The 144179-nt window shown below is 47.9% G+C and overlaps 3 protein-coding genes across 4 annotated transcripts; all 3 read right to left on the minus strand.

The window, feature by feature from the left end:
- Positions 1-13965: 13965 nt before the first annotated feature.
- On the minus strand, positions 13966-57698 carry XG (Xg glycoprotein (Xg blood group)). 2 transcript variants are annotated; one of them, XM_045537684.1, is made up of 11 exons: positions 57428-57698; positions 42556-42597; positions 41757-41780; positions 34308-34373; positions 29772-29834; positions 27134-27202; positions 24834-24893; positions 22198-22242; positions 20908-20943; positions 18929-19045; positions 13966-15555 (listed from the first exon to the last, which is right to left on the minus strand). In XM_045537684.1, the coding sequence occupies exons 1-11, from the start codon at positions 57486-57488 to the stop codon at positions 15539-15541; spliced, it is 600 nt and encodes a 199-aa protein (XP_045393640.1). In that variant the 5' UTR covers positions 57489-57698; the 3' UTR covers positions 13966-15538. The 2 variants fall into 2 exon arrangements, with proteins under 2 accessions (XP_045393640.1, XP_045393641.1); XM_045537685.1 differs by lacking the exon at positions 22198-22242.
- A 4139-nt stretch (positions 57699-61837) lies between these two features.
- LOC123628279 (extensin-1-like) lies at positions 61838-64523 on the minus strand. Its single transcript, XM_045537895.1, has 3 exons — positions 64497-64523; positions 63813-63987; positions 61838-63691 (listed from the first exon to the last, which is right to left on the minus strand). The coding sequence occupies exons 1-3, from the start codon at positions 64521-64523 to the stop codon at positions 63105-63107; spliced, it is 789 nt and encodes a 262-aa protein (XP_045393851.1). The 3' UTR covers positions 61838-63104.
- On the minus strand, positions 64284-84331 carry CD99 (CD99 molecule (Xg blood group)). The gene is made up of 10 exons (XM_045537897.1): positions 84310-84331; positions 82895-83026; positions 82664-82711; positions 81863-81907; positions 80150-80218; positions 78022-78075; positions 76345-76389; positions 74579-74692; positions 65881-65937; positions 64284-64706 (listed from the first exon to the last, which is right to left on the minus strand). Exons 1-10 carry the CDS (start codon positions 84329-84331, stop codon positions 64681-64683), a joined length of 612 nt encoding a protein of 203 aa, XP_045393853.1. The 3' UTR covers positions 64284-64680.
- Positions 84332-144179: the final 59848 nt, after the last annotated feature.

Genomic DNA, 144179 nt, shown 5'->3' on the forward strand with positions numbered 1-144179 from the left:
CAGAAGACATTTGCTTATTTATTTTTTGAGACAGAGTCTCGCTCTGTCACCCAGGCTAGAGTGCCGTGGCGTCAGCCTAGCTCACAGCAACCTCAAACTCCTGGGCTCAAGCCATCCTCCTGCCTCAGCCTCCCGAGTAGCTGGGACTATGACACACGGCTAATGTTTCTGTTTTTAGGAGAGACGGGGTCTCCCTCTTGCTCAGGCTGGTCTCGAACTCCTGACCTCAAGTGATCCTCCCACCTCGACCTCCCAGAGTGCTGGGATTACAGGCATGAGCCACCGCACCTGGCTTGAACAGACATTTGGATGGACAGAAGGATGCAGCGTGGAAGCCAGTACTCCACACTGGGCAGGGGACACGTGAGCCATGGATAATCGTAGAGGGGGAGAGGAGTTGGCCAGAGCAGCTGGGGAGTTCCTCAGGGAGGAGGCAATCCCGGCACGTGTCAAAGGAGAGTTGAAGAACTGGTGGGTGGTAATGATTTCTGGAACTCTCAGCTCGTTTTGGAGTTTGCTGCGGGCTCAGGTGTCCGGGGGCCGTATGTTAGCACAAGGTCTGCAGTTCAGGAGCCACCCCCCCCCATGCAAACACACACACACATGCACACACACATGCACACATACACACACTGGCTGAAGGTTCTGCAAATGTCATTTGGGGAAGAGAGAGACACCAGCGAGGGTCACCTCCTGCTAAACCATCCCACTACCCCAGCAGGTTCACCTCTGTGAGAGAAGAGATTTTTGAATGTCGGGGAGGGAATCCAAGAGGCTAAGCTTCCTCAACCGTGCTTGCAGGAGGGCGTGAAGGCCGTACGTCATCCACCAGGCTGGGATATTTCCAAAGAACACGGCTGCCCCAAGAGCAGGGCTGGGCCGGATTTCCTCTGAACCCTGGCTCCAATAACTGCCCCCAAGACATCATGGGAACAGGGGCTTTCCACGTTTAACACTATAACCCTCATGTGAGTTGTATTCAACTCACGGCAGTTTTGAGCCCGGGGGCCTCACGCAGCACATGCAACTCACACGTCTCTTCCCCTAATGGATGTTCTTATTGTTACAATTAATGTTGACAATTTTATTCTGAAAACGTGGATCGCGTTGCCTAGAACTCACGCACGGAGAACTATGAAAAATCACACGTTTTCCATTAAATTAGAAAGGATCATTTTCTTTCCAATCTGTATTTCTTCTATTCATTCTATTTTTGTGATAGAACACGTGGCCCCAAGGGAAAACAAATTTTCTTTCTAGCGTGGCCATCAAGGTGTTAAAACACGGTCAGGCCCAACTTTCCTCGGGCGAGATGGGGCTTGAAGGGTCCCCAGAGCCCGGCTGTGCCTGTCGGTGGAATGCAGTGCAGCCCACAGCCCGGCCTTCCTGATCGGTGACACCATGAGAGCCATCGGTGGGGTCTGTGCCGAGGGCTGTCCCCGCGTCTGCTCAGGCAGGGCAGCCTTGGTGGTTTTCTCCCCACCGTACGGAGGGGTCCGCGGCTGTAAATAAATGGCAGAGACCGACTCTGTCCCGCCATGTGCAGGGATCTAACTCCTCCCTGGGGCTTTAAGTGCGTCTACAGGACATGTCAAGCCTCTGCAAGGCACATGTCTTTCCCTGCATGTGTCATCGCCCCATGTTTCTGTCTGCGTTTGTTTATATTAAATGCGTTCACATGCTCAGCTTTGTTTGTTGGTATAAATGTATGGGGCACGAGTGAAACTTTGTAACAAGTCATGGCTTTTAGTGTATCTATCACCAGAATGACATACTTTGTATCCATTTAGGAATTTCTCATCCCTCGTGCCCCTCCCAACTTCCCACCGTTCCAAGTCTCCAGTGACTATTATTCCGTATTCTATGTCCACGTGCATGCACCATGGTTCCCGCTTATGGGTGAGACTCTGCCATATTTGACTTTCTGTTTCTGAGCTATGTCACCCGAGGTAATGACCTCCACTCTAGCCACGTTGCCACAAAAGACAGGATGTCACTGCTTTTTGACAGCTGAGTAGTACTCCATGGTGTATACACACCACATTGTTTTTATCCAACCCTCCCTTGATGGATACTGAGGTTGCTTCCACGACTTAGCTATTGGGAATCGTGCTGCGATAAACATACTAGTGTATGTGGTTTTCATATATCGATGTCTTTTCTTTTGGGTAGATGCCCAGTAGTGGGATGGCTGGACAGAGTGGGAGTTCTTCAAGGAATCTCCATGCTGTTTTGCATGGAGGTTGCACCTTTGCATCGTTTTAGCCTCTGAACCATCAGTGAAATCCGCAGGAGCTAAGAAGTGTCTGGGGTATCCCCCTCTGCAGGTGGGTACCCCAGTTTTCTATTCCTGGGGTTGCAACCTCAAAGAGGGAAAGTGTGGGGTTGAAGGCGGCCACTCACGAGAAAAGTCAACTCTTAACCAAGGAAGGGGAGACGTTCCCCAGAGTCTGTGCTTGTCTGCTTGTTGGATCCAATAGTTGCCAGACGTCTGCCCACCCACGTGCTATGGGGTTGGCCATCTCATTCCACGTGGCTTGTCCTGACGCCTTGCTGCTCCACTGGGCAAACTGTGGAGTGCTGTGCTCCTGGCCTAGGTGGCAGAGGGCCCTCCCATGGCGAGAGGGTCTCACGAGAGCGTTCTGACAATAAGATCCATTTAGAAACGGCCCAGACAGATGCTGCCTCCCGTACCGTGCAGGAAGGTGAGATTCCCAACCTGTCCCCTTTCCTGGGGTTAGGTAGACATTACACACCAGCAGGTTTCCCTCCGTGGCACTGGGGACGACCTTCCAGGCTGCATTCTCTGTGCTGGGGCATCCCGTGCACGCTGGGGTGTGGAGCAGCATCCCCGGGTCCCCACCCCCCAGATGCCGGCCAGCTGCACCCCCTCACCCAGTTGGCACAGCCAGAAACGTCTCCAGCCCTTGCCCAATGGCCCCCGGGGGCAACATCATCCCCCGTTGAGAAACCCTGCTCTGGGGCAAGAGGCTGCGTTCTGGGTGGAAGGGAACTTGGGACCGTCCCAAGCGGAGCCCTCTGCCAGGCCCCAGGAAAAGACATGGGGGCATTTCCTCCCCACAGCCATCCCTCAGGGTCTTCAGCGTTGGTTCCAGGGTCTTTGCAAAGAGCAATGAAAGATGAAACCCGTGAACACGGTGCAGGGCCGGACGGTCCATCCAGGAGATCATTTCGGGGGTGCACAGGCAGGGGCTGCCGCCCACCTCATTCCAAGCAGCCTTAGCTGCCGTCTTACTGGGAGCAAAGGGTGGGTCGCACCTGGCTCCATCCCCGGAGTCTTGCTCCTGGACACCTGAGGTCTTTGCTGTGAGGTCAACCGGTGCACAGCGTCCCTGATGCCAGCAGCAGCCACCCCCCAGGGTGACAACCAAAAAGCATGCCCGGGCACCGTCCCTAAAAGAGCAAAAGTTTGGGCTGCTACCTCCCTGGGATGTTTTCAATGCACACCCTAAATTAAGGAAACAAGGCAGCCAGAGCTTTCCCGTTCTGTAGCAAGGATATGCAAACATTTAAGTTACACCAGTGAGTGCTTTTCTTCGTCTCTGCCAGACTTTCTCAGCCTCTGCGCTGTGGATATTTTTCGGGCTGGATGACTCTTTTTGGGGGCCTGTCCTGTGCATTTCAGGGTGTCAAGTGGCGGCCGCAGGCTCCACCCACCCGATGCCCGTAGCACTCCACTCCTCGCTGGGACAGGGGTCTCCAAAACCAAGCCCCATGCTGTGATTTGCTGGGAGACCTCGCCCAAACTTTTGATTTCCGAGTGAGACGTGCAAGGTTAGCCCTGAACGAGCAGCACCCCCATCTCCGGAAAGACTGGGTAGTGCACACTCTCCGGGCTTCCTGGACCTGCACTCCCCGAATCAGAAATCCGAGTTGAGGCTGAGCCCCTGTGCACAGCAGCCCTGCAGGAGTTCCCAAGGCCAGGCTGTGCTTCAGGGGCACTGCTTTGATTTCCGAGCATTGGGGACAGCGGGGACAGTGGGCAGGGGGCCGCCAAAGCCAGGCTGGGTGGGGCAGGGAATTAGTAGAGATAGAAAAGATCGGGGCCAACAAAAATATGAAAAAATGCTCAACATCTCTAACCATCAGGGAAATGCAAATCAAAACCACAATGAGATATCACCTAACTCCAATGAGAATGGGCTTTCTCAAAAAGTCCCAAAACAGCAAACATTGCTGTGGATGCAGAGAGACAGGAAGACTCACACACTGCTGGTGGGACTGCAAACTAGTGCAACCCCTGTGGAAAGCAATATGGAGATACCTCAAAGAGCTACAAGTAGACCTACCATTTGGTCCAGCAATCCCACTGCTGGGGATCTACCCAAAGGAACAAAAGACATTCTATAAAAAGACATCTGCACTTGAATGTTTATAGCAGCACAATTCATGATTGCAAAGATGTGGAAACAACCCTAGTGCCCATCAATCCATGAGTAGATTAATAAAATGTGGTCTATGTACACCATGGAGTTCTACTCAGCCACAAAAAACAATGGTGATCTAGCACCTCTTGTATTATCCTGGATGGAGCTGGAGCCCATTCTACTAAGTGAAGCATCACAAGAATGGAAACACAAGCACCACATGGACTCACCAGCAAATTGGTATTAAGTGATCAACACCTAAGTGCACATATAGTAATAACCTTCACCAGGTGTCGGGCAGGTGGGAGGGGAGGAGGGGATGGTATATTCACACCTAATGGGTGCGGTGCATGTTGTGTGAGGGATGGACACGCTTGTAGTTCCAACTGGGGTGGTGCAAAGGCAATTTATGTGATCAAAGCGTTTGTGCCCGTGTCATACTCTGAAATATAATAAAGAAAGAAAAGGAAAGCATTGGGCAGCCAGAGAGAAGGAGGTTGTGAGACTGCAGAGACATTTAAAGAGACTGTTCAGGCCACGCAGGAGGCTGTGCCTGCCTCGGTCTCCCGGCACAAACTTCTGGAGGTCTCGCACCATCCAGAGCCCCACACAATCACCCCTCCCCACTCCCCACCCGTCATTTCTCCCTTTTCTATTTTGACTTTGTGCTCAGAAATCAGGGCACGGGGCAGTAAGCCACAAGGCAATTCTCCTGATCCCCGAGCGAAAGAGTAAGTCCATTTTTAAACCCAGAGGCGGCATCTCGCCGTGGGGTTGCCGGGCTGCCGTTTCTGTTTGCGTTGGTCTCCAGGAAGCTGCAGAGAGGTTGGCACTGGGTGAGCTCCACCGCGGGTGCATTTGGGGTAAGGCTCTCTGTCCACTGTGTTCCCAAGAACAGATGTGTGACAATCGCCAAAGTGAGTGTGCACTTTCCTCCGGAGCCATTTGCAGAAAATGTCAAGAGGTTTGTGCAGCAGATGATATTATTGGGGGGATATAGAATTTTTCTTTCTTTTTTTTTTTTTTTTTGAGAGAGAGAGAGAGTCTCACTCTGTTGCTCAGGCTGGAGTGCGGAGGCATCATCATAGCCCACTGCAGCCTCAAACTCCTGGGCTCAAGCCATCCTTCTGCCTCAGCCTCCTGAGTAGCTGGGACTACAGGTGTGCACCACCATACCTGGCTAATTTTTAAATTTTAAAGTGGAGATGTGGTCTCACTCTTGCTCAGGCTGCTGTCAAACTCCTGAGCCCAAGAGATCCTGCCCACTTCAGCCTCCCAGAGTGCCGGGATTACACGCGTGAGCCACCATGCCCAGCCAGATACTTTTTATGTTAACAGTGTGTTGAGAAAGGAAAGATTTCAAACCCAGAAACCACAAAAAGATTCCAACCTATCTGATTGCACAACATATGTTTGTGTCAAAGGCCCTAAGAATAAATGTGAAAGTCCAGCAAAGCAGGAGAGAAAACATTTGCAGTGTATGGTATACACATACATGTATGTGCGTGGGTCGCAATTGCAATGACGTGTCGATAAAGATGAACACAGTCATATATAAAGAACTACCTCGGCAAACAAGTTGATACAAAGCTAAGCAAAGGATTTATAGCACCTGCTACTGGTCACCCATTGAACTGTATTTCTGATGGCTGATGCCTTATGTTATACGAAAGGCAGGACCACAAAACACACAGAATCCACCTATTGGAAAACATCGTTAAGCCCTCAAATTCCCCCCGCCCAGAGGCCCCAAACCTGAGTACATCTTGTTGCCAGATGCTGCCTTTATTGGCTTAACCATCTCAGGCTGAGGTTTCTGTTCCTTTAGCATCAAAGTACCCTCTTTTATATAATCTAGCAGAAAATATAAAACATGGTGGTCACAGGATTCCTTTATACTGTTAAAGATTATTGAAAGCCAAAAAGATCTTTCATGTGTGTGGATTATAAACATCTACATTTTCTGTACGAGAAATTAAACTCAAAAAAATTTTAAGTATTTATTTAATAAATTAAAAGATAATAATGAACCCCATTACATTTTAAATAAATAACATACTTTTATGGAAAAATAAAGATATTTTCCCAAACAAACTTTTTTCTGGGGGGCGAGGAAAGAGCAGTGTTGTTTCACGTGTTTGCAAATCTCATTGGTACCTGAGCTGTGAGAAGATGACACATTTCTTACATACACATTGATTGTGTTGTTCAGGTTGATATATAGGAAGAAAATCTGACCTCACACAGATGTGTAATTAGAAAAGGGAGGAGAATCTTAATAGCCTTTTCAAATAATTGGGGACACTCTTCTTTGATGCTAAATCTCCATCATCAGTAGTTTCTTAAAGATAAGGCAGTGTGGAATCTATTAATAAAGACCTACATTTGGATTTTCATAGTGTATAATGTTAAAATCCACAGGTTTATCTTGAACTTCAGATAGATCTTTTGTTCACTCGTGATTCTGCCACACCATGCACAGGTCACTTGGAAAATATTGGTTCGCTGAGTTACAGAGATCTTCCAGACATCGGGACATTTCATTTTATGATACTTTAAAAATATATATATTTGTGACTATCGCTACTAATCTCATCCCAAAAGCCTTTAGCTAGAAACACCAAAAGGAAATATGTCCTCTGCAATATTATCTATAAGGCTGTGGCCTGAATGAGGGATTCATTCCTTTGTTTTTCTTTTCTTTTTTTTTTTTTTTTTTTTTGAGACAGAGTCTCACTCTGTTGCCTGGGCTAAAGTGAGTGCCGTGGCATCAGCCTCACTCACAGCAACCTCAAACTCCTGGGTTCAAGTGATCCTCCTGCCTCAGCCTCCCAAGTAGCTGGGACTACAGGCATGCAACACCATGCCCGGCTAATTTTTTCTATATATATTTTTAGTTGTCCAGATAATTTATTTCTATTTTTAGTAGAGATGGGGTCTCGCTCAGGCTGGTCTCGAACTCCAGACCTCGAGCAATCCACCCGCCTCGGCCTCCCAGAGAGCTAGGATTACAGGCGTGAGCCACCGTGCCCGGCTCATTCCTTTGTTTTTCAATTTGTTTGTTTAATAAATGTTTATTGAGCAACTACTACGTGCCAGTCACAGGTCTAGGAGTCTAGCACACGTTTCTGCTTTTTTAAAAGTTTACATTCTAGCAGAGGGTGCAGTCCAAAGATAAACAGTAAAAGGTGATAGTCTATCGTGTGTTGGAAGTTAGTATTGGATACAGAGAAAGATTGGAGCAGAGGAGGTGGGTGAGACGGTGCCCTTGGGGGTCCGGGGGGCTGTGATTGAAATAGTCCCTGTAACTCTGCTTTTTAGTCTCCTGCAAAATTGGGCAGTGTCAGATTTTGCCCCCAGCCCTGCCGTGGGATACAGTGTTCTCTGCTTGTCAGGTTCAAGTCCTGCTTTTGTTTTCAGCTGAGGGAACACGGGACACTGTTTCCATGTACCCTGTGCGGCTCCCTAGCTACTCACGGACAAGCAGTCACGTCTGACAGAGTGCTGCTTAGCGAGGGGAGGAGGAGGAGGATTGCAGGGAGAGGAAAGACAGCTGCCATGCAAAAATGTGACAGGAGCTGGCTGGAACCCAGGGAATGCACCGAATTTATATTTGGAACTGCAGGGGATGGAGTGGCTTAGGCGTAAGGAGTGGTTTAGGGGCAGGAGGTGGCTTAGGTGGAAGGCGTGGCTCACGGGGATGGTGTGGTTTAGGGTGAGTTCATCCCAAGTCAGCCAAATGCATCAATGTCACCAACAAGAACATGGCATGGTGTGAAACTGTCCCACTGGGGGAGACTGCACAAGCCAATCCCTTTCTCTTAGGCGCATGGACTTCAGGTGAGCGTTCAGAGTGGGGGGGCTGCCCCTGGAACCCCACCTCTCTTCCTCACCCCTCCTCCTCTCTCCTCACCCTCGGGGGGCGTGTGAGCCTCTCTTCAGCAGTGCACACTCCATTCTGCAGTTCATGTGCTAGCTTGTGAGCAGGCTCAGTCCGAAGTTGTAGTGGGGGCCTTTATATTTCTGAACAAGGCAGGAAGGGCATTGAGTAACACCACCAAGACTAATCTGTATGTTAAAAAAAAAATGTCACAGCCAAGGGTGACACCTTTCTGAATGCACACTTCAGAGATTCCCGTGGGGCTACGCCGTGCTACGAGATAGTGATGGCTGCACATTTTTTTACCCAGATAAAAAAGGCAAAGCTAGTTTTTCAGAGCATCACAAATTAGCAGTGGCTGGACTGATATCTAAGTGCTCTCCAGAGACTTTCTGGGTTCATCTCCTGAGTTCTGAGGTTACTGTTTGGACTTGCAGACGGCAGCCCCTGAGGGGCACATGGTAGGGACTCTAATACACGACCCTTCTCCAGTCCTCCCTGGATCTCCGATTTCATCTTTACAAACAACTTATTATCAGTGACGTCTGTTTTTATGTGTACATGTGTAAATATTTAAATTGTTAAAAAAGTTACTTTAAATATTTTCCTACTAAAATAAAAGAAATAAGTAAATATTACTATCACTGTCACTCTTACTGGCATTGGGTCTTCCTAAGTACAACGTCATTTATTTCATTAACTTTCTAAATTGCTACATTTTCATCAATTTATTTATCATCGTCTGGGTGAAGTAACAAATTATTCTTTGTTTTCAAAAGGTAAACTGTTTATTTCTAAAATCAAATGAAATGGAAGACAATTTAATTTAAAGTCATCAATCTTAAAAAGTTTGTAGGCTCATGCAGCGTTAGAAAAATCTAACTTTAAGAGATTCCTGAGGATAGGTAAATTTTAGTATTATCACTCTGTCATAAATTTTTTTAGTATTTCAATTATTACACTTAGTGAAAATTAATATCCAGTACTCCCTCTTTTTTATTCTGAATACTGGATGTTGTGAAATTTTTGTGCAGCTTATATTAAAGGATTTTTAAGACTATAGACCTAAGAATAATATATTGAAGAAAAGAAATTTCTGAAGCTCCAAGGCCTAATTGCTCTTAAGTACTATATACATATTTTCCTTTCGAAGCAGGAATACACTCACACACACATATATATATACATACAGAATAAATATATTTATATATTTTCCCTTTACATATAAAACTTAGTGAATAAAGCTTGAAAGTCATTCGAGTTACAAGGTACCCTAAGAGCGCTCATTAGCTAATCTAAGGAACTATTTTACCATTTGGACTTGTGCACCCTAATAATTCTTTCCTCTACAGCCTGAATGTCTCCTTTGCAAGGAAAAGTTATCAAATGAAATAAAATCCATGGCCCTTACCATGAAATATGCCTTCTATACAGAAAAAAAGACTATAGATAATAATCTGAACTCTTTCATGAGTCCTCAAAGCCAAAATGCAAAACATGGGTCTAGTGATGTCGGTGGACTCGTAAAGCCATTGTCACCTGGACCCAAATGTCTCTTTATACCTGGAAGCCCTCACTGTATCCATCTGTAGGAAAACTGTCAACCCTGTGATTTGGACCAAAGAGGTCAAAGAGACAGAAAAATGCCACTTTTGCCTGGTACCCTTAGGAGATGTATTTTAGATCTGTCAGATGGCATTAAAAATCTGCTCTAGGTCTGAGTCCGATGTCAGAATGGTGAATTTCAGCAAAGCCAAGCTGCCCATCTCTGCCTGTGTTCAGCTTCCTAGTGGAAAGTAAAGTCAGAATCTAGCCGCCTTCTATTCATACCAAAGCAGGGTGGCTTTCCAAAACTAGTGTCTTCTCACAAGTTTATGAGCAAAAAGAAGAACTGAGTAATTTTCTTGAAATTGATGCCCAAGCAACCAATTTTCCAAGGTTAGTCATTAACTTCAAAGAGTCGCTCAACTGACACTTCTGACCATCTGAAAGAGTTTAATTGAAAAGAAAAAAAAATCAAGGGCTGTGTGAAAATAGATTAACATATATGGAAAACCATTTCACGCTTTCAGTAGAAAGAATTGCATGGTTCGCTGCTGATGACTTTAGAATTTGAATCCTCGAGAAGGACAGTTAAAATGAGCAGAGTCACATCTGTGAGTGATTGAGAAAGGTCCCATCATTACTTTGAAATATTTGATATCTGAAATCCGTTAGCCGGGTCACAAGACATGTCAAAGTGACATCTGTCAATGCATAAAATAGAAAGACCTTTAAGATTGAAGAATGACTGTCTCACGTAAGACGATAAAAGATGATTATTAGGAGGAAAATTCCCATTTTCAGGGAGGCAAAAAACTGCTTTCACAGAAAGCTAAAAGATGCAAAGGAGGGTGAGTGAATTAATGAACAGACAAACAAAAACTGTTAGAAAACACTTGCTGAGCACAGAGATTGGGCTGGTGTTCTTGGAGAACATGATATAGATGGTGCAACCTTGGAATTCAAGACAAATGCATCAGGAGAGAGATACCACCTAGGAAATACATCAGAAGGAGTTTGGAAGAAACTGATTGCTGTGATTAAGGTGAATGGGTCTTTAAAATCTCTGGAAGAAAAAGCAACCAAATCTACACTCAAGAGTATAAAAATAACAGATGCACATACAGATTATATGAAATGTCTCCAAAATGAGCATGTTTTACTGCAGTCAGAAAAAAAAAAAGCAAACAGCCAAACAACTTACAAGTCAAATTCCAAAATATCACCAGAAACATAAAGTCATTCATAAATCAACCCTCTCTCGAATATGATAAATGATCACCAAATGTTAAATTTAAAGTTAATCTACCCTGGGGGAAAAAGAAAAAAAACCCTGAAAGAATCTTTCCAATGCAGATGAAAAGATGTACGTGAGGAACTGGAAGCCTACAGAATTCAAGCAAAAATTATTCCAGGAAAATCAGAGGAAACTGTTGAGTTTTAGCAATTATTCTGAGAGAACAAAGCTGGTGATATTTGGGGGCTTGATGAGAAAACGTGGAGACTTGGATAACTTATAAAAATGCCTGCATCAGAAGAAAAACAAATTGGGGAGGAATTTAAAATTAAAAATTTCAAAAAGCCCTGATTTTCAATGTCCCTGATGGTCAAATAAAGGGGCAGGCAGGTACAGAGGCTCTTAGAGAGCTCTGAGGAATTCTGCAGGTAACCAGACTTCCCCTCTTCAAAATTTTAAATTTAAATTTTCTTCAATTTTTTTTTTCTTGTCCATGTAAGGACCACAGGACAAAGATTCCTACATCATACTCACTGGATCTAGGCAGAGCATTTCCTCCCCCAAAGCAAGACAGACTGGCCTTGGGGCACCCCATGTTAGAAGATGATTTTTTGCTAAATAATTAAAGGATCGTACAACTTCAGAAATGGAAGTGGCTCACCATTGGCCCAAGCTTGGTCACATGACTTCACCTAATGCAAGGTCTGCTGGGACATGTAGTTCGGCTGGGAACTACATAAGACACACACAGCACTACTGAAGCTATTAAAACAGGAAGAAGGGCTTCGAACATACAGCCTGCGTCCTCTAGCCCTCCATGTTTTTAGTTAGCTTCTGCTGTTTTGATTTCACGGTCTCGACTTCTGAGCCTGTTCTAAGAAATGACGTATTTATTTCAAAGAGCTTGATTTTATGCACATGAACAGAAAAGCTTATTTTAATTTTTTTCCCAACCTTGATGCAGCCCTTACTGCCTACCAGACACTACTTGGAATGCTTCTCCCACGTTAGCTCATATATCCTCGACACAGCTTGGAGAGGCAGATCTTCTTATGATTTTTTTTTTTTTAAATCAGATAATCATGGCTCAGAGAGGTTGTGCAACATGTCTAAGGTTGCACAGCCTGAAATAGAGACACCAGTATGTGAACCCAGGAATTGAGCATTGGAGGCCAGAATTTAACTATAACGGATCCCTAGGTAACGACTACCTCTATGGGAAAGCTAAATGAATTCCCCATTATTTCAAATTAGGAAAAGACGTGTACACAGCGTGCAGTAATGTATATCGTAGTTCCTAGGGCTACGATAGCAAAGTGTCTCAAACTGAGTTGCCTAAACAACAGAAATTGATTTATCGTTTCACAGTTCTGGGGGCTGAAAGTGCAAAACTGAGGTTTGGGCAGTGGCACGCTCACTCTGAAGGGTCTAGGGAAGGATTTGTCTCAGGTTTAGCTGGTGGCTTTGGGTGGCTCCTTGGCTTGTGGCAGCATCACTCCAGTCCTGCCACGGCATTCTCCCTGTGAGCCCATGTGTCTCCAGTGCCCTCTTCTTGTAAGGACACCAGGCACCTTTGATTAGGAAATCCACCCTACTCCAGTGCGACTCACCCTGATTACCTCGTTCCATTGGCAATGATCCTGCTTCCAAATAAGGTCACATTCTGGAATACTAGGGCTTAAGACTTCAGCGTATGAATTTGAGGGACATAATTCAAAGCATAGCAGTATATTAATAATCTATGTGTGTGTGTGCATGTGCACACGTATGTAGTTTAATCTTCCAATTTTAGGAGTCAAAGGTGAAGTGGCATGACTACAACTGGAGCAACTTGCATATACTGGCTTATCTGTGGGAAAAAAAATTGTTATTTTTAAGTCTGTGTAGGGAACCAGAAATAAAAATACAGCCCACGCACATTTGATATCTCCGTCTTCACCCTTCATGTCCCAATCCAACATGAAGGTGTCTATCCATTGACCACAAGGCACATCCAATTCAAGTTCCCACAAAGAGGAGGTTAAGTGTGACTTTTTACTTATGTCGTTGACACTTGAACAATGCAGGGGTTAGCGGGTCTGACCCCCACGGTCAAAAAATCCACAAACAACTTTTAACTCCCAGCAAATCTTAACTACTAATAGCCTACTGTTGGCAGGAAGCCCGACTGATACTATCAACCGTCCATTAACACGTATTTGGTACGTTCTGTGTGTTACATCCTGTATTCTTACAATCAAGTAAGCTTCAGAAAATGTTATGAAGAAAATCATAAGGAAGGGAAAATATATTGACTCTTCATTACGTGGAAGTGGATCATCGTAAAGGCCTTCATCCTCGTCATCTTCATGTTTAGTAGGCTGAGGAGGAAGAGGAGGGGTTGGTTTTCTGTCTCAGCCGTGGCAGAGGTGAAAGAGAATCCACATAGAAGTGGACCTGCATAGTTCAAATCCACGTTGTTCAGGGTCAAACGTGCATTCAGTGTGACCATTTCCTTCTCCGCAATGCATGGAGATTGCATTTTATCACGGCTTTTCTCATCGTTCCAGCGGGGGAAGGATGCCCTGCAAGTGGCTCCCATGGTCTTCAAAGAGAGGTTCCCCAAGAGATCATATTCAAATATTTTTTTATTTCCTTTTTTTCCATTTTTTACCTCTTACCCCGATAACTGCACAGTATCAAATATTTTTAAGTATATTGAACACTAAACATGCTTTGCTCTTGTCATCCGGGTGAGTTTTATCTCATAATTCTGTAGCTACACTTGTTTTAGACGGTCATTATCTGTCTTGAGTATAGAAAGGGATTTATTGGATATTATGCAAAGCTATGTAGCTTCATGATTTCTGGACCACTTACTACTAGTGCTTCATAAAATTTTATATGTGAAATATAAGACAAATGACACGACAACTGAAACCAGTTTTTTTTACATTTATTTAAATGATTAAAAATAGGATTATGGCAGTTGCAGAAAATGGGATGGATTAGACATTAAAAAATGCTTAGATTCCATCTAGGTATGCCTGTATAGGTACACGTGTGAGTGTGTGTGTACATACAAAAACACACATGCTCTTTAACAAGAACTTACTTAAGCTCAGACTGCAACTGCTATATAGAAAACGGTAATCCGACACTAGGTATCACCACTCCCAGGAAACCTCTTAAAAGAATTGAGAAGTGTCATGGGACAGATGTATTGAAATAGGAAATACAAAACTGTCTTCAAATGGCTTAAATGATAGGTCAATCCATGATATGAGACATGCAATTCTGAGATGTCTAATCTGGATTATTAATTTTAAGGGATTTTTTTTTCCGCTCTTTGAAGCATTTTCTACCTTCAGTTTTTCTCCTTGGAGACCCCAATTCATAACGGTGAGCTCAAAACATGCATATTTAGCATTTCCTCTTATCTCCCTCTGTAGGAGTTCCAGATTGCAATAAAATGTCTTAGTCTTCGGTTAAGATATTTAGGGCAAAGTCTAAAAGTTATATAAACATCAACCTTTACTTAAACCAAAGTATACCAATATGCCCAAACCCTCCTTTTTCCCTCTCCCCAAAATTATTTCTAAAAAAGAGGCAAAAAGCTAATATACTTTTCAGATCTCTAAGGATTTAAGGTTTTCTACTTTGGTGAACAGGAGAAGTATAAACCAAGAAAAACAGTGCCGTTGCCTTGGGAACTGGTACCTAAAGAGCATCAAAGACTAAAAATACTATGACAAAGCTCAACATCTGAAAACCACTATTTCTGTCTCCTCTTCTCCAAAAACATATGATTTCCTAGGAAAAAGTATCCCAAGACTGATTTCCCCTAGATCGGTTTTAACTTTGGTAATTTTGCACTTAAAATTTCAAAAGCCAGCTTTATTTTCTGTGGGCGATAATAATTGTGTGTGCAGACACAGGGAAGCTGAACGGATGAGCCAACTGTGCTGTGGGTGTCGGAACAATTAATTCCCACTTCATTCGCAACGGTGAACGCTCGATCATTTTGGACTTCAATGCTCATTCTTGACATCCCTGAAGAATTTAGCGCAGGGCAAGATTCTTCTGACCATGGCTTCTTCGCAACCTCAAATATCTTCATCTCCCAGAATCTGATAACATCCCCTCCCCCACCGAGATGCCGTGTCTTCCCGCTGCCACCGTGCCTTGTGACATCAACAGGGTTAGATACGAGCGTGTCATTGCCCCACGAGGTAGTTGAAGAGCTCAGGACAGAGGGCTGGAGTTTCTCTGTGCACAGGCATGAATGAACCAACAGAACAGATCAAGCAATCTTTTTACAGCGCGAGATCTGGCCGTCTGATACATGTTTATGACCACACCGCATCCAGGGGATTGGGAATTCTTTGGGAGGCAGCACGCCTACTTCATACAGAAGAGAACATGCATCAGGATGGCAGATTATGCCAAGAATAAATGGGGTTCTTGTCTTGGTTGAGTTTTTCTCAAAGGGATCAAGGGATGTGGATGTCTTCAGACGTTTGCTGGTTCTGAAAGGGAAGGTTAGAAGCAGAAAGTTATAGGTGGGACCAAAAAAAAAAAAAAAAAAAAAAACAACCAAGTATTAAACAACTGTTAAAAATGCCATATCTGGCAGCTAAAAAAGTTGATCTCATAGAAGGAAAGAGTACAGCAGAGGAGAGTAGAGGCTACGAAGGATGAAGTTAACAGAGAAGAGAGAAATTTCTTAAAGGATACAAAATTACAGCTAGATAGGAGGAATAAGGCCTAGTGTCCTACACCACTGTAGGATGACTATAGTTATCAATAATGTTACATAGTTTCAAATAGCATAGAAGGAGGATATCGAATGTTCCCCACACAAAGAAATGATAAATGTTTGAGATGACAGATATGCTAATTACTGTGATCTGATCACTGTATATTACACATATTGCAATAGCACTATGTACTCCATGAAAAGGTATATAATTATTATTCGTTAATATAAAAAATTAAGTTAAATTTAAAAATTTATATTTGGGGAAAAATATTAGTGTTTAAAACATTATTTGTTTTTTATGATTTCCCATTTGTTTAAGTGTTTAGACCATCTTAAATGAATTGAGTAATTCTCTTTTTGGTTAACATGAATATTTGTATGAATCCCTTTTCAATTTTTTATATTTTTATTTTTATTTATTTATTTATTTTTGAGACAGGGTCTTGCTCTATCACTCAGGCTGGAGTGCAGTGGCTTCATCATTGCTCACTGCAACCTTGAACTCCTGAGGGCTCAAGCCTCAGCCTGCCGAGTAGCTGGGACTACAGGTGTGCACCACAACACTTGGCTAATTTTTCTATTTTTTTTAGTAGAGACAGGATCTCACTCTCACTCAGGCTGGTCTCAAACTGCTGGCCTCAAATGATCCTCTGGCCTCGGCCTCTCAAAGTGCTAGGATTACAGGTGTGAACCATCACACCTGGCCCGAACCCCTTTTTTAGATATGGTCTCATTGGTCTTTATAACCGCTAAAGTGGGTGATGCTATTTGCTGCATTTTGCAAAGTAAAAGCAAAGCATGAGGCTCAAATGTCCACTTTAAGTGACAGACATTTGCTGCCATCTATGTAGCTCCTCTGGTTCCGTAACTGTCTCCCAAAAAGGTGGGCAAGCTTCAGCGCTGGGCATACAGTTCCACAGGTCGTGCACTGCACCACATTTCCTGAGATGTAGACAGGGTACCATGCACACCATCCTTTAGGAGAGATATAACATTCCTAACCTCACTTGGGGTTGGGGGCAAACAGCTGGGGTCCCTCAACATGAGCCTGGGACCATAGAGTTGAGTTCACAGGGTCCCTGATCCCCTCTAGACACCAAACCCAACATGGACCTGCCATGCACATATCCCTAGATGGCGTACCAGTTTTACAATCAGCGAGCTCACATGGATCCAGGATGCACACAGAGGTCATTTTCCACCTTGAAGAGGTCCCTCTAAAGGCTGTGTCACCCTGTCTGCATCTGCCTCCCTCTGAGCTCAGGAACTTTAAGAGAAGGGAAGATAAACTCCATGCTTGGAGACACTTGGTGAAGCTCTCACTGAACTATAATGGAGGCAGGATACAGAGTATGTATCAGGGCACAAGCCACAGGGCACAAAAGAGCTTCAAAAAACTACATCGCTGCCGGGCGCGGTGGCTCACGCCTGTAATCCTAGCACTCTGGGAGGCCGAGGCGGGAGGATTGCTTGAGCTCAGGAGTTCAAGACCAGCCTGAGCAAGAGCGAGACCCCATCTCTACTAAAAAAATAGAAAGAAATTAGCTGGACAACTAAAAATATATAGAAAAAAATTAGCCGGGCATGGTAGCGCATGCCTGTAGTCCCAGCTACTCGGGAGGCTGAGGCAGGAGGATCGCTTGAGCCCAGGAGTGTGAGGTTGCTGTGAGCTAGGCTGATGCCACGGCACTCTAGCCTGGGCAACAGAGCGAGACTCTGTCTCAAAAAAAAAAAAAAAAAAAAAAACCCTACATGGCTTTAACAAAAATGTGCCTCCACTTCAGATACACTAGGAGGGCATGATCCACATTTTAGAAACCCCACCTGTTGTGGAAACTCAACCAGCCCCCGTTCCAATAAAAGCTTATTCACACGAACAGGCAGCTGGCCTGCAGGCTGTAACTTGCCAATTTGATTTTCTTTTTTAAATACTGCAATAAAATATTATTAGTCTCAATTCCTGAGTTTGTCGGTGCACCCTTCCCCCCTACCAAGCCACCCTTGCATTTTGTCCTGGGGCACAGCAGTGTCTCTCTCTCTGTCTCTCACTCCATCCATTCCAGCCCTGGCTTAAGGAGTGTTTGCAAACAGCTGCCAAAGATGCCGCTGAAATTAACACGTGGTATCTCTTTCATGGTACCTCATGTTGCCGGGGGATTAAGGCTGTTTTCCAGGAGCTCGGTAACCCCCACCCAACTTTCAGGGTGGGAAAGTTGTATAGACGCAAGTTCACCCCCAAACGATGCTGATTCGTACCACCCATTGGCCAGCAGAGGGAGCCCAAGGGCAGGTTTTAGGATTTTGAGGTCTAACCCCCGTCCTAAAGAAGAGACGACCAGAATAGGCTTCTGTTTCTGGTTTCCTCCAGGGACATAACAGAAGTGTGGGGTGCAGGCCTCCCCCCGCCCCCCGAAAATCCTACACAGATTCTGACATAGGTGGTCTGAGAACCAAACCTCCAGAGACCATTAGATAAAAATGTTGAGTCCCTGTTTCTTCAATGCAAACATCCTCTCCCGGCTTAATATGGGGTCTTGGATCCCGGGTTAGAGAGCATCCTTTTCTCTAACCCAGGATCCAAGACCCCATCTTAAGCCGGGAAGCCACGGTGCACACCTCCCTTTTCTCCCTCGTGCCTGGGTTTAGCCTCTGCATTCAGACAAAGGCTTATCATTTAGTGCATTTGTAGTTTTCTTTAGGACTGAGGACTGAGCAAAAATCTCATGTTCCACCCAGGTATTCTTCCTGACTCAGCTGTGGTTACAATTTCACCAGAAACAAAACAAAGTGGAACCATGCTGGGCTAGCTGAATGCAACCCGCATGCTTACAAATCTTCCAGTCTACGTTAGTAATTTAAGATCCTTGGCAGCCAAACCAAATCTTGCAGGTCAGAGAGAAACAGTTAAAAAATAAGTAACAAGGAAAGCGCTCTTCCTTAAAACTCATGTGTTAGTTTCTCTCAGTCTTCCCTGTGTCCATATTGAAATCCCAATTTAAAAATCATTTCATTATGCAAAGTATCTATATTGGACTTAACCAGAAATAAAATAGCTAGTGGAATACACGAGAAAGTGTTTATTTTTTTTTTAAATCAGGTTTTATAACTAGGGGAAAAAAAGTGATTTGAGCAATACTTGCCATTGGTCCTGAGGCAATTTCTCCTCCTGTTTAACTTGAAGTAGCTGGCAGCTGCCCCCAGCAGGGTCACCACCACCACAGAGACAATGGGTGACACGATTCTGGCTACCATGTTGCCTGTGGGTGTTGAAAGAAAGCAAGCTCATCTGAGAAAATCACAACCAGCAGGAAAACCCGTTTGTTTGAAATAACTTCCCCATCATATCCCCACCCACTCCGTATCCACTGGAAAAAAGGGAAAAAGAGAAGAAAAAAAAAAAAAAAGAAAAAAGAAAAAAAAAACCTTTAGGAAATGATTCTGTTTTCACAAAATATGAAGCTTGTTAACCACATCTTACCTACCCAGGACATCCAAGGCAAGGCTTGAGACAGCAGAGACACTTGACATTTTGTTCGTTTGTTGAATTTGATTGATGTGCACTCTTTTAGATGTGAAACATTTGCCCATCCCCTATCTATCTATCTATCTATCTATCTATATACACATATATTTTTTTTCTCCCAATAAAAAAGTGCCAGGTAGACCTGCTTTCTGAGGCCTGCCCAGGCTTTGGATACAAGCACACACCAGATACAATGTATCATCGAAACTTCCAAGGCAAAATTATTACAAAGCTTTGGGGACCCTGCACAAAGAACCAAGGAGGATCTTGATACAACACAACTTCCAAGAAAAGGAAGAAGAAATGAAATCGTTGTTTCCATTTGCAATATCCGCCCGCCCCCACCATTGCATGCCTTGTATGAGACTGGGTTGAACACCTGGGCCAATACCTGGGGTGGCCGAGGTGGTGGATGTGAGGCTGCATCACAGATGAGGCTGCCGTGTCAGGGGGAAAGGCATCGTCATAGAGCACAAGAATCCGCCCTACGTCTGACAGAGCCGCCTCCCCCTGTCTCTTGGGGGAAATTGCCTTCCATTCTTCCCCTCCCTGTGTCCACACCCTCTGCAGTGTGGCTTGGTGGCATTTCCCATGGAGAGAAGGGTCCACGTCTTCATCCTAAGAATCTAGGCTTCGGCCAACACAAGGCAGCAGAAGTGAAGCTATGTCAGTTCTAAGCCAGGGCACACTTGTCTTCATCCTCTTAGAATCCTGCCCTGGCCTCCTGCAGGGATGTGAAAGCCCACAGGAAGCTGAGCTCATCTGTCCCACCTACGGCCCCGGATGCACGAGAAGACCCAGCCCACATTGCCAATGTGCCCAGCCACACCTGCAGCTGATCCCAGACAAGGAAGCGAGTTCAGAGGCCATCAGAAGGAATGGTTTTAGCCCAAACTGATGACTCACATCATTGGGATTGCAATAAATTATTGTTGTTTCCAGCAACTAAGTTTTAGAATCTTTTGTTATGCAGCCTAGCTGACTGATACATGTCTCTTTCCTCTGTGCCATCCCATACAAACCGATACAAGTGTGATCAATTCTCACTATCAGATTGACCCTCCACTCTGACCTCTTCTGCCTACCTCCCCTGCCTGGACTTTAGCTCAGCTGGCCTGATCATCTCCCTCCCAGATGAACTGTCCTCAAAGCTGGTCTCCCCGAGTCTTAGTGGCCTCAGATCCACTCTTCGCATACGTGTGAATAGGGGCAGGCTGTTTCCTGCGAAGCTTGTATAAAGTACAGACTCCAACCACCTCCTCACCTGGCCAGCCTTGTGTGCTGTCACAGATGGGTGTCATTGTGGTACCTGGAGAGGTCCGAGGACCCCAGCCATGGCTCAAAGCCTCGCTCGGAAAGCTAGGAGGCATCTTCTAGAGAGAAAACCAATCCTTGCCTCCCCTCTCTCTGAACTCCTGTCAAGCCTACCCTGAACGTCCGACATCCTCGTTCAGAAGGTTCGTTACATGCACAGACACTACAACTGCTCCATGGAAGTCGTGAGGTTGGGATCAGACAAGCCTGCACAGCCCCCTGCCCCAGAGAGGTGCACAGCACACGCTTATAAAGGTTGGGGCGGCCGAGTCAGTCAGTTACCTTGGGGGTTGCCGTAAGTGGAATGTTCGTCCCCACCTGCAAGGGGAAAAGCACACATTCGTGAGTTTATTGAGCAGGACTCGTTGGACGCCTTCTATTGCTGGGCATTGCTGAGGGTGAGCACAGCACACCACAATCTGTGTTTTCCCAGCGTTTGCGTTCTCGTTGGGGAGGCAGGAGAGGCAGGCAGCACAGGGAAGGAGCAATGGGCAGGCACCTGCCACGTCTGATGGGCATTGGGGAGTGGGGACCTACGGGGAGGAGGGAGGCAGCTTTCATTTCAGGGTTGGGGATTATACACACATGTGCACATACACACGCAGCACACACGGGCAGACCACCACATGAAGAGGACACATGCATGCACATACCCACACTTACACATGCAACACACACATGCACATGCATGTGCAACTCACAGGCAGACAGGCACATGAGGAACACATGCATGTATAAACCCACATGCACTCACACATATGAAACATGTAAATGCAAATGCAACACATACATTCATACACATGCATACATGTGTACAACAAATACACACATGTGCGTGGACACACATGTGCAATACACACAACACAAGCTCACATGAGCACACGCACATTCACATATAGACATACATGCACATATGCTCCTTCACACACATACATGTGAATACATGCACTATAATACGAATGTGCACACATGCATGCATGCAAAAATGCATCCATGTTTTATGTGCATATTTGCTCACATGCATGTATATACACAGTCCATGTGCACACATGCACATACATGGAAATCCACACACGTGTGTGCCTGCACACGGCTACATGTATACATGCAAGTGCACACATGGGAAACATGCACACACATGCAACACTAGCACAAATGTGCACACATGCATAATCCACATGCACACATACAAACATGTACACACATAAACATATGCATGCACACTAGCACTCCACATATGCACACAATTATGCAAAATCCACACACACGTGCACGCATGCATACATGTATCTACAGACAACACACAGACCTGTGTGTGGACACATGTGCATACACGCATGCACACACACAATAACACCCGTACATGGGCCATAGTTCCTTTCAAGAAATTAAGGCTGCGTGGCATGCAGGTCATTGACGACGGACGAACACACACATGGGGGAGCTAGGCGGTCAGTCGGTTCCCACGCACAGACAATAGCACCAGCTCCCCGACAGCGCCCAGACAGCGTGTTAGGTCCCTGCAGCAGCAGCGCCGTCCCTCACACAACGTGCAAGACACACGTCCTTTACCATAAGTATTGCTGTAGGGAGACTTGGGTCTATAGCCACCTCTTCCTGCAGGACAGAAAGGAGGCCATGAGACACAAGACATCGCCCGGGAGGCCTCCATAACCTCACAGAGGATGGCGGGTCAGCAGCCCTGAAGCAAGACCCCCCTACAGGCTGCAGAGATTCCAACGGGGTGTCCCCATGCCAGGGAAGAAGCACAGGTGCCCTGTGACCCCACAGGGACTGCTGCTGCCTCACGGTGAAGGTGCACCAGGTGCACATCCCCGCGGGGCTGGGAGCCTGGCTTAGACGTGCAAACACATTTCCTCTGAAGTCAGAAAGAAAACCACACCCCGTGTTGGCAGAGAGAGAGAATCCCATGGACACACAAGCCATGAGTGGTGGCTGCAGCCTATAAAAATCAAATGAGAGATCTTTATGTTTCCTTCTATGTCTTAAGAGCAATTTTTAAAGACACATTTGTGATTGAAAAAATGAAACACTTGGTGCTGATTTTGAAGTGGGATCGTTTATGTGGGTATTATTTAAATATGGGGGAATAATTTCATAAAATGACTCTTCTAAGTGGATGGTAGGTATTACGGGCTGAATTGTGTCTGCTCAAATTCATATATTGAAGCCCTGACCCCAGCACGTCAGACTGGGGCTGTGGTTGGAGATGGGTCTTTAAAGAGGTGATTAAGGTAAACTGAGGTCACTAGGGTGGGCCCTGATCCAACAGGTCTGGTGTCCTTATAAGAAGAGGAGATTAGAGGCCGGGCGCAGTGGCTCACGCCTGTAATCCCAGCACTCTGGGAGGCCAAGGTGGGAGGATCACTTGAGGTCAGGAGTTGGAGACCAGCCTGAGCAAGAGTGAGACCCTGTCTCTACTAAAAATAGAAATAATTAGCCGGGCATGGTGGCGCATGCCTGTGGTCCCAGCTACTCAGGAGGCTGAGGCAGGAGGATTGCTTGAGCCCAGGAGGTGGAGGCTGCAGTGAGCTATGATGACACCACTGCACTCTACCCAGGGCAACAGAGGGAGACCCCGTCTCAAAAAAAAAAAAAAAAAAAAGTAAATAAGAAGAGGAAATGAGGATACAGACATGCACAGAGGGACCAGGAGAGGAGAAACCACTTTCAGGAGGGAGGACAGACTTAGGCCCACCCTCCTCTGCCACGTGAGCTCAGCCCTCTGCCCCGGCTGCTCTGCAGGCTGTAGGAATTCGCCAAACATGTTCTGCCACCTTCAGGGAGGAGCCGAGTGACTCACGGGGCCACACCTTGATGCAGCCCGGGGCAGGGGGCTGGGGTCCCAGCTGAGAAAGGAGCAGAATGGTCTTTTCAAAAACCAGACTTGAAAATGAGCGCTGTGCCCCCCAAATCTGGACAATGGCCCCTGAGATGCAGACGAGCTCTGCCGAGCTGCTGTCTGCCCTTGACCCTGAACCTGCCCGTGAGCAGTGATGTTTTGCAGCTGTTTTGCCCCAGGGAGACAACAGCATCTGCCCACTGAGCCTGACATTCCCTCCCTCCCCTTCAGGAAAAGTAGCCCAAACCTAATTTCCTGGGAAAACAGCAGAGTATCTGGGCTTCCTAGAAAACCTCCGAGTGAGTCATTTCCTTCTAACTCATGAATACTGCAAAGAACACAAAAGAACACGCTCCCTGAAGCCTCCTCACCGGGGGAGAATTATCAGAGAATCCTGAGCGGGGTTAAAGTCCCCCCATTGCCAGGCTGCAGGGACATGGGGACATCTCATAGAAACACGCTCCGAGCACAGCTCTTGATGCCGGGTAATGGCTACCTCCCACCCTGACGCCTGTCTGTCCTGCAGGGAGGGACTTCTGGGCAAGGGGCCACCTACAGGGCCACAGATGCCCGTCCCTGAGCACCGAGTTTTGCCTTCTTTTTGCAAAACTGAGCTCGTGACAATGCCCGCGTCAGAGGTGACCAAAACTAACGAGGCCACAGCCGGCAAAAGGACTTCCTGCATCACAAACGCTCCAGACAAACCCTAGTTTGAACCAAAAAGACGGTGACTCAGTTTACAGAAGGTGGTCAAAGCTCTTAGCCAAAGGCAGACGTGACAACCAAGATAACGGTTTACGAGTGACCCACAGCGTGTTTGGCGGCTGGTGTTCTTCTTTTATCCACAGTCTGCTCTCAACGCAAGGGATTCCAGGACGGGAGGATACCTGAGGGTTTCGAGATCCTCTGGTCTCTCTGAGAAGATCTCCACCAAGGGAAGAACCTGTTCGTGGTTCCTGGGCTTTAATTCGGGGCGTAATCGCCAACATACGTTGTTTTCTGGGTGAAGAAAGTGAGCTGAGCTCCCACAGAATTTCCAATGTGTTGCGTGGTCTCCGTTTAGTTAGTCTTGGGGTTCTCTGCTGTTTGTTTCTACCTAAGCAAAGGTGTGTGTGCATGTGTGTGTGTGTGTGTGTGTGTGCGCATGTGTGTGGCTGCACCTGGTCTCTTGGGGACAGACACAGGACGACCCAGCTCGAAGCAGTTCTCAGAAGACCAGACAGCAGCAGAGAGACCAGGCACCAGACACCCCAGGTGCAAGGCAGGAGGTGGACAAGTAGGACCCCTGGAAATGCCACCCCTCCTGCCCGGCCTCCCACCACCACGTGCCCGAATTTGGGGGTACCGTATGAGCTGCCGGAGCTGTCATGACTGGGGTAGCCACCACCACCGTAGCCTCCACCTCCTGTTGGGCAGAGAAGGTGCAGTTGAGGGTTTCCAGCAGGCGTCGGTCTGTCCAGCTCACTGGGACGACAGCAAGTCACCCCCAGGACAGCCCCAAAGAGCAGCCCCCGGGGATGGCCAAGCTGGCCCCATCCCATCTCCCTGTGGGGAAAACTCCCGCTGGGACTGAGCTGTAGCTCGATCCAAATAACTTCCCCTTCACGGAGCAAACATGCACCCGGATAGCTCCACATTAAGGCCCCCACGCTGCTCCCCCAGGCAAACTCAACCGGGACGGGCCAGCCCAGGGCAGAATTTCCCCCGTCGGAAGGACGCACCCGAGCACGTCCTCAATCATACATGTTCTCAGTTTCTCCTCATTAAGAACCAGTTGTTGTTTTTTAATGATCATTATTGTAATAAGCTCTAACACAAAGCTATTTGTTCTTTGCAAGTAAACACTTCAGAAAACATTACTGGACAGGATCTGCTTGTCTGGATCACCCTGCTTTGTGAGGTTTGGGGACACGCCCTGCACCTCGTCTGCAATAAAACTGCAGAACTAAATAGACTCGAACCTCACATGCTTGAAAATAAGGCTGAGCGTGTTACACCGTCCAGCCCAGATGCGTGCATTTGTATCATGTTTCCTGTGCTTTCCTCTGTTTATGAAAGATTCTTTGCAGGCATTCGCCTTCCAACTGGAGAGAAAACTTCCTGTTAAAAGTTTGTTATATACGTCTGTCTGTGTATTTAAAGATATAAAGCTATAGATGTATACACATATACCTAAAGGTATACATACATTTATATATAAAGGGACTTATATGTATACACACACATATACACAAAGAAATACACATACATCTATAAAGGCATAATATACATGTATATATAATGATATATAAACATGTTCAAAGATATATGTGCATACATATATACAAGATAGAAACACGTGTGTGTATATAAGGCATGCATATACGCATTCAAAAATATATACATATATAAAATGTATATATATAAAGGTATATATACATATATAAAGACATTCATATATATGTATAAAGATATATACATATGTGTATGTATAAAAATACACACATACAAAAGTATATACATATATAAATGTATACATGCATGTTTAAAGATATATACATATATAAAGGTAGATAGGTACATGCCTAAAGAAATATATACATATAAAGATATATACCTAAGTATATATAAAGGTATATGTTTACTTACATATACTCATAAAATATATATAAGCATATTTATATATGTATATATAAAAACATATTCATATAAACATAGACATATACACACCATACATAAAAGTCTAATATATATAAAAGCATGTATATACACATATTATACAAAACATAGACACATACATAAAGGCATATATATCTGCATATATAAAAGCAGGAATGGACATTCATAAAGAAATACATAAATGCCTATATACATACACATAAAGTTGCATACATACACATGTAAAGGTATATACATAGGTATATGTATGCTGATATACACACAAAAATAATCTACACATCATATATGAATGTATGTATACACATATATTACAAAGTATATATACACACACACATAAATATAAAGCTATATATAAAGTTTCACACTAGAAAAAAAAATGTTTTTCCTTGGGGCCACAGTGTTTTATTACAACACTAGAATAAAAACTTCGAAAACAAAACAATCCTTTCTAATTTAATGACAATTTGTTATGTCTTATTGTTTTCTGTGCACGAGTTATATGCAGCTTGGAAAATAGTTCACGTGGCTCCCAAGGTAGACACGTGTGAGTTACACATGCCTCAGGAGGCCCCGGGCTCAAAACTACCATGAGTTAAATATAGCTCGCAGGGAAGTTCATGTGTTCTATACACACGCACAGAGATTTCTCAGCATGCATATACAAACACATGTCTACACACAGATTAATGTATACACGCACGCCCACCCATGCACAAGTCTATATAGAAATGACCACGGTTTCACCAAGGAATTCCAAGCTCCGTCTGTTGTCTTTCCAGTTTCCATCCACCACGTAAACCTCGCGGGGTGCACAGGTGCACATGCCCCAAGCTCCACAGATACCACAGTGGAACCCCTCTGTCCTCACCTGCATCCACCACGGCCGGCGTTGCCCCGAGGCTGGGCGTCCCTCCCCCGAGACCGCAGGCCTCTCACCCACCCTCTCCGGGCAAATCCAGGGGTCCCTCCCCAGCAGCCGGGCCCTACCTGCAGGCGGCCTGGGCTTCGGCCGGGGCGGGTAGCGTCCGTCGTCTCGGTCCACGTCGTTGAAGTAACCTGCCGGGCAGAGCATGTAGTCCTGTCACATCCTCCCCAAAGGGCCCCTTCAAGCCCGCGTCCCCGTGGGGGATACTTGGGCAGTTTATGGACAAGAGGATTATGACACCAGCAGGTTTTTCCCGGGGTGCCCATGGGTGCCGGGAACCAAGTCACCGGGGCCCGCAGGGAGCGTGTGCCGGGCTCAGACCACCTGCAGGAGGGTCTCTCGTTGTGGGAGTCTGCGAGTCTTCTGGCGTTATTCCTGCTCAAAGCCCTCCTGGGGGCTGACCCCAAGCTGGGGTAACGCTTATGACATGGTATCCTTGCGCTGCCTGGACGGCTTCCCCTTGAAGTTGCAATGCACCGCCCCTCACTCCTTCCCCAGACTCCCCAGGCGCCCTGGGCTCAGGGCCTTTGAGAGCACCATCCGTGATGGATACTGCATGCGTCCAAGCATCCCTCCCTGCTCAGGGCCTTTGAGAGCACCATCCCTGATGGATACTGCACGCGTCCAAGCGTTCCTCCCTGCTCAGGGCCTTTGAGAGCACCATCCCTGATGGATACTGCACGCGTCCAAGCGTTCCTCCCTACTCAGGGCCTTTGAGAGCACCATCCCTGATGGATACTGCACGCGTCCAAGCGTTCCTCCCTGCTCAGGGCCTTTGAGAGCACCATCCGTGATGGATACTGCATGCGTCCAAGCATCCCTCCCTGCTCAGGGCCTTTGAGAGCACCATCCCTGATGGATACTGCACGCGTCCAAGCGTTCCTCCCTGCTCAGGCCTCCTAACACGTGAGTCCCCCCTGCTTCCTTCCCAAGTACCAAAGATGCCCCTGGGAGAAGGGGTGTCCCGACACCCTCAGAATCCACCCTGCAAGAGCTTTGTCAACAATCTACCAGTGCTGGCTCCCAGCTCCCTTCCTAAATCATCTTTTGCTGCCCTGACAAAGTCCTGGTGGCCACGTTCACGTGCCCCCTGCCTTCCAAGGGGCGTGTGTTTCAGACTGAGCTACTTGGAGCCAAATGACATCCAAGACGACCTCTTTCTCGTGGTTCCTGAGACCCACAATCAAGTCCTAAACTCTTGTCTTTCCTGTTTGGTCCACGCACAAATCATTTTGTCTCTGAACGTCTCTAAGAAATCCAGGGGGACCTCTGTCAGCCTGAGGGTGACAAGCACACCCCGGGGGTTATTAAATGTATAAAAGACAAAAGGCAGGGACTTAATGGAATGCCCAGGTTCTGATCCAGTCCTTGCAAAATAATCTCTGTGCACTGCACAAGCAGTTGGTCCTTCACCACAGACATTAGAATTTTGAGCTGTCACACACAATAAGCGGCATCCAAGCACTTCTGAAGTGGATCTTGCCTTTTAAGAAGTGCCCATCACGGATAAATATTCTCCTCCCGATTCATGGAGACCTATTTCCAACAAGGGGAGACCGATTTCCTGGGATGCGGTGCACATGGGCTTAGCTCTGTTCCTTAGATTCCAAGAATCTAAGTTCTTGTCTCTCGTTTCAGATCTCATGTTCCTTGAGGAGTTACCTGGTCTCTCTCTCCATGGAGTTGAACGAGTGAAACTTCTAGGAAAGTTCCAGACAGGGGAGAAGGAAGGAGCTTAGGAAACTTCACCCCAAAATATGACTCCTTGGTAGAAAGAATATTTTGAATTATAGGACCCTCGAGATCAATGGAGCATGGCAGGGGGCTTACCTCAGTCTGCACCCTAACCCTAACCCTAACCCTAAGCCACACTGACCTGATCAAAAGGTCAAAGGTGACAACTGACTTTCATTCCTCTCCCTGTTATCTCAATATATTGCAGGGGAAGAGCAAGAATGCAACCACACCTGGCCCAATTCCTTTAAAACGTGACACCTGTCTCTCAGGTTAATGCACAGCTCAATCTGTTCCCATCCATTCATCCTCCCTAGCAACCCCTTAGCTACCTGCCCACCTCACATGCCCCCTGTCCTCCATGAGGCCCATAGAAAAATATCTGAACCTCGCTGGGATACTGGACAATCTCTGTGCCTTTCAAAACCAGTTGGTCTTTCACCATGGAGACTAGAATTTTTTTTTTCTTGAATACCCATCCCTTCATTTTATCTTTATCATCTTCAGAAAATGTAGGTCCCTTATAAGCGACATATAGATTGATTTTAAACAAATAGGAAAGTCGTGTTTTAATGATGTGATGTATTAACAAGTACTTCTTTAAGCCGTAGGAAAGTGCTGCTTTTGTAAGTTAAAAAGAGTCAAAATTGGCAATTCCATATGGTTCAGCCTAATATTTTAATGACTCGCATGTTTAAACATTTTTTTCCCTTTATTTCAGAATATTATGGGGGTACACACATTTTGGTTATATAAATTGCTTTTGTGCAGCTTGAGTCAAAGTTATAAGTGTGCCCAACCCCCGGACAGTGTGCATTGTGCCTGTTAGGTGTGAATTTACCCAGCCCCTCTTACCCCCACCACCTGCTTGATTTCCAATGACTCACATGGAGATTAGAATTTTAAGTCATCAAATGATAACTTGCACCCAAACAACTTTTGAAATGGATCTTAAACACCCATTACCTCCACCGTGGTCAGAATTGCCAGGCTGCGGGTAAGCAGGCGGCTTCGGCCTCGGGTAGATATCTGTCGGAAAACAACACAGTGATTTCAGGAAAATAATGATTTCTTCCAGGTAGGAGCCATCTATAAATAAGAATATCCAAATACAAAAAAAGACAGAACTGTTTATTTACAGTCACTTCCCATAGCTTTTGTCCGGCCTTTAAATCATGTAGCTGTCAACAGAAAAGAAGCCAAACTCTGCAAAATAATTTTAAAGAGGTTTATTCTGACCCAAATTGGAGGACCATGACCCGGAGCCACGGCCAGGAAGCCTTGAGCAAGTGGACTGGCTGTGGCTGGGTCACAGTTTGGTTTTATACATTTCGGGGAGACAGGGGTTACAGGGAAAGTCATAAATCAATACATGGAAGGTGGACATTGGTTTGGCCCGAAAAGGTGGGACCTCTCAAAGTGGGGGCTTACAGGTTATAGGTGGGTTTAAAGACTCTTTGACTTATAATTGGTTTAAAGACATGAAGCTTTGTCTAAAGGCTTGGAATGTTTTAAGATAAGGAAGTCTGCTAATCAGAGACAAGCCAGGGGACATATATTTGTTGTGTAAACTGAGGACCTGCAGGAGTGACTAGCACAGCCTCAGCCTGTCAGTGAGTCACAAAAGATGTCCCCAAGAAGGGAGGGGCAGGAACAGGCAGGTCTGACCCCCTCCTCATGGCCAGAAACTCAGTTTTAGGGCATCCCCTTGGCCAGGAGGGGTCCACTCAGGCAGCCGGTGGGGGGAAGACTTAAGACTTTATTTTAGTTTACATAGCCAACATTTACATGAACACTTCAAAGCATAATATTTAAAAAACCACTGTCATTTTTGTGCCTGGAATCTCCCCACCTGGTTCTTATAGCAAGACGTGTCCAGATCTCAAAAACGAATAAGTCAGAAGCTTTGCCGTGCACGTTCCAATGTTTAGGGATACTGCAAATGCCAGGACTGTTGACAGAACTGAGTCACCAATATTCGGATGAGACCATCTGACCTTTTGACAGGGTGTTTTATTTCCACCTTGCTGGGATACATCCTTTCATTGGAACTGTTTTAAAACTTGCCTCACAATGACCTTTACGCGTCCCTGAAACTCACCACACACACACAAGCTTCCTGCCCCAGGACCTTAGCACATGCTACTCGCCCTGCCGGATCTTGCTCCTGCTGCCTGTCTGTGACTTTCTGTGCTCCGTAAATATGTGAAGAAGCCCCTTGTCATCTGGCAAAGCATCACCTCGTCCCTCCTGTCTCAGCTTCGATGTTGTTTGGCCCTATTTGAAGAGCGGAGATGAGAGAATCCACACAAGCTCTTCGCACACCAGCCTACACCAGCGCCTCTGTGTCTTGCTGGAAACTGTATTTTCTGTACCAGCTTCCTACTCCTGGTGCCAGCACTCACACTACCTGGCAGGTGCTCATTTGCATGACATTAAGAGTGAGGTTGCTCTAATTCAGGGCAAAAAATTCAAGGACTTAAAGTCCTTCTTCAGGGCACTAGAAATCCAGGTCCAGCATTAGTGCCCCAGCTTTCGGAGTTTCAGGCTGTCATAACTGAGTCCCACAGAGAGGGCAGCTTAAACACGAACATTTATTCTCTCGTGTCCTGGAGGCTGGAAGTCCCAGATCCAGGTGTGTCAGGGCTGGTCCCTCCTGAGGCCTCTCTCCTGGGCGTGTAGACGCCGTCTTCTCCCTGTGTCCTCACGAGGTCGTCCCTCTGTGCCTGTCTGTGTCCTCATGTCCTCTGCTTATAGGGACACCAGGCCTGTCGGATCAGGGCCCACCCTAGTGACCTCAGTTTACCTTAATCACCTCTTTAAAGACCCATCTGCAAACACAGCCACAGTCTGAGGTCCTGGGGCTCAGGGCTGTAATATATGAATTTGGAGGGAGGCACAATCTAGCCCACAGCAGCCTCTGTCAAACAGAACTGATTCCTCTTGTTAGTCTGGGACGAGGAGGAAGGGGACAGGTGCTGTGTCTAGGGGTGTGCACTGAGGGGCAGGTGGCACTAGGAGATGCTCCGTCTACAACAGGAGGAACAAGCTGACCAGAGGGGGCTTCCAAGGGGGAACAGATGATATGTCAAGGGGCTTCCAAGGACAGAAGATATGTTTCGTCTACGACAGGGGGTCTCCAAGGGCTGGAAAGAGGCAGAAAGGCCACAACGTGGAGATATGACCAAGGCCACAAAGGAGGGTTTCCGGAGCATCCACACAAGCAAGGTGACAGCATCCTCAAGTGACCTTCCCTCATTAACACAGTCAAAATCACACCCACCCACAGCATGACAGTTTACAAATAACCATGGCAGCCCCGGAAATTGCCTTACAAGGTTACAAATGGGGAGGGTTCCCAGTTCCGGGAATTCTCCACCCCGTTCCAAGAAAAACCATGAATATTCCACCCCCCACTTAACATAAAATTAGGGAAAATGTTGTTAAACTCAGGGTCTCCTCCACTCGTGGGGGTTGACCCGTTCCTTCTCTGGAATGTTCTATGCTTTAATAAACCTGGGCGCTTGGCCTGCTTGCATCTGCTTGCTCTGCTCATTTGCTCTGTCGACGAGGTACCAGTCACCAGTCTTTGCTGCTGGGAACCTAGAATCAGGGAACACGGACTGACACCTGGTCCCCACACCTGACACTGTCTCCACGTCACCTTCCTAGGAACATGGCCATGAACTGCAGGTGTCAGACCAGAGAATCAGAGAACCACGCTGGGGTCTTGCAAACCAGCAAGTGCACAGCAGGGCTCCAAAGTGCCATGGCGGCTTCCGTGGAAGCCACAGAAAAACAAACCAAATCTAAGAAGGCAGGGGCAGAAGAGAATCTCGGGTTCCCCTGGGTCTAATTCTACGGGAACAAGGTCCCCGGGTTTCAAGGGTGCCCGGAGCCATCCCAAATTGCTGGCCGGGAGCATGGTGGCTCCCTATAAAGCCAACAGCTATCAAGTCACTACGGGGAGACAGAGAAAGAGGACAAAGAAAGACCCAGATCATTCCATCCGTAGGAACTTCTTCTTCCAGGTTGCCCACCAGCGATTGCCTTCGTGGTCCAACAGAATGTTCCAGAACAGGCCATCTCAGAGGGACTTTTCATACTGCTCTCTGGGACTCTTCTTTCTTCCTTCTCGACCTCCATATCGAGGAGCCCAGGCTGGCCTGGGACAAGCACACGCTTTCGGGGGAATTTCTGCGGGTTGACTATAGTCCCAATAATTCACTTCCAAGATGCTTCATTTTTCCTCCTCCCCGGGTGCGTAGGTTGAGTTTGCTCTTCTGCCGTAGCAAATACTCCGGGTCTCCTGCTCAGTATAAATGAATAATTCAGGACTTGCATGTTAAAGGCGTCACATGGCTGCGTTTAAGCACGGCGTGAACAGTGACACTGATGTTCCTCCTTATCCGGGTGAGTCAGAAATCAGCCCCCAAGTCCCGGGTGGTTGCCCCCCAAGGTTGTGCCTCTCCTCCCTCCACCCGGCTTCCCCTGGGGCTCCTGATTCACCCCAGAGCCTCGGATGACTCAGCCAGGACTTTATGATACGTTCTGACAAATGCTCTGGGGGGACGGCCCATAGCTCCGGGCTTAACACGGCATGTCCCGGGGATAGGAGAGCAAGAAGCACTTCCCGTGAGCAATGTCCAGGCATGCTTTGCAAAAAAGCCACAATCCGGGGAACAGCTGTTTCTAAAAGGCTGGGAGGAAATATTAGCAGAAAAGGTTGTTTTTGGTGTCGGGACGTTAATATTGCACAACAGATGACAAAGAAAGATCAGCCGGTGACTCACCTGTCCCTGAACTCAGTGTCAGGTGTTGCTGTTCAATTAGGCATCATCTCCGCTGGGCTTAGCCTCTATTTTTAAAGAGCCCTTGGTCGAGGAGATGAGTTTGTGTCCGTCTGGAGGTGTTGTGGTGGGACATAATAATATGTTGTTGGGCTGTGCAGAGTTCACAGCCAGAATGAGCTTGCAAGAAGCTTCCAGAAGCCTTCGTGACTCAGCCAGCTTCATGCATGCTCTGTCTGGCCAAACGGTAAGCTTTCAGGGCTGCCGAATTGCTGAGAACTTTATTGCTTTTATTTTTTTTTAAATGGTGAATGTACTGAATGCATGGAAGGCGTGTCTGCCTAATTTTGACAAAATAGAGAAATTAAGGTGCAGTGACGTAAAACGCACAGCGCAGGAGGGCTTTTTGTGAACGGGAAAAGCAACGTGATTTGAAGCCCTGTAAACAAGTCAGAAATATCACTTGTCCCTCACCCCGATTTGACAAGGGACAGCGTGCTCTGACAGCACTGCAGTGGCTTCCAGGTGTCAGAGAAAAGGGAAAATGAAATTGTGTGTGTGCATCCCACTCTTGTGCTACCTGCCAGGTGGTTAGGAAGGGACCGGGTTCCCTGCAACGGAGCTATGGCATGAGCATTTCCAAAGCGACCAATACAAGGCAAATGTCAGTCATCAAACCGGATTTGGACAGAGACTCATACTCATTTCTTACTTCCACCGTGGTCTGGATTCCCGGGCTGCGGGTGGTACGGGGGTGGTCTTGGCTTTGGGTAGATATCTGTGGGGAAAACGACATCGCCGTGTTAGGAAAATAAAATTCTCTTTGTCTTCGGAGCAGCCCGCAAAACAAACACGTGGATGGGATCATCATTTTTTTTTTTAACTTTGTTCACATTTGCTGCTCCGGGTGTGTTAATAGGTGACCCGTCGTCTGGCTAAAAATCACTTCGCCGCTAGAACCTCAAAACCTACAGCTTAAAAAATAAACTTTCGTTTTTGTTCCTAGAGGCTGGTTTTCATGGCAAGAAGCTAGCATAGCTGCCTGCCCTGAGGCTGACAGGTAATCCCGAAAGAAATCTGTAGAGAATTGTCACAGTATAAACTCACCAAGAGCCCTGATAACGGAGACAGTACCAGACATTCCACTATCAAAACTCTTCTCCTTCCTACCCTTTTAGGCACTACCAGCTTCCATTAATAAGGATCAGCTTTCCATTTTTATTTTTATTTACTTATTTATTTTGAGACAGAGCCTCACTCTGTCACCCTGGGTAGAGGGCAGTGGCGTCATCATAGCTCACTGCAGCCTCCAACTGCGATCCTCCTGCCTCAGCCTCCCGAGTAGCTGCGACTACAGGTGGGCACCACCACACCTGGCTAATTTTTCTATTTTTAGTAGAGACGGGGTCTCACTCTTGCTCAGGCTGGTCTTGAACTCTCAACCTCAAGTGATCCTCCTGCCTCGGCCTCCCGGAGTGCTGGGATTACAGGCGTGAGTCATTGCACCCGGCTTAGCTCTCAGTTTCTAAAAGGCAGGAAAATAGTGCACCCACATAAGAAGAAATTGTATTTGAATTTATTTGCAGCTATTTTCTCTTTGCAAAATAGTAACTGCTGTCTCATCAAACTCTTTCCCAGAGAAAGAGACCAAATTGCTAATTTACAGAGGGTACATGCCTCTCTAAATGATTAAAAAAAATACTTTACTGCACAAGTATGCGTCCATAATCAACATATAGTTTTCTTCTGTGCATGTTTAAATGGACGTCAATGTTGTCTTACTACAGGTACCTTTAATCTGCCTGTTTTTTTAAACTGCCTATTATGTTTTTCAGGTGTATTCACACCGATGCTACTTCACTGGTCAGCAGCTCCATTGTGCAAGTTTCCCAAGATGATCTAATTGATGAACATTTCATATCCCTTTTTCTTTTACAAACCAAGTCGTCGCCACCTTGCCCTGCTTTCTCCTGGTGCACAGGTGAGTTTTTGCTGAGCGTGTCCTGGAAGTAGAGTCACAGGGGACACGTGCTCATATTCAAATGTCCCTAAATGTCCCTTCAAGTCTTCTCACTGGGTTATATAATCCCCACAGCAAGTGGTCAGATCTCGGGTTTCCCCAAATCCTTATCAGTATTTGTCCGATTTAGTTGGACTTCTTTTCCGTTCCTTCCTTCTGTCCTTCCCTCCCTCCCTCCCTCCTTCCCTCCTTCCTTCCTTCCTTCCTTCCCTCTTTCTTTCTGTCTTTCTAAAGCCCAATTGCTTAAATTGGTTGACATTTGAACTGTGGTTCAAATTGGCCTTTCTTTGAATGCCTGAGACCTTGAGCATTTTTTTTTTCTTAGCTATGTCGGCCAACTGTGTGAGTCCCTGTCTTTCCTGTTGCCTGGAAGAGAACCTGTCCTCCATCCTTTCCTTAACTGTCTGTCTTTTTGGTAGGAGCTCTCTACACACCGTTGGTCCTCAGTAAATATGGGTTCTGCAAACATAGATTTGTCCAGCCGAGGATGGAAAATATTAAAGAAACAAACAAGCAATAAACAGTAACGGGGCAATAATAACTACTACAGATAAGAACAATACAATGTAACAACTATTTGCATAGCATTTATAGTGTATCAAGTATTTTAACTAACCTAGTCGTGATTTAAATGGCATGGGAGGATGTACACAGGTTATATGCAGGCACTAAGTCATTTTATATTACACACTTAAACAACCACAGATTTTAGCATCTGAGGAGTCCTGGAACCAATCCCACATGGATATCAAAGGACAATTATATTTTCTCTTTTCAACCTTCACCGGTTGTATAAGCGGCAAGTAGCCGGCAGCTAATCTGACTTTGGAGACCCTGTACTTAAGACTTTTATATTATTATTATTTAAAAAAAAATTAGACATGTTCTAATTTATCCATTTTCAAAGGTTGTGCTTTTTGTGGCTTATTTAAGAAAATCCTCATAACTCTAAGGTCATGAGACATTTTTCCTCTATTTTTCAAAAAAAAGTTCAACTGTTCTCCTTTTACATTTGGGTTTGTAATCTTCCCAGGAGTTACTTTTAAGGGTGGCATGAGGTTGAGATTCCATAAGAACAGACAATTTCCTCAGACCTGCCTATGGACATTGGTTTCTTCCCTCGTTGTTTTATAGCTGTGACATCTCTCTGCCACCAAGACACAGTTGAGTCCACTTCCAAGGCTTCCCGAGCCATGGCTCTATGTGTCTTGTCTCTGAGCTGTAGAATACATCTCGGTGTTTATTAGAGCAATCGCACCCCGTGTATAGACATTCCTTTTTAATTTCCAAAAATGTCTCAACTCTTTTTGTCCTCCATCAGATTTTAGAAGTGCTCAGATTCCATCAAAAGTCATTTGGATTCTGGGTGGAAGTGCATTGAATTTATAGCTTGTGAACTGACATCTTTATAGTGTTCATTCCTCCACCCTTGCAGAGGGGCGGGGTTGGGGTTAGGGGTAGGGTTAGCGCGAGAGCAAGGGATTCGTGAACCTCCATGCAGTTGGCTCTTCCCTTATATCTTTGGTAACGTTTTATAACCCTTTCCACACTGATCTTGTGCTCTTTTGTTAGACGTTTTAGCAGGGACATTAGGGATTTTGTTACGACTGCGAATGGGCTCTTTTTAGAATTACATTTTGATATAGGTTTGTCTGGGTGTGTAGAAATGTTACTGGCTTTTGTGCACGCGTGTTGTATTCTGCACCATTCCTGAATTCTCTGTGAGTTCAAACGGTGTCTGGAGATTCGCTTTAGGATGAAACAGTCCTGCAGCCTGTGAATAAATCCGTGTTTTCCCTTCTGTTCCTAGAGCTCATCTTTCTTTTGTTCTGAGTACAGAGGCAACAAAGCCCAGAGCACTGTCCTCTTACTGAGTTTAAAGGCAATACCACTTGTTAATACAATGCATCTGTGTGTGTGTTTGTGTGATTCCAGTTGAGGACGCCAGCTTGCTTTTCTGGTACCCTAGATCACATTAACAATGCTCCTTTTTATTTATGTTTGGCCAAGTATTTTATTATAAATGATTGTCACATTTTAAAGACTCGTGTCTCAGCCTCTATTAAAATTATCCTGTGATTTTTTTCTTCTTTAATAATATTAGTGTGTATATTGATGATATTTCTTTTTATAGGCTATGAATATCCTTTCCTAGTTTGTGCCTCTGTTTTTCCTTTTGTATGCATGTGGCAGGAACACATGTACTCAATGTTAATGTCATTGAATTTGTCAGTCTTTCATGGTCCTCACTGTTCAGTTCTTGTTTGGGAACTTGTTCCCTACTCCAAGGTCAGGAATAAATTCACATTTGCTTTTTTTTTTTTTTTTTTTTTGAGACAGAGTCTTGCTTTGTTGCCTGGGCTAGAGTGAGTGCCGTGGCCTCAGCCTAGCTCACAGCAACCTCAAACTCCTGGGCTCAAGCGATCCTCCTGCCTCAGCCTCCCGAGTAGCTGGGACTACAGGCATGCGCCACCATGCCCGGCTAATTTTTGCTATATATATTTAGTTGTCTGTTTTTGGTAGAGACGGGGTCTTGCTCTTGCTCAGGCTGGTCTCGAACTCCTGAGCTCAAACGATCCACCCGCCTCGGTCTCCCAGAGTGCTAGGATTACAGGCGTGAGCCACCGTGCCCGGCCTCACATGTTTGCTTTTGAGATTTATGTTGTTACTCTTCCTGAAGCAGTTTCCTGGGTATTTTGTGTCACTTTTAATTTTTGGGTTTTTTTTTCCCCCCAAACAGATACCTCAACTTCTGCCTCTCTGGCTTGAGCAACCTCCCTCTCCTCCACTGATGCCCAATGCTACCCCTGTCCCATGCCGGATTCCCATTTGTCCACAGCTGCTTCTGGGTCTTTCTATTCGATCCACCCCTCAAATATTTGTCTGTTCCTGCACAAATGTCAGGCTTTCCTTATTATTACATTATGCTATTATTCTATGGTAGTGTGTACTACTGACCCAAGGGGTCCCAAAACAGTAACAATTGAAGAATATACTGTTTAAGCACATACATCTAAGAGAGAAAGAAAAAAAAAAGAAGGAAGAAGGGAGGGAAGGAGGGAAGGAGGGAAGGGAGGAAGGAGGGAGGGAGGGAGGGAAGGAAGGAAGGAAGGAAGGAAGGAAGGAAGGAAGGAAGGAAGGAAGGAAGGAAGGAAGGAAACAAATAATCCCCACCAAATTCAGAATAGTGTACACCTTTGATGGAGACACTGAGGGATAAGAAAACCTCATAGATAGACATATGTTCCTGCAAAATACTGGTTCTTGTGTTTCAATTCATTATTAAATGAATTCAAATACAAGAAGGCTGTGCTTGGACAAACATGACAGACATGAAATGAGAATTCTGATCATCCAAATCCTGTGCAACTGTATGACTTTTTGATTTGTATGTTTTTCTCTATTTTATTCATAGAACCAATGTGTCTGTATAAATACATGATATCTGCAGACTGTACTGTCGGTCTTATTAACGTACCACGGGTGCATAAATGTGGTGCACATTCTCTCTTTGTTGGTTCAGGGATTATAAATTTCTATTAAATCAGCTTTTTCATTGAGTTATTCATATCTTTATTCCTAATGATATTTCCATCTGCCAGCCCTGATATTTCTGGCGAAAGGCTTTTGAAAACCTCACACGTGGATTTTTCAATTTCCACTTTCAACTTACTTGAGGTGCATGAGGTGGCAGATGGCTTCATCCTTCTGCGACTGGCTGTCTGATCGCTAAGTAGTAAGTCTTCCTTCGCAGCCGGGGCTGCCACCTCAAAGCTTATTTTGTCTGACGTGGCTGCCACTTTCTCTTCACAAGCACTTGCCTTGTGCATCTTTTTCCGGCCGATTATTTGCACCTTCTCTGGGGCATTGCATTTCAAACGCTTCTCTTGCAAATGGCATATAACTGACTTTAAATTGCTGTATCTAATATCTGTCTTTTGACACATTCATTAACTCATAATGAACACATACATCTAACTCATAATGCCCTATTCCTATTATTTTATTATTTTTTTCTTCTTCTTTTCTTTTTTTGTTTCTACTCCTTCCTGACCTCTATATAGTAATCCATTTATTTATTTATTTGTTTATTTATTTATTTACTTTTGAGACAGGGTCTCGCTCTGTTGCCCAGGCTGGAGTGCCGTGGCCTTATCACAGCTCAGTGCAACCTCAAACTCCTGAGGTCAAGTGATCCTCCTGCCTCGGCCTCCTGAGTAGCTGGGACCACAGGCGTTTCTGGAACATGCCCTTACTGTCCGACATAAAGAGATATTCCAGGTACATCTTGGACCCACCCTGCCACCAGCCCTGGAATCGGCCATTTCTCTAAGGAGCACACAAGAAGGAAGATGAATTTCATCCATGACCTTGACATTGGGAGAGAACCCTGTGGCTATCCGGCCACCAATGGCAGATGCAACGCAGGAGAATAATTATTCACGTGAAGCTCACCATCGACCTCAGGTGTGCACTGAGGAATTGCTGGTGGGACAGCAAACTAGTGCAACCCGTGTGGAAAGCAATATGGAGATACCTCACAGAGCTACAAGTAGACCTACCACTTGATCCAGTAACCCCATTACTAGGCATCTACCCAAAGGAACAAAAAATGTTCTATAAAAACACATCTGCACTCGAATGTTTATAGCAGCACAATTCACAATTGCAAAGATGTGGAAACAACCCAAGTGCCCATCGATGCATGAGTGGATTAATAAAATGTGGTCTATGTACACCATGGAGTTCTACTCAGGTATAAGAAACAATGGTGATCTAGCACGTCTTGTATTATCCCAGATGGAGCTGGAGCCCATTCTACTAAGTGAAGTATCCCAAGAATGGAAAAACAAGCACCGCATGGACTCACCATCAAATTGGTACTAACTGATCAACACTTAAGTGCACATATAGCAGTAACATTCATCGGGTGTTGGGCAGGTGGGAGGGGGGAGGAAGGGATGGGTATATTCACACCTAATGGGTGCAGTGTGCACCGTCTGGGATGGTCAAGCTTGAAGCTCTGACTCGGGCGATGCAAAGGCAATTTATGTGACTACAGGGTTTGTACGCCCCTACATTCTGAAATTTAAAAAAAATTAAGTTGAGGTGCGAATCCCACATAATTAACCATTTTAAAGTGAACATTTCAAGGGCATTTAGTGTATTCACAGTGTTATAGAACCACCACTTCTGTCTAATCCCAGGACATTTTCATCACCCTGAACGCACACCTGGTACCCCCCCAGCCCCTGGCAAGCAACGCACTTTGGAATTCCCATCTCCAGCAAGGGGCGGATGGACATGGTTTGCCCGGAGATGCGATGTTCTCATAAGCACCTCTTGCCCTCCTGCTGGGTTGGTAACATGTGATGTCCATCTAATTATTCGGGGAGGACCATATTAACTCTTTACAAGTTAAATAAAATGAAATAACTCCTGGGCTCGAAGCTGACTCCTCCACAGCAAGAATAGATGTCAAAAAGGCAATGGAGTTGCCTATTCTTGAAATTCCACATAAATGGAAACATACGCTATGCGGTGTTTTGCGTGTACCTTCTCCCACATGTTTTTGAGGGTCAGCTACTTTGTAGCAAATACCGGCCCTTCATTTATTCATCTTTAAGGCTGAATAATATCCCGTTGTCTGGGTAGACCCCATTTTGTTTATCTGCTGATCAGCTGGTAAACATTTGGGTTGTTTCCACGTTTCGGCTGTAACAAATAGTGCTGCTGTGAAAATTGTGTGCAAGTTTTTCTTGGAAGACCTGTTTTCAGTGCTTTTGTGTATACACCTAGAACCAGAATGGCTGGTCACACCGAGATTCCACCTTTAACTTTTGGAAGAGCTGCCAAACCACTTTCCACAGGGGCTGCACCCTTTTGCATTTCTACCAGCAATGATCAAGCATTCCAATTTATTCGTGTCCTTTCCAACACTTACCATTTTCCATATTTTGATTCTAGCCATTCTGGAGGGTGTGAAGTGATATCTCATTGTGCTTTTAATTTGCATTTCCCTAACGATGGCCATTTGCTTTAAACGTCTACTAACCTCCCTACAACCCTGTAAAAACATCCTCACTCATCCCTCCATTTATAGGCATTGCCTCCTCTGGGCCCAGCCAAAGAGTCACTTACCCGAGTTTGGCTTCTTGGTGGGTTCTGTGAACAAAAACAGACAATAAATTCAGTAAGCACCAATGTTTCATGGGCAGCTCAAAGAATGGCCATTTATGCCCTAATGAAAAATGAAAAGGGAATGGCAATGTAATAAAAGTGAAGTGATAAGAGTACACATTCTGTTTTGTATTCAGAAAAAAAAAGTAGCTTTAAAAGCCACGCCAAATAAGTGTGCCCCGGGGCCAGGTGGACACTACCCCGGTGTGGACAGCTTAGCAGAGAATATTCTGGACAGGTGGGGGCCACCCCTGGCTGTACAGCCACCAAAGAGCCACATGTCCAGCTTTCTGGGTAGCCGGAAAGGTCCCAGCTGAACCTGGAGTGGTGACAACAGAAACATAGTAGGATTTCAGGTTGCACATGAACTTGAAGGAGAAAGCGACAGCCCCGTGAGCAGAGGTGGCCGGAGTCCCCCGTGAGAGGAAGAGCGTCCTACGTGCTCCGTGAGGGGACGTTGCAATCTGCTGAGTCACTGCAGTCCAGGCATGAGACAGTGACACATAGAAACTGAAGTTGTATAAAAGCAAAAACCTCCAGAGTATCCCTGGACCCCGAGCTTGGGTGACACAGACCTACCAAGGAATGAGTCCTGGCCCCGCACCGCAGGGGACTTTGGCACTGAGACCTTCTAGAGGCTGTGCAGAGGGCTGGCTCCAGGGACGAACAGAGACCCCCGACACCAGGGAATTCAGGGGCTCCATCCAACCCCAAAGCAACCGGAAGCAGATGCTGCTAGCGACAAGATTTCGGCACTTACCAGGGTCATCGAGGGCATCGGCCAGGTCAAAATCTCCTTGACCTGTCGGGAGCAAACAGGGCATTAGTCACACACCACGGTGGAAAGCTCAACTCTCTCTTAGAGATGAGAAGGAAGGCAGGCTCCTTCTAGAATCTCCGCTGGCCCTAGCTACCGAGCCAAACGCCAGTGTGTTTCGGGAAACAGGTGAATCCGTGTGTTCTGCAAACGTGTATGGATGGCCAAGGAGATCGAAGCATTTTACACCAAGATGTGTTTCTTTGACATATTTTGAGATGATGCCAGAGCACCACCGGACACAAGTGGCCTGCAAAACCATCTTTTGAGCGTAAAACTTAACATCTCTTAAAAAATCGACATTAATGCAGCCAGCCCTCCCCTTGTCCGGATCTAGGAAACATGAACTGAGAGTCCGACGCCTTTAAAAGTCTGAAAAGAGACATTTACCACCAATTCTCTCCGGGGGCTGCTACCTGGTGGGTTTCACATACATAACAAGGTGGGGGGGTGTGGGGAGCGGTTCATGTCCGTGACAAGACTCCTTTGCCAGCTACCTCTCCCAGTCCCTCCCCGCATAACCTGTCTTGTCACTAAAACCTGATTTACCTACTTTACCTGTTTTTTAGCCAGGCTCAGAGCTCACATTTTTCCTGCAACTTCAAGGCGGTATGTAAGCTTCCGCACCCCCTTGAGAGCTTGGGTCTGAAGGCTCCCATGTATGCATGTGAAATAAATTTCTGTGCCTTTTCTACTATTTTCTATTTTAGTTTAGTTTATTTTTTAGGCAAACTCTCGCTGTGTCACCCAGGCTAGAGTACTGTGGTGTCATCATAGCTCACTGCAGCCTCAGACTCCTGGCCTCGGGTGATCCTCCTGCCTCAGCCTCCCCAGTAACTGGGACTACAGGTACGCACCACTATGCCGACCTAATTTTTCTAATTTTTGCAGAGACAGGGCCTTGCTCTTGCTCAGGCCGGTCTCAAATTCCTGACCTCAAGCAATCCTCCTGCCTCAGCCTCCCAGAGTGCTGGGATTACAGGCATGAGCCAGCATGTCCAGTCTTTATGTTTTTTTAAAGTTAAATTTATACAGTGAAACCTACAGATCAGCATATACACACTGAGTTTTGACAAGTGCTTACACTTGCATAACCCAAATGCCTATGCAGACATAGAACCTTATCCTTACCCTAGAAACTTCTACCACATTCCTGCCTACCTCATTTCTGTCACCAAGCCCCATAGATTAATTTTCACAATGAATTTTCTTTTAATTCAATATAACTTATTCTATTCATCTGCCCTTACTAATAAAGTACCTAAACCACTTGGCAAGTAATATGATGTGCCATGCTTGGACTCTATTAGCATAAGATTAAACTCTGCTTTGTGTTTCTTGCTGGTGTACGTCAAGGAAGAACAAGATTAGTTCAGTGGTTTGTAACACATGTCTTTGCAAGATTACCAAGTAAAATATGCTGCCTCTGTACTGCACTGTGCCTGTGCATTTTCTTTGTAAAAAAGATTTTCCATGGGTCCTTTCCAACACATTAACTGCCACATGAGTTGTATTTAACTCACACTACTTTTGAGCCCGGGGCCTCACGAAGCATATGTAACTCACACATCCCTTCACCTTGGGAGCTGAAAAAATTATTTTTCAAATTGCATATAACTCACTCACAGAAAACAATAAAAATCGTCAAATTTTTTATTAGATCAGAAAGAATCTTTTTGTTTTCAGTGTTTTTATTGTACTTTCGTAATAAAACACTGTAGCCCCAAAGAAAAATATTGTTTCTCCAATGTGGCAGTCAATGTGTTAAAAACTAAATGTTCTTGTGTATATTAAAGTATACACTATGATGTTATGATACACGTATTCACAAAATTTATATAGATGCATACAGACAGTAAAGTGGTTACTATAGTGACACAAATTAACATATCTGTTGTCTATTTTTTTTGTGTGTAGCAAGACTCGACAGTCTATTCATTTAGCAAAAATCCCAAATACAAAGCAATATTATTAATTGCAGTCATATCTTTTATGAGATCTCTAGATGTCTTCATCCTATACATCTGCTACTTTGTATCTTTGGACTTTGATCACTCTGTCCCCACCTGGGCCCTGTAGACACTGTTTCAGTGTGTCTGTATATTTGACTTTGTGGAATAGAGGTCGTCGGTGGGGCTTATGCTGTTGCCTTCCCTGTGGCTTGCAGACCATGAGGGGAGAGCGAGGGTGTCCACGCTGCACGGCCCATCGTCTGCAGTCAGGGAACCTGGAAGGAAGCATCTCTAAGTGCACCAACTGCTCCCCTGGACTATGCCAGTTACGGCTCAGGGTCATGCATGCTCTGCTGGCCTTAGCACTTTCCCCATACGTGAACACACATGCTGTCTCTAGGAGCAGGTGGGGCAGAACAGCAGGAGGGTCATGAGTCCCTTAGAGGCTGCATGAAGCACAGCACACCTTGGTCCCCCCAGCTGGCTGCCAAACACACAAGAAATAAGCTTTTCCTTATGTGGGGGCTGTTTGTTACAGCAGTCGGCCTGCCCCGACAGATACAGGGTTAAAAAACAAGCCTGTGGGGCCAGGTGCGGTGGCTCACACCTGTAATCCCAGCACTCTGGGAGGCCGAGGCGGGAGGATTGTTGAGGTCAGGAGTTCAAGACCAGCCTGAGCAGGAGTGAGACCCCGTCTCTACTAAAAACAGAAAAATTAGCCAGGTGTGGTGGTGGCACCTGTAGTCCCAGCTACTCAGGAGGCTGAGGCAGGAGGATCACCCGAGGCCAGGAGTCTGAGGCTGCAGTGAGCTACGATGACACCACTGCACTCTAGCCCCGGTGACACAACAAGATCCTGTCTCAAAACAAAACAAACAACAAACAAAAGAAGGCTGTGTCCATAAGCCGAGATCCTCGACACATTCAAAAGCAGTTAAGCTAATCATTTGAGCAGCAGAGCGCAGAGAACATTGGCATTCTTGCAATGCCAGGTACCTAAGCATCCCATCCTTCTGTGAGGACGTCGGTATTCCTCACACACATACTTCCCAGAGGAGGAGCCTGAGGTTCCGGGAGGTTTAGGGCAAGGCGGGGCGGAGTCAGAATTTGCACTCAGACCCTTGGGCATCCTCAGCGAGAGCCCTGTGAGCCTTTGGAGCTGCTTCTCCTCCTGACAGATGGATGTCTGTCCACCTAGGTGTCGTCTGCTCTGGGGACTTTATAGGACTCCAGTGTGGGTGTGCACAGCCCTGGCGTGTCCCCTGCCGGGATGCCACCTACACAGGCTCTGGGGCTGCTTTCCGAGGTCAAGCCGGGGCCTCTGCAGAGGAGAAGGTGCATCCCCGGGCAGGAGCCCCCCGAGCTGGGACAAAGTGACCAACACCAAGGGGAAGCAGGACTGAGCCCAGGCTGCACCGAGACACTGGTTGTTGGTGCAATTGGCAGTCAAATCCTAGAGAGCCGTTTCTCATTTCCGTCAACTCTGCCAGGCCCCATGTCCCTTTTGTTCCACCCTGTCTGCTGCCAGGGTCCCCCGTGGTGGGCACATCTTGAAAGAGAACCCCAGGTCCCACCTTGCCGCCTCCAGCCACCACGGTCCAGCCTGCTCAGGACGGAACGGGAGGTGGCCTCAGCCTCCTGCATCCCCGAGACGTCAGCCTCTCTCCCGGGGACACCAAACATCTGTCTCAGCTACGCCCCCATGTCAGGAACTCAGACTCCAGCCTCCCTGCACAGTTGACAGGTAACTTTCTCTACTGTGCTCCTCCGCACATCCCAGCCGGGCCAGGCATGCCGCGAGCAACGATGTTGCAATCTCCTCCGGCCTGTTAGCCCGGCCGGCCGCTCCCGGGCATTGCCCCCATAACGGAAGGCCTCCGTGTGGGGGCCTGTGTCTCCCAGTCCCGGCCTCCCTGAAACGCCGTTGCACAGTGATGCTGGGCAGCCCCGACTGCTCACCTCAGTTGCCCCCGCAGCCTCCTTCAGCTCTGAGCCGCTCGGGTGACCCTGGGGGACACTGTGTGGCACAGAGGCAGTGGAGCTCGTGCTTGCATGCTTTGCTTGGGTTCAGGGTTTGCAAGACAGGCAGAGATCACAGCGAGCATGAGTCACACACGCGGGGCGGTGGCCATCTCACCCAGACCTCGTGACATAAGCCAGGCGGACTCCAGCCAGCGTCACGTGGCAGGGAGCTCAGCCGGCTCCAGTCCTGCAGGCAGGGCAGGAAATGGCCAGGGCGGGGTCCCCTCTCCTCTGCCGAGGAGCCACAGCAAGCCCGGCAGGGGTCCCTGTGCTTTAGCCCGGGGTAGCCGGGGCTGAGAGACCACAGTGCCAACCCCAGCACCCCGATCTCAGAGCCGAGGGGTGTTTGTGAGATGATCGCTTGCCCGGGGCTTCTCATCCACCGAGGACATAAATCCGCACGTGAGACCTGTTTCCAATGTGTTTTGCATTTTCTTTGCAAGCTCAGCGGCGTTTAATCAAAGCCTCGTGTTACGGCATCTCTAACCCCCCGAGAAGAAAGCAACTTTATTTAGTCATGGGAGCGCTGGGAGTTCTCCCTGCTGGCATCCCGGGGGAAGTGGGTTTAAATGGCTCGTGTCTGTGAGTGGGAGGGTTAAGCCTCATACGTGAGCCCCACGCAAAAGCTGTCCTCAAGGGTCTTAAGAGAAAAACCACATTAAGTAGCACTTAGAGGAATTCTGCAGCCTGCAGTGATTGAACCCCGCCTGGGTGTGAATTCCATCCCTGCAAGATTTAACCATGGTTCCCATTGCAGTGTTTTTTTCTTTTTGTCCTGAAATTCCATGCAACTATCAGACCCCTATCAGTCAATAGGACAAAGGGCAGTTTTGCAAAGCGAAGAATGGCAGCATAATTAGAATAATCAGCACACAACCAACGTGAAAGTCGGCGCTGATTGGTGACAATCGCCTCACCCCGGGTTCTACTACCCTGCCAAACAGATGCGAGGAGGAAACCCACGTCTCCCTGAATTATTTGCTTCTTTCTAAAGGAGAAAGTACCCCCGGCAGGCTTTGAAAAGAGAGAGAAAAAGAAAAAAAAAGACAAGCCAAGACGCAAAGGCTATCTAAATACCCGACCCCAACTCCAGCGATCACAGCAGAATTTAGACTCCGCTGCCTGGAATCTGAGTCTGCTTCATCCGTTCCGGGCCATGGAACCCCACGATTAAATGCAGACACGCTCCTGTTTTACTGTTCAAAGCGAGATCCTTTCATCTGTGTTGCCTTGAGAAACATCTGCCCTGGAAAGCACCTCTTCTTTTCTTTACAGAAGATTTTACCGGTTTCCTCTGCAGTGTGGGTTCATGTAAACCAACACTTCTGGGGTCAGCTGGTGCAATGGAAGCCACTTTGCGAGGCTTAAATCCATGTGACACTTTTGCCCTGGAGGAATCCCACTGAGGAAACGGCTCTGGGATTTTACCTAGTGCAGAGACCCTCAAAGGGAGCCGGTCTTGACTGCTTTCAAGAAAATCCTAACGTTCCTCTTGGACTCTAGTTCAACTGTTTTAAAAAATATGTACAGAAAGCATATGATGGCCCAGGCTGGGGACAGTGTCTCATGCCTGGAATCCCAGTGCTTTGGGAGGCTGAGGAGTTGGGGACCAGCCAGGGCAACATAGCAAGACCCCATCTCTACAAAAACTAAAAAAAAAAAAATTAGCCAGGTATGGTGGTACATGCCTGTAGTCCCAGCTACCTGGGAGGCTGAGGCAGGAGGATCGCTTGAGCTCAGGAGTTCAAGGCTGCAGTGAGGTATGATGACACCACTGCACTCCAGCCTGGGTGACAGAGCGAGACCCTGTCTCTAAAAAAATAAAATAAGACCAGGTGCAGTGGCTCATGCCTATAGTCCCAGCACTCTGGGAGGCCAAGGCAGGAGGATTGCTTGAGTTTAGGAGTTTGAGCTCAATCAGTGAGCTATGATGATACCACTGCACTCCAGCCTGGGTGACAGAGCAAGACCCTGTCTCTAAAAAAATAAAATAAGGCTGCATGCAGAGGCTGACATCTGCAATCTTAGCACTCTGGGAGGCCGAGGCGGGAGGATTGCTTTAGGCCAGGAGTTCGAGACCAGCCTGAGCAAGAGTGAGACCCCATCTCTACTAAAAATAGAAAAATTAGCCGGGTGTCGTGGGGCACACCTGTAGTCCCAGCCCCTCGGGAGGCTGAGGCAGGAGGATCACCAGAGCCCAGGAGTTTGAGGCTGCAGTGAACTACAATGACACCAGGGCACTCCAGCCTGGGTGACAGAGGGAGACTCTGTCTCCAAATAAATAAATAAATAAATAAATAAAATAAAACAAGAAAATAAAATGAGAATAAAAGAAGTTAAAAGGAGGCACATGCTATAATGGGACTCTTGTTCCCGGCGGGTCTTGGTTTATGGGCGGCGTGGGTTCCACTTGCTCCTCCGGGAGTATCTGGAAGACTAAATTCATCCTGTTCTCTATTTTCACACGAGGTTTCTGTTTCCAGCGGGACACAAACCCCTACTCAGGAGAGAGCTGGAGTGTCATCTTCCAAACCTCAACGTGAACACCCAGGGACTCCGTGACGTCCCACATCGGAAGGTCAACCCGTTGTCCCAGGGCTTGGCTCCCCAGTGACTGGATTGTGGAGTGGCAGGTGCCAGCCCTCTGCACACCAGAGCGCACATGTGTCACCAGCAGGAGAAGCGTTTCATCACAAGGTAGCAAGGGACGGTCCCTCATCACAGAAAGCAGGACATCTCTGGGGCCATTCAGTCTTGAGAAAGATGCCACAGACCATCCAAGGAGGCGATGGCAGGGCTTCCCAAAGTGAGATGTGCACGTGGAAGCCGCAGGACATGGTGACACGAGACTGCTCTTCCGCAGGTCTGGCTGCCTCAGACCTGGTGCTTCTTGTCAGCTCCCAGGGGACATCGAGGCTGCAGATACGTGGACCTCACTTTGCAGCGCAGAGACTTTGTGCCAGTCTGCTTGGGCGGCCGTAACAGAGTCCCACAGACCGGGTGACGTAAACCACCGACATTCATCCTTTCATGTCCTGGAGGCTGGACGTCCCCGATCCAGCTGTCTCAGGGCTGGTCCCTCCCGAGGCCTCTCTCCTGGGCGTGTAGACTCCATCTTCTCCCTGTGTCCTCACGGGGTCGTCCCTCTGTGCGTGTCTGTGTCCTCATCTCCTCTGCTTATAGGGACACCAGTCCTGTTGGATCAGGGCCCACCCTGGTGACCTCGTTTTAATTTAGTCACCTCTTTAAAGACCCATCTGCAAACACAGCCCCAGTCTGAGGTCCTGGAGTTCAGGACTTTAACCCATGAATTTAGAGAGAGACATAACTTAGCCCATAATAAATTTAAACCATGAGATGCACTTGACTACAATGTAGGTGACATTGGACACTCCGGTGGGGTGGGGAGAGCCCAGGTTTGGGAATTTAGAGAGACAATTCCATGCCAGCTCTGTCACTTGCCCGGCCCTTGCCCTCCACAACACCCGTCCTCAATCTATGCCTCCTTTTCCGCATTGACAAACTTGGGATGACCTTAAATCTGTCGAACACGCAGTATTATGGAGAGGGGTGGGCGAGACAGTTTGGAGAAAGCTCTTTCCAAACCCAGAGGTCTTTCAGCAAGGAGGAATCGTCATCACCAGAAAGCCACCCAGACGTTGAGTAGCGATTCTGGAAGTCGCCAAGGAAGGGGCTCCTTTGGAAGACATCTTTGAAGACAAGAAGCTCGTGGGATACTCGGTCCACGCAAGAGCTGTCTGTCAGTCTGGGGCCTTTGGCCTCAACGCCCTGCAAACCCTAAAGAGTCAGCCCGTAGGTAGGTCTGGGTGGGGCCTGAGCCTGCATTGCCCACCAGGCCCTAGCGGCTGCTGGTGCTGCTGGTCGACAAACCCCGCTTTGAGGAGTTCATGATGGGAATGAGGGAAACATCCTTAATCCTTGGGGACAGTAGTCCTTATTCCCTGCACCTGCTAGGAGACCCAAACCCCTGCCCAGCTGGGACTGAAGGGGTTTCCACCCCAAGAGAACAAGAGCTTCGTTACTGGGGGCAAGAGACTTGCTGCAAGAGAAGAGCCCCAGGCAGCCTCTTCTCAAAGACAGAAGGGCAGATGGAGACCTTGAACCCAGAGCGGGGAGCTCCGAGCATGGAGCCTGTACATATTCCAAGTCGATGCCACTTGGTCCAGCCCCAGAGGGACCCTGGGAGAGACTCCAGGAAACACCAAAAAGTGGCAGTTCCACTCTTGGCTTGACACACCCTGGCATGGTCACTTGCCAACTCCCCAAGGCATCCTGTGTGGGGAAGAGGCTTTTGCTCTTTTGCAATAGGAAACCATCTTCAGACAAGGCTTAAACAGCCACGGGATACTGATGCTTCCCAAGGGGGTCCTGCAAGACCCCCAGAGATGGCGGGTTCAGTCTCAACTCTCCCTAGAAGGCCAGGGGGTCTCTGCTGTGGTGTCCTGCCCGGAGCCTTAGAAACCAGCCAGGCATCTTCTGGCATCTGGCTGGGGGCTTTGGATGCTCCCCGGGAGATTCGGAAAACCAGACCAGTAGGGTGAGGCAGCCCTAGACCAGGGGCTCCCCAACATTTGAGGCTCAGGAAAACCACAGGAGAACTGCCGAAGCACCCCATCCCCCTGTTCAAGGAAGGGGACTGGGGCCAGGAATCTGCATTTCCACCCCCACCCCATTCTGCATCCATCCTCTCTCCACTGGTTTCCCACCCGCCTCTCTGGGGCATCAGCATGTTATCTGGATGGTGTCTGAATGCTCTAACACGGATAACACACTCACACCAAAAAACGGGTATATTTATCTAATAATTAATAATTAATTTGCATGCACTGACCTCCCCTCTCAAATATTGGGCAATTTCTGCAGCAGCCGTGTTCACCCCACAGGAAGCCCCTCCAAGACTGCACCTTCTGGTAATGGGGGAAATGTAGCAACAAAAATATTTTAATAGTGCTGGCTCCATCTGAAGCACTGCATCAGCTGCAAGCATGGAAATATCTCCAAGGATACAGGTGCATGGGACTGGGTGATGCTATCATAATCTATCCACCATCTATCTATAATCATATATCTATGTATGTCTCTATCATCCATCATTCATCTCTCTATCCATCATCTATATATCTATGTAGAGAAGTACATAGATAGATCATTATGATGATGATAAACAGATAGATAGACATATGTATGGATAGATGGATGGATAGATATATGGATAGACAGATGGATAGATGGATGGATGGATTGATGGATAGATGGATGGGTGGATGGATGGATGGATGGACGGATCCATGGATAGATAGATAGATGGATGGATGGATGGATAGATGGATGGATGAATGGATGGATGGATGGATAGATGGATAGATAGATGCATGTATAGATGGACAGGTGGACGTATGGATAAATGTATGAATAGATAGATGGATGGATGGATAGATCGAAGGATGAATAGATGGATGGGTGGATGGATAGATAGATGGATGGATAGGTGGATAGATGGATTGATAGATTGAAGGATGGATGGATGGATAGATGGATTGATAGATTGAAGGATGGATGGATGGATAGATAGATAGATGGATGTATAGATGGATTAATAGATTGATGGATGAATGGATGGGTGGATGGATGGATGGATGGATGGATAAATAGATGGATAGATGGATGGACAGATAGATGGATAGATGGATGGATGGATAGGTGGATGGATAGATGGATGGATGGATAGGTGGATGGATGGATGGTTGGATAGATGGATGGACTGATGGAGAGATACCTGGATAAATAGATGGATGGATGGATGGATGGGTGATGGATACATACATAAATAGATAACAGATAAATACATAAGAGAAATAATGGTAGATATAGATAGATGGATAGATAGATGATATATAAATGCTAGATGACAGATAAATATACTAATCATATAGATTGATGGATAGGTAGATGATGGACAGATAGATAACAGATGAATTCATAGCTAATGCTAGAGCTAGAAAGACAGATAGATAGATGACAGGTGGACAGATATAGACAGACAGCCCCTCATGCTAAGACAGAATTTCTCAAGCTCAGCCCCATTGACATCTGACATTTGAGGCTGGATCATTCCTTGCGATGGGTCCCCCTTGTGCATTGCACGGTGTGGAGCAGCATCCCTGGCTCCACCCACTCGATGACAGTAGTTACAACCAAGAGCTCCCCATTGTGACAACCAAAAGACTACAGATACCGCCATGTGTCCCTGGGGACCAAGACTCTCGCTGGTTGAGAATGTCTGGACTGTAGCATCTCTCCCTAGGGGGTGTCACTCTGGGCTGGCACAGGTTGGATCTGGAACTACAGAGTCGCCGCCCTTGTGGCAAGAATCCACGAGGCTCAGCCTGACCATAAGCCAGATGCCGGGATGCAGAGTCATCATCTCTCAAAGGGAGCCCTGATCCCAGCTGGGCATCACCTGGGGTGCTTCCTAAAATGCAGGTCTCCCAGCTCCCAAACGCCCCACCCACACCTACTGAATGAGGATCTCCAAGGGTGGAGATCGGGGTGGTGCTTTTAATGCCACCTCCCTCCAGGATGATCCCCTGCACATCAAAGGTTAAGAACCACTGCACTAAGTTGCCGGGCAGGTAAATGACCCATGTGTGGCTTTATTTCCACGCCCACAAATTTGTTAGATCAAAGGATGCTTGGCGGGGGGTTGGGGGATGAGGAAGGAGGCAAAAGCAAGAGAAGCTCAGCTGAGACATGCGTGGTGAGGCTGGCGTGCGTTGGAGTCCTGTGCCCAGCCGCGGTCCGGCTCACCGCCTTAGGCAAGCATGGCAATCTCCCCACATCGCGATTCTCAGAAGCAGCCCACACAGCCCGAGACAGCTGGGGGCAGCGATTCATGAAAGATACTTGGCACAGCTCCTGACTTATGTTCATGCAACAAGGACGTACCAGAAACATGATGTGCTACTGCTCAGACCTAGGAAGACCGTGACTGTTGTTTTTATTATTTCATTTTTAGTCTGTACACAGAAATGCAGTTCTATTCAAATGCACACACATTTTTAGTTGTGTCTGATAAGGGAATAATGTACAGTAGTTGTGGAAGAGAATGTTGGAGCCAGTGTATCTTGTAGACATATACAATTTTTTTTTTAATTTTTAAAATTGATGTATAATATACATAGATTCGGCATACATGTGATAACTTAATACATTCATATAATTTGTAAAGATCAAATCAGTGTACTTGGGACATGCACCACTTTAGATATTTAAATGCTACAAATGTTTTTTAAATGCTACAACTGTTCCCAATCTTCTCTTTTAGCTATTGTGAAGTAGACAATAGATTATTGTAAAGTGCAGTCACCTTGCTGGCCTATCTAACACTACATCTTACTTCCTCCAGCAAACCACATCTTTTTCTTTCCCCCCCCCCCCTTAATAAACCACACTTTGTATGAAGCCCTTTGACATTTTCATCTTTGGCTTTATCAGACTTCAGAGGACCTGAGTCCGGCTCATGTTCCTTCAAGCCCGCCTGGATTTGATGGTGAAGACTAATTAAATACAGTGAGAAGACGGGGCCACCACACTGTAAACTTCTGTTTTTTTAAGGAATATAACTGTATTATTATTATCTCATTTTGTACTAACAATTGAATAATTATAATAATGATTTATATGATGTTAACCACAACAATGCCATTTTCTTTTGTTTGTTTGGTTGGTTTTTTTCATTTGTCTGTTTTTAGAGATGGGGCTGGAATGCAGTGGTGTGATCATAGCTCACTGCAACCTCAAGCTCCTGAGCTCAAGCAATCCTGCTGCCTTAGCCTCCCAAGTAGCTGGGACTACAGGTCCACCACGCCTGGCTAACATTTTTATTTTTTGTAAAGATGGGATCTTGCTATGTGTTCCAGGCTGGCCTCAAACTTCTGGCCTCAAGCAATCCTCCCACCTCGGCCTCCCAAATTGCTGGAATTACAGGCATGAGCCACTGCACCCAGCCTGTTTTCTTAAGGCCTTTGTAGCAACCATCTCACCACCTGTGCAGAATGTTTTGGGGATCTTATGAACTTGTTCCATCTCTAGCAGTTGATGCTCGGTGATGTTAGGGGGTCGTCCGCACATTGAATTAATTACCCGGAATTTGGGCGAGACACACTCAGCCACTGCGTGCACATCTTAATTTCAGAGAAACATCCTGATGCAGACTTTACTTTTTTTTTTTTTTTTTGTTGTCCCTCCTCAAACCTTGCCCAGGGTACTTGAAGACAGGACGGTTCTGAGTTTCGGAAGACAGGAGTCAGTCTGAAGCAGGCTGTTCATGGAAGTCTTCCCGGAGGTAGAGGAAAGAGAGCAGCCTTTCACGGCAAATCCCTCCCCTGTCCAAGGGAATGGTGTTGCCCACCCTGTGCTGCTAAAAAGTCAACTACGGCTCAGACACTGGAGGCAGCTGCCTGGGTCTGAATCCGGTCTCTCCATCGCGCCACCAGGGTGGCCTCGGGTAAAGGATTGAACCTGTCGGTGCCTCGGTTTACCCATCTATACAATGGTCTGGCATGGCACCCGCATCCTAGGGATGGGTGAGAACCAGCTAAGTGAATGCATGCACAGTGTGTAGGAAGCGCTCCTGTCCTTAAAAGGATGTAGCAGGGAGGACCCGTAGTGACCGTCGGCCAGTGACAGCTCATTTTTTTCTCTCATGAAGTATGTTTGTTACACAGACAACTGAGGTCTCCATAAATTTACAATGAACTGAACAGCTGGCTGAAAGACCTCGACAGCCAGTTATCCGTTGAGGATTGAATTAAGACGCTACTCGACTTAACCATGGGGCTGAGTGCCCACCCTCCCAGGTGGAAAATACCGTAAGTTGAAAATGCGTTGAACGCACCTAACCCACCAGGCACCGTAGCTTAGCCTCACCTGCGTTAAACAGCTCAGAACACTCGCGTTAGTTTACAGCTAATGGGCACGGTCATCGAACACGAGCCTATTTTATAGCAGAGTGCTCAATAGCTCACGTGATTTACTGACTGCTGTACTGAAAATGAAAAACAGATGGTTGCATGGTTTCTACTGAAGGCATGTCTTTTTTTTACACTTTCACTTTTATTTTTTAACACAAATTTATCCGTTTTTTAAATTTCAGAATATTAGAGGGATACAAATGATTTGGTTACATAAATTGCTTTTGTGCTGTGCCCATCCCCCAGACAGTGTGCATTGTGCCGGTTAGGTGTGGGTTTACCCATCCCCTCCTCCCCCTCCCACCTCACCGACACCCCATGAATGTTACTTCCATATGTGCACTTAAGTGTTGATTAGTTAATACAAATTTGATGGTGAGTCCATGTGGTGCTTGTTTTTCCATTCTTGGGATACTTCACTTAGTAGAATGGGCTCCAGCCCCACCCGGGATAATACAAGAGGTGCCAGATCACCACTGCTTTTTGCGGCTGAGTAGAACTCCGTGGTGTACATAGACCACATTTTATTAATCCACTCATGCATTGGTGGGCACTTGGGTTGTTTCCACATCTTTGCAATTGTGAATTGTGCTGCTATAAACATTCAAGTGCAGATGTCTTTTTTATAGAATGCCGTTTCTTTTTCACCCCAGCACAAAGTAGAAAAATCATAAACCAACGCATCGTAAGCGGGGAACTGTCTGTGTGCTACGCATTGCAGAGGCTGAGTTGCCCAAGGGGATGTGGTTAACCTCCGGCTCTTACTGCAACGAACACAAAGGAGAAACGAGCTCTTGGAAGTGCTTTTCTGGGAGCGGAGTTTACTGCTGAACGTTTCTGCATCTCCTACTTCCACCCTGGGTCAATTTAGGCACTGATATCTCCCGACAAACAGAAGCTACCGAATGATTTCCTCGTGGGCAATGATGTCGAAAGAAACACAGAATATTAGAAAAGTGTCACCGCGGATCCTGAGCTCTGAGCACCAGAATCTATCCTGACATCGCCTCCACCCACAAACAACCCGCTCCTGCATTAATGGCATCCACGTCCTTAAACAAGATAAACAGGAAATGCCACCACAGAGACATCTGAATGCAATCTTCTAATTCCCAGCAGCGACACTCCTCCCTTCCTAAGATTCCCTTGTGTACTCTATCGTCTAAAATCACAACATCAAAATGACCCAAGAAACGTAATTGCCGTACAAATCCTACACTTCACGAGCTCATTATAGCTCCTTAACGAGGTCCTGCCAACGAGCAAAAACAGCCTCCATCCCAGAGTCTGGGAGAAAGCTTGCCAGTTCGTGTGGAAGTTTTGAGCATAAGCCACGCAAGATGATTTTAATCAATTTGCAGGAAGGAGCCATGACATTTGGGAGAAGTCTTAAAAATCCAAACAAACGCTGCCCTCCGGGCAAACCCAGCCTCCGGTAAGCCGTCCCACGGGGTGAAGTTCTTCCAACTCTGTTTTGACCGTATGGAAAGCATCAGAACTAGTTTTTAAAGTCAGAAAGAAATCCTGTAAATGCCCCCCACAGCCAGTGGGGCATAGGAGAGGCCACTTTTCAACTGCACGAGACACAGAGATCAAAACTGGAAAGCACAGCGGATATCTAGGTGCTGTTTGCTGACCTCCTGCCTTTCTGGATCTAATTCCCAGACCCCAGACTGGGGCGCCCGCCGGTTCTTCTCCTCTCTCAGCCATGCACCGTTCTGGTCTCTTTCCTAGTAGCCGTTTGCTTTACAGAGACTCCTTCGGAAGGAGTTGTTTATTTTTTAAAGCAACAGCAGAACAACCCGCCGACGCCCACACAGCTCTCCCTCAGAGCCAGACGCCTCTTACCTCGCGCGGGCATCAGAAAACACAGGAAGGCCAGACAGGGGAGTCCCCACCGGATCTCCATGTTTTGCTCCCGGACGACAGCTTTGCAGCTCCAGCCCGGCGGGTTGGGGACACCCGGCCACCACCCCGCCCTCCTGCTGTTGACTTCTGCTCTCCCAGCCTGGAAGGAAGAGAGGCGCTGTCTCGCAGTGGAAACTATGAGCCCCACAGCCGTCTCCCTGCCAAAAACAAATGGGCCCCAAGCTGAGATTGCAAACTCCACCGCCAGGAACCCGTGGGACAAGTGGGTGCACGCCCAGCGACGTCCCCGGCTCAGCCTCCCTGGGCGGCCCCTGCCAACCCGAAGGGTGGCAAACCGAAGTCACCAAGCACCAATGAGCACCCCAGGCTTCGGGAAGCCGGCACACCCGCTCGGCAACTCTGCCCACTGTGGGCGTGGGAGCCCACAGGTTCAAAGGCACCAGCCTTAAATCCAGGTAAGATGCTGCTCACCTGTGGTCCCTCCTCCTAAAATGCCTCTCACAGGGCGGCAATACTGCCGTGATTGATGCCCAGAGCTGGGCGAACCCACAGCTCAGCGCAGAGACGTAAGTTGAACTCTTTGTTCTGGCAAGCAACAAACTGTGACTTCAAAGCACCTCTCACTGCCAGTTATCTTCCTAGGTGGCAGGGCAAAGTGAGTGGCCACAGCAGAGCAAGAGACGTGACTGACACCTGCCGCTTTGGGTCTCTCACCGGAGCCGCCTTGGAGGTGGTCGAAAGTACCGGACTTGTAAATTCCAGGGTTTTCGCTTCCTGCGCGTGCAACATCAAATGAGTTCCTGCATTCACTCAACAAACATTGCAGGCACACCTCCTCCGAGCCATCTAAGTGCTGGGTGCCAGGTGTGCGTCGATGAAGCACAAAGCGATGTTTGCAGGGAAGAGAGAAACACGGACAGTGAAACCAGCCCCCGGCACGGTGATATTCCGCGATGTGGGGACGCACGGTGAGGTCTTGGGGTGCCTGGGAGGTTCTGCACTCAGCCTGGTTTCAGAAACGGCTTTGGGAGATGGGTGGGGCTCCACTTTGGTCGCACGAAAGGTCGTATGAAGGGGTTGGAAGGGACAGTATGTGAGCAGAGGAAGGCGTAGGGTGCCGGGGAGATGTAGCAGGGCCACCATGGGGCCACCTTCAGCGAGTGCCACTCATGTTGTCAACAGTTCTCCCCTGAATGTTTTCCATACGTTGAAGCCCTACACCGCAATAGGATGCTATTCATATTTGGAGACGGAGGCTTTGGCGTGTACTTAGGATTAGATGAGGTCTTGAGGGTGCGGCTTATATGATGGGGCTAGGTCCCTTATAAGAAGACAGAGAGACACCAGAGCTCTCTGTCTCCCTGTCCCCACCATCTGAGGACACAGCTGTGTGCAAACCAGTATGAGTCCTCCCCGGACCCTGCCCACGCCGGGGCCTTGACCTCACCCTCCCAGCCTCCCGCATTGTAAGTAGATAAATGTCTATTGTTTAAACCCCCAAGGCCACGGTGCTGTTGTGGCAGCCCCAGTGGATTCAGACAGCCACTGTGACCAATTTCCCACAATCAGACACTACCCAATATTTGCCCTGTTCCTCAGTGACGTCTGGAAAAGACAAATCTGCCGACATCAATCTGACGGCCTCTGGGGGTCTGCTTCCGGTACGTCAGGATGTCCACATCCTGAAAATAATCTTTTCCCCACTAAAGCATCCCTTGTCCGTGGAGGGATTACAGGAGGGATTAGGTGGGTTAAGTTGCAGCGCACACGGGTGTGCGTGTGTGTGCGTGTTTATGCATTGGGGACATGCTCTTAAGACAACCAGCAGGTGCAATGAGAACCTGTCACTGGGACAGCCCAGGGCAGCAGGTGACGTGCTTAGAAAGTTGCTTCCTTCGAAGTTCCATGACCAGGAAAAGGTAAGAAGCTCTCACACCTGCTACAACACGGATGAACCTCGAGAACATCATGCCCGGTAAAAAAAAAAAAGAGCCAGGCACAAAAGACCGCACCGTGTAGGATTCCTTTTCTATAAAATGCCCCAAATTGGCAAATGCACAGGGCCAGGCAACAGACCGGTGGTTGTCAGGGGATACGGGGAGGTGGGAAAGGTTATTATGGGTCAAGTTATGCCTCTCAAATTGATACATTGGGGTCCTAACCTCCACTCCTTGGAATGTAACTTTATTTGGAACTGGGGTCACTGTAGGCGAGATTAGCTAAAAACGAGGTCGTGCTGGAATGAGGTGGGCTGTGCCGACACCTTGCTCTCAGACTTGCAGCCTCCGGAACTGTGAGAGGAGGAATTTCTCTTGTTTAAGCCAGGGGTCCCCAACCTATAATAATTGTATAATTGTTTCATTACATGTTACAATGTAATAATAATAGAAATAAAGTGCACAATAAATGGGATGCACTTGAATCATCCCCAAACCATTCCCAAACCTTCCCAATCCCTGGAAAAATTGTCTTCCATGAAAACAGTCCCTGGTGCCAAAAGGGTTGGGGACCATCAGTTTAAGCCCCTGAGTTTGTGGCACTTTGCAATGGCAGCTTAGCGAGGTCTCATTTTTGTGGGGATGAAGCCGTCTGGCACCCAGCGGAGGTGGTGGTCACACAACACTGTGGGTGTACGAAATGCCCCTGAACTGTTCAGTTTAAAAAATGGTTGATTTTAGGATATGTGAATTTCACCTCCATAGATTAAAAAAAGTTTCTCAAGCAGCAGAAATTGTTAGGTTAAAACGTTTTAATTTAGGAAATCCTTGCGTGTCAAATGAAGAAGAAAAATAATTGCTAACATTTCCATCATGTTTTAAGAATTTTAGGGATACTAAGGCGAGAGTAGGTAAGCTTTTCTGTAAGCCCAGGTGGTAAATACGTCCGTCTTTGCAAACCACACGGGGTCCCCTGAGATACACGTAACCCAGTGGCCGTGTGTCTGTGTGTGCCAAGCAGATGTAATTTATGGGTATTGAAATCGGAGTTTCACAGACTTTTTATGCATCACAAACTATCACCGTTCTTTGATTTATAACAATTATTTAGACATATAAACCCATCTTTAGCATGAGGGCTGTATGAACGCAGGCAGCAGGCAGGTGTGTCTCATGGGTGTGTTGGAGTTTGCCAACGACATCCAAGCGGTGTAGTCCCCTGAGTCCTGGTGACGTCTGTCTTGCTGAGTGATCCCAAGGCACAAAGTGGCCATGTCACTGTGCCCAGCAGTGACAAATGCAGGCTCCAGGGACAGGAGCACTTTGGGGAAAACACTTGACATCCCCTCTCCGAACCTCCACAGACCAAATGTGGGAGACTAGAAGAGAAAGCTGTTTGAGGAGGCAAAACAGATCTTAATTTTCACAACCTTGATCCCTCCTTTTCAACACTCACAGGATGCTCCCAAAAGTCACAAGTGGATTCCAAGTGAGCTTCGAGAAACCGTTAAAAAAAAAACCAAAAACAGAAACAAGACAGACAAGAGTCTGTTCCTGACATATGGCAATAAAATTGGGAATTGATTTAAAAAGCTAGGGAATTACGCAAAAATATCACAGAGAGGTTTTAAAACCTTTTAACGCTGGGTTGACAGGAAACGCAAATCGAAAATGCCAAACATTAGAAAATAACTGTAATTAGAAAGCTGGAATGCGGTGAGCAGTGCTCAGAGGAAAACTTAGAGCCTTGCGCGTTTATAGTTTTAAACAAGAAAGAACGAAAATAAACGGAATAAACGTTCAACTCAAGAAGTCGTGTCTGTGGGGACGGCAGGTGGCAAATTATTAATCCCAAGAAAACAGATGGAAGAAAGTCATCACTTAATGATTGGGAAATGAAGAAGCTAATCATTTTTTTAGAAAATTATTTGGCAAAATGAGAATACTTGAAAATAATCCGTAAAGTAAAATAATGACGACACGACCTAAGATGGATTGAGAAGGTTCTGTGGAGCCTTGGAGGCTGTTGAAGAATTAGAAGCCAGACCTTTGCTGAGATCTATGCGATGGCATTTAAATACCTTAAGGACCCATGCACGACATTCTGGTGAAATCTTTCTGTTCCCCGATGCTGCCCCAGGTGGAAGCTCAGTGCGTACTTGTGGAATAAGTCACAAAGAAACCTATACTGTAGGAAGTCAACTTTTTCTTTAAGAGGTTAGAGATGGGCTCTGATACTAACAATCACCTTAGGGAAAACTATGTAACATTAGTATTCAGAAAATTCATGGAGTATTTTGTTCTGTCTCCTGTTAGCTCTTAAATAAATTTCTTTATACCTTCACTCTCAGAACCATTGGACTGTTTTCTTTATACAAAACTTCCCAAAGAGGAAACAAGGAGTTGTTTTTGCCGCAATAATTGATGATCTGACAAGCCACATCATTTAGACTAGATTTTTCAAAACATCCACTTTTAATAAAGTCACCTGTTTATTTTTACGTCCGTGTGGAATTAAAATGACCAACAAAGATAGACATCCACCCCCTCCCCTAAAAAATAAGGCTTGTTGACATATTATTTCTTAAAAGGATAGATTTATTTGTAAGTGACCCATAATCTGACATACTTTTAAAAAGAAAACCATGTTTTTACTATTCTGCTTTTTTGTGGAATGGGCCATTTCTGTGGATAGAATTACAGCATTTACAAAAATGTCGATGTTATTCACAGAATGATTAAAGATTGTATGTATCTTTTTGTTAATATAAAGCAAGTCGGTATGCAGCATCAGACCTCAAAGACAATCCTCAGCGATGAATTTGGGAGGACAGGAGCCCCATTCTCTAGCTCTGTAAGGAGGCATATGTTGCTCACTGTGCAAGGGACCCCTGGTAGCATCCAACAGGTGTTTGTTGAACGAATAAGGAATGCATGGATAAGATAAATAAATGCCAAGGGTTCTCATCATTTTTCCCACCCACGTTTACAAAGTTTTCAGCGGTGTCAAAGTCAGAAGGAGCCAGAAAGAGCCAGGTGACAGTTCCCATCGGTATCTCGAGATGCCAGGGGCGTGGGAAGGTGTTGCATCCTCGTTGTCTTGGGGACTGGTCAGGTGCCCATCCCTGAACTTGCTGGAACAGTTTCTGAGCTCAGAAGCAGGGAAGACCGACCCCTCCACCCCACCTGTTTCCCCAGGTGAGGCCGTTTGTGCCGGGAGCTGACAGAGGTACCGCGACACCCTACCTTTGCGTGAGGAGACATTCACGTGAAACCCGCTTCCACTACGGGCGGCAGCTCTGAATGCCGTTAGCAGGGACGAGATGAAGCGTCCCCATGAAACTGCTTTTCTCCAGTTAATGATTTTAAGAGCTTTCGGTGAGCCTGCCCGTGCTGCGTGGGGACATACTGAAGACCACCTCATTTTTCAGCGGAGGTGAGTTAAAGATTGGTATCAATCCCATTTGGAATACCAGGGCTTTTGTACTGTCTAAGATGAGCCCAAACTGCAATGGGAGCCCTCGCCAAGCTTGTATAGAAAGACCCCCGGTGGGGGAAGCCCGGCAAGGTAGGCATTCGTTGCCCCTAAATGGGGAAACGTCGTCATGGATGGCAGGAGAGAGGATCGTCTTTCAGTTAATTCCACGCTGTTAGAAAGTGTAGGAGGACATCCTCGGCCACAAAGCAGTTTTACCCCCGTGTTAAGCCCAGCTCTCACGTCAGAATAGTTCAACCTGTGTAAAGACTATACAAACTGCTAACAAATTTGTGGCATTCAACTCATATGAAACCCAAGAGAACACGGGGGAGTATCTGGGTGCTGGAGAGTATCTGGATATGGGGAGTATCTGGATGGGGGGAGAGTATCTGGATATGGGGAGTATCTGGGTGCTGGAGAGTATCTGGATATGGGGAGTATCTGGATGGGGGAGAGTATCTGGATATGGGGAGTATCTGGGTGCTGGAGAGTATCTGGATATGGGGAGTATCTGGATGGAGGAGAGTATCTGGATATGGGGAGTATCTGGATGGAGGAGAGTATCTGGATATGGGGAGTATCTGGATATGGGGAGTATCTGGATGCAGGGGAGTATCTGGATGGAGGAGAGTATCTGGATGCAGGGGAGTATCTGGATGGAGGAGAGTATCTGGATATGGGGAATATCTGGATATGGGGAGTATCTGGATGGAGGAGAGTATCTGGATATGGGGAGTATCTGGATATGGGGAGTATCTGGATGCAGGGGAGTATCTGGATGGAGGAGAGTATCTGGATGCAGGGGAGTATCTGGATGGAGGAGAGTATCTGGATATGGGGAATATCTGGATATGGGGAGTATCTGGATGGAGGAGAGTATCTGGATATGGGGAGTATCTGGATATGGGGAGTATCTGGATATGGGGAGTATCTGGATGGAGGAGAGTATCTGGATATGGGGAGTATCTGGATATGGGGAGTATCTGGATGGAGGGGAGTATCTGGATATGGGGAGTATCTGGATGGAGGAGAGTATCTGGATATGGGGAGTATCTGGGTGGAGGAGAGTATCTGGATATGGGGAGTATCTGGGTGGAGGAGAGTATCTGGATAGAACAGAGTATCTAGATGTAGAGGAGTATCTGTCCCCACATGGCAAGACAGATGTAAAAAAAAAAAAAAAAGGGCCCAAAACAAAAATCTCAGAAATAAAGAACTAGCACTTAGGTTGATAATTTGTCTTCGAGCCCCAGGAAAGGGAATTTAGAGCCCTTCCCACTAATTTCTGCAGCCTTCTTTAAATCCATACCGGGGCAAAGCATTTATGTAAAAATGTATGTGGTTTCTAAATTTCTTTTTATTAGCCTGATATGGAAAAAAAAAAATATCCTCACAAATGCAAGAGATCTTAAAAGCGATGGAAGGCTTACCTTATATTTAATAAAAAAATAAAAGGTCAATGCTGTCATGGAAGTTTCGGACGTGTTCAAGGTACATGTGATCTGTGAATGGCTCAGAGTTCGGGGTCGGGGTACCTCGAGGGGGCTGATATTTGAATTGCAGGGGGACTTGGTCACGGTCAGGTTTTCCCGTCACACGGGAACCCCCCCAAGGGCCCTGTAGAATGCGGTACAAATCCCCCCTGGGACGTAAAACTCATCGTTAGTAAACATCGCCCGCCCAGAGGCAAGAGGCAAAGCGCATCTCAAGATTAACACGGAGCGTCTACCAAAGGCCTCGCTGTCTCTGCCCGGCAGGTTGCAGATGTTTAGGATCCTGTTTCGCAAGGCTGGGCTGCTTTCTCGGACGATCATCTTCTATTTCTCTAAAAGAGTGCGTTGAACTGTCAACAGCAGAGAGAAACGGAAGTCATTCCTGGTTCCCCAAACAGACACACGCACGTGCTTCTTAAACGCTGCAGGAGTGGGTACACGCTATTTCTGTATAAGAGAACTGAGCTCAAAACTCACCGCCAAAAAAGCAAAATCCTAAATCTAGAAAAACCAACTCAGTAAATTTCACTGAATGATCCTGTACCCAGCTAGAAAAAATGGTTACCGCAGGAAACCGGGAAAGAAAACAAAAGGAAGGCGCTTTCTATTAAAGACTTCTCCGAGACACTAACAAATATCTACAGTTGACTGAATTTCAGAATAAATTTTCTAAATGAAATAATGTGGTTTTTAAAAATTAATTTACAGCAAGGTGGGGCTGAGATTTTCTGCTTCGTTCACGTTAAGTTTTAGAACTTTATTTTGCGTGACAGTTCTAAAACTATTTTGGAGGGAGAAGGTGGGGTTTGGATAAGAAAATTAACGACAATGAGATTTCGCCTTGGAATTTGCTGCCGGGAAGACCAAACCTTTGGTGAGACGGGACCCCACCCACAGATAAACGCCAGCATGTTGGCCATGAAGCCAGACACCTTCACAATGCAATGTGATATAGGTTAAAAAAATCTCCCTCCTAGATTGAAGACAATCGCTCGTTTTAAACATCTTTCCCTGATTTGAAAGAGCCACTCAGCTAGACCCGAACTTTCCATATAAGTCTCTATTTTTTTCAGAATTCAAAATAGTTTTGAAAACTTCACTAAAAACCCATCTCAGGGCAACAGCTGTCCTATTAAATAAATGCTGCCTCTCTTGGGGACTGGAGTAGGTTTCCACCTTGCAAATAAAGAAAGAAAGAAATGCAGTTTTTAATCAATATCGTGTTCAAGAGAGATGTAGGCATATTTAGGTCTTGTTTGAAGACTCCGGCCCCGGGGAGTTTATATGTCGTCTCCTAAATGAATCCCCTCAAAAGCAACGAGACGTAAAGGGACATGTTTAACGGCAGAAAACTGCATTTGAGGGTGTGGGCAAGACATCCTAACCCTAACCGTAACCCCTAACCCTAACCGTAACCCTAACCCTAACCATAACCCTAACCCTAACCCTAACCCTAACCCTAATGCAGGGTGCGCGGGTGAAAGGAACAAAATGGAAGCCCTCCCCCGTCCGCCCCGTCCTTACCGGCCGGCTCTGCGTTGGTGGTCCGATGGTTCTGCAGGTCCACCTCGCCTTGTTCCGCTGGAAACGAGAAAAACAAGACCCGGAGAGGCTCAGTATGGCAGAGATCGCCCCCCCCCCCCGTGAAACACATTCGGGGGTTCCTAAGGATGACGCTCCTAGCGCTGGGACCACAATCCTGAAACCGAAGACCCTCTGGGGACACCACGTCTGTCTGACACGGTCCCAGTGCTCACAAGTGGGGACTTGGCTGGGGTTTTTCTACACGTGGTCCAGGAATTAGGAGAATCCGGTTTTCTTTCTCTCTGTTTTAACGGTTGCTTTCTTCTCCGTACACACGAACATGCGCGTGGAGACCCCCTGTCAAGAAGGATGCTGTATCTGTGAACACAAGATGCTGACTTCTGTCTGTCTGCCCCCCAAACTCAGCAAAAAATAAATAATAACAATACATGAAGGGAATCTCTGCAGATTAGCATCTTTTCAGTGCCTAGAACTGCAAAGGGATATTTTTTTTTCCCTCTTCCACCCTGAATCCAGCATCTTGCCCAGAAAGTGGGGTTAGAGGAGGGGGATGGAGTCTGAGACCACCAGGGGCTGCCCTGGTCATCGGGGGACAGGAGGACCACGGGGGCATCGTGTAGCCTGGTGGGCTTGTTCACCCAGCATCCCTCCGCCCCCACCCCACGTCATATCTTGTTTTTATTTCCACACTTCTCTTTTACAATTTTTCAAACATGCCCCGATGCAAACACAGTATCTCCCCAAATGCGCTCGGAGTAGCTTCTCTTCCGACACAGAGCCTGAGCCAACAGCACTGAAAACGCGTAAGAGATGCACAGATAAAATACATTTATTTCTTTCCAGCATGGTTGGGAAGGAGCGCATACATGAGGGGCAGGCTTGTAACACGAAAGGAACCAGCACACGCTCACGGATTCGGTGGCCATGCGCTGCCTGCTCACGAGACTTTCATATTTGTGAAACCGCGGCCGTCTGTGCTGAGAAACGCGTATGTGTGCCTGGTACAGTCGCACGAAATGTGCATTAAACCAATTCCGTGATCGAAACCGCTCTCCCCTGACCACTGCACGTCTGCGTGAAGAGGCCACAGTTGTAAGATTTTTAAAAAAAGAAAGAGAGAGAGAGAGAAATATCCAAAGAGGAGAGTGTTCAGAAAGGTCTGTGAAAATGTCGATCACAAATGTCATTTGTCCTGCTGGCAGAAGATTGTTAACACAGGTGAGAAAGTTGAAATCTGCATTCATTTCAGAGGTGAAAGAATATATCCCTAGCAAGGAAAAAGAAAAAAAGCAACTGCCCAAAATAAAAAGGCAAAAAGATACTATCTTTACTCTTAATGTTACGAAACATTATTAAAAGTCTGGCTACTTTTAAGGTGGGAGAAAAAAGTCCACAGAGAACAAGAAAGTATCACGAGAGCAAAACTAGTTGGGGCGAGAGTTCCGACAGCCCGGACCCCTCAGGAGGAGAACGGGTTCCTTGGGATGCGCCATCCACCCCCCAAGCCCCCGGGTCACCCTCCCGTCAAAACTCAGAGGACCAAGCGCACGGAGGCTCAGAATCCAACTTAAAACAATTCTCAGGACTTTTTTAAAGGGCAATAACCATCTGTAGCTGTTGGAACAGTCCAGCAAAGCCATGGGGCTGGAACGGGTCTCTGCGCTCTGTGAACACACACACACAGACACACACACACGCACGCACACACATTTGTATAACACGCACTTGGGACCAATCTGTAGCACACACCCGGGGACCCCTGACCAGCAACCTCTGCTCTTTGAGCAGAGTTAGGGCTGACGTTTCGGGACACACACACACACACACACACACACACACACACACACACACACACACACACGGATTCGACTCAGACTTAGTCCTGGGATCGCTGGGAACAGGCTTCTTTGGGTCAGAACTGAGAAACCTTCAGACACATCCTTCAAAGAGGAGACTTGACAGTGAGCTCTGCGGGAAGGGGAGGGGCCCTCCCCCCCCAGGGGACCGTGTTTAGGGCTCGCGTCATGATGAAATCGCCTGTCCTACCCGAACCACCACTCTGCCGCCAGAGAGGTTATGCTTCATTTCTGCAAGAGGTGGAAATAAGAAAAATAAAAGGAATAAAAAACAAAAGAGAAATTAACAAAAAAGGAAAAGTAAAAGGGAAAAAAAAGGAAAGACATAAGAAAAAAAAGAAATAAGTAATAAGTAAGAAAAATAAAGAAAAAAGAACTAAGAAAAAATAAAAAATAAAAAAAGTAAAAGAAAAAATAAAGGCAAGAAATAAGAAAAAATGAATAAATAATAAGTGAAAGAAATAATAAAGAAAAATAAATAAGAAAAAATAAGTAAAAGAAACAAAAAAGGAAAGACACAAGGAAAAAGAAATAATAAGTAAAAGAAGGAAGAATAAAGAAAAATAAAAAAATAAACAAGAAAAAAATTAAAATAAGAAAAGTAAAAGAAATAAAAAAGAAAAAATGAATAAATAATAAATAAAAGAAATAAGAATAAAGAAAAGGAAATAAGAAAAAAGGAGGCCGGGTGTGGTGGCTCACGCCTGTAATCCCAGCACTCTGGGAGGCCGAGGCGGGAGGATCACTCGAGGTCAGTTCAAGACCAGCCTGAGCAAGAGCGAGACCCCGTGTCTACTAAAAAAAAAATAGAAAGAAATTATCTGGCCAACTAAAATATATATAGAAAAACTTAGCCGGGCATGGTGGCACATGCCTGTAGTCCCAGCTACTTGGGAGGCTGAGGCAGTAGGATCGCTTAAGCCCAGGAGTTTGAGGTTGCTGTGAGCTAGGCTGACACCACGGCACTCACTCTAGCCAGGGTAACAAAGCGACACTCTGTCTCAAAAAAAAAAAAAAAAAAGAAAAGAAAAGAAAAAAGGAAACAAGAAAAGTAAAAGAAATAAAAAAGGAAAGAAATAAGAAAAAAATAAGTAAAAGGAATAAGAATAAAGAAAAAATAAATAAGAAAAAAATAAGGAAAAGAAGAAAGAAAAAAGAAAGAAAAGAAAGAAAAAATAGGAAGAAATAAAAGAGATAACAAAAGAAAAGAAATAAGGAAAAATAAGAAAAGCAAAAGAAAGAAAGAAATAAGAAAAAAAGAAAAAGAAGAAGAAATAAGTAAAAGAATGAATAATAAAGAAGTAAGAAAAACATAGGAAATAAGAGAAGTTAAAAAAAGAAGGCTTGTGCCCAAGACCAGGACGCTGGCACTGGGAAGGGCAGGAATGGCAGTGGGACGCACACGTGTCAGGAGGACCCAGCACACCTTGCTCAGGCGTGAGGAACATCGGACCACCCACCCCTTCCGAACAGACCTTACAATGAGCAGATCGTGAGATCGGGGGGCTATTCCTACACTCATTCGTCTATATTTCCCCCAGGAACTGAGACGTGTAACTATTTGCGCCAACAGCTGGGAGGCAGAGCTGAGAACTGCAGCTCTCCGGGAAACAGTGAGAAATGCACCGTAAATCCCACCCGGGGTCTGTCCTTCCACCTTCCTGTCCTGGAAGGCAACACCCTCCCGAGGTCGGCTGTGCCCCAGGACGCCCAGGGCAGAGGTGGCCGCCCGGCTCGTGCCCTGGTGAGGGATGGAGTCCATGGGGACAAACGTCATGAATGCAGGGCAGCTGCCCACCCTGTTTCTTTATGTTGCATTTCAGTTTACAAGAAAACGTCTACGTTTCTCCTCGTTTTCCCAGGCCACGTGTGCGGTACTATAAGGTAATGTAACATGATTTAATGCAAGGAGCCACCGTGCACCGGGGAGGGCCAAGGCTCATGGGACTCGAGGCGTGTGCGGCGAGGGGACCGCGTCCTGGTGGTGCCTGCCGGCAGGAGGGGGGCAGCGGCAGGTGCAGGGGCTGCGTCTTGGGAGACAAACGGTTAGCGGTCGGGACACTCTCGGCACGCACAGGGCTCTCCGCTCACCCCTAGGTCTTCTAGGCATCTGGAACGCAGGGTTGAAAAAGAGAAGGAAAACAGTAATAAAAAAGTAAACTTGGGACAGGTCTGCTTCGGATGTGTGTGTGCCGGGGCCCCGGGCAGCGGCGGGGAGGGTTAGAAGGCCATGCTCAGGGCACAGAGGGAGAGAAGGCAGGAAGAAGGGAAGGAAGGAAGGAGGGAAGGAGGGAAGGAGGGAGGGAGGGAAGGAGGGAGGGAAGGAGGGAAGGAGGGAGGGAAGGATGCAGGGGGGAAGGAGGGAGGGAGGGAAGGTGGGAGGGAGGGAGGGGGTGAAGGAGGGAGGGAGGGAAGGAATGAAGGAAGGAAGGAGGGAAGGAAGGAAGGAGGGAAGGAGGGAGGGAGGGAGGGAAGGAAGGAGGGAGGGGGGAAGGAGGGAAGGAAGGAGGGAAGGAAGGAGGGAGGTGGGAAGGAGGAAGGGAGGGAGGGAGGGAAGGAGGGAAGGAAGGGGAGAGGGAGGGAAAAAAGGAAGGAGAGAAGGAAGGAGGGAAGAAGGGATGGAAGGAAAGAGGGTGGGGAGGGAAGGAGGGAAGGAAGGAAGGAAGGAGGGAGGGAAAGAAGGGAAGGAGGGAGAAGAAGGAGCAGGAATGACTCAGCCACCTAAAACCTCCTGAAACCTGCAGTCAGCCCAGGACGCTGGTTCACAGCAGGCCGTGGGCCCGAGAGCACAAGGATCTGCCACCAGACACAGAAGGTCACACCGCAGTTAACACCAAGTGCAGACAACCCAAAGCCGGGCTCCATGTAGTTAGTGGCCCGATGTAGTTCCTTGAAGCCAACACACACACACACACACACACACACACACACACACACACAGACGTGGCCTGCGAGCCCACGGGAGCAGCGGCTGAGACGGGCCCCCGCTACAGATCCCCTGCAGAAGCGAGAGCCAGAGCTGTGCACTGCGCCACAGATGTGTTAGTACGTGAGCTCAACACGGCACCCTGAGAGCTTTGCAGTAACCGCAGGGCGAGACAGCAGGCGTTGGATCCAGGCACCGGGTGCTAGAGACCCTCGCCTGCCCCCACCCACCTGCTCAGACTAATTTTGATGCAAACTTAACACACACCACAAATTTCAACGCAACGACCTCGTCCTGGAAAACCAGGCTCTCTGCCTATATACACACGGCTGCTCTTGCAGAGTGAGGGTTTCCCGACACTGTGCATGGTTTGCTCTGGGACTGTGGCGTGTGGCACGCACATCCTCCCAGAGAGCTCTCCAAGCTCAGCGACAGAGACCTCTGGGTTTGCACGAGTTAAAATCTCGGCACCAGGGGTCAGACCCGTGCAGCAGCCTGTGCACACGCCGGGGCTCGGACAGCTTCGTGTTCCCCGGGCCACGGTCCCACGTCTCAGTGCCATCGCTGCTCACGGAACCATGTTGCTGAGACGAGCCATCCAACTTGCTTCCCATTTTGGGTGTAAAAACCCAAATGTGCATCAGAGTAGTGGCAGAGAGATGCTCTTTTAAAAGAGTCGGGTTCTTGGTGTTTGTAGGACAACGCCTGGTTTTCCTTCTGCGTTGGCCTTGGGCGTTTATAGGGCTGCAGACCACAGTGCCTAATTATGCAAATCTGAAGTGCCAGCCTGCTAACATTGTATTTTATTTTACTTTATTATATTTATTTATTTGATGTTATTGTAGTCATTTTATTTATTTTTTAAAATAAATTTATTTACTTATTTTATATTATTCATTTAATTTATATATTACAATTTTATTATAATTTTATTTACATGTTATAGTTACTAATTATATTTAATTATATAATATATAATGTATAATTATATTTATATTATATTATAATTGTATCTATATATGACAACTAATTATATATGTATGTATTTATTATATATTATACATCACATATATTCATATAATTTTTTATTATATGTTACATAATCATTAATCAATAAATAATATAATTATTGATTAATAAAATATTGATGAGATAATCAATAATTTATTATTGATATCGAATATCAATAAATCATTAACATAATTATTGATTATAATTATTAATTATATAAATAATATATAGTTAAATGAGATAATTATATTTTTATTTTATTTCATTTTATTGATTTATTTTATTTTATATATCATAACTATATTAATATGTTATACAATATTTTACACATAAATAATATATAATTGAATTAAATAGTAGTTTACATATGAATAATATAGAATTAAATATTTATAATATTTTTATATATTTATTTTAATTCATTTTATTGATTTATTTAATATATCATAACTATATTAATATGTTATATGGTATTTTATATATAAATAATATATAATTAAATTAAATATTATATATAAATGGTGTATAATTAAATTAAATAATTATAATATTTTTAATATTTTAATTTTGTTTATTTCATTTTATTGATTTATTTAACTTATTTTATTTATATATCATTATTAATGTTATATAATATTTTATACATAAATAATATATAATTAAATTAAATAATAATTATAACATGTTTTTATGTTTTATTTTATTTATTTCTTATTTTATTTTATTTTATTTTACTTGCTTGGCCTTCCCGTGTTGTGCATTTACAGAAGATCGAGACAATGAATGCCGTGAACACTAGAAGGCAAACCGAGGTTTACAGTTGGACCTTCTGTTAATTTGGCCTCAGAAGAATAAAAGATTGTAGAAAAATCTCTTCGTCAGCACAGGTTGAATTCTGGACTTCCCTAAGCTTATTCTTCAGGAAAGATGCGTTTATTTTTTGAAACAATCTAAGGAAACCATCGCTAACGGGTGAGAGCTCTCCTGTTTTTTTTCCTGCCCACCCCACCCCTGCAATGAAGGCAGAAAATACTGCAAACCCAAAGCCAACCCTGGTGCTGGGAAGAGATAAAATATACAGCAATTATTTCTTTTCCCTTTTCCCAATTCTGTTTCCAAAGCTTTGACAAAGTCAAGTCCGCTGACACTCGCGGGTGCTCTTGCAACTTTGTCTCAGGAGATGAATATCGAGTAGCACCCCCAGATCCTACGGGTTCACAAATCCCACGGACCAAGGGATGAAAATGCTTTGCGACTCCAAATCCAATGTGGGTCGACCTCAGAGATTCTCAGGAAATTATAGGGCTGAGACTTCTCTTTAAATTAGAGATCACTCAACATTGCCTGGAATTCTAAAAAGACCTAGAGAGTTCCAAATAAAATACCTAAAACCTTGTGCATCCCTTGCTGACAGAGAGGGCTTCCTGCTCTCCTGGTTGCGTGCCATGCTGGGAGTTAAACGGCTTCCGGAAAATAAAAAATGTGATGGGAAAAGGTGTTTTGTGTTGTTTTTCCTCCTTGGTTCTAACCGCAGGTCTTTTATGGGAATCTCCTTGAACGTGGGCATCTGTCCCTGTGAGCACCGCTCGACGCTGATCATGTGATCACCGCTCAACGCTGATCATGTGATCCACCAACCACCATGGCCCGAGCACCTGCCAGGTGGAAGACCCATGTGTGGCAGGAAACCCCACGGCAAGAGGAGGGATGTGAACCCCAGCAGGCTGCTTTTAGGTCTCTGGATTCCAAAGCTCTTTAGGATTCTCAATTTCAAGCTATAAATAATGTTTGCTGATGTCAAATCCTGCAGTGATGGAAGATTTAGGGTCAACTGCACCCCTGCAGTCTAACTGCCTCTCCACCAGCATCTGTTTAAATCTCCCAGGAAACCCAACGTTTGGGGGGGCTTGAGAGGGATGTGAGGTCAGTGGACCAAGTATGAATAAGGACTTAAAGTCACAGGTAGGGTGACACATCCACACCCCCAGCAACTTGGGAGCCCCCGGGAGGCTCCTCCAAGGCCAGGGTTGGTGAGACCTCTGCAAACCATGCGGGTTACTCGCTCCACAGAGAAGGGAAGCCCTGTATGGGCCGCTCCGGAGATGCACGCACGTTAGCTGTGTTCAAAAGAGCAGGACTTACGGACTTCAAGGCAAGTTGTAAATAATTCAGGGACCTTTCAGTACCGAGGTCCCCAAAAGCCCCGATGGCAGAGCTGGGATACCGGTGGAGGATGCAGTGTGTCATCGTCCAAATTCCCTTTTCAACGCTACATCCCATCCAAGAACGTTCCTGGGTCCCCGGGCACCTGTGGGTGTTTGGTTCTAGCACACGGAGAGTTGGCCGTGCTGGGTTTTGGTTTTAACTCTCTCCCGTGTTGGATTGGAGAAGATAATGCAGCAAACCCCGGCGTGGCTCCCACCCTCATGATGAGGTGTGCGTCGGGGATTGTGCATAAGCATGAATAAACCGTCGCAGTGAATGCATCTGACACAGCATGGATAAACTGTCACAGTGAATGCATCTGACACACCATGAATAAACTGTCACAGTGAATGCATCTGATACTCATGCTCTCTGGGGGGACCCGAGGAGGCTCTCCCCACCCGGCCACCTCTGACCCTCACAATTGTTCAGCGTTGGCACCACCCGTTTGTTACATTCTAGACACGACACCCGAGCGCTGGGGCGGTGAGTCACTCGCAAACGTCCACACGACGGAACACAAGGCGGAGCAGCGCCAGGTCTGGAGCCAGACGCTCTGATGCCAGAGCCTGAGCGACTGGAGGAGCCACCAGCCACTGTGCCCGTGTCACATGCCAGCCGGCCTTTTCCACGCAGCGCCGTTTTCAAGCCAGCCACGCCCCCAGGAGAAGCGCCTTACCATTCTCTTTGAAGCACAGCTTCTTCTTCTGGTACGCAATGAAGCTGGAGATGGCTCCGGCCACAGCGACCACCACGGCCCCCACGATCCCAGGGATCACGCCAGGGGTGTCCGCTGCGGGGGGGAAAGCACAGAATACCGACACTGAGACGCCCGTGGGGCAGCCGGCGGACAGAGACAGTCGGTTTGAGATCATCGAGGTGCCCCTTTTTCCAAGGGGAGAACCCCGGGCATTGCACAATTCCAGGGAAAAGTAACGGAAGGTCTCCCAGCATGTGCCGGGCTGCATGGGCATGAGAGGCAGCCAGGTAAGAGAAGAAACTTAGCAGAAGCAACACGGAAACAAAGAGAAAGAGAAAGACAGAATTCGAAATCAAAGCGCAGGTATGAGGAGTTGCCCCTGCAGGAGCACACAGGATGGTCCCCGAGAGGTCCTGGCTGTGCGGCCGCAGCCCACATCCCACCCCGGGGAAGCAGCAAAAGGGCTCAACCCCCAGAGCCGGCTCCGGAGCTGCACACACTTCCTCCCAGACATGGCTCCAGACTGTGTTCATGACCAAAAGAGCCAACCACGCGGCATTCCCAGAACCAACCCCCAGAGTGACACCCAGAATGGAAACTAGTTTGCTGGGAGCCTTATGTTCAAGCCACACTGGGTGAATATTCAGCCTCCCAACCTCACCCTCCCCGGATGGGCTTGCTCTCCTGCGGATACCCGGCTTTGCAGGGTGCACGGAGCGAAAATATCCCTATGGGGTGGAGGTGAGAGAAACCTCTCTCTCTCTCACATACCCCTGCTCTGATGACGCTGTCTGCAATATACGTGGACTTGATTTTCTACATTCATCGTGGAAGAAGCGTCGTCTACTTACATACTCGTAAAATCCAGGGCACAACTGCCAAAACTTAACCATCCCTCCCTGACAAAGTGATTTATTAAACATTAACTCTGTATGGGAAGTCCAAGAATGACAACCCTAAATAAACATGCCGGACACACATTTTCTTACGGTATAGACTTTCAAATGACCATGCTGTGCTAGGCGAGGACAGCAGGCAAATTATTACTTCCTTCCGAGAAAGATTAAAAAGCCAAGAACTGCATCCACAAAATAATAAATACATAAAATGGGGGGAGGCTGGTCACGTTTCTTTTTCCATGAACACGCATCAAAATTTTAGGAATCCACGTTTTGACACTCACTAAAACAGCAAATAGGTATTAAAATCTCTGGCCAAAGAAATATCACATTTATAACTTTGACTCCAGCAGTACAAAAGCAATCCAGGTAACCGAAACATTTGTACGCATGCAAGAATCTGAAAGAAAAGTAAATAATAATAAAAGAAACTCCTTTGTTAAAGGAGTTGCTTTAGAAGCAGGGATTCTGCCAGAAACAGAGTCCTTGCAAATTTTAGGGACACGAGATACTAAAATATGCAGCTACTGTCCTTCCCTTCTTTTCTCTCACTCCTTTCCTTCCTCTTTCTCTTCTTCCTCTCTCTGTCTTTCTCTCTCCTGGTTTCTTTTAATTTTTAAGAGAATTTTTTAAACCACTATTTTCTTGTTCCTCTGAAAAGGAAAGACATGAGATGAATCACTGGCACTTTGATGTCAAGAGCACACAGACTCTTGGAACCAAAGGGGGTTGTCCACATGGACACCTCCAACCGTCACTGATCAATTATTATCAATCAATCAGTCATCCCCAGTGGGGGCTCTGGACAGGTGGCCGACAGGACAGCAGGCACGAGATGGCACGTACCCTGTTCCTCCTCATTCCTGGGGCTTCCACCACCACCACCACCTCCTGCAAGAGAAAAGCAAGACCGGGTGACAAGTTGCACCAGGACGATTTTTGGTAAAGGAAAAATTCATGGCAAGCTTGAACTCCCTGGGAGCTGGGCTTACGGAGTCACCTTCGCAGAATGGCCACAGAACCAAGGAGGTCACTTTGCTACTGAGGGCTCCTATTCAATTATCGAGCAGGGACCCCCCTCTGTGTGGGTCCAAATCATGGGGAAACCAGGCTCAGCTCCTGGCTCAGACCACCCTCCTACAGTGGGCAGGGGACCCAGGGAGTCTGTCCCCTCTGGCAGGACTAGGGTGCAATCCCAGCCGGGACCTGGGAGCCCCCCGCACACCCCACCCATAGCTACAGAGGGATCCCAGACACGTCCTGTCCTCTCTGTCACTCTCTTGCTGGTGGTCACTGCAGGGTGTATCCTTTTCCCAGATTTCCCCCAAGGCTAAGAGAGGCAGTGCCAAAACCACCTTTGCTGTTTTTAAAATTTCACACCAAAAACCAATATTGATAGATATTTATACGTGGTGTAAAGCCAATGCTTGCATAATTATAAAATGATTTCTGCAAACCTTGGTCCAGCCCTCGGTAAGGTGTAGACGTGTCAGAGCCTTTAGTTTCCTTAACATCAGCAGTCAGGTTCCGTGTATGGCACACAGGCACCACGGTATGCAGCTACAGAGCTGGGGTGCTGCCTGTCACACTATACGGGGTGCATGTCACACAGCTACAGAGCTGGGGTGCTGCCTGTCACACTATACGGGGTGCATGTCACACGGCTACAGAGCTGGGGTGCTGCCTGTCACACCATACGGGGTGCATGTCACACGGCTACAGAGCTGGGGTGCTGCCTGTCACACCATACGGGGTGCATGTCACACGGCTACAGAGCTGGGGTGCTGCCTGTCACACCATACGGGGTGCATGTCACACGGCTACAGAGCTGGGGTGCTGCCTGTCACACTATACGGGGTGCATGTCACACGGCTACAGAGCTGGGGTGCTGCCTGTCACACAGCTATGGAGCTTGGGTGCTGCCTGTCACACTATATGGGGTGTATGTGACGCAGCTATAGAGGAATGGAATTGAACTATATAGTAAACATATATCTATATATAGTATAAGTGCCTACTATGTATGATATAGTCTCATTATGGGTATGTAATTTTATATATACTTATTTTTTATATTTATATATTGGTTTGAGTGGTACTCTAATCTAAAATTATATAGTGGGGACAGAATGTCCACTTTTCAATTGTCACGCTGCCAGCTCGGGTCCTTTGGTCAAGTCACACCACTTCATTCTCAGGGCTTTGATGTCTACATGCATTAAATAATATAAAGTAAACCTCCCAATCCACAGGGGAACACAGGTGAGTGGGTGGGTGAGGAGAGAGCTGAGAAGCGCCTGCCCCCGGCCCTCAGCCCCCAGGGAAGGAGGGCAGATGCCGCGCCCTGACCTCGGCTCCCGGGGACCGAGCCTCTGTGGGGCAAGCGTTGCTTTTCACATCAGCAAACCACACAGCTCCCAGGAGATTGGCAAACATCTCTCTGAGTTCACAGACCCTCCTGTGCTTGCAGAGCAGGTGGATGTTATGAGAATGAGTCAGAACACAAACAGATAACGGGGGTACCTGTGTCATCTCCGCCTGAAAGTCCGTGATCAAGATCATGATCTGAAATGTCACCTATGGAAAGGAAAACGCAGTGTCAGCTGTCATACTGGAACTTTCTGGGAGGGCCCCATTGTCTTAGAGTAAAAAACAAAACTAAATAAGGAACAACGTTAGACTCCAAAGCAGATCTAAAAGGACCCAATAAGAGTACCCCTGCATAGAGGGAATCTTTCAAAAACATAACTGCAATTCATTGCCATTCTATTTCAAGTCTCTTAAAATTAGTTTTACCAAAACAAACAAACAAACAAACAAACAAACAAACAAAAAACTACCATTAATATTAAACCTGACAAAGATGACACTAAAAGAAATGGAAATTTCACACCAATTCTTCTTTCTGATAAATATAATACAACAATCCTAAATAAAATACTACCTGGCACAGAGTCATTGCACCAACAACCCTAATTTTTCACCTGCCTGTTGGGGGTGGAGTGTTCTGACCACCCCTCGACTCCGGACCCAGCCAGGTGACTTAGTTTGCTGCTGGGATATGAGAAAACGTAATACAAATGATATTTCAACACAGCTTCTGTTTGGGCTGTGCTCTTGTCCCGTGAGAACACGCCACCTTAAGCCACTAGACAGATGGAACAGACACTTGCGGAAGACCCCCATCATCCCAAGCAAAGACCACCCCAGACAACCCAACCCCGGAAGACCCACCAGCTTACCACCAACACATGAGAGATTGCATTTCATCTGAGCCACCCTAGACTCATTAAAAATAATTTTTTAAAAAAGTATGAAGCCACTGGGTTTGGAGATGGCTTGTTCCGTAGCAGTAGCTAACTGATGCATATCAACTTTAATCCATCAGTTTATGAAAACCTGCTATGACTAAGTAGAGTTTACTCCATGAGAGCAAGGACATATTTTATATAAAGGCATCTTTCAGTAGACTTTGTCACATGCATGGGTTAAAAGAGAAGGACCATCTCTATTGATGACACATGCATCATTCACATGATGAAACTAATGTTTACTCCTGTTTAGGAAAAGAAAGTAAACTAGAATAGTGAGATGCTTCCTGAAATAACAGCTACCTTTAAAAAAAGATAATGTCTTATTTAAAGGTGAATCTTTTGGGGCTTTTGCCTTAAAGTCAGGATTGAAAAATTTCTGTTCTCTTCATGCCATTTGAAGTTGCCCTGGGTTTTCTAGCAAAAGCAATGCAAAAATCCGAAATTTTTTTAAACAAAAAAATAAACTGCAAAGACAAGGTATAAATATAAAAAGAGGAAATTTTAAAAAATCATTTGCAAATAGCATCACTGTTTTCTTTGAAAAGCTAAGAAAGGAAGCAAAAACAATTAAAATTTCATAGGGATTTATCATTAAATGGGCAATCAGGAAGAGTGTACAAAAATCCTCTGTATATTATAGAAATAAACACAAAAACAGTGAACATAAAAATGTATTCAGAGAAACAAATAAAAACAGGGGAAAAAACATTTTAAAAATACATTTAAAGAAATTTTTTTAAAAATGGCCAAGACAAAACAGGCACATAGAGAAATCAAATCCGAAGGAAAAAACCTGCAGAATTGTAAAAGATTCAAATGAAAATAAAAAGAAGATTTTATTTTTTTCCCAAGAGGGACAAAAAGAGACAATGACAAAATGATTCTGAAGTTAACAGGAAAAAATAAATAAACAAAAAAGCGGGAGCCCCACACAAACATAAAAGATACAATAAAACCAAGAGAACTTTAACATCTTGCTCGTCAAATAATACTTTAAAAAATATTCAAGGGCAAAAAAGGTTTTAAAAAATAACACTGGCTTCTCTGTGGGGAATAAACAAATAGATATTTTCCTCCCTATCAAGTCTATTATTTAAAAATCTCATATTCGATTTATTTAGAAGTTCCATAAAACCTTGGAAGTAGAATCAGCAAATCCAAACCAAAAATACATTTTTGAATGCTGCGTTTTCCAGGTAGCCGAACGCTGGAACTACCTACACAGGGAGTGAGCAGTGAGCAATGCCAATCTGAAATCACCTCCTCTCAGCTGACAAGGACATCACTGTACAAAACACAACATACAAAGAACCCACGGTGGGGTTGGAGGCTCTTACCGCTGGAACCAGGTTGGTTGGGGTTCGGATTCGGCTTGGGCTTGGGTGGGTTAGGCGGTGCCGGGTCATCTGTTTGTCAAAAGATGAGAATTGCAGTTGTGAGTGTTTTGCAGTAAAGAGAATGAAACATCCGTTTGCGCACAAGGCAGTCTACTGAACTGTCAGGAATTGGCGATCGTCCTTTGTCCCAGGAGGGACAGCCGTCCACCCAGCCTCCCGCCAACGTCTTCCCATCACCCTCCAGCTACAGCCCTTAACTTCAAGCGTTTCCCATAGAGAGCAAAGCAGGTGTGTGTTGAGCCTCAGAATACTGAGTCATAGAAATGCCCCCTGTATTTTTGGAGACAAGATTTGATTTCAGAAGTCAAATAAGGCTTGCCTTAAAGAAAAAAGAAATGTGTTAGTTCAAAAGCTGCCTCGTCTCAGAAGGCGTCTCATTGGTCAGTAACAGCTGCACTTCAAAGAGACAGCTGTAAACTGGGCCTATGGTTCTCACCTGTTTTGAAAGACAAGGCAGGCCTCTTCCTAGAGCCATGGGTTGCCGGAGCTGGCAAGGCCCCCCCGGAGATGAGAGCTGATCAGAGAGCTATGCTAATGCCCACGCCGGGCCCAGAAGGAGCCATGCGGTTAAAGTAATTAACTCAAAGCACAGCTCATGTTGACTTCTGAGATCATCTCTGTCCCCAAGAACACAATCACCGGAGCCAAGATGTCTCTGGTTTTTGCTAAAGTAATAGCCTTATCAGAAAACTTAGAAGTTTGCCCCAAGAAGATTTTACAACTCATTGTTCCCCTAGTTAGAGTTAGTTGAAGGATCTGTAGTAGCCTTTTAGAAGACTTTGACCCTAAAGCAAACTGCCTGTTAGCATGCGAATTCCCTTGCCCTTGGCAACGGGAGCCTGTATCTACCCTATATAACACCTGTGTGGAGTTTCAGTCAGGGAATATTTCTTCGCGGGAGAGAACTCTATCCATCCGGATACCCTCCTTATATCTATTTTCATAAACCTTTACTTTATAAACTATATCTTTGGCTCTGTGTATTATTATCATTATTTTATTTTTATTTCTGTTTCCTACTATTTTTTCATCCTTTGCGATGACCCCTGCCTGGGAGACCTAATCGGAAGAAAAAACCTCTTTGCTGGGAGCGTAGCTAACGCCCTGCAAACTGGCGTGGTCAACTTAGAGACCTGATCCGAAGAAAGAGAAAAAAACCTCCTTGTGGGGAGCGTAGCTAACTCCCCGCAGGTGTGCACAGCAGCTACAGAATGTCCCATGTGAAATGCAAATGCAGGACCCGCTGTTCAAACTGCATTAAGAATTTCCCGGAGGCAGCAGCTTGTACTAAATGGATATGGTGTCCTTGAAAACTCGGAGCCCTGTGTGACTTCAGACCCCACACAACTAGGAAGGCAGTCCGGACACAGGTAGTCACAGCTGCCTGAGGTCATTGCAAAGACTGTGAGAGTTTTAAAAACAACAGCAAGCACGCTGGAGGAAAAAAAAACAAAACCCCCAAACCCCAACAACAATGACAAAACAACAACAACAAAACAATGATACACTTATTCCCTCGGTTTCCACAGCAAAAATGGGCCCCAGTCACCATTCCCAAGAGACAAGTCTCTTTGAAATGATCACAGTTCGGTCACAGCTAATAATTCGGTGTTGGCAAGGTGGCAGCAGAGGAGATTTAAAGGAGTTACTCACTGTGTCCTCCACCACCCAGGGCATCTTCTAAGTTGAAATCGTCCCCTGGAGGAGGGAAAGGCATCGTTAATACTAAAGTTCCGAGTGAACAGGGAAGGACCTTGCAAACAGACAGAGAAAACACCGCATCCCACATCCTGTGCTGTCCCATCATTGCCTGCCAAGAAGTCCCCGATGGTCTCTCTGGGATAGACCCTAAGAGGGAGGGACAGAAAACTGTGACCTGAGCTGAAACCCTACGGAGGAAGACCAATAACTCAGCAGAGCTGTTCGACGTTTTAAAAAAAAAAATCAGACAGTGTTGAGATAAGACAGCAATGACGTCACTCTGGCCACCATTTTTGCTCTGGGAGTCTATCCACCAACTGGCGTGATGCTTGCGGGATGCCACGATTTGTCCCTTATTCCTGACTTTTATTTGCAGGGGTGGCACAAGACCACATGGCATGCATGTCCTCGGGCTGAGATACGTGTCACCCACAGGTTATTTGGGGAGCTGAGCCCTGAACGTCTTCTCTCCCAGGTGGGGAACGTCCCAAGACAGACCAGCTCAGACCCTCAGAGTAAAAGGACACAGAGATGTTGTCAAAATATCCCAGAAAAGCATCAGCAGCCGTTTCTCTCACGGGGATCCCGGCAGGAGACTGTCACCATGACAGCACAATTCAAAGATTAACCCCACCAGACCCAGAGCCTTCAAATGACCCATCTGTCCCTTCTAGGGTGTCTCAGCCCTGCCCTGCTGTCAGGGACCCGGGATTTCCTCTCTCTCTTTGCATAGCAGGAGAGTTTGCTTCTTACCAGAACTGGGCTTTTTCGGGGGTGGAGTGGGTTTCTTCTCTCCATTATCTAAAGAAGAAAGACAAGGCTGTCAGTAAGGCTCGCAGCTGGGGAAAGACCCCCAACCCGCTTTGGTTGTTAAGGACGTTGCATTTCCTTAGAAATAGCTGGAGAATGTTTTTGGCATCATTTATCCGCCCCAGCCCGGACGGTGGCCGGGGTGTGTGGGACGACTCTTCAGCCCAGACGGACCCACATCAACAGGCACAGGGGCCAGGGTCTTGAGCGAGGCCCAGAACCCCTTCCCCACCCCCTGACGCTGAATGGGGCTAGGAGTGAAAGGTCCACCACGAAGCCAGGAGAACGGGAGGTTTAGCACAAAAACTGAACGTGGAGAGCCCGAGATGCAGGCATGAGGAGGGATGACGGGCCCACGGACGAAATGCGGTTCATCTTTCTCATGTGAAACACATTCCTGAGACCCTCCCGAGACGCCCCCTCTGGGAATGGAAGCCAAACAGGCTGGCAATGCAAAACCAAGGACACCTCCTGCTATAGGAAGCACCTGTTCCCACTGGCCAAGAAGGGGTAGATGGTCAGGGAAAAGATTCTCTCCTTTGTTGAGTTAAAAAAAAAAAAAAAAAAGTTAAGAAATGGGTCCTGGGTTGAAGAGTGTCCCTGCAAAACCCACATCCCCCCCGGAACCTCAATATGTGACTTTGTTTGGAAATAGGGTCTTTGCAGATGTAATTAGTGAAAGATTTGAAGATGAGACCATCCTGGATCAGGGTGAGCCCTAAACCCAATGACAGGTGTCCTCCTAAGAGACAGCAGAGGAGACACGGATGCACACGAGAAGCCACATGGAGACAGAGGCAGAGGCTGGAGTGATGCGGCCACAAGCCCAGGGATGCCTGGAGCCCCCAGGAGCTGGGAGAGGCAGGAAGGAGCCTCCCCTGGAGCCTGCGGAGGGAGCGCGGCCCCGAGACACCTGAGTCTCACACTCCTGGGCTCCGGGACTGGGAGAGGACACATTTCTGTGGTTTAAGTCACCCTATTAGTGGTACTTTATTGTGGTAGCTGTAGGAAAAAAACCACAAGGGGAAGGTGATATCTAAGCCAGAATAAGAAGGAATTTCAGCATGAGCTTTGGCTGAAGGGAGGGAGACAGGCGGGAGGGCAGGAGAGAGGGTGGGGCGTGGGGACACGGAGCCGTCCCTCCAGGAACTGGGGTGTGTTCACCCCATGAGCACCTTCCTCAAGCGCCTGGCACAAGTGTGAATTATTCCACTGGGGAGGGTTGATTTACCCTAAGGACGACGGCACCATAGATTAGCACAGTGACCACAATGAGGCCTGCTTCAGTGCACAGACATACCTCGTCCTACTGCATTTTGATTTCCTGAGCTTCCCAGATACTATGTTTCTTTACAAATTGATAATTTATAGCAACCTCGTGTCCAGCAAGTCTGTGGGCACCATTTCTTCCAAAACCACGTGCAGCACTTTTTAGCAACAAAGTATCTTTTAATTAATTAATGCATGCACTTTGCTTTCTTAGACATAATGCTACCGCATACTTAATGGACAATAGTAAATTGGAAACATAACTTTTCTATGCACTGGGAAACCAAAAAAGAATGGTGTGAGTCGCTTTCCTGTCTTACTGTGGAACTGAACCCAAAACATCTCCGGTGTGCCTGTATCCACTACATGAATATAACATACTTATGTTGTTTTAAAAAATGATCTCATTGCTTACCACCGAGCGCATCAGACAAGTCAAAATCTTCACCTAAGAGGAAAAAAAGAGAGTCAGATTAGAAATAAGGAAAGGTGAAGGTAAATTGGAAAATTATGAAGATTAAAAAAAATGGTATGATATTTTTCTGAGTTTGTGATATCTGTGGGATTTAAAAGAACGACTTTAGAACATTTATAATGTGCTGTGATTTCTCTTCTCATCCTCAAGATTCACTTGCGTGCCTGAAAGTAAGAAGACATTAGCCTATGTTTTAAATAAATGCTGACCTTTGAGTTTAGTAGAGATTAAAAATGCAGGAAAACACAATCATTTGGCACGTGCCTTGTTCTGAAAAAGCAGACCCTTTAAAACAATAAGAATTTCCAATATATATTGGAGAAAAAAAAACATGTGGAATAAAATCCTCCATTTTCTTAGCAACTCTTCTGTAATTACAAACCAAAATATACCTCTTACAGAAACACCATACAGCCTAGAAAAACACATAATTTTTTTAAAATAACAAAATCCCGTGGGAATCCCAGAGAATGAGGAAAGTGTCATTATTGATTACTGATTTTCTATCCTGTGTCTACATTTTTAAATTAAAACAATTTCGACGCTATTTCAATGTGGCTATCTCCAATGGATTGAAGAAACACAAAATAAAGGCAGTTTTGGAAGAGTCGGCTGGGATCGTGTGGTTGGCTGCAGGGAGCGTTAGGGAGGGTCGGGAAGATAATCGCTCAAATTCAGCATCTTGGTTCCTCGGAACTGAAGGGAACACGATGCCCCACCAGTCTCAGGCAGTGCTGGGTGGTTAAGGGTCCAGAAAGACCCCGCAAGAACCATGTGGATACTGGGATGTGTTCTCTCCTAAGGGATGTCTGAGAGGCAGGGCTATGCTCCTGTGTGTGCATGTGCAAACTGTGCACGTATGTAGGAAGGCACATGCACATGTGTGTGTATGTGTGTGTGCATGTAGGTATGTTTGGGACTGTGTGTGCCAATGTGTAGGCATATGTATTCGTGGCTGTGTGTGTGCATGTGCCAGTATGTTTTATGTGTAGATGTGTGTAAGCATGTTTTGCATGTAGGGATGCTTTGTGTATAGGTACATTTTGTACATGCATATGTGTGAGTATAGGGGTGTGTGTGTGTTTGTGTGTGGGGGGGTCCTTTGTGGGACCCACCCCAGCAACCACCGTGGGGCTGTTTGCAGAACTGCAGAGCCCTGAAACGGCTGTTTCTACACCCAAACTCAGGCCAGACAGAACAGATCCAATTACAACCCTTCCCCCAACACGAGGAAGATTTTTTGTGGGGTCCCAGGTGGGGATGGCATTGACTCCGAACACCCCACCAGGCATATGCATGCACACAGGGACATACATACATAGAATTCTGTAACTGTATTTTGGGAGGTTTTATCATTTTTTCTTTATTTCCTTTTCCCCCCACATGTTTGTTTGTGGTGCAAACACTTAAAATCTACCCTCTGGCTGGGCGCGGTGGCTCATGCCTGTAATCCCAGCACTCTGGGAGGCGGAGGCGGGTGGATCGCTCAAGGTCAGGAGTTGGAGACCAGCCTGAGCAAGAGCGAGACCCCGTCTCTACTAAAAATAGAAAGAAATTATCTGGCCAACTAAAATATATATAGAAAAAATTAGCCGGGCATGGTGGCGCATGCCTGTAGTCCCAGCTACTCGGGAGGCTGAGGCAGGAGGATCGCTTGAGCCCAGGAGTCTGAGGTTGCTGTGAGCTAGGCTGACGCCACGGCACTCACTCTAGCCCGGGCAACAGAGTGAGACTCTGTCTCAAAAAAAAAAAAAAAAATCTACCCTCTTAGCCGTGTTCCAGCAGGCAACGCACTGCTGTTAACCACACTCACCGTGAGCACACAAGACCTCTTGCACTTACTCCTCCCGTCTAACCAAATTTCCACGTCCTCTGACCGACACCTACCCATCTTCCCCATGCCTTGGTTGCCCCCTTCTCCCCTCTGCTTCCGCAACTTTGACTCTGTCAGACTCCACAGGGAAGGGAGACAGTGCAGAATGTGTCTTTCCGTGCCTGGCTTGTGTCACTTGGCATCATGTTCTCCAGTTCATCTACGTTGTTGCAAATGACAAGATTTCATTCTTTTTTATGGCCGAATAGTTTTCCACTGTGTGCATATAACGTGTTTTTGATACCCATCCACCTGCCCATGGACACAGGCTGATTCCTATCTTGGCCACTGCAAATAGTGCTGCAATAACTAAGCATGCAGGTGTCTCCTCGACACACTGAACTCACACCTGTGGGACAAATACCCAGGCAGAGACTGAATCAAGCCACACCCGCTTCAATTCCTACAACACTCTGTTCCCTGGAAGGGATGGGGCTGGGAGCTCTCTCAGAGGTCACCTTCCTCAGCCATCGGGACAACTTTTAAACCTTAGGGACGTTTCTGGCAAATCAAAGCAAAGTTCCCCAGCACACAGAGCCGGTGAAATCCCCAAGTGCATACTGGACTCTTTAGGAAACAAGCAGGACTTAGTAAGAAGCCGTGAAGGCGAAATAGAAAACCCAGCAGCAACAAAACAACCCACACGTGTGAAAGTAAATGCCGGGGTTTTTTTTTTACATGTAACCTTCTAATTTCTGTACTTTCACCCTCATAAAGAGAAGACGATCACAGAGGCAATCACCAAAGCAACGAAAAACAAAACAAAGCAAAACAGAATGGTCCCTTGAAAGTGACTCATCCCTGCCCAGATTCAGGAAATACTGTGAAAACAAGAAAGCAGGAAGAAATGCAGTTTCCAACACAAGGGTGTTGTCTCCTTCTCGGACTCCCCCAAGCTCTCAGCAGAAGCCACGAGGGCTCTGGGAGTGAGGAAGGGGCCCCCTTCACCCTCCCTCCACTCTCCCACCTGCCCGACAGGGACCACGCAGCCCAGGCACCGGGACGAGCCCGTATCTCCACGGGAAGGGAACCTCAGGTGCAAAGTCACAGAACACGGGGAAAACACAGTGTGACCTGCACACCTCCACCCGGTGGAAACCGTCCAACACTATTTGCACGCTTTCCACAGAGCGCTCTCCCCGCTCTGCCTCAGTTCCTGCCTCCAGCCCTGGACCCCAGAGGGGGCCTCTGCCCACCCAGGTGCGCTCACTCCCTCCCCCTGCCCTGCAGCTTCAGGTCCACGCTGCTTTCTGGGCAGCCACTGGCTTCGTCAGCTGTACACGTGCTCTTTGGATGCCAGCGTGGCCGGGATGGACGTTTCCAGTGCACTGCCTGTGTGCATGTGTAGATGTGCTCGTGTGTGCAAATGTGCATGTGTGTATGCATTGCCTGCATATCCATGCATGTGCTCATGTGTTCACAGGTGTGTGCATACATACGTCCCTGTGCATTGCATGAATGTATATATGTGTGCATTGCATGCGTTCATATATGTGCATGTGTGCATGCATGAGCACTGTAGGTGTGCATGTGTGCAAATGCACATGTGTGTATGCATTGCATGCATGTGCTCATGTGTTTGCATGCGTGTGCATACATCTGTGCATTGCATGAATGTGTATGCATGCCTATGTGTATGCATGTGCACTGAATGAATATGTATGTGTGCCTGTGTGCGCTGCATGAGTTCATATGTCTGTGTGCACGTATGTGTGTGCAGTGCATGAATGTGTGTATGTGTGTGCATATGTGTGCATTGCATGTGTCCGTGTGTGTTCATGTGCACATGCATTGTATGAACGTGTACATGTGTGTGTGCGTGCATTGCCTGTGTGCATGTATATGTGTGTGTGTGCGTCGGCCTGATCTCTAGCACGGGGTCCAGGGCCGGCCACTTCGCCCCCCCAGCCTGTCCTTCCCACCTCCTCCACCACCCTAGAGCCACCCACTTCTCTTCCACCTGATTTCCCGTCCTGGTCACAGCCGCTGAACTAGAACCGGGTCTTCCAAAGAAGCTTCCTCCTTACCCCGCCCACCTGCCCTCCCAGAGGCCACGTGGACTGTGACAAGGCCACAGCTCATCATAGTGTCCCTTCCACAAACCGAGAACAAGGGGAGGGCACAGAGCCTCCAGCCACTGCGCGACTGTCCCCCCTCTGCCCCCAGCTCCCACCCCTGGAGAACCACCCTCACCCCTGCACTGAGAGCTCATCTTCCTGCTTTACCTCGGTGCTGGCCTCACTCCAGCATCCCCGAGGGACGAGGAAACCACACAAGAGACATCCCCAAGCTGTTTCAGCTGCACTGATCCAACCTTGGGCCTTCAACCTCAGATGCCATCTCTCTGTCCGTCCCCTGCCTCCAAAGACTCCTCCTGCCTGGACTCAATACCCAACTCTCACTGTTCGTTTGCTTCTCGGGTGACTACAGAATCCAGGAGGCTAATACCAAGGGCTGCTCCCTGAACACTGCCCCACACCAAGCAAGGAGCAAGGGGAGGTGGCGGCTCTCGGTTGCACGCAGAGGTGGACGCCCTTAATCTACCCACCATCGGGTGTTGAGTCCCTGCGGCTTTCTGGGCTGCAGACACCACTGGGGTGAATCTGCTGGGTGTGTGCAGAGGCGTGAAAATGCATCATGCCGGGGGCCCCACGGGGAAGCAAACCCAATGAATGCTCATGGCTGTCAGTAAACCAATCTCTCTAAATGAATCGACTCATCTCCTAATGCAATCCACTGCCGCATTCCCAGGTTATGAGTATTTCCAATGTATCACACTCCCTGAGCTGGTGGGCAGGGGATGCACAGGCTCCCAGCAGAACCCACCTATCCCTCCTTGCTCCTGGGACTGCCACATGGGGCTGACAGCTGGTGAGAAAACACCTCCAAACCCTGCACAGCAGGGGCTGCAACTGCGCCCACAGGCAGGAGCAGCCTGGCCGAGGACTCGGGTGCCCATGCTGGGTGCCCGTGTTGGACGCTCTCGACGTCCAGCTTCCTGCAAACTTGCAAAGAGACCACGCCCTCAGCAGCAGCCCCCACCACCTCTGCGGTTTCCAACCTGCCCACACGAGCTCCAGATGTTTGGGGACAGGACGCTGACTCATCCGGACAAGGACAGAGGGATGGGCGGGGTGAGTCATCCACACAAGACACCTTCTGATTCAAGCAGTGTTTTCCTATTCACAGCGGCCGGGGAACACCAGGGCAAGCCCGGACTGGATTCCTGAGGGCCACACAGGGAGTTTGAGCTCCTCGGAAAGGCGCACACAGCATTGAGCCCGTCACCAACGCACTCAACCATGACACGCAGGGAGAGCCGGAATCTGAGTTCTGTGAAATGCCATCGTGACAGCTCACAGGGGTTTCACACAGAAATAAAAATGAGGCAGGTGGAAGATTCCTCAGACTCTCAGAATTTCATAATGACCCTAACATATAATTGCACAGTAATAACAGTAGCCAGGGGTGTCATTTACAGAGTGATTTCTATTACATGTGCCTGGAGAGTTCTAGATATTAATAATCAAGTTCATCTTGACATTTCATTACGGCAGGGGGGAGAAAGAGAGGCCCCACGACTGGCCTCAGTGCCCCTGCTTATCAATGGCAGAGCTGGGACGTCCCATCCAGGCATCACTGCAAAGTGTGGGGACACCTGCTCACAGCTTGTCACTTCCTCACCTGCTCCTGCTGGTTTTCCAAGCCCTTTTTCAAACTGCACCAAAAACATAAAGTTTCAGGACGTCACGGAAACCAACCCGGGGGAGGCTGAGCAGACACGCGTGTGCTCCGTGCTCGATGCGGACTGAGTCCTTGGACACCAGGCAAGGAATGTGGGGGAGAAAAAGTCAGGTGCAGGGCCTGCCCTGAAACCTTGCATTCGAGGTTTGTAGGGGGCTCGGGTGGGGTCCCCATTGGAGAGACACTGGTAAATACAAAGAAAGCCCAGGACCACAACAGTGGACATGGGGCCTGAAGCTCCTCAGTGTGGAGGGCTCTGAAGATTCATTTCATTTTATTTAAATATTTTAAAGGCTCTTATTTTTCTGCCCCTAAACATGGATTGCTTCAGATACATATTTTCTCTTTTTCAAGATGTGTAATTAAACAACGGGGCAGATGTCAATCCAGGGATACAAAGTTTCACTTAGGCAGGAGGAAGGGTTGAAGAGATACATTGCACAACACGATGATCGCAGTTAAAAAACAATGTACCACATGCTTGGATACATTGTCGCTAGCAGAGTCAATGCTGAAGGGTTTTCACCACACACACCCAAAACTGTAAGCCTGTGAGATAATGCATAAGCTAAAAACCATTCTGCAAGGGATACGGGGATCAAAGCATGAGGTGGCACACCCTAAGTATATATAATTTGTATCTGCAGATTAAAAACATAAATAATTTTTCTAAAAAAAAACGACTAGCTTCTAGATCTTTAGCATCACAATAGTTTCAGAAATGCTCTAGTCCCGGGTCCAGCTTGCTTTGCATAAAGAAGCAAATACGTTGTCACCTTCTGAATAATTTGGTGCAGAAACTACAATTTGCTAGATTATCCGCAAGGCCAATGAAGCCTACATTAACAAACAGAACACCCTAGACGTGAAATGTGCCTGCTGAAGCCAACACAGTCAGTCTGTTAACCCCACGGCTAGCTTCGAAATTAACAGGTGGCAGCCACCAGGCTCTCAAAATGGTCTTTGCTCGTCTACCATGGACACGAATGGGCTTTGTGGTGACGGTGACAGTTGCATGCTATTCTGTCTGCCTAGCTTCAAACTCACATGCAGGTTGTTAAACTAACCCTCATCTGACGGGGCTTTAGGTGCACGGAAACATCTCAACTTCATCCTAACCGGGAAGATGGCTCTACGGTGTAGAGATGATGTATTCATACCTGGCTCTTTTGAGTAACTTCACAAGGCATTTGGTGATGATGAGGGATAAATTTTATTTTATTTTTTTTTCTTGTGCTCTAACTCTGGGAACATTTCCCCCAAGCCCTACGCCAAGTTTCAGAAGAGCTCAGAGAATGGAGTGACGGCGTGGGCTGGGCTTGGCAGACCTTGCACATCCTGAGGGGGTTGTGGGAACACACATTTTGGGGGCTCACCCCATAAGGCTCTGATTCTGTGGTCCGGGGCGGGGCCCGAGAGCCTACATTTTTAACAAGCTGCAGGGTGATGTTAACTCTGCTGACGCAAGGAAGAACTGAAGAATTTTGATGCTCAGAGGATGCCAGGGCAGAGCTGCCCGGGACTTCCTGTTCCCTGTTCCCCTCCCTGCTGCTGCGTGCAGGGGCTGGTTCCCAACCCTGTTTCTACAGGAAAACAGTCATTGCTCCTCCCCCAGGGTTACTGAATGTGCCAACCCCAGGACCTGGCTCTGGGGACTCATTTCCAGCCACACTCCCCAGCTGAGCTCCTTCCAAACTGCTCGCTGCCCTGCAGATTGGGGCTTGCTCAAAATGACCCCTCAGAGGGTCCCAAATGTTAGCAACTCATGAAGCCCCATGTGTCTCTGTAAAATGATGCTAAGGCCAAAAGCAAACAAACAAACAAAACCAAAAAAACCCCACACTTAACAGCTCTGTCTGTTAATTACGGTCTCTACGGTAACAAAGTAGTTACATTCCATAAAGTCTCCAGGAACACTGAATTAGCGAATACTGGATTAGCGAATACTGGATTAGTGAATACTGAATTAGTGAATACTGAATTAGCGAATACTGGATTAGCGAATACTGAATTAGCAAATACTGGATTAGCAAATACTGAATTAGCGAATACTTAATTAGCGAATACTGGATTAGCGAATACTGGATTAGCGAATACTGAATTAGCGAATACTGGATTAGCGAATACTGGATTAGCGAATACTGGATTAGCGAATACTGAATTAGCGAATACTGGATTAGCGAATACTGGATTAGCGAATACTGAATTAGCGAATACTGGATTAGCGAATACTGAATTAGCGAATACTGGATTAGCAAATACTGAATTAGCGAATACTGGATTAGCGAATACTGAATTAGTGAATACTGGATTAGCGAATACTGGATTAGCGAATACTGGATTAGTGAATACTGGATTAGCGAATACTGGATTAGCGAATACTGGATTAGTGAATACTGGATTAGCAAATACTGAATTAGTGAATACTGGATTAGCAAATACTGAATTAGTGAATACTGGATTAGCGAATACTGAATTAGCGAATACTAGATTAGTGAATACTGAGCCTCTGCTCCTAGGGAAATACGAGGTTAGGTTTCCAGAGCTGCTGGGCAGTTTCATCAACCAATCACCTACATACGCTTGTTTTATGTGGGTTACTGTTTAAAGACACCTTATGGCATGCGTATTTTTGACTCATTCACATTGAACTTGAAGACAACAGTGCTATATAACTCATACCCAGGCAAAGTTCATTGAACACAGATATTTTCTGAGTATGATCCATCCACCCTTCAGCACTATGCGTGAGGCCCTTTCAAACAGCAAAATCACTAACACAAAGCACAAAAATGCAAAAAAACCTTAGCACTCAATCAAAGGACTCTTGTGTACAGCATGAGTCGAACAAGACAGCAGCTGAGAATATGTGCTATTGGGCAACTCAATTTTTTTGCTGTTCTGCGCATGCCCAGGAATGCCCAAAGTATTGACTTGGGGTCACAGGGTTTGGGCCTCTCTGCCTTCCTCAGCCCTCTACCTGGCCATGAATGCTTATCCCTTCTTTCCAAACCTAGAAAACTCCTATTCATCCCTCAAAACCCTGGGAGAGAGTACCCTCCTCCAGGAAGCCCTCCATCATCACCTCTCCCTGCCCAGCCGGAAGCACTTCACAGACATTACAAAAGACGGTTGATTCATAAGCACATCATGATTTGAGAAGTGTGGCTACAGACCCCCGTTCTGAACTCCAGCAGCAGATTAAGACCCACCCTCAGGGTTTTCATAAGTCCCGACACCCAGGCCAGTTAAATCAGAAACTCTGGAGGTAAGGCCCAGGCATCTCTAGTGTTAAGCATACCCACAAAAGAAAACAAAAACAAATACAAAAACAAAAACAAAAACAAAACAAAAAACCCCATACTTAACAGCTCTGTTTATTAATTACAGTATCGTTTATTCAAAGTAGTTACACTCTATAAAGTCTCCAGAAACACTGAATTAGCGAACACTGAATTAGTGAATCCTGAACCGCTGCTTCTAAGGAAATACAAGGTTAGGTTTCCAGAGCTTTTGCTCACAGTTTCATCGACCAATCACCTACATAAGCTTTTTTTATGTGGGTTACTGTTTAAAGACACCTTATTGAATACATATTTTGACCCATTTTGATGCAAATGCATGGCCGACTCTGCAGACCGGCGCTGTAGATTGTTACTCCCTTAATTCTCCTTAACCCAGCTTGTCTCTCTCCTCTTCCCTTCCCTGCTGACTTGCCCAGCTCTGCCACAGCCTGGGCCCTGCCCACCCATTCTCCCTGCTGCCCAGCACAGAGGGGTCTTCTGCAGCCCTGTGTCACTGTGCAGCCATCTGAGTGAAACCCTTCAGGAGTGCAAATCCACTCTGCTCCTCAGTGCTAACCGGGCTGCCCATCACCTGGCCCCCGCAGCTGCTGCAGCCCGAAATGAACTGCAGCAACCCCTGCTCCTCCACCAGCCAACACCCTTCCCTCTCTTCCACATCCGCTTCCTCTGCTCACTCATGGAACCTCAGGGCCCCAAGGAGGACCCGTCCTGCATAGGGCCCTTTCTGACACTCTGGGGGAGTGTGGTCCCCACTCTCTGCCCACTGAGCATCCAGGACTTTCATCCACAATGGCGCCTGTATGGCAAAAGTGATGCACTGATTGTTACTTCCCCAGCAGAGAATAGAGGACAGGGACCGGGGATGTCTTTTTTGTGCCCCCCAAAACAGCACAGAGAACACAGATACCTCTCAAATTCAACCTATGCTGGCTGAAGGGGTGCATGAGAGAGCTAGTGGCCAGGTCAGGTGATAGGTGGATGGATGGGTGGATGGATGGTGGTGGATGGATGGAGGGATGGATGGATGGGTGGATGGATTGATGATAGATGGATAGGTGGATGGCGGGTGGGTGGATGGATCAATGAATGGATGAGTGGATGGATGGATGGATGGATGGATGGGTGGGTGGGTGGATGGATGGGTAGGTGAGTGGATGGGTGGGTGGCTGGGTGGATGGATGAACGAGTGGGTGGTTACTTGGATGGGAGGATGCATGGACAACCAGAGCATGGAACAGTGAGGAGTGGGTGGGTGGATACATGGATAGATGGATGGATGAGTGGGTGAATGTACTAATGGATGGATGGATGGGTGGGTGGATGGATGGGTGAGTGGGTGGGTGGATGAATGGATGGATTAGTGGGTAAATGAACTAATAGAAGGATGGGTGGATGGGTAGGTGGGTGGATGGATGAATGGATGGATGAGTGTGTGGGTGAATGAACTGATGGATGGAAGGATGGATGATGGATGAGAAGGCGGATGAACTAATGGATGGATGAGTGGGTGGGTGGATGGGTGGATTAGTGGGTGAATAAACTAATGGAAGGATGAGTGGATGGGTGGGTAGGTAGAGGGGTGGATGGATGGATGAGTGGGTGATTGAACTAATGGATGGAAGGATGGATGATGGATGAGTAGGTGGATGAACTAATGGATGGATGGGTGGGTGGGTGGATGGATGGGTGGACAAGTGGGTAGTTACTTGGATGGGAGGATGCATGGACAACCAGAGCATGGAAACAGTGAGGAGTGGGTGGGTGGATACATGGATGGATGGATGGATGGATGAGTGGGTGAATGAACTAATGGATGGATGGGTGGGTGGGTGGATGGATGGGTGGATGGATGAGTGGGTGCTTACTTGGATGGGAGGATGCATGGACAACTGGAACACAGAAACAGTGAGGCCTCAGGGGCTGCTCTGAGACAAGTTCACAACCAGGACTCAGGGGACTCCTCTTCCCCATCAAGCTGACTGTCGCTGACACAGAACACCCCCGTCCCCAGCACACACCCTAGTGGTGAAGTCAGCCATCCTCGGGCCCCACAAGGCCACACCTGGAGAGCTCTGCACCACCTACACATGCAGCCGCCAACCCCCGAGCCCAGCAGCCCCAGCGGCCCCAACACCCCAGCGACAGGACCTGTCACCACCCGCATCTTCCCCTGCGCTGACCCCATGGACACTGCAAGCCCCTAAGGTCTCTGAGCTCAGCGTCTCCATCTACCAAAGAAATGTTAAGTTTCAGCCGAAGACAAAGTAACAGACGGAGCTCCCCGTGCAAGACGTATCCATGGCACAGACGTGAGCGTTCAGTGAAGGAGCCGTGGGAAAGCCCAGGGAGGTGGGAAACGAGAACAGAAAGTCTGGTGAATCCAAAGTTCGGTGACTCTCGACAACCCCGCCACACATGAAGACCTTCTCGGGGGCTTTTTAAAGCCCTGACGCAGGCGCAGCATCTAGCACTATAAACCGGACTGCATAGGCGAACCTGGGCAGGTGCGACGTTTCCAAGCTCCCGGGGGACCCTGCAGTGGGGCTGCAGCTCAGACCCTTGGAAGGGTCACTGGGCCGGTTGTGTGTTTGGAGCCATCACCCAGGAATCAGGAACAAAGGGCGGATGGGCAGTGCTGATCCTGGTGTGGTTTTAGCCTGGGCTCCGGGTAATTGATTTAATATAATTCGTTTCCTTTGCAATTTTATGTATTTTGTCTTCTGCATTAAAAAAAAATCATAATTTTAGACAGGGGAAGGGGGGTCTCTGGGCCTCCCCAAAATGCCCCAAGGAGTTCCAGTTCAGGGCTCTTGCATTCATCTGGGAAAGCTGCCCGAGGTGGGGGTATGGATCTCAAAAAAGCAAAGCAAAAATGCGGAAAGCGGCCAGGGTCGAGAATGATTTTGGGGAATTAACTCAACACGACTTACTAATGGATCAGACGTGAGAGGAAGGAGCTGGCAGGAGCGGTAGGTGACGCTTCGGTTTGAGAGTCCCGGAAAATGGTCCTATCATAAAAGATAGAAATACAGGAGGGGAGATGTGGCCTAAAGAGAAAATCGTGAGACGTTAAGGACGGGGAGCACTGCAGATGCCACGGGTGCTCGATGAGCGACTTCCTACCTAAGCTGAGCCTGGAGAGAGACTCGGGGGGGGGGGGGGGGGAGGTCCAGGTTCTCAGGAAATGGTCAGAGAAGCTGTGTGCCTGCAAATCACACCCCAGCTGAGGCTAATCTTCCTCTCTGCCATTCCTGCCTCCCAATATCCCCGCCTGGCTCTGCACCAGCTCCTCCTCTTGCCGGAAAGTAGAGTCTGAAACCCGGTGCCCGCCCAGCGATCCGCTCACGACCTGCGTCCAGCCACTTGCTAGAGCAATGAGGCAACACACGTGTCCAATGGGAGACAGCGGAGACAGGCTGTGGCAGCTCTCTGTCATGTCTGTCGACAAGATGCCGTCCTGTCCTGAGCGAAGACCTGAACACAGCAGGCTCCACTGTCATTGCTGCCCTGTGGGGTCCCGGGGGACACAGCTGTTCAGACTCATCTCCTGCACACTCAGACCCAAACCCTCCCTAGTCCAACCAGCCCGCCTTAAACCCCTGACAATTGCCCCCACGGTGTGGGTCCCTTCATCCGGTGAGATACATTTTGTCCTGACTACGTCAAAAAAAAAAAGCACAGTGTTATCTCATATTTACAAGCAAGCCCACGTCTCCCTAAGGAAGACAACTGCCACCAGCACCAAGAAAAGCTCACCGGCGATATCTGGGTTCCGGCAGTATTTATTTATAAACTCTATATGCCTCCAAGTCCATCTGCCCTAAACACAACCTCATGTGTTTGTCCTCTGTCCACGGGCTGCTGAGGTCCACCGTGTTTCTGAAACGTATGCATTTTCCGGGCCGTGTCCCCTCCTCCCGGGTCAATGCTTGGCACGGTGCAATTAGATCATCGCTGGGAAGAGGGGAAACAAACAGAATCTTCAAGGTTCTGGGGCTGCGTTAGTTATTCGGATGAGTAATGCCTTGCAGTCTCTGGAATGCAACAGCTCTGGTCAGGCCCGTCCACTCCTTCCTCAAGAAGGACTGTTAACCAATGAAAGGTAATTGCTATTTAAATAAAAAAAAAAAAAAAAAAAAACTACTCTTGTAGCAGTGATTTTTCTCTCCAAAGACGAGCAGGTGATCTGTCAACTTAAGGTGCATGATGTCACTCGAAGTTGGAAAAACCACGTCGTGATTGCAAGGGGTTTTCACGGCTTTCGGGCTCGTCCAACTGCCACACCCAGTAATAAACACGTTTTCCACCTCGCAGCCCCACCAGACAGCGGGGACAGAACAAAAGCTCAGCCCGAGGATGCTCACTGAGCAGGGCTTTCTTGCAAACTGCGGATGCTTCCTGCTCGCATCGGTCCCATTTTCTTCTTTTCCACGCTGCCGGCCGCACAATAAAGCCACGGCCCCTTTGAGCAACACTGGTTTGAATCTAACTCAGGGGAAAGAGAATAAAAAGGAAGTTTCTGGTTTCCCATCCAGGGGAAGCTTGAAGAGTGCGACTAGTGAGAGCGGAGGAGGGATGCCGGGTACACTGAGTCACTCTAGCACCCAACCCAGCCATCGCCCCAAACTGGCACAGGCCCAGCCGAGAGCACCCAGCAGGAAATTCGAGAAGAGGAAGCCCTTCTGGTCCCCAGAGATGTGAGAAGACATTATTAGTTACACAGACACAAAGAGAAATTTTGGTTAGTTACTATTTTGCAACCACACTGCCCAGCGAAGGTTAACCAGTGACGGCAGCTCTGGACTTTAAGAGTCTGGAGAGGGTCCCAGAGGACGTTATATCAGCCAGCGTCACTAACCAGCCTTTGTCTGCTGTATAATTACCTTCCCCCAACTTGCTGCCCTTGGAGATTCAAAGTCTTTTTCTTTTATCTTATCACTTCTCTAAACATTGCCTGCTTGTTGTTGCAGATACTCAAGAAGCTGGAATTCCAAGCCACCGGCTTGAGAACTGCTCACTCTCTGGGGGCCCTCCATGTGTACATAAAATACACATGTTAATACACTTCCCTCTGTTTTTCCTGTGTTCTTCTGCCTTTGGTTACAGGGAGCCCCGCAAACTGAAAACTCCGGAGAGTTGAGAAAAAAATACGTATATATTTCTCCTCCTCAACACTCCCAAAGACACCTCATCATTATTTCTCAACCACGTCTACACATCACAAATAACATGTGATTCTTTTCCCCTAAAAGTGTGATTGGAAAAAAAAAAAATCTCAGCCGAGTTCAATCCCCGTGAGCTTCCTGAGGGTGGTAGGAAAGTCTAACTCCATCAGGGAAAAAAATATCTGAGTCAGAAGAAAATTCCAGATCGTATCCCCAAAATCCCACCATGATTCCTAAACGCGGAACGGGTGAAAATATTCTATTAACCGCATTCCTTTCTAAGTTGCAGCATGCAACCAGGAATGTAGAATTGTCAGGAAGAAAGTGCTTTGCAAATATACACACAAACAAAAATCATGTATTTTAATGTCACCGTGTGTTAAAGCTTCATAAACAAAGAAAAGAGAAAGAGCCAAAGTAGGCAGTTCAATGAAAAGCAATTAAGTTTTATCAGAGCTAAACAGGCTGGAACAATAAAACCCACTTCCTCCGCCCTGTCGGCAGAAATGGCTACCAATAACTTTCACAGACACCCACGGTGGGTAGGAGACCACAGCTATCAAGAAAGTGAAAAAAAATAAATCAAGCCCACGTTTGGGGGCAAGGGGATCCCAGAGAGACCTGGTATTCAATAGATGTCAGTTCGTGTAGGTGTTTGGAGTTTTCCAGAGAACACAGACCGCTGCCTGGCAGGACAATACCGCCTTTGCCCGTGGTTAAGTGCACAACCCTGGCGCCGGCACCCTGCACCCATTTCTCAAGCCTCCGTGAATCTGTGCTGCTTTGCAGTGCGGGATGGGATTCTGCTAACAGGAACAAGAGGGCTGAATCAGCGCAGCCTCTACAAATACCGAAGACTCGGGGTTTTCCGCCCTTCACGCTGTTGGCATTTGGAACCAGACTAAGTCCTTGGGGTGGGGTCGTGCTGTGCCCTATAGCATGTGGAGCAGCCACGTCCTTGACCGCCACCCTCTCTGCATCCAGCCCGCGCTATGCCACACCTGCACCCACGGGAATTTCTGAACACACCTGTGAACACAGGGCCCTGAGGGTCCCCAAAATTCTGAAACCAGGCCACTGCTGTTGGTGCTAGAGTGAACACCCACTCAGGGCTCAAGGAGCTTTTGTAGGTAGAATGGAAACCGAGGCAAACACAGGCACAGTCTGTAGGAAGGTGTGTTTGCAGCTTCCCCAACTGGAAAGTAAACTTCCGTGGTAAAGCCACCCCACCCCACGCACCCCCCGACACAGCCACGGTGCCAGCTCACTGAACACGTCCACAATGCTGCAGCCCTAAGCACAGCCTGGGCCCAAATCAGGCGGCTCCAGACAGGGTAAGGCTGCTGTGGGTTTAAAAATAGTGAAGTGGCTTGTTTGGGGCCGGTCCAAGTCCCCCTCCCCAGTGAGGTGGAACCCCAGGCTTGCCTACAAATGGGAAATGCCAGACTTTCAAACCCCAGCCAGGCCCTCAGGTTCACCTGGCGCTCCCTGAGCTCTTTGGTGAGGGCACAGTGACGGTGCTTCCTACCCTATATCCTGTCCCCATTCCCCAAGAGACTAAAGCCTTGGGAGACCAGAGCCACCTCGAATGTGTTTCTCTTGCGCCAGGCACAAACTAGGTCCACAGTAAGAAATGAATGCATGACAGGTGCATGAACCCACAACCAGACACATGGACAACCCTTTGGGCAGGTGTCATGGGAACAAATGCCAGTGACAGAAGCCTACAGGGGAACCCCAACAAGGAAATCATGTCCAGGTGGCCGCTGGCCAGAGACAGAAGGAAGGACATTTAGGAAGGAAAGGGAACACAGGAAGCCCCATGTGGGTCCTCCCCTCTGGCTATAAATTCCTCCAAGGTTTTCCCATGGAACACACTTCGTTTTCTCTAACATCTACCAATTTCTGAGATTCCAGGAACACATTTTAAAAGTGTGCAAATCCTCCCTGAAAACAAAAAAAAAAAAATACAGGGCCAGGCTCCTAACCGAAGGTCAGGGCTGAACCAGAGACTTTTAACACGAGCAGGAAATTGAAGGGCCCCAAACCGGGCCTTGTGCACCCTCCCCAGAGCTGGGCGTGCGCGCTTCTCATTCCTACTCCGTCCCCCCCAATAAGGCCAGACCTGAGACCACCCCCTGCCCGGCAGCCGGCTTAACACTCTGCCCATATTAAGGAGCAAAAACTGCACCGGTCAGTGGAAAAAGTAACTTAGAACATACCACACGCAGCTGGGGTTTTTGTTTTGTTTTGTTTTGTTTGTTCCTTTTAAAAGGAGACCGAAAAACAGTTGTAGTAACCACCAGAAATAAATAGTCCGGGTTCGCCCTGGGGCGCGTGGGGGTGACGGGGGATTTTCCTTCTCTTGATAGTTTTTTTTTCCCCCCTTCTTGATAGTTTCCCCCCCCCCTGCGTTTTCCGAATTCTCCACCGCACCACGCCGACAGTTGGTTACCAACACGCCTCTCTGCGCCGCGTCTGTGTTCCCTCGGGCCTGGCGCCCCGCATCCCCGTGGCACGGACGCGCCAAGGATTTTTTGAACGTTTTCAGGGCCCTAAGTATTTTTTTAACTTTTCCGTCCCCTCCCCGCCGGCTCTCAGCGCTTCCAAATTTAGGCCCGGGACGCAGGGCGTGGCTCCGGGCGGCCTGCGCGCGCCTAACAAAGACCGAGGTCCCTGATCCCTGGGAGGGGGGAGGACATCGGGAGCTGAGGGGAGCAGCGAGGGGGCGGAGAACCGAAAGAAAGTCACCAGAGTTGGGGACACGGGTGGTCGGATGCCACCTGTCCCCCAGGCCTCTCCTACTTTAAAAGTTTGTGACGATCAGCACAAACGCTGACAGTTCCAATCTGGAAAGCGTCCAACCCGGCCCAGGAAGACAGCTGGAGGGCAGCAGGGCCGCCTCCGCGGGGCGTTGGCCACCCGCAGGCCCAGCGCGTCCCGCCAGAGCCGCGGGGAGCAGAGCCCGGGGTCCCCGGCGCGCCATCGCCTCCCCGCGGCGGTGCGCCCCCCGCGCTCCCGGCGCGCGCGTCCGGACGCGGATCCCCAGGCCCGGCCCGCGACCCCCATTTCCCCCCGGCCACCCACCCAGCCACCCCGGCCGGGTCATCCGCTCACCCGGGGCGGCCACCAGAGCGCCAAGCAAGCCGAGGAGCAGCAGCGCGAGGGCGGCCCAGCGCGCCATGGTGCGCGCGGTGCCACGGAGGGACAGTCCCCGGAGTGGAGCGCGCGGGCGGCGGCAGCGGGACAAACCCCCCCACCCGGGCGGGGCGGAGCCGGGGTGCGGGTGGCGGTTGGGGAGGTGCGGCCCCGCCCCTGCTGCGCCCGCGGCCGTCCCCGCCCCGCCCGGCCGTCCGGAGCTCGGAACGGGCGGGGGCCCCGCGGGACCCGGGTCCCCTCGGTGGGCGGCGCCGACGGCGACGGAAACCCCCTCCCTTCTCAGGGGAGTGTAGGCCGCCCTCCCCCCTCGCCCCTCACGGCCCCCCCGGGCGGCGCCAACAGGGAGCAAAGTGGAACTCCCCAACATTCTCGGGCAAGTGTGGGCCCCCCTCTCTCCACAGACCCCCTAACTGGGTCCCCAGGGCGGCCCCTACCTGTACCGAAGTGAAACCGCTGCCCTTCCAGGAGAGCTGTGGGCCCTCCCCGCCCGGCCCTGCAATTCCCTCTCCGCCTCTAACGGGGATCGAATGAAACTTCCCCGTCCCGGAAAAGTGGGGGCCCCTCCGCGCTGCTAACCGGGCTGCCAGGGCGCTCTCGAGGGGGAGCGAAATGCGCGGGACCTCCCAGCCCCACGGGCAGCAACTCTTACCCGCCCCCCGCCAGCGTCCAATGTGCGGTCTCAGAGCTGCGGGCGCGCGGCGGGGAGGGATGGCGGGGCTGGGGGCTTCGGGGCCCGGCGGGGACCTCCCCTCTGCACCGGGCCAAGGACCTTCCCCTCCAGAGGCAGCTTCTCCCTGCAGGCCCCGGGGCCAGGGTGGGGACGAGAGGGGACTCGTGGTCACAGTGGGGACCCACGAACACACCTCCCACCCCTATCCGGGCGCCAGGCCCCCCTGGTCCCGGTCCTCGGGCGCCTCGCCCCACCGTGGGCTCTGATGCTAGATCCCTCCCCCAACCCAGGCCACAGCTGCGGTGCGGCTGTCCTTTGCCCCCGACTGCACTATTTTTCGCATTAACATGTCAATGGAAAAAAAAAGCCAAACTCTGTAAAATAACTTTAAAGAGATTTACTCTGAGCCAAATTTGAGGCCCATGACCCGGAGGCACGCCCAAGAGGCCTTGAGCAAGTGGACTGGCTGTGGCTGGGTCACAGTTTGGTTTTATACATTTCAGGGAGACAGGGGGTATACTTAAAAGTCATAAATCAATACGTGGGAGGCAGACGTTGGTTTGGCCCGAAAAGGTGGGAGATGTCGAAGGGGGGAAGGGAGGGGGGGCTTACAGGTGATAGGTGGGTTTAAAGATTCTGTGGCTTGTAATTGGTTAAAGACTTCAAGCTTTGTCTAAATGCTTGGAATATTTTAACACAGGAGCTGTTTATCAGAGACAAGCCACCTGACACAGATTTGTTGTGTAAATCAAGGACCTGCAGGTGTGTCTTGCATACCCTTAGGCCTGTTGATGGGTTACAAAGGATGTCCCCAGGAAGGGAGGGGGGCTTGATGAGGCAGGTCTGACCTCCCTCCTCCTGGCAGGCAATTTAGTTTTAGGATATTCCTTTGGCAGCAAACGGGTCCATTCAGTCAGCCGGTGGGGAGTGAGCCTTAAAATTTTATTTTAGTTCACACGTATTAGCCTAAAATTCTATCCATTTGCCTCCAGGGTAGTGGAACAGCGTCACAGCCTGGTTACAGCCTGCTAACATCCCCGAATATTCCTGCATTCTGCGCCCCTCAGCCTGACCTATCTGTTGGCCGATTCCTACCCCTGCCAGCCAACACCTGCCTTCTGCTTCCCCCACTCCCTGCTCCCCCCCACAGGCCACCTGTGCCCCTGGGACAGACAGAGGCTGCACCCAAGGGGCTGGCCCTGCACCCCAGCGCCCCCCTCAGCCGTCTGAATGATGCCTGTCTTACTAAGGCAGCAGTCTGACCACACACACCTGAATGCAGGAAGAGGCTTTTTCCTTGTCTTGGCCGGCAAAAGCCCAGCAGCACGACTGCGCTTCAGAAGCACGAGGATAATGCAACCGTTTTTGGTGGAAACACTGCCTTGGAAGGGGTTCGCTCTTGCGCTTAACCTCGGTTGCCTGCTCAGCTGCAGCCCCTTCCCCTACCTATTTCCGTCCCTCTGATTCTCTGCCAGTGAGCACTTTCTTTATCCCTGGCTGCAGTCTTGGGTGGGGGCCTATAGAATGCGTGGACCCTAGAATGTGAGGGCAAACAGGGCGACCTCAGGAGCTCCTCTTGTGGGGTAACGGGATGGTGGAGCTGCTGCAGCCACTTTGGCACCATGAGGTAAGTCAGCCTAAGATGAAGCAGAAAGCGCAGAAACCAGGGGCTTCGTGCCAACTCCAACTCCAAAGCCCGCTCCCTCCCTGTGAATGTCTAAGTTCCTTTCTATTAGCTCCAAAAGAAAGGCCCTACCTGGCTTCTCTCCAGCTTCTCACAGTTGGTCCGCACTGCAGCTCAACCTTCCCTGCACTGCCAGTCCGTAATGTTCCAGAAGAGTCTGGAGTCTGGGTGGGCTTCATCAGGGAGGGCACAGGTTGCTATCATCAGCCGTAATAACTGCATCGTTGCTCTCCAGGTGCCAGGGTTTGAGGCTTCTTTATTTATTTTCACGCAGAGAGGCATTCGGGAGACTTCTGTTCCTAATTCATTTAGATGCCTTCTGGCCTTTTTTCCTTTTTTTTAAGGGCTACCTTCCCTTGGCTCCAAATACTAATTTCCATAATATCCTGCAGACGCTTCAAAACCAGCTTCAGGGAGCTCTAACTTCCAGAATGAAAATTAAATTAATTGCAAAAGCCTCCTGCATCATATCCAAATGCCGCAGGAAGCGTCTTTGGAGGCTGAGGGAAGGGCTGTCAAACTCAGTGCTGGGGCAGTTCCTTCCTTTCTGAGCGTTTTACCAGTGGGACCTCAGGAAATGACCCAAGTCTGGCCATTTCCAATGGCCCCAAGTGGTAATTTTGTGTGTTTCTGCCTAATCCTTGGTCGCCTGTAGTCTGCGGCTGGGACCCTAACTCTCTCTTCAGTTTTTAAGGATTAATGCATCTCACTTTGGACTATTCATACCGAGCTCTGCAAACCGCTTATATATGTATACTCCGTGCACAGACAGCATATGAATCTACTCTTTGTGCATGCGTGCTCGTACACACACACACACACACACACACACACACACACACACACACATGCACCATTACAGACTGGCGTCTCCTCTCACTTTCCAGGGAGAACCTGTTGGTTCTTGCTCAGGGGGCTTTGTTTACCGACCTGGGAAATGTGTCTAAATGCACAACTGCAGAGCCCGGAGCAGGGGTGAAAAACCAACTTCGCCACCCAGAGCATGGAACTCCAGGAACCGAGAGGAAAGTCCCGGGGAGGGGGGAGAGTCTTTGGCACCACTCCCGATGAGGAGTGGAAAAGACACCTGGAGAGAAACCTTGGAATCCTTCCCAAGCTTCATGATGCTCACTGTCCTGTTCCTCTTCCCAGGGGAAGCTCCCCCAACCCTCCCCCATTCCTTCCCTCCCTCTTTCTGAGTAATGATCTGGGGGGAGTCTGTGCCAGAGCCAAGGAGGAGGGTCACCCCTGGGCCTCCAGCTTGTTCGGGGTCCACATTGCTCATTCTCCTTGGCTGTTGTTCTCTGCATTGTGCCATTTGGGGGAAGCGGCTGCATCCGGATTTCTTCAGGGGACGGCACAATCTCTGGTTCTCTCCCTGGATTATCTTTGGCGGGTTTTGACAGGCCCTGCTCTCTGTAGCTGGGACCCTACGATTCCCTCCAGTGTGGGGGAGTCAGGGCGGCGTCTCCCGTTAGCCGTGAAGGGAGGGGGTTGGTGAGGAAGGAAACAGAGGCTGGAGCTGGAACGAGGCCCCGGCCAGGCTGTAGCCACCTGCCAGAGATTCCCGCGCAGTGGTCAGCGCTGACCAAGCTGCCATCTTTGAGGAGCACCGTCACTTCCTCTTGTCATACATCCCACGGCGTAGTCAACTGTGCCCTGCCATGGCCAAGCCCCACATGCTGGGGATTTAAACCACACACATTTATCCTCTCACATCCTGCAGGCTGGAAGTCCCAGATCCAGGTGTCTCAGGGCTGGTCCCTCCTGGGCGTGTAGACGCCGTCTTCTCCCTGTGTCCTCATGGGGTCGTCCCTCTGTGCGTGTCTGTGTCCTCATCTCCTCTGCTTGTAAGGACACCAGTCCTGTTGGATCAGGGCCCACCCTAGTGACCTCAGTTTACCTTAATCACCTCTTTAAAGATGCATCAGCAAACACAGCCCCAGTCTGGGGTCCAGGGGGTCGGGGCTTCAATATATGAACTTGGAGGGGCACAGGTCAGCCTGTATCACACAGGGGTGAGGACCCCACCAGACACGGGGGTTGTATGTACAGCTGGAGCAGTAGGATATCTCCACAGGCCCCTCCAAACTGAGACGTGCACAGGCCACCTGTGCAGGTGAGGCCTTGCCGGCAGGCAGAGGAAGACCCTGTTCCCCAACAGACCCCCCTGGCTCCTGCACACCCAGTAAAGCACGGTTAGGTTCCCTTTCACCTAAGCAGGTTCTAATCAGCTGGCTAAATGCTACCTAGTAAGGTTTAGCCAAGAACTGCGTCTTAATATCAGTATTGATAGAACAAGGAATATAAATTTTGATTTTCTTAAAAATACCCTTTTCACCAAAGAAAAGCATCTTTGGACCCCAAGAAAATCACTTTATATGTTTTTTTTTTCCCTCCCCATCTCCCCTTACCCCACTGGACTTTGACTGAAAGGAGCTAAGAGCATTAGAAGACCAAAAAGCCCAGGGAAATAAAGAGATGTTGTGGGTTGTGTCAAGTTCACAGATTCAACTGGTAAAGCTCGGAGACAGCTCTGGGGCAGGAAGGAAGAATTTCACCTGTGCCCATGGCTAGACTTTGAGTGCAGAAGGTGAGACAGTGCCCAATAACCTTCCAAAAAAGTAGTTACGAGCCAGACCAAGGAGCCGGAGCATAGCTTTCCCTGCGTGATGCACTCTCGGAACAACTCGCATTCCGAGAATTGCTGGCCGTGTGTTCTGGGAAAACCAATGGGAGACAGGAGAGGTCACATAGCTTGAGCAGTGACCAAAAGCAGTGCAGGGGGACAGCCCTGTGGTAAAAGGCTGGTGGGTTTGACTGCACAACCAGCTGTATGCATCCAGAGCATTGTTTGAATAAATACATACAGAATAGACACAAATGCCCCAGGCGGAATAATCCCAAGTAGTTAATGTCTACGATCCAGCCTTCAAGGACAAGGAACACAACCCTATGTCTTCCAGAAAGCATGTTATAGTATTAAAAATGGGGAGAAGGAGTAACTTCACTGTGGCGAAATCTTGCAAACGCCACTCGGAGAGGAGTGCGGTGGATGGGTGGGTGGATGAGCAGCGGCCCGGGTGGGTGGCTGGGTGTTCCCAGCCCCCTGGTCACCCCAAATCACGACCACCAGACTTCCTCAAGATGTCTAGACTCTTCTTCTTGGATCGTCATAGTCAAAGCTGATAGGTTTGCAGTATGCTGTGTGCGTATATCTCTGGTCCACTCTTGCCTGGAGTTAGGTTAACTCTGGTGCCTTTTTGCAAGCTTGAGGTTTTGACGTTCAGGGCCATCCAGCACCAGATGTTTTGGCAGCTGCAGCCACCAGGGCAAAGCCCTCCGGCGTTTTCCCCGTGTGTGTCCCCACCTGCTCAGCTCCTGCATGATCTCCCTGTCTCCCCAGTGTCTTTGGGTGTTCCCGGGGATTCTTCGTGCACCTGCTCATTCACCAAAGCTCTCCCAGCATCTGCACCGTGGGACACAACTGTGACATCTCACGACCATGGCTGAGCCTCTCAGAGCAGCAAGGCTTTATGCCTAAGAGCCCTTGATTTGCATTTATTTATTTCTGTTTATCTGTGTTCACCTGAGTCTCCCGGTAAGCCGTGGAGCAGTCTTGTCTTTGTTCACGCCTGGGCACCTGGCTGAGAGCCCGACATGGACAGGCAACCTCTTAGAAGCTTAATGACTCAATTGAATGCATGCAACACAGAAATTAGCTCCCTACACAAGGCTGAGCATTTAGATAATGAAGGTTCTTATCGTTTTCTTTGTCACGCAAGAATACACACACACACATGCACACACATACATATGGTGTACATGTACATACATGCTATTCACGGAGTTGTGTCCACCCCCAAAATCGTTACGTCAGAACCCTGACTGTATTTGCAATAAAGTTATAATTAAGGGTAAATGAGGTCACGAAGGTAGAACCCTAATCGAAAAGAATTAGTACCCTTGTAAGAGGAGATGCCAGAGAGCTTTCTCTGTCTCTCTGCCGTTGAAGGCACAGCAAGCTCGGAAGTGAGGCATCACCGGGAACTGAATCAACAGGACATTAATCTTGGACACCCCAGGTTCCAGCACCATGAGAAAATAAATTTCTGCTGTGTAAGCCACCGGTCTGTGGTGTTTTGTTATGGCAGCCAATATAGCATTTCCATATACACCCCTGTGCAGCCATCCATCCATCCATCCACTCCACCATCTTCTCAATCCATTCATTCATCCATCCATTCATCCACCCACCCATCTGTCCATCCATCCATCCATCCATCTCATGCACCGGTAAGAGTAAACATTGCCCACCCTGTATCCTTTCTTCTTTATTTCATAGCAAGCGACCTTGATGTTATAGATGTCAGCAATGTGCCAGCTAAAACACTAAGTTCTGCTTAATAACATGAACATAAACAAAAGTTAGCAGGTGAAACTTCTGAGAAGTTCCTTGCAAAAGGAGACAGATGCCTGCCAAAGACCACTTTTGTCTTTCTCTGCTTTATCTTTTACCTGCTTGGAATAATGAGGTGATGTCTGGAGTTGCAGCAGCTAGCTTGGAGCAGGAGGCCACCTAGAGGCTAGAGGCCAGAGGCCACACTCTGCATACTCTAATGACGGTAGTATGTAAGGAGCAAAGGAGCCAGGGTGGCTGGTGAGGCTGTACCAGCTTCAGACTGACTCTGTTGACTCCCTTTATGGGACAGAGGAGTAAGTTTTCATCTCATCTTTTTCTAAAGTGAGGTTTGTTTCAGTCTTATTTAAATCACTTTTATTTCTGGTCTCCATTACTAGGGCCCAATTTATGGTAGAGACCTACTGTGAGGTCCTTGTGGGCAGCCAGAAGAGTTAAGATGTGTCTTAGGACCACACATAGTGCTGGTTGTACAGAGGCTCAAATGAAAGTTCCTGAGTCAGTGGAAGGGCGGGTGGACAGATGGGTGGAGAGATGAGTGGATAGGTGGATGGATAGATGGATGGATGAACTGAGGGCTAACTGGATGGATGGATGGATGGATAAAGATATAGATGGGTGCACATATATGTAAATGAATGGATGGGTAGGTGGGTAGGTGGATGGATGGATGGATGGATGGATGGAAAGATGGATGGATAGATGAATGCATGGATGAATGGATGGATAGATAACTGCATGGATGAATAAGTGGATAAATGGATAGATGGGTGGTTGTATGAATGGACAGATGAATAGATAGATGGATAAATGGATGGACAGATGGCTGGGTAGATGAATGGATGGATGAATGAATGGATTGACAAGATGGTGGAGTGGATGGATGGATGGCTGATGGATGGACAGATGGTTGAGTGGATGAACGGATGGACAGGTGGGTGGATGAATGGATAGATGGGTGGGTGGGTAGATGAATGGATGGACAGATGGGTAGTTGGATAAATGGATAAATGGATGGATGGATAGTTTGACAGATGAATAGATGGATGGATAAATGGATGAATGGATTGACAGATGGTGGAGTGGATGGATGGATGGATGGAGGGGTGGTGTGTGAGTAAGTGCAGTGGATAAATGGATGAACAAACAAGTAAGCCCCTTACTTGACATTTTGCATTTTGTCACTAATATAATGTCCCAAGTATACACACATTGGGAAACATTGAACTCATGAACCCACCTCTGCTGCTGAGGCGATGCCCCAGGGCCATAGAACTCCTCAGCAATGGGCTGGGATTAAAACCAAGAGCTCTGTGACTCTGCATCCAGGCCATGTGTCCCACAATCCCTCCTGACCATCTCCAAACCACTGGCATTTTCCTCAGAGAGTTTGCAGCAGCCTCCAATAAAGAGAAACTCTGTCCAAGGCTCAGAAATTTGCAATGCAATAAATAAAAGTTCCCTGAGGGGGGGAAAAAAAAAAGAGTGTGTTGTAGTCCAGAGTTGCTATGTTGGCAACTTCATGGTTTGTGCCGGTCAGTGGTCCAAACCATTTTTAGTACGCTAATTTACTTAATTTGGCCAAATGGATGTGTGGGCTTTATGTGTGTGTCTTTTATTTTCCTTGTAAGTATAACAGAGTTCAGGTCTTCTGCAGAAATTAAGGCTCAGGGAAGCTGCATATAAGATACAAACAGCTACTCTGTTGACAGAGCGAACCCTTCGTCTGGCTCAGAGTCAAGACAAGAGTCCACTTCCCAGAATCCTGCATTTGAAACCTGAATCCTGTCTGCCTCTAAGTCTGCTGAGATGGACAAACAAGCTTGTGGGTGACAACTACGTGGGCAGGTAGGACTGGATCCAAGACCTGAGGTTGCAACTCGATGGTGACACGGATTGGCCGCGACACTCGTGGCGTTGAATCAGAAAGACCCGTCCGTCCCAGGGTGTCCCTCCCGGAACACAGAGCGTGGTGGAAGAGCTGTTTCAATTCATGCCTGTTGACGTGTGTTTATCCGAGTTGCCCAGTAGGCTCTGATCCGTCTCAATTTTGCTTTTAATACCTCAGTACCTGGCTGAGAGCCTGACATGTTCACTAGGCACTTCGGAAGCTTAACTGCTCAACAGAATGTATGCAAAGCAAGAGGGAGCTCGCCACAAAAGCCTATGCAATAACGAAGCTCCTAATTCTCTTGTCTTTTGCCTAAATGCGCACACACACACACACACACACACACACACACACACACACTATACATGTATATATGTGAAAATGGTCCATGGCAAAAGCTAACATATGTATGAATTACAAAAGGAGCAATTGTTTCAATTACCGTGTGTAACAAACTACCCCCAAACTCAGTGTTTTCAGAGAGTCACTGCACGTATTTTGCTCATAAATCTGCTCTGTGGACGGGGCTCAGCCAATGTCTCTTGTGCTTTGCCAGAAGGCTGGGGGCTGAAGTCGCTCAAGGCTTGCCCACTCACATTTCTGATGTCTGAGGTTGGCTGTTGACTGAGACCTAGATCAGGCGTATAATTTATGGGGACCACTGCAGAATGAAAATACGGGGTCCCTTGCCCACACTTTATTAAGAATTTCGAGATGGCAGCATCAGAATATTAAACCAAGCATGGGGTCCCCTTCTGAGCACCAATCCAGCTGCACATGTTGTGGACTCACAAAATCAGCCATAGCTGCTTGGCTTGGTGAGACTGTATGCAGAACACCCACACATGGCCCCTCTGCATGCACGGCTTGGGCTTCCTCACAGCATGGTGGCTCGATCTGAAAGAAGAGTGTCGAAAGGGAGAGGAATAATCAGGTGAAAGTCACAGTGGCTTTATATCCCAGCTTCCAAATCGCATGGTATCCCCTCTGCAAGAGTTCGTTCACCACAACAGTCAGAACACCGGCCCCATTTCAAAGGATGAAGAATCAGATGCCCCCTCTTGACGAGGAATGGCAAAGCTTTGGAAGAGAGTGTGGGAAAGACGTATCGCTATGGCCATTTTTGGGAAATATAATCTATTCTAACTACAATATATGCATCATAGCTACAGAGCTGGCTCTAGTGTATTTAAGCACCCTAACATAAAACCATGTGAAAATTACATTCCTTTATCCAGTAAATATTTATTTAGTCAAGAGAGCTTTGCAGATCTGATCCCAGTCACTGAGCATGCAAAGTTCCTTTTTTTCTCATCAAATAGCCCAATGGGTCCATTGAAGGTTAGCAAAAAATTGATGTATTTTACACCATGTGATGTGTTCTTCTGACAATGAACACATCACATGCCATAGGAGGGAAGAGGAGAAACATAAAGCCGTGTTGGATGATTCAGAAATATTTCACTAAAAAGACTGCGTTGCAGCTGGGTTTTGTAGAGCACGTAGGAGTTTTCTAGACCAAGAATGTGCAGAGATGCATTCCAGGGTATGAGCAGGACACTCTGCATGAGCAAAGACACAGAGACGGTGGGAAAACCATGACATGCATGAGTAGGAAGAGGTTTGGGAGGGGACACTGGGTAGGTAACCTGGCACCAGACGGGGACCAACCTTGCATGTCTTACCAAGTACAGCCCACTTAATGCCCAAGGCCACGGTGAACCCCAGAGAGAATCTAAGGTGGGCCGCGGCAGGCAGAGATCCGGTTCAGAAAGCTGGCTCTGAAGGGTGAATTAGCGTGGAGTGCTGGTTAGTTTTCTGTGTTAACTTGACTGAGCTGAGGGTTGCCCGTGTAGCTGGTAACACACAACTTCTGGGACTGTCCATGAAAGCATCAGAAGAGATTCCCATGTGAATATGCAGACTGAGTAGAGCAGATTGTTCTCACCAACATGGGTGGGCATCATAGAATAAAATGACAGCCTGAAAAGAACAGAAAAGTGGACAGAAAGAAAGTTTGCTGCCTCTCCAGGGCTGAGACATCCATCCTCTCCTGCCCTCACACGTTGGCGCTCCTGGGTCTCCAGCTTCCACATTGCAGATTGTCAAACTCCTCAGCCTGTAGAATCGGAAGGGGCCGATCTCTCGTAATCAATCTTCTTGCAAATAGTCTGTTGTTTCTATTTCCCTGGGGAACCCTGATGAATACACGTAGCCACTCAGAGGCCAAGAGGAACAGGGCAGAATCCGTGAGGTGCCCGCGTGTGTCCAGAGAGATTCCCAGAGGGTTACGCAGAGATCTGGTTGTCCAGACGGATGGGAGGAGACCAGTTACCAAGACTTCTGGAAGGCGAGAATCTATTATTACTATTGTTCAGATCAGGGTTATTTATAAGCAAATCAAAGAGTGTGAGGCCATAAAGATCCTTTCAGTTTTTTCTCCCATCTTTCTGGCTTTTTAGAATATTTTCTTCTTGTCCCAGAAAATAAAATTCCTGCACAGCACTGCCAGTTATTTTACATTTTTTTTTAGAACTTGCCAAAGCAGTGAGGCAGAGTGTGGTGCATGTCACAGCTGGGGTTCAAGCTGCTTAGGACCAGGAGGACGGTGTCGGTGAGAGGATCCTTCTACCTTGTAAGTCGTGAGTCAGCTACGAGAGCAGGTGTTTTGCTCTGAGGTGCCTCGTGGGCAGACGGAGTTTAGCAAGCGTCTCAGGAAACACAGTGGAACTGTCCCCCACCTGCAAAGGCTTCCCTCTGAGGGCTCACGGAGTGTGACGACCCTCCCACACCATCTCTGGTCTCAGATACATGGACTGACACTTTTGTAGCATCTTCCCTGTCTCTGGGGTCCCACAAGTATCGCATTAAACAAGCCCAAATCCATTATTCCAAAGCTCCCATTTGGGAGGATTCACTGATGCACGTGTCAGCATCTGTCTCCCTTATAAACTCTGAAGACTGAAGCTTACGCCAGACAGAGCTGATGTCACTGGCGATGCTGGGGCCCTCCCCTGCAAGGTTGGGCGGCATCGTTTTCAGGCATCGGGTGTGTTTTAGAGCTCCCTGTATGGTGTAAAGATTGTTTGCACCGTGGCCAAGGTAAGTTCCTTGCTTAACAGGTGGAATCATGTACCTGCTGCTGAAATCTTCGCCAGGGCTGTCCCTTGTTCTGGCCGGTGGAATACGGTGGACATAACGTCAACGTTGCTGAGCTTATGTCTTTAGACTCTGTTTGCACTCCCGCCCCGTCTTGGAAACCTGCCTGAGCGCCATGTGCACATGCCCGGGCCGTCCCGCTAAAGGTCGAGAGATCACCAGAGCCCAGCCAAGCTGTCCCGGCTTAGTCATCCAAACCAACCCTTCCCCGGCCGCCCGGCCGCTGACCACTGAGTCATGACTGAGTCCATCTGACAGCAGAGCTGCCTCGCCGGGCCAAGCCCGAGTAGCCCAGCCGCTCAGTCATGAGTGAACTGATGGGTTATTGTTTTAAACCACCGCGTTTGGGGTGGCTTCTCATCCGGATCAAACTAGAGACCATCCTTTTCAGTGAAGTGAAAAAACACCTAGGATATATTACTATGCAGCGTAGAATTAATACTTTAAAAGGCATTTGGTTCAAATGTTTACAGTAGCACAATTCACAATGGCAAAGATGTGGGAACAACCCAAGTGCCCATCAATCCATGAGTGGATTAGTAAAATGTGGTCTATGTACACCATGGAGTTCTACTCAGCCACAAAAAACAATGGTGATCCAGCACCTCTTATATTATCCTGGATGGAGCTGGAGCCCATTCTACTAAGTGAAGTATCCCAAGAATGGAAAAACAAGCACCACGTGAACTCACCATCAAATTGGAACTAATTGATCAACACTCATGTGCACATATGGAAGCAACATTCAATGAAAATCAAGCAGGTGGGAGGCGGAGGAGGGGATGGGTAAATTCACACCTAACAGGTACAATGAATGCACACTGTCTGGGGGATGGGCACACTTACAACTTTTACTCACACTATAACTTTGCACAAAAGCAATTCATGTACTCAAAACATGTGTACCCCTGTAATATTCTGAAATTTTAAAATAGAAAAAAAAACAGAGAAATAAAATTATGAGAACAAGTGTGAGATGCTGTTTGATGTTAGAAGAAAACATTCTGTGTCAACATAACTATTCTACTGGTTACCTTCTGTACTTACATGTTCAATCTTTTATTCTCTTTGCCCATGTGTTACATTGTCCCTCTTCAGTCCCTGTGGTAGAGGATGTAGGTTTCTGACAAAGGTCAACCCAAGTCCTTGCCCTTCGCTAAAACTCTCCTGACAAGCCTGGTATTATGTGATTATTTCACCTTTGTCTCTATGAGTCATTGACATGTGGCATATAAAACTGTGTGGGTAACTTACCTTTTCCTTCATTTATCCTTTGTCTTCATGGACACCTTACCTTACATGCCCTTATGTTTATATAACAAGGACACGTCTTGTATACTTTCATTTCATAATCTGTGCTTTGATACATATTCCTCAGTGCTAAAAAGAAAAAAAGAAAGAGCTGACAGGTGTGTACACTGCCCAAACCCTTACTTCTTCTTCCCAAAACAGACCTTAATGAGAATTTATGAAGTCCTCAAGGCTCCTCTGGGCACCTTAAGGAACACGAAATAAAGCCATCCTCAAGGAGTCTGCAGTTGTCTCTACACGTCCAGAGAGAGGGAAGTACACACACGTGCTGGGCTCAGCACCGTGAACTGTCCCTGTGGCTTTTATTTCCATATTTCATCATGTCTTGGAGACCGACGTGAAACCGACTGTTCTGTGGTTTGTTTTAAATCTTCTTCCAAGACTGGAAAAGCAGCCCCCAGGTTGGCCTTGGTTCATCATGTATGAGCAGTCAGGAGTGCAACAGGGCCCAGTGAGTAGCTGCTTGGATGATAAACCACTCATTTCCTTCCTTCCGTTACACAAGCGCCTTAAACTTGCTCAGTGTAGCCCCCCACATTCACAATGCACTGCACACCCTCCACCCTTCCTCTTCCTCTCAGGGGGACGTTATTACCATCCCTGTTATAAAAAGCAAGGAAGCAAACCCAAGGCAAGTGACTCATAAATGGAAACAGACAGAGGTTATCTTTGAACCTGTATCTTCCATGCTGGGTCCAGATCACTGACACCTGGACATCCTACTTGCATGTTCTGTTCGTGCACAAATAAATAAACAGCACTTCGATCAATGCACGCACGTGTGTGTGTGTGTGTGTGTGTGTGCACGCGCACGCATATGCGTTCTACACACCCATCCCTTTAATCTCATGATGAATTCTAGTAAATGATTAACCCTGATTTCAAAGAAGCTAGGAGGTTTTGCCACTCGACACAATAAAATTCCATTTTCGGGGAGTCCTTGGAAGTCTGCTTTGGAGATGAAGATGGGATACTTTTTGGTTCCAGACATGGTTTTTTCACAATTCCAAAAGGAATTTTAGATTTCAAAATGTAGCAAGAAGCGCAGCAAGAAATGTAAGATATGCCCCTTTTCCCAGCTGTTTCCAGTATGGTTTTTACAAATTGTGATTTTCTTTTACCTTTCATTTTTAAATACTTATAGACTCCCTGGAAGTTGTACGAATGCAACATCAGCATCTAGAGCCCCAGGTACCCTTAATTCAGCTTCATTTTACATCAGGGGTGCCCAACCTGTGGTGAGTTGTTTCATTATATGTTACAATGTTTACATTTCATTATATATTGTTTCATTATATATTACACTGTTTACATTTCATTATATATTGTTTCATTATATATTACAATGTTTACATTTCATTATACATTGTTTCATTATATATTACAATGTATACGTTTCATTATACATTGTTTCATTATATTATAATGCATGCATTTCATTACACATTGTTTCATTGTATATTACAGTGTATATGTTTCATTATACATTGTTTCATTGTATATTACAGTGTATACGTTTCATTATATATTGTTTCATTGTATATTACAATGTATACATTTTATTATATATTATTTCATTATATGTTACAATGCAATAATAATAGAAAAAGTGCACCATAGATGGAATGCTCTTGAATCATCCCCAAACAAGCCCCAGTCCATGGAAAAATTTTCTTCCACGAAAATGGTCCCTGCTGCTGAAGAGGTTGGGGACTGCTGTTTTACGTCATGTTGGGGAACAACATCTAAACCAGGGCACCAACATTGGCACATTTCTTTTAACAAGACACCAGACCTTCATAAGTTGTCATCAGTTCAATCAGCTTGAATTCTACACCTCTTCGCAGTCTCCAACACACATGAGCAGACTTATAATTAATCAGCGAATCCAAAAAACTTTGTGAATGGGCAATTCTATACTAAATTCTGGGAGAAATACCCACCCAGAATGTTCACCATGCCAAGTCTTCCATGCTAGGGGTTCAGGAGCCCTTGTGGGTTTATGCTGAAGGGTCTTCCTGCTTCAGATCACACGTCACCAGAAAACCTATACCTCGTGTCCAGGGATTCTTTATTTTCTTTATACAGCGAAATTCATTATATTTTTAAATTTCAGAATATTACAGAGGTACAAATGTTTTAGTTGCATAAATTGCTTTTGTACCATTTGAGTCAAAGTTATAAGTGTGCCCATCTCCAAGATAGTGTGCAGTGTACCCGTGTGAATGTACCCATCCCCTCCTCCCCCTCCCACCTGCCTGACACCCGATGAATATTATTACTATATGTGCACATACGTGTTTGTCAATTAGTACCAATTTGCTGGTGAGTACATGTGGTGCTTGTTTTTCCATTCTTGTGATATTTCACTCAGTAGAATGGGCTCCAGCTCCATCCAGGATAGCACAAGAGGGGCTAGATCTCCATAGTTTTGTGGCTGAGTAGTGCTTCATGGTGTACATATGCTGCATTGCCTTGAGTGGGGAGAAGGACATACATTCCCTGGGGTTGCTTTAAGCAGCTAGGTGCGGTTTGTTTCCTGCATCACACAGATGAATGTCCACGTGAAACGGCCCCACAAAACCATCCTGCACCGGGGAGTGTTTGAGAAATGAATGAACACAGGCCTGGAAGGACAAGAGACCAGCCCAGACTGCAGGGAGGGAATGATTCCATCCGTAGGCATCCAGGTAGGCAGGGCTTCATGGAGCTACCCAGGAATGAGGAAGCCGGATGTGGATGCCCCCAGCCCCCAGGCTGCTTCTTGGGTTTGTCAGAGCTGAGCTGGAACGGGGCCTGGGCTCAGAGTCAGGGGCTGTGGCCCGGGGAGCCCGAGCAGCAACCTGAGGGTCCCAGAAGGGACCAGGGCTCTATATGAGTGTCCTGGGGCTGCCATAACAAATGACCCTAAACTGGGGACTTAAAACAACCGAGATTCACCCTCCCCCAGGCCCGGAGCCCAGGAGTGTGAGACGCAGGGGTCTCGGGGCCGCGCTCCCTCCGCAGGCTCCAGGGGAGGCTCCCTCCTGCCTCTCCCAGCTCCTGGGGGCTCCAGGCGTCCCTGGGCTTGTGGCCGTGTCACTCCAGTCTCTGCCTCCATCTCCACATGGCTTCTCCTCTGTGTCTGTGTCTCCTCTGCTGTCTCTTGGGGGACACCTGTCCTTGAGTTTAGAGCTCACCTAATGCACAATGATATCATCTCAAGATCCTTCACTTAAATTGCATCTGCAAAGACCCTATTTCCAAATAAGGTGACATGCTGAGATTCCTGGCAGACACAAATTTGGGGGGGGGTCCTTACTCACTCCAATACAGGTTTTCATCTGCATCTCGCCTCCCCCCACAAGATTGGGCAACGTTGTTCAGAAGCCCACGGGCCCAGGAGCCTCTGATGTGGTCCCTAGAGAGCCCCGGCCGGGGCAGAGGGTGGGTGTGGCCGGTTGGGGAAAAGGACATACAGCCGAACGGTAAAGACTCATCACAAAGAGCAGCCCTGCCAGGTCACGGGGTAAGGGCTGGGCAGCCTTGACAGTCACAGGACAGATGCTGGAAAATTCCCCAATTCCGTGAGCCATCCTGGGCCAGGAAAAGTCAACTCTTGAAAATAGGGAACTGTAAAAAGCATTAATTTCTAGCCCACATTCCTAGAATATCGCTATTTGTTTAAACACACTAAAACTGTTTCTTCTGAAAACCTTCTTCAGTGCGTCTTGGGATATACGGGGTAAGAAAACACAAGTGTGTGAATGAATAAAACAGAACTCCAACAGAGGACAGACCTCATTCCGAGTTATTTTCAAAAAAAGCACGTGAGCACAGACAGAGATGAGTTTGGGGGACTATTTTCTTCACCAGAGGTTTCAACATTTGAACAGTTTTCAACCGGGCTGGAGTTTTCACATGCCAAGGTGCAACTTTATCTCTCATTGTGACCATTGACAGAAATCGCTTTTTTCTTCTCTGTGTTGGCATCAATGTAGCACAAGCTGCTCCTAGAAAATTGAGCTTTTTTTTGTTTTAATGTATACAAGTGTTTGAAATAGTCCTTCTATCTAAAATGTTGTTTTTCTTAATGTAAAGAGACGGTAGAGAGGGAAAGAAAAGGAGTAGGAGAGAAAAGGCACAAGAAGAAAAATATTGCAGCCAAAAGTCACAGGAAATGTCTGGCAGGCGGAACTGTAACATTTTCTCTGTTTAAATACGACTGAATGGAAAAGATGACGAGTAAAAAATAACCTCATTTTTCAGCGGTGCTAGGAAACAATGGCCAGGGAGTGTGGCTCATCTGGCTTTCATTCTAGATGGCAAGGCCGCTTCGGGAATGTGGGGTTGTTCACCGTGACGCGGGGAGAGGACTGGCAGGCAAAGCACCGTGGCCAGCTCCAGGAAGAGACACCGCGTGACCAGGATGGTCTTGGCTGCAAGGAGCCCTCCCTGCAGCCTCCGGGCACAGCCTGGGACTCAGCCCGAGACGGGGAAGGACACGGCAGTCCCAGGTCTTGTCAGCACCCAGATGTGCACAAATCAAGTCAGGATTTCCCTTCCCTAAAATGTGTGTGTGTGTATGCTCAAACACACGTGCGTACATGCATGTATGTAGGTGTGTGATACACGAAGTATGTAAGTACAGATATGTGTTACAAGTAAAGACAGCTAAATAGAGACAGATGATGGATGCACTGACAGGTAGACAGATGTAGATAGATGGATAGATAGATGATCAGTAGATAGATAAATGGATGGATAGATAACAGATATAATTGATAGAAATAGATACAAGAATATATTCATGACAGATTAATGGGTAAATAGAGATAGATGATGCATAGATAGATAGACAACAGATAGATAAATAGGTAGATGGATGGATGGATGGATAGATGGATGCATAGATAGATAGATAGATACAATAGATGGATGGATGGATGGATGGATGGATGGATGGATGGATACATAGATACATAGATAGATAGATGGATAGATAAAATGGATAGATGGATGGATGGGTAGATGGATGGATGGGTAGATGGATGGATGGTTACACAGATAAATGATAGATAGATACATAGATAGATAGATATGAGATAGATAGATGAGACACATATAAATGGTTCTCATTTTTTTGCCATTTCTTTCCTCTGCTTTCTGTTCTGTGAATCACACTTAATTTCCACCAACCTTTCTCACACCCCAGTGATGAACAAGGTAGAAACAAACAACAATTTATCTTTAGTGTGGGTGGACTCTGGACCAGACAAAGATCTCTGAGGCGCCGACATGTCGCCTTATCAAAGCACCTTCACCATTTGCGTGACCAAAATGGCACACACTTTTACTCAAAGTACACAGGCGGGTCGTCGTGACTGGGGCATGCGGAGGAGGAAGAGGAAGCGGCGAACCCTCGCCCACTCCTGTGCCGATGCACCACACCCTGCCATCAGCACACCAGCACCTCGCTGCCTTGCAGCGTGCACGGTGGACAAGAGACAGGAAAATCCTGACCCGTGAGATGAGACACAAGGGAGGGAAGCGTGTGATGTTGCCCAGGAAGCCAAGCAACGACGCGCCCCTGGCGGTGAGTACCCAGAGACGAATGGAGGAGACTTTAGGGGTGGCGGGAGGAGCTGGAGGGGGTGTCTGTGGACGGTGATGAGGTAGGGGCTGACGGGATGGAAGACACAGATTGACGTAGGCGCGGAAGGTGACGGAGGTGGAGGTGACCAGGTAGCTGACAATGAGCAGACACGGATTCGGGGGAGGTTCTCCAAGAAGCCCGAAGGTACAGGGGGTCCCTGAGGCCACATGAGTAGCCTGGGGGCTGCAGTGTGGAATAGATCCTCCCTTAGAGCTTCCAGACGGAGCCCACCCTGCCTGCACCTTCATTTCAGTCCTCTCCTTCCACAACCCGGAGAGAATGAACCCCAGTTTTGTGCCACCCAGCGTGTGCTTGCTTGCTACAACAGCCCCAGGAAAATGATGCCGGGGGACTCCACACATTCTAATGTTCTGTCCGGTGAAACAAGTATGAGCCTTTGTTCTTCATGGTATCCTCTCCGCACCCGCGTTTTTCCGCCCGTTGTCACTTGGGTGCAGGAGGGCGGGAGCCACTGGTGAGTCACAGGCAGGAGGGAGGGAACCACATCACGTGTGGCTTTGGGTCATTCTGCTCAGGACTCTGCTTCGTCAATTAAGTGTCTCAGGTGTAAGCAGCAGAGTGGAATTCTGGATGGTTTTGTAAAAGCGAACAGGAAAATCCCACAGAGTTTATTAAAAGGACATTGGGCACGCACAGAATCTCTGGGATCCTGAAGGATTCATATCTTTGTATGACGGCCTCTGTTTCACTTTGTGCAGGACTTGGCACTTGCTTCTAACCATGCAAACGTGGCAAAATTGATGAGGTATCACATCCATGATTACAGGACATTACGTTATCTGAGGCATTGTCAAGGGCTAAAGGTCTCTGTGCTCCCCAAATTCATATGTTGAAACCCTAACTCCCAAAGAGATGGCGTTAGGAGGTGGGGGCTTTGGGAGGGGATGAGGTCCTGAGGGTGGAGGCTCATGGGTGGGACCAGTGTCCTTATAAAAGGGACCCCAGAGAGCTCCCTCGCCCCTTCCACCATGTGAGTACACAGCGAGAAGGCGCCATCCATGAACCAGGAAGTGAGTCCCCACCAGACACAGCCTCTGCCATGCCGGGATCCTGGACTTCCAGCCTCCAGAGCTGGAAGAAATAAATTTCTGTAGTTTAAAACCCTCTCAGTCTTTGGTACTCCGTTATAGAAGCTTGGGCTGATTGAGACAGAAAAGATTTTGTTAGCAGAAACACTCTAGTGTCTCTCTCTCTCTCTCTCTCTCTGGCTTTGAAGAAGCAATCTGTCATGAAATAACTGACCGTGTTGCAGAATCCCACACAACAAAAAACTCTGGGTCACTTCTGGGAGCTGAAAACTTCCTCCAGCAACACACTGAAGCCTCCCTCCTGCAGCTGCAAGAAAACGAATCCCACCAGCCACCGCCAGAAGCTTGGAAGTGGGTTTTGCCCCAGTGAAGCCTCCGATAAGACCACGGCCCCAGCTGACACCCCGATTGCAGCCTGCTGAGACCCCGAGGCAGAGCACCCGGCTGAGCCCTGCTTAGACCTTTGCCCCACAGAATCAGCAAGAGAATAAGCATGCATCACTTTTAAGATGCTGAGTCTGTCATAATTTTCTAAGCAGCAACAGAAAACCAATACAGTGGGAGGATAAGGGTTGGGACTCTGCAGCCAGGAAAATGCTCCAAAATCAAACCCCAAAATTGATCTCTGAAAATACCACGCTGGCCACTGCGAGCTCTGGAAGCCAAGCATGTTCTGTCCAAAGCAACGGCTCCCATGGCTGCCCCGGGACTCAGGCTGCTGTGTCATCTCCATCCACCTCCGGAGAGACGTCTCCCAGCACCTGCTTCACTATGACCTGAGCTCCCCAGAGAAGCCTGGGGACAATGCATCTGGTCACAGACCCCACCATCGTGTCCTCATCCTGGCTGCCAAGGAGGCTGCAATAGAGCGTATGAGGTTCTGTCCACACTGAGGTTCATTGGGCGGGGAGTGTCCCACACGTGGGGAGATCGTCCTGCTTCTGTGTGGCCCAAAATGAGCAACACGCTTTGTCTTTGTTTGAGCCACTGTAACAAAATGCCTTAGAGGGCAGAGCTTGCAAACAACCGATATTTACTGCTCCCAGCTCTGGAGGCTGGAAGTCCAAGATCCCGGCGTGGCAGAGGCTGTGTCTGGTGGGGACTCACTTCCTGGTTCATAGACGGCACCTTCTCGCTGTGTCCTCACGTGGTGGAAGGGGCGAGGGAGCTCTCTGGGGTCCCTTTTATAAGGACACTGGTCCCATCCATGAGGCTCCACCCTCAGGACCTCATCACCCCCCAAATGTCCCACCTCCTAACACCGTCACCTTGGGGGTGAGGATTCCAATATATGAATTTTAGGGTGACATAAACATCTGTGTCACAGCAGGTTTTTGTGCTATTTCTTCTTAAGGGATCATTGAGTTTCCACTCATGAAATTCCTTCTCTGTCACCCCTGTGACTTGGCCCTGTAATCTGTTTTTCACTATTTCATTTAAAACAGGAGGTTCTTCACCTCCTGGGACAGCACAGTTTACTGGTTTAATATTCTTCACGGACCAGCGGTTGGGAAACATTTGTTAATCATCGTGCACGGAGAATACCATGACTCAGGGAGGCTTTCTTTTCTGCCTTGGAAATTCCTTTTTGTGTCTCGATACCCTCCCTGCTGAAAACACTCAGAGGCATGATGTCACACACGAAGGTTCAAAAGGTTTGAACCAGTTAACGACTTTAAAAATTCTCCTAAGCAAAGGCAACTTTTACTCAAGATACATTGTTGTTTTTAACAGACGTCTATGTTAAGTTTTCCTTTCTAATGACCAATTCAATTTTAAAAGCCATGCACTCACATCACTGTGAGTCACTCTGATCTGGAACGCATTTGGTCTCCCAATTACATAACTGATCATGTGTCTTTCATACTTCATAGCAGGCCTGTTAGCAACCAGTGAAATCCCATAAGGGTGACACACATCTGTTACACTCCTTGGAAGAAAACAGTTGCAAAGTCAGGAGAAATTTTAGATTTTATTTATTTATAGTGATGGCAAAAGCAAGCAGACATGATGAACTTATTTTATTTTATTTTGTATTTGCAATTCTTCCTTAACAAGAACACAATGTGTACAGGCAAACAGCAGCATGGCGTCCACTAGGGGCCAGCTCACTCGAAGGTAGGAATGGTAAGAAACAGAAAAGCCATTGCCTGTTGTTCTTGGAGGGTGACTCTTCATTTAACCTCCCCCACTTTTTTTTGAGATAGGCTCTTGCTCTGTCACCCAGGCTGGAGTGCAGTGGCATCATCATAGCTCACTGCAGCCTCCACCTCCTGGGCTCAAGCCATCCTCCTGCCTCAGCCTCCTGAGTAGCTGGGACTACAGGTGTGCACCATGATGCCTGGCTAATTTTTAAATTTTTTGTAGAGACCGGGTCTCGATATATTGTCCAGGCAGGTCTCAAACACCTGTCCTCAAGTGATCCTCCCACTGTGGCCTCCCCAAGTGCTAGGATTATAGGAGCAGGCCCACCACACCTACCTAATTTTTCTGTGTTGTAGAGATGGGGTCTCACTCTGTTGCCCAGGCTGGTCTCGAAGTACTGGGCTCAAGCAATCCTCCTGCCTCAGCCTCCCAAAGTGCAACGTTTTTAACTTATTCTCCCAGCCTCCCTGAATATGGACCACATTCAGACCCTCGTCCACCTGGACTCCCGTGCTGTCTTCTCAGCTGTGGTCTCCAAGATGTGTTTCCCCGAGTGGGAGCATCAGTGTCCCCTGGGTGCTTAGTGGACATGTACAATCCCAGGCCCCATGTCCCAGATCCAATCAGACTTGGCATTTGAGCAAGGTCCCCTGATGGTTTCTGAACTCGTGAAAGCTTAGATGCTGTGAGAGTCACCCAAGCAACCCACTCTGTCACCCACCGAGAAACTGATATTTACAAATAAAATTAAGGCCAGGCGTGGTGGCTCACGCCTGTAATCCTAGCACTCTGGGAGGCTGAGGCAGGAGGGTCACTCGAGCTCAGGAGCTCGAGACCAGCCTGAGCAAGAGCGAGACCCCGTCCCTACTAAAAATAGAAAAATTAGCCGGGCATGGTGGCACATGCCTGTAGTCCCAGCTACTCGGGAGGCTGAGGCAGGAGGATCGCTTGAGCCCAGGAGTTTGAGGTTGCTGTGAGCTAGGCTGACGCCACGGCACTCTAGCCTGCGTGACAGAGTGAGACTCTGTCTGAAAAACTAAACTAAAATAAAATAAAGAAAATTGCCATTTGTAGAGATATCACCCTCTCCCATGCCAGGAATAACAAGAATCTGAATAACTCTCATCAGTGGAAAAGGCACCAAGTTAGATCTGCAATAATGAGCCTTACCCAAAACGCCTTGTTTACCATACTTTTTGTGGTTATCTTCCCATAACTTGCCTCCCCTGACCAGAAGAGCCAATGTTCTTTCCTCTGTTTTAGCCTAAGATGATAGATAAATCTATGCTCTAAGAACTCCTTGAAGTTTGCCTCCTGCAGTGCATGCGTTAATAAGCACCTGTTTGTTTTTCTCTTGTTAACCTGCCTTTTGGCAGTCTCGTGTATAGCGCACCTGCTATACATGGATCACTGGAGGACAGGTGTTTGAAACCAGCCTGGACAATATAGCAAGACCCCATCTCTAAAAAAAATAAAAAAAATTAGCCAGGCACGGTGGCATGCCCCTGTCGTCCCAGCTACTGGGGAAACTCATAAACTTAATATGAGTAGAGTGAAGGAAATCAAGATATTTTCCCCCAAGATATATTTCGTTGACAGGTTTTGAAGTGTCCCTGCAAGGCTGTCTTTGGTGGGGAACTTTGCCTCTGCAGATCTGGGGAGAATCTGCATTCATACCGCCAGGACTTCCTCACCCGGATCTAGGAAACGTGCACTGAGAGTCTCACACCTTTCAAGGTCGGAAAAGAGACATTTACCATCTATTCTCGGTGACGGCTGCTACCTGGGAAGCTTCATCTGTCTCAGCCGTCCCCAGCCTTTTTGGCACCAGGGACCAGAATCATGGAAGACAATTTTTCCACGGACCGGGGAGGGGGGTGAGGATGGTTTCAGGATGACTCAAGCGCATTACATTTATTGTGCACTTTATTTCCGTTTTTATTACATTGTAACATATAATGAAACAATTATACAACCCGTCGTAGGTTGGGGACCCTGAACTATGTGACAAGACCACCCTTGCTAGCCATGCCTCCTGTTCCTTCTCCCCCATAACCGGTCTCGTCTGGCCACTAGCATCTGATTTACCACCGTAACCTGTTTCTGGGCGCACGCTGAGCCCACGTTCTTTCCGTAACCTCGAGATTGTGTCTGTGTATCAGCTTCCAAACTCCACTTCACTCTAAAGCCTCCCGTGTAAACACACTCAATACTGTCATCTGCATTTTCTCCTATTAATCAATCTGCATCAGGTTAGGGATTTTCAGTGAACCTTCACATAAGGAAGAAAATTTTGCCCCCTTCCCCAACACCCTGGGTGAATTGCTGTTTGCGTGTCTTCGCCGACATTGTCTCCCTCGTGCAGGGCAAGTGCTGAGATCGACGAGTGACCCGAAGCAGCTGCCCACGTAACATCTGAGTGAGTGCACGAGCCCATCAGGGACGCCAAGGCAGGGCCGTGCGGTTCAGAGTGGGCTGCTCACCATGCCAGGGGTCGGCCAAGGGGGACCCGCATGTGGAATCCACCCCACCACCTCACTCTGTGCCGCCCACGAGTGACAAAGGATGTTCACGTCTTGAAATGGTGGAAAAGAAAAATCCAGTGAAGAACGATAGTTCATGACATGAGAACGATATTAAATTCAAATGTCAGTGCCCCAGTATGAAGTTTTAAAGGGACACAAAAGTGCCCATTCATTTGCGTGTGGCCTGGGGTTGTCCTAGCGCCGAAACGGAGGAGGCAAACCCGTCACAACAGAAAGCAGGCTGCGTACGATGCCTGACATCTTTACTCTGTGGCTTTGTGCACAAGACGTTGGCCCAGCCCTGGCTGCAAGAGCTCAGGGGCCATCGTCGTGAACATTTTCGGAAACAGATGCTCAGAGCAGTGGAAATCCCTCCAGCTGGTTCCCTCGTCACTCCAGGAGAGCAACTTTTAAAATTGCTGAGGTTGCCCGGAAGCCTCACGGTTGCCCTCCAATCTCTCTCCGATTGCTGAGGGCCCGTCTTCCCGGCAGCTGCCTGTTTGGCTGGACCTGTGACTCTTTGCAGACCACGGCCACACGGGAACCACTGAGTCCACACGGGCAGAGAGTTGGACATGCCAGAGAGCTTGAGACCCCCACGGGTGGCCCTTAGCTGTCAGCTAATGGTGCAGCTGCCTGGGAGGGTCTCACGAACTCAGAGTGTGATTCATACCCCACGGCTCCCCACGGACAAAGGCTGAGGTTGTGACTTTGCCTGAACTTGCACAGTTGCCTGGTGCCTTCGTCCATTTGAGCTGCTATAACAAAGGATCACAGACTGAGAGGCTTTGAAACAACACGCATTCATTGCTCGCATCTCTGGAGGCTGCAAGTCCAGGATCCCCGCATGGCAGAGGCTGTGTCTGGTGGGGACTCACTTCCTGGTTCATAGATGGCACCTTCTTGCTGTGTCCTCACATGGTGGAAGGGGCGAGGGAGCTCTCTGGGGTCCCTTTTATAAGGACACTGGTCCCACCCATGAGGCTCCACCCTCAGGACCTCATCCCCTCCCCAAGGCCCCACCTCCTACTCCCACCACCTTGGGGGTGAGGATTTCAACCTGGAACTTGGGGGGGACACAAACTTCAGACCACAGCCCCTGGCTTCTCCCCTCCTCCTGGCCTCCTTCCTCACTCTCTTAATAAATCATTAAGGCCACATTTTAGGATCTGCTTCTGGGGAACTCGATTTAAGATATCTGCTTTGTTCCTTGCTCGTAGAACCATGATTTTGCGGGGTGAGCGACGGCAGCCTTTCTCAGCCCCAGAGCGACAAACCCTCCACACAGCCTCATTCTCTTCCTCTCCCACGAGGCCGTGGCTCTCCTGAACACAAAGAGGTATATAAAGTAAAGAAAAACGTGGCCAGCACGTGGTACCTTCCCCCCGCGCCCCAGCTTCAAATCCTCTGGCCCCACCAGACATCCCATCTGCATAAATCCTAAAACATAAAAAGTCCACCTCCAAATCATAAAACCAGTACGTGCTTCTCAGGGAAAACCACCGTTTTTTGTTTGTTTGTTTGTTTTTTGTCTTTTCCCCTAAACATGGTGTTGAAATATGCATTTGTCTTTATGGGGGGACCGTCCTTCTCCGACGGGCCAATGCGTGAGGTCCATCCTCCTGGGCAAACGGTGCAGGGCTTGGCTTCGTTGCTCCAGGACTGCTGGAAAACAGACACGTCAGGCAGCGAAGTGACAAGAAGAAGCAGATAAAACACACCCACGCTGTCTCGGGTCGAGGCCACGTCTGACTGCTTTCATGCTGTCACCAAAGCCAGTGACCCAGGCTGCCTGGAGCAGGGGTTTCCCCACCGGGTTTTGCTTCCGCTGTTTTTGTTTTCAGCCTACTCTGCAGACCTTCCTCCTTGCTCTTCTAAATTTGGCTCAGACAAAGAACGAGGTGCAGACGTGATCGAGGTTGACTGCTGTGCTGTGGTGTTTTTTTTTAAAACTAGGATAGAACCGAAAAGTTTTAGGACAGCTATCAAATTTACATGTTAAAAGCCATTTGCCTTTGCAGGGGATGTTTGAAGACACAGCCTGTGTATGTTTAGCCTGGGCCCATCACAGTGAGGGGGGCATTGTTCTTCCTCTTCTTTTCAATTGACAAATAAAAGTTGTGTATATTTACGGTGTACGACAACATGATGTTTTGGAATATGTATGCATAAGGAATGGCTAAGTCAATCTAATTAACTGCATGTAATTCCTCACATACTTCTTGTTTTTGTGCTTAAAACACTTAAAATCTACCCTCTTTGTGATTTTCAAGTACACACTACCTTGGTATTAAGTACAATCACCAGATGGCACTTTGCAACTCTCGAATCTATTCCTGAAGTCTCATGGAAATTTTACGTTCTTTGACCCAGGGGTCCCTGACCTATATATAGTGAGTTGTATAATGATTTCATTCTATGTTACAATGTAATAATAACAGAAATAAAGTGCAACAATGTATGTAATGTGCTTGAATCATCCCGAAACCATACCCCCAACCCCGCCGTCCATGGAAAACTTGTCTTCCATGAAAATAGTTCATCGTTCCAAAAAGGTTGGGGACCCCTGCTTCGACCAATATCTCTCTGGTCCCCCAAGCCCCGGGCCGTGGTAACCACCATTCCAGTCTCTGCTTCTGTGGGTTCAACTTTTTAAAATTCCCTATATAAGTGATATCATGAGATATTTGTCTTTCTGTGCCTGGCTTATATCTCTAAACGTAATGTCCTCTGAGGTTTACCAGCATTGTCACAAAGAACAGCGTTTTCTTCCTTTTCAAGGCTGAATGGTGTTTTATTTTGCAGATAAACCACGTTTTCTTTATCCATCCACCCACGGATGGACACTTAGGTTGTTTCCATGTCTTGGCGACTGTGAATCGTGCTGCAATGAGCATGGTGTGCAGATTTCTCTTCCCGATTTCATTTCCTGTAGAGACACACCCCGTAGTGGGATGGCTGGATCATATGGTGACTCTATTTTGAACGTTTTGAGGAACTCCCGTACTGATTTCTGTAGAGACTATATCAGTCTACGTTTCGACCAACCGGCCCATGGCTTCCCTCTTCTCTACCTCCTCGCCCACACCTGTTGGACGGTAGCCATCTCAGCAGGTGTCACGGGGCATCTCACTGTGGTTTTAACTTGCACTTTGCAATGGGGGCGATTCCACCTTGAATTACCTCTATTCCCTACTCTGCCCAGCACAGCCACCGTGGGAAGCGGCAGTTCCTACGTGCATGTGCATGTTCCTTGAACACACAAGACCTGAACGCTGTTTCGCACCTTCATGCCCATAGCTCCGATGGAAAGAAAGTCGGTCAGGTACGGGACCACAGGCACCGTGCTAGTGCATTTTACGTTGCTATCAAGGTATACCTGAGACCAGGTAATTTAGAAAGAAAAGAGGTTTATTTGGCACATGTTTCTGCAGACTGTACAAGAAGTTGCATCTGCTTTCGGCAAGAGCTGCAGGCAGCTTCTAACCAAAGCAAACACCTCCCAGAAGGCCCCACTTCCAACCCTGGGGATTAAATTCCCCCTTGAGATTTGGAGGCCAAACGCCCAAATCACATCAGCACCATGCATTCAGCAAATGCCACGGTGGCAAACCTGGCGTCTCTGTTTTGCATACAAGGGATTGTGTCTGTAACGCTTTTTTCAGGATGCATATGCAAGAGAATATTCCTGTCTTCTTTCCTTTCTCCAGCCTCTATGTCACAGGTCCCCAGTGTTTTGGCACCAGGGACCAGTTTAATAGAAGACAGTTTTTCCACAGATGGGGGGAAGTGGGTAGGGTGGGGTATGCTTTCAGGATGATTCAAGCACGTTGCATTTATTGTGCAGTCAAACTTCTCTGCATCTCCAGAGGATGCTGAAGTTGCCAGTCCAGGGACCACACACCCACATGGGGATTGCTATGGTCTGGATGTTGTCTCTCCAAGCCCCATGTTGACATTTGATCCCAATGTTGGAGCGGGTGGGGGGCGCTGGTGGGAGGTGTTTGGGTGCTGAGGGCAGATCCCTCATGAATAGTCATCATCATAATTCAATTCTCCTGTCTCCGAGTTAGAACTCACTCCCTCCAGCCACGCTCAAGCAGTCTCAGGTGTGGACCATCTGAAATCGGTTTCCATGGCACCGGCCCCTGCAAGCCTCAGCTGACCTGTTTGCAGAGCCCGTGTTAGGTGATACCTCTAGGTGCAGACCCCACCGGGGCAGGTGTCTCGGGGCCATGTATCCAGCTGCACCTGCCGAGACACTTGTCCCAGGCTGGAGTGTGAGCTTCCTCAGGGCTACAGCTTTGTTGGCCAGTTGGGGGCTAGGTCCCCACTTCCTAGATGGATCTCCCAATAAGCTGGGTGAGGGAGGTCGTCCTTGTCACCTTCACACTTTCTCTTCCCCCATCATTGGCTTTCTGGACACATCACCGCAACCTGGACTTCAACCCCAGCCTGGGCCCCCGCAGAGAGAACTCTCTGAAACAAAAACCCCCCTCTTCCTCCTCCCTGATGTCATCCCTTAGATAGCACTTGCTAACGTCACCAGCTCAGGACTCATGTCACCGGCCCTCCCCACGTGGCCCCGGCCAGCCCCACCTGTTGGCATCTGCAGCCCCGGTGGGGTTCTCCGAAGACAGATGAGCTCACAGCTCACTCTGCAGTGACTGCCTGGGTGAGGGAAGCCTCCCCAACACCATCCCTGCAAAGAGCCATTTGCCGACTTCGCCGTTGACCAAAGAGCTGCAGAATCTGTTCTGAGCTCACAACAACCCGTTTTATTTATTTATGTATTTTTATTTTGTTTGAGGAACTCCTGTTTGAGGAACTGGTCACTGGTGATTAGGTTTGTCCTGTGTGGCTATTTGCGGCCATTTCTGCTGCCGGAGACGGTTTGTGTTCCTCTTTCATGTGGTGAGCTCAGCCTCTGTCCCTTTCTCTGTCACCGAAACTCGATTGTACTAGAGTCTCCTCTCTTCTCAGGTGCCGCTCTGTGACCCAAGCCACCAGGAGAAGAGAGTGAACTGCAAACACGTACGCCAGACACCCGGAGCTGCCTCCCTCTCTGTGGTAACAGGACCCTGAGTTCCTGCAGGAGCTGCAGGCTGCAGCCCAGACCCAGATGGGAAGCCCACTGCTTCTCATCCCAGGTGAGCTCTGGAATCACCTGCAGAGCTCTGCACCCCAGCACAGCAGCTAGAATTCAGGCATGCGCAGAAGGATGGAAACCACAGCAACAAGAAGATGCTGTATTCTAACCCCAACCCTAACCATTGTGTCCCCACAAAACAGGTGACAGCCAGCTTCCCTCCGTAGACAAAGATGAGCTCGGCCACGTTCCCCAACGTCCACAGTGACTGGGAAAAATAGAGAACATTGGACCATCCTCAAAATAAAGAAAATCGTCATTTCATTTACAGCCCCCAAATGAATGACAAAACCTTCAGGAGGAGCAAAGATGCTTCAGAAAGGTGCAATGCTGATGTTCCCGGTGGAGAATCTTTCTGCAAATCGACTCAACGCTGCATTCCTGTCTCTTTCCCAGTTCTCGGAGACTGGCTTTGTAAACACAAAACAAAAAAAAAAGTGAAAACGGAACCATGAATGGAGAGGAGGTTCGCTGTGTTGGGTGCAGGTTCTTGCGCGTGTCATTGGCTGGTTCTGCCCGTATTTCTTTGCGAGTCACAGGGAAGGGAGGACATCTCTTGATCCTGACAGCGACTCTATGCAAAGCAGAACTGGAGAGGTTTGGCAGACGTCTGAAGTCTCAAAAGTGGCCCATTTGAGAGCACGGTTCCAAGCACTTCACGGCCGTATTTGCTCCTGGGAAAAGCAGCTCTTCCTAAAACAATTCAGTTTTCAATCTATGTCAATCAACTCTTCGAGTCAGGCCCGGAGCGAACCCAGTCGTGTGCAGCCGCCGGGAAGGTTCGGGACTAGCTCCGACTTTGAGACAGAGAGGCATGTTGATGACTGTCCCAGACTGGGAAGTAGAAATGGATTTCAGGATAAAACAGAGGTATGTAGAAATTGCCAAGGAAGCATACTATATACCCAGAGCCCTTCCCTTTTCGGTGAATATAGAAAGAGTTGCAAATTTTCACATGTGCCCGAGTTAATTTATGCTATTACCACCAAAGCCATACAATTCTGCCCCAATGTAAGATCCACCTACTGTCGGAAACCAATCTGATATTTTACAAACAATTCCACAGCCAAGAGAGTCCCACGATTATTCCTTCTCTGAAAGGCGGACAAGCAAGTTCTACCAGGTGAACTGAGCTTAAAATCCAACTACAGAGAGGACTTTTTAAGCCGGGAGTGATCAGTCCCGGCTGTCTGTCGGAAGCGGTTTCCTTCACCTGGGCAATGGCTGAATCATTGTTTTACTTCGTGTCCTGTAAATGCAGTGATGCATTTAGAGATTCATTAAATTAAGGTATCTCACTGGAGGCAGGTGTTGTCATGGGCCAGCGTGACCCTGAAGTGGGGATGGATATACAGGATCTTTCAAAACATCGGCAACTCCTCTACGGTGACTGAAAATCTCTCTGACTGTCGTGGGTGACAAATCCACAGGGAAGGCCGACACTGTTGCCTATATCCATTTTTTAAAAATGCTAAATTTCAGTTTGAAGTGAGCCAATGGCCAGGCACAGTGGCTCACGCCTGTAATCCCAGCACTCTGGGACGCCGAGGTGGGACGACTGCTTGAGGCCAGCAATTAGACACCAGCCTGAGCAAGAGCGAGACCCCGTCTCTACTAAAGTAGAAGAATTAGCTGGGTGTGGTGGTGACACCTGTAGTCCCAGCTGCTTGGGAGGCTGAGGCAGGAGGATCGCTTGAGCCCAGGAGTTTGAGGTTGCTGTGAGCTATGACGACACCACTGCACTCTAGCCTGGGGGACACAGAGAGACCCTGTTTAGAAAAAGAAAAGAAAAGAAAAAAAATGGGTGTAGAGATGTAAACTTTGTTCCATCCAAGTTCCTAGAACCCCCTGAATTTTATTTATAGATCTCTGGGCTTTCCCCAAATATCAAGGCAAAGAACAAGACCCCAAACACCCGGTAAAAGAAGCGGGAAGGTATCGTCACCTCTGTTCTTCTGAGACGCCCTTTCAACACGGAACTTAGAGCAGAGATGATTCACAAGAAATTACACCTTAAACTGGTTTCTGAGATGTTCCCTTTTGTTCTTGTTTTTCCTTTTCCCTCTTTTATTTATGTGTTATTTCATTTATTTATTTTTCCCATTCTTGATAGTGTCATTCGATGTATAAAAGTTTTTATTTTTTTTTCCACTAGACCCTTTTATTTATTATTATTTTTTATTTCAGCTTATTATGGGGGTACAAAAGTTCAGGTTATATATATTGCCCATGTCCCCCCATCGTCCCCCCGAGTCAGAGCTTCCAGCATGTCCATTCCCCAGACAGTGCGCCTGGCACCCATCCCCTCCCCCCACCCCCACAAGCACACTTGCAGAGTGCAAGGTGACCTTTCACCCTGTTTCCTTCAGAATTACTCTCGATTCGAATGCACACCTGTCCTGTCTGGGGACACATCCAGTGTCGGATAGAAATGTCTCTCAGAGGGTGCGTGAATTGCTGTACCCTCCACGTAAAAGCAAGATAACGATGACAAGTTCTGCCCTGAGTCAGGCCTCTGTGATTTCACGCCTGTCTCAGACGGATCAGCACCGCTCGGCAGGGACCCCGGTTCCTTCAGAGTTCAATATAGTCTTTCTGCAAAAGCTCTTTGTCACCGACGGTGACATAATTCACCCGATCTCAGAATCATTGGTCCAGCTGAACTTGGCTGCCTTCCTCATTTGAGTGCCGAGGCTATGCACAGGAATAGACAGATTCGAAATAAAATCGATTGCAGAGATGTCGGCGACGGCATGACGGTTGGTTCTGTGTCTCCAGTCCCATGGGAATCACAGTCGGCCCCGGGAGAGGGCGCGTGGCAGAAATATCCGTAGGTCGTTCTGTGCGGAAAATGATGACAAGCAACTCGTGTCCATGTGCTCTCTGCAGACTCTTGCTGGTGTCTGAAGAGCAACGTGGTCTCCACCAAGACAGCAGGCACCACACACAGAGTTTGGCACAGGAACTAGGACACACCGGAGCCTTTTGGGGAAGCATCATTCTTGAGTCAACTCCAAATTCCTCCAGCTCAACCCTCTCCAATTTATCCCTCGAGAAAGAAGAAGTCAAGTTAGAGGGTGTCTACCTTGTGTTTGTTGAGTGGATGCATGAATGAATGAATGAATTGCCCTCTGTGGCCGGCCACGTGGCTCTCCGCCAAAACCCATTCCTGCACAATGGATGTCTTTGGGAACATCTCCACTCACGCTTCCTGTCTCTTGGAAATTCCAGCAAAAATCCCCTCTGGGTTCTGAGGCCAGCAGGCACCATTGCAGTTGTCTGTGCAAATCTTCTGTCTTCTGGACTCACCCTGGCTGGTGGTCCGGCCACTTCCCACCCTCCTGCTTGAGTCGTGAGCATTGGTGATGATGCAGCCAACATGGCAGCTTCTGCAGACGTCGGAAGACTCCTGCCGTCCCATTCGGGCTCAACCTCACCGCTCAGGGCGGCCCCCAGGGAACTCTCAGAAATTGCAATTAGAGTGGAGGGATCTTGGGAGAAACAGGTGTGTCCCCTTCCTCACTTCCCCTCCGTTCATCGTTCTCCCTTGTCCTTCATCCTCCTCCCACCCCTCCTCCTCCTCCCTCTCTCTCAACTCTGACACCATCTCTTCTCTCAATTCCTCTATGTTCTCTGGCTCTGGATGTTTCTGGCATCTTCCCCCATTGCAGAGCAGGGAGGGGGAGTCAGGGAGGATGGGGTGTGGAGACAACGTCCCCTTCAGGTGACACACGCTTCCAACGAGCATCTCCGAGTTGTACTCATGTTCTTGTGTAGGTTCAGACGGAAGGGGGTCAACTTGGTGCCCAGCCACTCTCCCCTCCCGGGGACAGCACCCCCAGGACGCACCCAGCACCTGTGTCCTGTCCTCTCTCTGCACCGGGTGGCCGAGCTGGGTCTCAACACTGCTGTGGAAGCCGCACACCAAGACTCAGCCTTGGGGGGCCGGCTGGCCCAGGTAAAGACATCAGGTGGTCGTGGTGGGTTGACTTGTCCCATCAGACACCTTTTAGTTGTTAAGGGAAGAGAGTGGCCCCAGGAAGAAACTGTACCAGATCCCAGCCTGTCTGTCCTTACGGACTCAGACCAGGGAGGGGACACTTCAGGGGACTTTGAGCTGGGAGGAGCTGACAGCAGCCAGTGGCATTCACTTCAGGCTGAGCCGTCTCCTGGCTCCCGCAGGTGGGTCTGGAACTTGCTCTCGGGCAGGTCCAAAGGCGACGGGCGGAAGGGCTGTTTGTGCTTCGGGAAGGGGTGTGGGAGAGGTGGCCGGGGCTTCTGGTCAGAGCTGATTCCCTGGAGACACTTCTGGGGAAGCAGAAAACGGCAAGAACCCACAGACTGTTCCGGAGCCCTGGGGACCGCTGCGGGAGCGGGACAGAGTGAAGACAGCGGGCGTGGCCAGTCCAGCAGGTGTAGGACAAAGTCAAAGGTCAATGTCCCCTGAGCAAACAGCCCGCCCCAGGCGGGTTCGCAGTTAAAGGCACAGCTCTGTGAGGCTCCGGGAGGACTCAGTCTACCGCACGCCTGGCTTGGCAACTGAGATCCCCCGTGTAAAACACCAATAGCGTAAAATTCCTCCTTTTCACCATTTGAAAATGAACAACTCAGGGGCATTTAGTACATCCACAATGTTGTGCAACCAGCACCACTGTCTTGTTCCAGAACATTCTCCCCACCCCAAAAGGAAACCGTGTACCTTCTACGTCATCACCCCACATTCCCGTCTTCCCCAGGCTTTGGTAGCTCCTAATCCACTTTCTGTCTGTATGGATTTTCCCGTTCTGGACATTTCATAGGAATGGAATCACAGAGTGTGTGTCTCTTTATGTCTGTCTTTTTCACCGAGGATTGAGGGTCTTCCACCCTATAGCATGTCGGTGCTGGGTTCCTTTTGATGGCTAAGTAATACCCCGTTGTGGGGAGAGACCACATTGTCTTTTGCTATATATTAGTGGATGGAGATTTGGGTTGCTGACACCTTTGGGGGATTTTGGAGAGCACTGCTGTGAATATGTGGCACAAATTTCTCTCTGGAAATGTTATATCTTTAGGTATCTACCTGGCAGTAGGATGGCTGGATCACGTGGTAATTGTACATTTAGTTTTCTAAGGAAACATCAAACTATTTTCCACATTGGCTACACCATTCTATCCTCCCACCAGCAATATATGAAGCATTCAGATTTATTCACATCCCAGTCACACAGTATTACCTTCCTTCTTTTTAAAAATAATTATCACCATTCCAGCAATGGGGATTTTAAAAGTTGCTTAGAAAAGTAGGGCTTGGTTTTTTTTTTTTTTTTTTTTTTGCATTGTTTAAGTTATTTTTCAGTTCACTTGACCAGCCTTTAAAAAATAAATAAACAAATAAATAAAATAATATTGACCAATAAATATTTTTTGGTCACATTATAAGAACTCAAAATACCGAACTGTTGCCAGACAGTTGAATTTATTTTTCCATCTTGGTAATCTGAAATCCAAACTACTCAGAGGGCACTTGTAGAATCTGCCACCCGGGGTGTGCACGGTTCCTCTGAAGACAGGCTATTTTGGATGTTAACAAGAGAGACTCCACAGTTAAAGACCCCCTTCATTAGCAATTTATGTTTTATCACCTTTTTACAATCACTTCGACAAGTGGTACATCGATCACAGCTGAAATAGCAATGCAGGTGAGTCCAACAGCGAGGATACACTCTGTGAGATCGTTATTCATCTGCATTATGTTAGTGTCTTGGTCCATTTGTGCTGCTGTAAAGGAATACCTGAGGCTGGAGAATTTATAGAGAAGAGAGGTTTATTTGGCTCTCAGCTCCGCAGGCTGTACAAGAAGCATGGTGTTGGCATTTGTTTCTGGTGAGGGCTTCAGGCTACTTCCTCATCAGCCTCCCTTGGGATCTTTCCAAAAATCAGCTGGTCATAGTCCCCCAGTGCCAAGTACCTGGCGTCTAAGACACACCCGAAGCCTCTGACCTCTCCTTTCATGGAGCAGACATCTCTGTGCACCCCGTGGGCAGCACAGACAGCTTCTCCCAAACCCCAAGCAGAAAGGCAGAGAGAAATGCCCGGTGGGGCAGAGGGAATGTGTAAATGTGTCTGCAGACAGGATGTAAAAGACTGAGAATTTGAATGGCTTTTTGAAAAAATGTCCTGCGGTCGGCTGTGCCAAGCTGGTTCCCACTCCGGAGACAGCGCCTACTTGGGGTGCCCAGAACAAGCATCCCTGTGTCGGGAAGTGGCCACTGCCCACGGGGGTGGCTGGCTGGCTTGGCAGAGAGGAGAGAATGGAATGAAGAGTGAAGGCATTTGTGGGGTGTGGGCTATTCCACAAATGGGCCCAACGGAGGAAACTTGAGCCCAAACTGGGATCTGGAGTGTGGACAGAGGAGCAAAGCAGAGAGAGGAAGGGGCTCCCTGGGGGGCTCACTGGACCACAGGGAACCACACGCTCAGAGAAGGAGTAAGCCTTGGAGCCACAGTCTGACAATGGTGGTAAGGGAGGCCCAGGACAGGGCAAAGGTTTGGTCAAGGTAACCCAGAATGGGAGGCAGCCCGAGCTCCTGCTGAGGAGTCTGCACCTGCATTTGGTTTTGCCTGGACATCAGGAGACAGGGAGGAGGGCCCCACCCTGACTGCAGTGAAAGATGGCTCTGGGGGCAGAAATTTGATTTCCCCCTGCTGACCCAAAGAGAGAAATTCTGACTTTCGTTTTCATAAACCTACCTCTCTCTTTGCATCCACCCATGCATCTATCTATATTTCTATCATCCCTCCAGCCACACATATACCCATTCTTCCACCCATCCACCTATCCATTCGTTCATCCATCAGTTAATCTACCCCTCCATCCATCCACCCATCCATTTATCCTTCCATCTGTTCATCCATCTACGCATTCACTCATCCATCTACCCATGCTTCCATACACCCTTCCTCCATCCATTCATCCATCCACCCATCTACCCGTCCATCCACCCATGCACCCATCCATTCACTCATCCATCCATTCATCCACCCATCCATCCATCCATTCATCTATGCATCCACATATCCATTTATCCATCCATCTGTCCATCCATCTACCCATTCATTCATCCATCTATTCATCCATCCATTCATCTATCCACCCATCCATCCATCCACCCATCCATTGATCCATCCATCTGTCCATCCATCTACCCATCCATTCATCCATCTATCCACCTGTCCTTCCATCCACCCTTTCACCCATCTATTCATCCATCCACCCATCCATCCACCCATCCAATCACTCACCCACCGATCCATCCATCCACCCATCCACCTATCCATTAATCTAGCCATTCACCCAACCATGTATCCATCCATTTATCTATTCCTCCATCTACCCATTCCTCCCTCCTCTTTTCCACTGTCCTTCAGTCCCTACACATGGATCCCTAGACATCTCCAGACATGGATGTAGCCATGAGCCCACCTGTGCCATCACCCATGCACAGCCATGTGGCCAGATAATCATGACTCCAGGTGGCAGAGTCCCAACAGCAAGATGGGGAACTGTGGGCCACTCAGTTGGGCAGATCTGTGGAGGTGTTCCAAGGAGCTCTGCTTGGTGTCTCATTCCTTTGAGGACTCGGGGAATGCACAGTCTCTATATTACTGGTCTCTGCACAAGGGTGTTAGGAGAAACTGCATAACTGAACTTTTGGAAAGCCCTGAACTCAGAGCCCAGCACAGATTAAGACCTGGGTCCCTGTGAGTTATTAATAATTATTATCTGAAAATGGATTGAAGCTATTTCTCTGCCCTGCAAAATTACATATTGCATCTTCTAAAGATTCAAGTACTACTTTCCACTGTGCAAAATCATATCTAGAAAACAAAGCCCGGTCTGAGTTCTACTTGAAAGAACCAGATAATTTTGTAAGATGTCTCTGCCTTAACGAGAGTCCCAGACCACCTTCTGTTTGTTTGTCTGTTTGCACTTCCTCACGCCTATGTTGGGCCAGAATAATTCCAATGTGCTACTTGCTGGGATTTCAGGAAGGGAAACTGAGGATAACTCACCCTCAGGATATCAGGGCTGTGTTCAGGTTGCTAGCATAGACTGAGGAGGAAAATTCTGGCATGCGAATTCTCACCTTTGCTGTTTATTAGAAGCGCCTTGGTGAATAGGTGACCAATCTGCTCTTAAAGCCCCTTACCTGTTGCAGGTGAGTGATCATTCTTCCTATGAGGTTTGGTGTGGATTTTAAGGAAGCACTTGCAAAGCACCTGCCTTCTAGAAAGGGCTCTGCCAAGCAAAGTGGCTGTTGTTATAAATTTTTATTCCTGCCCCTGCAGGAGGCCACAGAGCAATCTGTGGTAAGACTTATTCCCAGCCGTGGATGTGCAGGTTGAGGCTGCTGACGTGTCCATTTCCTGGTGGGGAGTAGGGTCTGGCAGAGGGATCCAGTGCCGCACCAAGGTGCTGGGCTCTTGGGAAGAGAAAGCAAGGAGAAGCCAGACAAGGCGTGAACCAGCTGATTTACCACGAAAAACATCCACAGAAAGCTCCCACTCACCTGGAACTGAATTGGGAAGCTGTGCATGAGTTCACAAAACATGCTATATTTGAGATAATCATTAGCTCCTTGCACCAAGAATAACGAGCTACGTATGCCCCTACCTGCCCATACCCACATGTGATAAATACAGGATTTACACAGTTTTAATATGGATGAAACCCTCAACTGGGACATCACATACATGAGCAGCAGACCTCATTTGATAATTCAAGATTTTGCAGGATTTCCTGAACCGGGATGGGTATTTTTGACGGTTGCACTAACAGGACTTAGAGTATCACTTACACTGTGGTAAATCAGATGGACGAACGTGCCAACAGCAGCTTCCACCTTCTCTGAGTGCCCTTGTGTTAGGTAGGTAGTTAGGATCTCTGGGTCTTCTAGGGACAAGGGTGCCCTGCTTTGGTAGTGGTTGCTCCACCTGGGAAGAAGGATAAAGGCGGGCACTCCCTTTGGTGCTGCCCCACCCTTAATCTTATCCCGAGCAACTGCTACACCTGGGGAAGGAGGGGAGGCTTTATCAACCTGGGAATCCCCCAGCCCAGGCATGATAGGATTTGGAAAGTGACCTAGAGTAACCTAAGGGCAGTTATTAGGCCATTAACTTGAATCTGCACTGTGGTTTACCTCCCCGGGTGGGCTTTCAGAGAGGGAGCTCGTACAAGCAGATGGAATTGAGGACACCTGTTGATCATGTGGTAACATCCTACGCCTGCCAAGAGCCCGCCCCTGGACTGGGCCAATAAAAGGAAACAATCTAAGACTTCAGAGAGTGAGTGAGTGAGTGGGTCAGTCTCTCTCCATGAGCAGAGTCAGACCCAGTTTGTTCTACCCTAAAGAGCTGCTTGTGTGAAAGCACTCCCTGCCTGACGTTACTGTTTCATGTTGGCCCTGCTGGTGATTTTTTCAAGAAAGGAGTCAGAGGACCAGGATAACAGGCTGGACTTGATACTTTGGAGTGTCTGGTCACTCTTCAGCTAAGAGCAGCACTATGAGTCTCTGCAGTCAGGGATAACTTCCAGGATTCTGGGAGCCAAATGAGGTGACGGGGGGGGGGGGGGAGTGTTGGCTCTGCAGAGATGTACGGGGAAGGCATTCTAGGTGACAAGAAATAATGAAGCCAAACCATGTGGCCATGAGAACAAGCTCACACCCGGGGCACAGGTTCACCTATCTGTGTGAGTCCAGCTCAGGGCACCCCTGACTGTCCAGGGACCCAGCCCAGCCTGCAGATACACAGATGCACAAACCCTGGTCAGACACCCACTCTTATGTTGCTTAGAGTCCGGTGCATAAAGCAGACGTTTAACAAAATCACCCACAGGATATGAAAGTCTAAAAGTGGTGCCATGGTAAGAGCAGACATGAGTGTGGGAAGCTTCTAGATGCTTCCAAAGTGGACACCTGGGTGTCCGGCAGGGGCAGAGAGGGGGAGGTGACAGTTGAGCTGACAGCTGAAGGATGAGGATGGGTGATAGCACAAGGAAGGCTCACAGGGGAGATTCATGTAGCAAAGGCAGCATGTGCAAAGGGCCTGTGGTCGATGGAGCTGAGGCTGCCTGTTGGGGCTCAGCGAGGACGGAAAAGGGACATGTGTCAGGGGGTGGCATGGAGGGGAACAGAGTGAGGCCACAGTCAGTCCCCAGCCTTGAAAATGTCCCTGTGCATGTCCCCAGGGGCCATCCTTATTTTCCAAGCTCATAGCCCCTGGTACCCTCTGCTCACTGCCGGAGAGCTCCCTCCTGCCTCCCAGCCACACATCTCGGATCCTGGCTCTGGATCTCACGCTGCTGCTGCTCCTACTCCTGCAGCCGCTGCTAATGTCATTGTCCCCTCGAGCAACGAAGTGCAGCGTTCATTTTCCCGTTATTAAAGCTCTGCGCTCTGTGCAGCCGACCAGGAGACCCACAAGATTGCAGTAAAAGGAGAATGAAAACCACGTTCAGATTTGCCCTTGCAAGGAAACCGGGGATGTCGTCACTTAGCTCCACCTCCTCCAGGCTTGAAAACTTCTCCAGGAGTGTTAGTTGCTTTTAGACGCAATCTAGTCTCTTATTGCAGATGCAACCGTCTCCGTAAGGACACAGTGCCCTCTCCTGGTTGGAAGCTCTCAGCACCTCTCCCCAAATCCGTGACCCTCGGGTGGGGTTCCCCAAGTGTTCCCATTACTCCTGATTCGTGGGAATCACCAATGTCCTGTTGTCGGGTGTGGGGACCAGATGCCAGGTCCCCGTGTTCCTGGTTCTGGGTTCCCAGGACCGAAGACGGGTTACTGGTACCAACTCGACAGAGCAAATGAGCAGACCAAGCTCGTGCAAGCAGGCAAAGTGCCCAAGTTTACTAAAGCACAGAACATTCTGGAGAAGGAACAGGTCAACCCCTGCCAGTGAAGGAGACCCTGAGTTTAACAAGATTTTCCCTTTTATGCTGATCCCCTAATTTTATGTTAAGTAGGGGGTGGGATATTCATGGTTTTTCTTGGAAAGGGGTGGAGAATTCCCAGAACTGGGAACCCTCCCCATTTTTAACCTTGTAAGGCAATTTCCGGGGTTGCCATGGTATTTGCAAACTGTCATGGCACTGGTGGGTGTGATTTTTAGTATACCAGTGAGGGTGGATCACTTGAGGATACTGTCACCTTGCTTGTACACAGGCTCCAGCGACCCTCTTTTGTGGCCTTGGTCATATCCCCACTTTGTGGCCTTTCTACCTCTTTCCGGTTGGTCAGTCCTTGGAGACCCCCTATCGTAGACCAGACATCTGTTCAGTCCTTGGGAGCCCCTTGACATGTCATGTGTTCTCCCTTGGAAGCCACCACTGGTCAACTTGTTCCTCCTACTGTAGACGGAGCATCTCCTAGTGCCACCTGCCTCTCAGTGGACACCCCTAGACGCAGCACCTGTCCCCCTCCTCCTCGTCCCAGCCTAACACCGTGACCACCTGTTGCAGCAATTCGGTCCTTGGGGACCCAGCCCCTCCAGGAAGACAACCCTCCCTCTGCCTCCCATCAACTATTCAAACCCCACGTCCTGACCCTTGGACCCTGTGAGTGTGTCACCTCCCACCACAAAGGGAACTTGGCAGGTGGGATTAAGGATCTCCGGACGGGGAGATGATTTTGCATTATCCAGGAAACCACAGAAGAATCACGAATGTCTTATAAGAGGGCGGCAGAGGGAGATTTGACCAGAGAGAAAGACCCTGTGAGGATGGAAGCAGAGATCGGAGTGATGCGCTTTGAAGACGGGACAAGGACATCTCAACCACAGAGGGCAGGCGGCTTCTCGGAGCCTGAAAAGGTACAGAACGGGCTCTCCCCAGAGACTCGAAAGAGGGTCACCTGGGAACACCTTGATTTTAACCCAATGACATCCGTTTCAGACTTCCGACCTCCAGAAATGTAAGATGACAAACGTGTGTTGTTTTCGGCTTTGCCGATCTGTTATAGCAGCAAAAGAGAAATGAATACACCCACCTTCTCAGTGTATTCTTCCTCATCTGCCCACTCGGAATAAGGCCCCCTCTATTCTATTTTATTTTTATTTATTTATTTTTTGGTTTATATATATATATATATATATATATATATATATATATATATATTTATTTCAGCATATTGCAGGCCTACAAATGTTTGTTTAGGTTACGTATATTGCCTTTGCCGCACCCGAGTCAGAGCTTCAAGCGTGTCCATCCCCCAGATGGTGCACACCGCACCCATTAGGTGTGAATAGACCCACCCCCTCCTCCCCTCCCACCTGCCTGACACCCGATGAATGTTACTACCGTATGTGACCCTAAGTGTTGATTAGTTAATACCAGTTTGATGGTGAGTCCATGTGGTGCTTGTTTTTCCATTCTTGTGATACTTCACTTAGTAGAATGGGCTCCAGCTCCATCCAGGATAATACGAGAGGTGCTAGATCTCCATTGTTTTTTGTGGCTGAGTAGAACTCCATGGTGTACATAGACCACATTTTCTTAATCCACTCATGCATTGATAAGACTCCCTCTACTCTATCTCAAAGGGCATTTGCACAAGGTCCATGAGCAGTATGAACATAGGAGCCACGATGTATAGGCTTAACAATAAAAGAAGATGTTGTGTGTGTGCCCCATTGCTAGCCAATATATAATCCTATTGTACTGGGTCCCCATTAAGCCCAGGTGACAGTTGTCTCGGGGTACTAATTATAATCAGACTTTCATTCCCAAATTTCATCCACGCCATGCCTGGGGGTTAGGTGGAGAGGCAACACCACTTGTGGGCGGGGTG

This window comes from Lemur catta, chromosome X, assembly GCF_020740605.2.
Source record: "Lemur catta isolate mLemCat1 chromosome X, mLemCat1.pri, whole genome shotgun sequence".
NCBI lineage: Eukaryota > Metazoa > Chordata > Mammalia > Primates > Lemuridae > Lemur > Lemur catta.

What these genes read in the sequence shown, in the direction of transcription:
- XG (XM_045537684.1), bottom strand. Translation starts at nt 57,488, where the DNA reads ATGGAGATCCGGTGGGGACTCCCCTGTCTGGCCTTCCTGTGTTTTCTG. An exon ending in TTTTCTGATGCCCGCGCGAG is followed by an intron (nt 42,598 to 57,427) that starts GTAAGAGGCGTC and finishes TGCTCCCGACAG; the next exon opens with GTCAAGGAGATTTTGACCTG. An exon ending in GAATCCAGACCACGGTGGAA is followed by an intron (nt 29,835 to 34,307) that starts GTAAGAAATGAG and finishes GTTTTCCGACAG; the next exon opens with ATATCTACCCGAGGCCGAAG.
- LOC123628279 (XM_045537895.1), bottom strand. Translation starts at nt 64,523, where the DNA reads ATGAGTTTTACGTCCCAGGGGGGATTT. An exon ending in TTACGTCCCAGGGGGGATTT is followed by an intron (nt 63,988 to 64,496) that starts GTACCGCATTCT and finishes CTCTACATCTAG; the next exon opens with ATACTCTGTTCTATCCAGAT. An exon ending in CAGATACTCCCCATATCCAG is followed by an intron (nt 63,692 to 63,812) that starts ATACTCTCCTCC and finishes CCCCATATCCAG; the next exon opens with ATACTCTCCTCCATCCAGAT.
- CD99 (XM_045537897.1), bottom strand. Translation starts at nt 84,331, where the DNA reads ATGTTTTGGGTTCAGTTCCACA. An exon ending in CCTGGGTGGTGGAGGACACA is followed by an intron (nt 80,219 to 81,862) that starts GTGAGTAACTCC and finishes TTTGACAAACAG; the next exon opens with ATGACCCGGCACCGCCTAAC. An exon ending in GCTGTGCTTCAAAGAGAATG is followed by an intron (nt 65,938 to 74,578) that starts GTAAGGCGCTTC and finishes TCTCGTTTCCAG; the next exon opens with CGGAACAAGGCGAGGTGGAC.